Here is a 144,179-nt window from a genome sequence, read left to right as displayed (position 1 = left end):
CCAGCAGTAACCCCCACCTCATTGTGTCATGACACAACTTTTCATTCAGCCCCGGGCACAACTTTTCTTTTGAAGTGCCCGAGCAAGATGTTCTCATCTTGCTGTAAATCTTCCCTGTACTCACCAGCACTTGAAGTTTGTCCCCACTAAATCCCTGTGTGGCTCTCTCCCTCCATCTGGGGAACATGCAAATACCTTTAGAGTTGATAAGTCCTTTCTATGCCAACTTTCAGGTTTATTTATACAGCAAAATATGGGTTCATTATAATGTAAATGAGGAATCCCTGGGAAGCAGTCAAAGCAAGCAGGGACATTTGTTTGCACTGTTTCATGTCAGGGATGAAAAGATCAGCTGGCAGGAGCCTACAAATGCCACCGACAAGTGCCACCATGCTTTTGCCATGCTCGTGGAAAAAGGGCTGGAGGAAAATGGGGCTCCTGTCCATGCTGGCTCTGCTAGATAACCTTCCTTCCCATGGCTCCTGGCCATTACCTGATCTGCCAGTGGCACCAGAAGAGATTCCCATTAGGTGCAGCACTCCCCACAGCAGACACCAGTTGTACTGTCTGGCTATCTCAGCAGCTGCTAGGCTCTGTTCAGCCCTGCACCCAGCAGCCACCCAGCCCATTGCCCAACACCCAATGCTGCTCACAGCCCCACGCTCGGTCCTGTCTTCTTATCCTGCTCCTTTGGCTCTATGGCCACTAAAGCAGCAAAGCCCTCTGAGCAGGTCACTGGTGCCCAGGATGGCAAGGGGCTGAGGGTTGTTGGTGCCCTGCTTGTGCATGCAGCAGGGCAGCAGAGTGGGCAGCAAGAAGGAGAAGGACAGCAGGTGCAGCAGTGCAATACCTGGCACAGGAGATCATGGTGCATGCCAAGCAGTCACCACAAACAGCAGATCACTACCTGTCCCCAGGGGAAGAGATGGGGACCATGGCCACCACTACCAAGTGTGGGACTGCCCAGGTCCCCTCTGGGCACCCCAAGAGTGCGTGGGGCATGGGGACAACATCCCCTCCCCAAGGGCCACCTGCAGGGGTGGCAGCTGGTGTTGGCAAAGCAGGTTGCTTTACTGGTTGGCCAGTAAAGCAGGTTGCTGGTTCCAGCTGGGAAGGCAGGATGCTGTCCTGGGCAAGGAGGCAGGGCTGTGCCTGCAGCCCCAGGCACCCATGGAACACTGAGGAAAGAGGACCTTTGCCCACCCTCTTTGTGAGCAGAGAGATGGGACAGGATCCATGAGAGGCTGCTGGAGGTTCACCAGCTGCAGGCCTTGTGTGCTGTAGAGGGCTGGATATTTGCAGCTCAAGAGAAAAGCCTGTGGCACAGCTTAATCCAGCTGAAACAACTGTGTTTAGGTAGAGCCACTAGGTGCAAATAGCACCTAGTGACTCTGTCTAAGCACAGGTGCTTCAGCTGGATTATGAGGGAGTTTAGTTGGATGAATATTTCTAGATCAATTGCAGATTTGCTTGATAACACTGGCAGCCTAAGTGGGTTTGAACTATCGTTTGTATGGGGAACAGAGAGCTCAGTGCCTGGTGACAGTGCTCCTGGCCCAGCTCTCAGGGGGTGCCCTGTTCACATCCCCATACAAAATGGGCTGATTTTCCCCAGGATCCAACTGTCCTTGCTAGGATGCCCACATAAGAAAGGCTCCACCAAATATTTAGCTGAAAAGGGTCTTGGGACACGTGTTCCTCTTCCCTAAAGGAGTTCATTCCCTGAAAATCCCTGGCACGAGCTTGACCCACTCTAAGTGCCTCCCTATAGGAAGATGCCGACATTGCAGAAATAGTCAACCTATTTTTAAAGGTTAGGAATGCTCCTAGCAAATCCTCCCCTGAGTTTCCTTCCCCCCAGCTTTTTCTCACCTTCTGCCTCTCCCCTGAGATAGCAATCAGTGATACCGCAGGTTTAATTAATGTTTTTGACTTCCAGCACAGGGATGTGATTTCTCCTCTGTGCTTTTGCCAGGAGTGGTCTTATCCTGCCAAACAGGCAGGTAATCTGGACAGGCAAGACTGGCTTCATACCTGCAGCTCTAACAGGGTTGTGCCTTTGGGATTTGTGGTAGTGCTGGCAAAGCAGCAGAGCCCCAGTACTTGCACCAGGCATCTAGCTGTTGCTAGAAAAGCTGTGAGCTGAGGCAGAGTAATGCCAGGACCTACACAGGGAGGGGAGGAAGAGGAGGCACTCCCTGGCACAAGGGCAGCCAGACTGGGTTTCTGCCCAAGAGGATGCCCTGGTGCAGGGAGGACAGCAGCCAGGATGCTGGCATGATCACAGTCACAGAACCACTGCATTTAACTAAATAATATTTGCTTTAAAGCAAGAGCAGCATCAGCACTGGCCTTGCAAACCTCAAGCCCTGGCAGTGACTTCTCCCCACAGCAAGGAGGGACAAGCTGTTCCACAGGAGCCCAGCCCATCACTGCTGCAGCCCCTCACTGCCAGTCTCTGCCATGATGCAGCACTGGCGTCAGCATGGGGACACCCAGAGAGTGCTGAGAGCAGCTGGCACATTGCTGCTGTCCAGGGCTGGTCTGGGGCCCTTCTAGTTTTGTCTGAGTATCTCAGACAATATAAAATTAGATTTAGCCTTAGTGCTAAAAAAGAAGTGCTAATACCATTCAGCTGAGGGCTAAAGATGGGGCCACATCTATTAATAACCCTGTCATTTTCACTCTGGAGTGGCATTTCAAGCCAGCCTGTTCCAGCACAGCTGAAGACACTCTGTTATTCGAGAGCCACCTTTAGCTGTGTCTCTGTTTCATGCAGGGTGGCAAGAACACTCCCTGCAGGTGCTCACTTCTCATTACAGGGATGCTTTTTCTCCCAGGGTGTTTGTTCAGTGCTGAGCAGCAGAGATATGCCATTAGAGCTGAGGCAATCTCTGCTGATCAGTGTGGTCTGGAAGATGGTCAGGCAGCCCTGGGAGCAAGGCAGCAGTGAAGGCAGGAAGAACAGGGAGCTCAGGGCATGGGCTGCACTCAGCTGGCACAGGTTGGTCCAGCACTAACAGAGGCTTTCGGTCCCCAGGGATGTCAGTGTCAAGCTGGGAAGGCAATCTGTGCCAGCAACAGCAGGGAAAGGGAAGGAGGCCTGGACAATTCCCAGTGTCATGGGTCTCCTGTTCTCATGCAATGCATGTTGCAGATGGGGAAGGGAAAGTTCACTGCCACTGCTCCCCTCCCAGTGGTACCCACCCTGTCTCAGGTGGAGCAGGGAGACAGGGGATAAGAGGAGGTGATGATCCTGTTTTTCCCAGTCCTGCCTGCATTCTCATGTTATTGTACTTCTGAGAGCCCCAGAAAAAATCCAAACTGCTATGGTGCATGTGAGAGTTAAGTCTATTAATTAGCTATTAAACTAAAGTTTTGAGTTAAAAGCTTGCCAGAAAGGTTCCAACTGCATGCAAAGCAGGAGTTACCCAGTTCACATTTGGCTGAGCAGGAGTACAAAGCATACGCCTTGCAGTGAAACAAAAAAGCCACGAGTGGATGACATACCCTGAGAGCAGAGCTTTGCCTCTTTCCAGGCATAAATCATCCATGAGTGGGCTGTGATGTTCTCTGCTGTGCCTGTTATCTGCTGTGTGAAGCTCCCTGCAAACATTCCCAGCTCTGCAGGCAGCTTGAGTGCTGCCTCTGGGATGAGAAGGCAGCACCCTGACTTGCTTATTTTACTGTCAGCATCCCCAGGGTCCCTGGGCTAGCACAGCCTCATGAAGCAGGACATCCACCAGGCTGCCTCTGTGCTGAGCCAAGGACAATTTTGCTTGTTCTGCCTCAAAGCATGTCCCATGAACATGACAAACACCCTATGCCTCCACAATAGCTACCCCTCTTCCCCACAGACCCTCCACTGCTGCAACAAAACCCCCAGTGGATTGCCCTCAGGTGCTTCCTGCCCCCCAAACCTGCTGGGTGGGGGCTGTTGGTGGCAGTCTGCATGGTGAGTGAGTGCTGGGCACCTGCTGCAGCCCTGCCAGGTACAGAGACCCCCACAGTGCCTGCTCCTGCTGCTTCTGGGGCCCCAAAAAGAGCCATGCCAGCAGCCATGCCTGCAAGGGGAGGAAATGACCAGGCAGGCACCCATGGTTGCACAGCCCCTAGTTTCCTTAGGAAACCAGCACAACAGCAGCTCTACTTCTGCCTGAACAGGTGAAAGCAGGGATGGGGCTTGCTGGAGGAGACAAAGAGCAGTTACTTGGTCCCCCAAGGAGAGGACAGTCCTGCTGTGGCAGCAAAGCCAAGCTCTGCAGGCTGGCAGTGGCCAGGCTTGGTCCTTGTGGATGCACCCAAAGAATGGCTGTCCTGCACTGCAACCCCTGCCTGCAAGGAAAGGGCTGGCTGCTTTTCCCAAAAGCAGCCATAAATGTTGGGTTGTGCCAAGAGCTCTGCTGCTTGTTTACCCATCCCTGGTGCTGCTGGTGGCTGCACTGAAGCACTGAGCACAATGTGTGCTGTCCACCAGCCAGCTTCACACTTCTGATGAGCAAAGAGCAGGAGAGATGGCAGCTTTCTCCATGTCTTGTGTGTAGGGGTGCTGGGAACCATCAGCCTGACTGGGAGACTGCAGGTGGGGCTGCAGGGTGGCCAGGAGAATTTGTTAATTGCTGGCTGTCAGATGCTGTAGTTTGTGTGAAACTTGGGACAGACACCTGCTCGCTTTCAGGCACCCCATCAATGCACACCAACCTCGGCCTTGCTGCTGCTCCAGAGGCTGCTTGAGCAGGGAGCCCAGCCTGGCTCTGCCTGTTTCCTGTTGCCCACTGAAGTATTTCCCTGGCAGCAGGGATGCTGCACTGGCAGGGGCATGGCCAGAGCTGTTGATAGCAGACAATCAGGGATGCTGGGGATTGTGCAGTCTCCAGGCTGGGTCCCTGCATGCATCAGGCCAATGCAAACCTTCAAGGGCATCCCTGACCCTTGCTTCTGGTGCTCCCTGCTCTTCCTGGGGACCTTCATGTACCCCAAAGCTGATGGGCAGCTCCATCCTCCCCCTTGCTCTCCAGGCATCACAGAGTGGCTCTGGCTGGCCCCAGCCTCCCCATTCAGTCTGGCAGGGGGGCAGCAGAGCTGTGCTACCAAGCACAAATCCCATTAAACGCTCCACAGCGCTGAGCTGCAGCTCCAAGCTCTGAGCCTCCCAAAGGACATAAGGCTGCTTAGGACACCCTAAGCTCTTCATGCAGATGAGCACTTGAGGCCATCAAAGAGGTCTTAGAAGCTTAAGGCAGGTAAATGTTTAAACTGCTCTAAGCCCTCAGTGTCACAGCCGGGCCAGAGGGAAGTCCCCAGCTAAAAGCCATCTCTGCATAGTCACCCTCTGCCACAGCACAGCAGCACTCAAAGGCCACCAAGCCCTCCCTTCCTCAGCTGCATTGCTCTCCCAAGTCCATCCTTCTGTCCCTGCCATCCTCCCCCAGCTACATCCTCACAGCAAAGGCTCAGGCTGCCATGTCTCTCCCACCATATTTATTTCCTGTCTAGACAGTGGTAGTTTTGATATGCAGCCCTCCAAATCCCAGCTGTGCATTCTGCTACCTCTCATCAGGAGAGTAATGAAATGAATGCTTTTTCGTGGGCAGTTACATACTTAATTCAAGCTTCTACCCCTGAAAAGCCTGAATGAAATTGCATGGAGTATAGCTGGTGGCCCAGAAGTGTTTTCATAAATAAATCTGGAGGTTTCAGTGGGATCTTTAATACACACTAAATAGGAGTCTGTCACAAACTTGTCCTCTTGCAGAGACACAGCAGAATATCTTTTATCCACAACAGCAGATCAATGCACAGAGATTTTCCTCAAGTGGTTTCTTGGTGTCACTAATGACTTGTTCCTTCTGGTTGCAAAGAACTGTAGTTGCACTAACGGGATACCACAAATTACTTCACTTGCTTCCAAGATGCTGAAGCTGCCCTTAAGCTTAATACTGCAAGTTATTGCAGGTATCTGTGCCTCTCCTCTGAGGTACCATGAGAAAAGCCTTGCTGCTTGTCTCCTTCCCAGGTCTTGTGTTCCTACATGTTTATTCTCAGTGTGGGAACAAACTCAGCTTTTCAGTTTGAACTGTGCATTTGCCCCAGAGAGGACCCTGGATGTGGAATGCTCACCAGCTGAGCTTCCATCCTGCACCTGCAGCCATTTCCCTCCCCAGGCTGTGTTAACTCAGGAAGCGTCACCAATGTAGCATTTCCAAACATACTCCCACACAGCAGGAGCACTGTGCCCCTGCTCAGAGCTGCCTGCCTTGGAGCAGGACTTACTTTCAATCTACCTCTTCATGTTTAGGAATATTTATTGTGCTTTGTTAATCACCAGACTTGATGGTCCTAGAGGTCTTTGCCATCCTAAATTATTTTATTCCTACATCATCAACTTTCAGTTTGCTGTTTAACTGTGCTGGGATACACACTACCTGCAGCACACATGCATTGCAAAATCAAAGCAAATCAATGTTTTATTTTAACACAAGAAACATCACATCCAGCCAAGAGGTTTGACACCTGCACACATCCTCTTCAGCATCCTCCCCAGCCCAAGCCACTTTCTCACCTTCCCACCTTCATCCCATCTAGTGCACAGCACTGCTGCTCCTCCTGTGGCCAGTCTGGTCCTGGTCTAAAATGACCCCATAAAGGACATCTTGTGACCTTCCCAGCTTTTGCAAGGAGATGACACAAGGACCAGTTGTGACCAGTGCTACAATCAGCACCATTCCCTCTGCAGTTCAGTCATCCCCAGCCTTGCACTGTGAGAGGGAGGGAGGGAGGGAGGGAGGGAGGATGGATGGATGGATGGATGGATGGATGGATGGATGGATGGATGGATGGATGGATGGATGGATGGATGGATGGCCAGCATGTGATGGATCACCATTTTAGCCCTGTGACAGGCATGAGAATCTACTGTTGGGTCTTTCATAAGTTTTATCTCAATGCAGAGCCATAAAGAAAGTGGAAAATGCAGCCAAGCACTTTGATGTGGATCAACACAGAGAGTTCCCAGTGTTCAGGCAGTCACCTCAGACTCCACAGGTCACCAGAGGATGTTTTCTTCTCCCAGCTAAGGGCAGAGACCTCTGAGAAAACCCTGCTCCAGCCCCAGGAACCTGGCATGCATATTTGGAGGGAGGGGAGAATTTCCATATGAAAGAAGGAATTGACTTGAGAAGAAATAGGGAGAGTGCAGCATGACACTAACATGAAAAGAACATTCATGAATATGGGCTGGGTAGGAGAGCCCAGAAACACTCATTTCCACATTTGCAAATGCAGATTTATTTTGCATGCAGAACAAGTGCTAAAGGGGCTCCAGGTCCTCCCAGCAGAAACCTGCAGCAGCATGCTTGGGATGCTCCTGGGCTGCTGCACCAAGACCCTGTGGAATGGGGACACACCTGCAGGTCTCATCCTAAAAGGCACTGCATATCACAAACCCCACTGATGGGATAGGAATGAGGGATCTTCAACACACTGCTTGCAACACCACCTATTCCTCCTGTTCCCTTGTGTACAACTCTGCTCCCTAGCTCACAGTCACAGTCGGGGAGACCCCAGATCCCCAGCACAGCAAAGGTGCCCTTTCTGCTGAAGGATTCTCACATGTACTTCTCAGTTTCTTTAAAAAAATCCAAGCCTGGTCCAGCAAACTGAATCTTTTACCATGGTGCTAATTTTCATACAATTTCTAAACCTAAAAAAGCAATTTATTAAGATGCTATAACTATACCATTACATCATGAGACAGGAAAACAGTGAGAGAACTTATCAAAAAAAAAAAAAAAAGCTCAGGCTTACTCAGCTCTTAATGTAGCCCAAGTGATCATTCAGGCATCCTTGGAATGAGAATTTTGAATTAAGGGTGATGATAGCCTTAAATAATAACCTCCATACTGTCTACAAGGCTTTTATTCTATTAACTCCAGCATCTCAAGCAGGATGATAAATTCACTCACTAATGGTCAAATAGCACTTTTTCTTATAGCTTGTATTTTATTTCTTTTTGGCAGATACCATCTCTGCAATCCAGCCTGTGCCGGTGCTGACAGTACTTGCAAGAAGCTTTTCTATTCAACTGACTTTTAATGACTGAGCAGCTTTGCTGCTAGGGAAGTTTTGGTCCCTGGGATGAAAATAAATGGGACATGCCTTTATTTCTAACTACTCTGTGCTTTGCCAGTTCTTTTTTTGCACAGAAATATCACCCGAGTCCCCAGGACATGAAGGAGCACATTCACAACCCCAGCCCTCTGGTCTCTGCTGCCTGGTTCAGCTTCATTTCTCTTCTCTAGGTTCACACACCTTCATAATTTTTAGAAGTTCAAGATTCCCTGAACTATCATTTATATCCCACACCTGGTCTGTCACTAAGCTTGTGTCAGGATTGCTGCAAGAGTGACAAGGACCCTGCCACTGCTGTGGGAATGCAGTGATTCAAACAAAGCCTTGCCTAAATATCATGTCTTGTCTATGGACAAGGCAGGCAGCAGCAAATAAGGTTTTTGATTTATACTTGGGACACAGGTACAATAAACAATTCAGTAAATAACATGAAATGCCAGCTGGGTATGGCTGAGGCTCTCAGGGAATTTTCCTCTTCAGAAAAGAGGACTATTCAACAATCTGACATTTAAAGTATCCCAAATTTCTTAAACTGGACTCATAATTGGAAAATGCAATGGTGGCTGTCACCTCTGTAGTGACAAAGGGGAAAATCCGAGTTCTGATTCCCCTGGCCCCTTCCCCTGCCTGGTATTTTTCCATGGCCTGGTTACCCTTTGGACACATCCCAAGTTCCTTCCTGTGGTGGTCTCTGAAATTCATTTAAATCAGGAAATTACTCTGCCTGTTTTTCTCCACAGACTACATGTGTCCAGGCTGACAAATCACAGCAGGATGGATGTCAACCATGATTTAACCCTTCATATCCATGGCCAGGCCCTTCTGAAGGCTGCCTTTCCTCACTTTCACTGTAGAAAGTGTGCCACAGCTTTGGGAAAGGATAATTTTATTTACCCTTGACTGGATCCTCCTTGACTCCAGTTCCTCATCCTCGGGAGTGCTCACAGCCCCTGGGATTCAGGTGTTTGATGTGGGTGCCAGCTTGGCTGCACAGTGCTGGCACTTGGCTGCCATTGGAACTGCGGGTGCTGCAGGCACTGTCAGGACCCACAGCAGTGAGACCAGCACCCCTGGTGCCACAGGCTGGGCATGAGGGAAGGAGCCACAGGGCTGTGCAGAGGCTCAAAGAGATCAGAGGTTTGCAAGTGTTGGTACAGGATGGGACATGGCAGGGGCTGTTCTGCAGCCAAGCTTGGGGCAGCTGAGCAGGTCCCATCTCCCCCAGAGACACGTGAGCCACAAGTGCCTTCAGTGATTAACATCAGCTCCTGACAGCTCCATCAGCCTTTCTGGGGCATCAGCTCCATGGGCAGGACCAGGGACTTTCCAAGTCTGGAGCACTCCTGGCACAAATGGCTCTGCGATGACCTGGCAGAGGTGCCACCTGAGCTCTTGCAGTGAGCACTGACAGGTGAGGGGGCCAGGCCTGCTTAACAAGGTCCCTACTGCTTTTTTAAATGACTTTCCCAATCCCCATGTGGGAACAGATCACACCCACAGTGGGGCATGGCAGCTGTGGCAGATAGCCAGGCATAGATTTGAGGTTGACTGTAGCCTTTAAATTATTATTGGGAATGATTTGGGGACCCCAGCTCCTCGTGCAGTGGTGATTCATGTGGCAAGGTCATGTATGTGGGAAACCTCCTAACCTGGAAGCATTATTCCAAGCAGGGCTAATAGATGGTGCCCAGTCTGACCACCAGCAAACTGCCCAGGCTGGTGCATCCTGCCTGGCACGGCTTTCTGCAGAGGACCAGGGTCAGGAGGAGGGAACTTAGAGAGATGGGCTACACCAAGGATAAACCAGGCAAGGTTCCTGTATCCTCCAGCTCAAACAGCCAAGCAGAGCCTGCTGCTAGAAGACAAGAAGTTGGAAAAGATGATTAATAGAGGCTTGGGAACAAATTTGACTTGATTTCTTTTGAAATGGAGAGCAGTTCCTCAGACAGCAGCTGGCATGAGCCTGCACAGCTTCCAGTGGGAAGGGAGATAAACGCCTGCCTGGACACGGTCCAACCCAGTGTGAAAGGACACATTAAGGAAGCAAACAAACCTGTTGCTCTCAGTCCCAAGGTGCTGAGATGGGCTTGTAAAACAGCTTGGGCAGGGGCCACCCCAGAGCATGCTGCCCTCTGCCATCAGACCAGGAGGCAGTGCCAGGCAGTGTGGCAGGGTCACAGCCACTTATACACCCCTGTGTGAGCAGAGCAGGGGCCAGCAGGAGACAAACCCTTCCATCAAAGGCAGCTGGACCAGGAGATGTGGGGAGATGGGTTACAGCCCCTGGAAAAAGTTCCAGAAGTTGGCCAGAATGGATCTCAGACCTGCTGGTTGTTTCAAAGCCTACATTGCACTCACCCTATAAATCAAACAGGAAGGTGCAGCAAACTCATCACAGTAAGATTAAATTGATTTCTTACTGGTGTTCTGCCAATGCCATGGAGCATTGCTTCATCTCACTCATTTCCAGGGGTTTTAATTAAAAGCTTTTTCCCTGCACTGTTTGTGATGTGGGTAAACAAAGCACCAACTCCTGGCCAGAGTGACAGGGAAAGCAAGACTGAGCATCTGTGCTGCACAGCACCTTCTGCTAAATGGGAATAGACTGGGGTAAGTACTGCAAACCCGTGTGAGGGTGGGGCTCCAGTCCCCCTCACCCAGGAGGATTAAAAAAGACCTGCTGGTCTCCACTGAACTGCTCCAGCTTGCAGATGTGGCTGGTAGTCCAGCCACAAACCACATAAGTGAAGGGAATTTGATTCTTTTAATTAGAAACAAGCCCCAGCTCTTGAGTAGCCTGCAACACCTAAAGGGCTGTTTGTAAAGAAAATGTTTTATTTCCAGGGAGATGGCTCACTTTAGATGGCTGTAAAACCCATTAATGAGAGGATAAGGGTTCTAGAGCTGTTATAAAATCCACTGGCTCATTTCTTGCTGTATTGTTGCTTACGATTCAATTTTCACACAGGATCATTTGTTTAGCAGACGTTAATGCAGCAAAGGTGAGTTAAGTGCATCCAGCACTCACTCACTCCCAAGGCACAGTCACATGCTCCCAAAAACCTGTCTGCATGACTCCTCTGCCAGGATGGGGCCAGCACACAGCCTCTCCCCACCGCAAGCACTGGTGCACGTGGTCCAAGTGCTGCTTGCTGGTCCCTTAGCAGTTCCCTGGGTCACAGCAGGCAGCTGTCCCTCTCCAGCCCACCTCCAGCCAGGGGTGCTCAGATGCCTGCCTGAGGCAGTTCTGGAGAGTCCCAGCATCATCTTCTGGGCTTTGCTCCTCATCATCACAGTGCTCAGAGTACCCTGCAAAAGCCAGCCCATGAGGACAGGTCCCTTCTTGGCAGCTACTTTCTTGTACAGGGCAGCCTGGACTATTTTATCACAGCAAATGGGAGTGGGAAGAATGGGCAGCTACCCATCTTAATGCTAATCCCTCTTCCATAGGGATAATAAAAAAATACATCCATTCCCATAGGAACACCACTCAGCTTTGCAACATTGAACAGAGAGTCTCTTAAAGCAGACAGCTTCTCCTGAAGCTGGCTCTGTATGGTTTAATTAAACTTTACAGACAGCTTCACACACCCAGCTTGACAGGAAGGCAAAAAACCTCACTGCAAAAGCTCCAGCAAAGTCACACCAGGGCAGAGACATGGCCCCCAGTGGGGAGGAGATGTCTGGGGCAGAGGGACTGCTGGCAATGCCAGTCCTGGGCACTTTCTGTCACCAATGCCCCCACGATGCTGAGCTGTGAGTGCAGCCTGTGCTCGCTGCTGCCTGCACTGAATTGCACTGCACTGTCTCCATTTATTTGATTTGTATTGCCTGAAGGAAAATGCTTTTGCTGTCTTCATGCACTCTAAGCATTTGGCTTCAAAATAAAAGCTCAGGGGACCTGTCATCACATGCTTTCCTTTCCATAAAGAAAAGGCAAGTTCCAGTCTTTTTGAGCTGAATTGCAGAAAAGTGCTCAAGCCCACCACTGCTGCTCTGCCTTGCTCAGGGATGACCTTGCAAAGGTTATTTTTGAAAGCTGCTGCCTCCTCCTGCTGCAGTTTGACATTGGAACTGTCACATCCTGCCTTCCTGCTTTACCTGGGGGACTTCAACAGCCTTTGGAGGAGTCAGAAAAGTAGCAGCATGGCTCAGGTTCTTCCTCCTGAGCAAATGCTCTCAGGATTTGATCCTACATACCCACACGCATGGGTGTCCCTGCTCTTCCCCTGGCATCACATGGATGCCCATGTGCATGGCACAGCCCTGGGCTGTGGTGGGATGGGAACAGGTCACGTCTGCTGGGTCTTTCCCCTCTGCATCCGGTGAGCTTCAGCAGGATTTCCTCCTCTCCAGACATGCAGAGGCCGTGGGGGAGGCATGTGATGGTGTGTGTGCTTGTGTGCTGTGCTCAGTGCTGCTCCTCCTGCCTCATACACACTTGCATGGCCCAGACCTCAGCTCCCAGGGACAGTGGCATGGATGTTAATGGCCTGGGTGAGTCCAAAATGAAAGCCCAGATCAGAGTTGCTGGGAAAGAATTTCTCTGCTCTTGGGAATAAGGAGAGGAAATGAGTATCTCCCAATGCAGATACTCATTCCTTTCTCACCTCAGACACTTTTGTGCAGTACACCTTCTGTGGTCCATTACACAGACACACAGACCATGGGGGATGTCACTGCTGGCAGGGACACCAGACAGCTGCAGTGTGCTCCGGGCTCCACTTTCTTCCAGACACCTTCACACAGCTTCCTGGCACCTCTAGTGCTACCCAGGCACCCACCCACAGGAGCACAGCTTCCTTGCCAGCCCACCACCAGCTAGGCAGCTCATTTCTTACTCTAAGAGGAAGAAAAAGAAGTATTTTAATTATTTAATTTGCAATTGACTCCAGTCCCTCAGATCAAGACATTCAGTACAGAGTGGCCAAAAAATATGACCCACTGTTTTGCTCTAAAATATTTTGCTTGCTCCAACACTGGTACTGCAGCAGCACTCACTCCTCCTGTCTCTCACTTTATCTTTGCCTCTCCTCCCTCCCCCTCCTGTTTTTCCCATCTGTGTTTGGAGCAGAGGAAGCGGAGATGAAACACAGGCTGCTGACTCTTCCTGCGGCTCTGGATTGCCCAAACCAATCGACTTCGTTCAGTCTCTGCCTTTCCCTGCCCACTTCTGACAAGCCCTGCAAAGATCACAATGTATTTCTTCTCCCAGTGCAGTGAGGAAGATGAAGCACGAATGCTCAGTGTACTGGTACAGAAATTACAAACAAAGGCTCTGCAAATGCAGTGGTCAGAGGATTCCAAAAGCTCTGACCTGACCCAGCACAGAGCCCTGGGTAAACGATTTGCTGAGAGCTGCCAAGAGGCTGTGCAAGCATCAAGCAATGTGCTGCTGGCTGCACAAACTACCTGCTTATTCCCTTTGTTAGGGTTTACACACACACCATGCCTCTGAAGGAATAAAAAAATGGGTCTTGAAAGCTCCTACCGATTCTGCAGTGAACTGTGGCATTAAGGATCTGGAGGGAGGTGACCCCACCAGCTCACGGTTCATTCAGCAGCAGCTCGTGGGTGTTGCTCACCAGAGAGTGGAGCCGTCTCTCGCAGCTCCCTGCCCTACTTCTCTTTCAGAAATACATAATTGTGACATTGTGTTACATAATTTATCATGTTACATCGAGATTGGGGCCGTCCTTGTGCAGTTTATTCTTCTGGGTATTTGAGCTGCCAGGATGGAGAGACAAGAAGTGCAACCCCACAAACAGCCACTACTTTAGAAAAAGCTTTTAGAGTTTAGAACAGTCTGAGACACCCCTATCCTTGAGCACACAGTCAAAAGGAGTTGCACAAGCAGAGATGGTCTGACCTGTGAGATGGCATCTCCCTGGCACGCTGCTCTAACTTCATTCAGGGTGTTGGAGAGGACCCCAGTACATCAGCAGAGCTCTCCCCAGACAGCCTGCTCCTTTTCCAGCACTTCCTTCCATGCTGACCAAAGGCCCAAGAAAAAGGCAGCTGTGAGTGGGTGAAATCCTCCCCACCACTGCCAACCTCACTGGCAGCACCTGCAAGGTGGGCTGTAGAGCCAAGCCAGCCAGTGTTTGCTGGACAAGCACCCTCCCAGAGCAGGGTTACACACTCACAGCCACAGGCAGGCTAAACTGGCCAGAAATCATCTGTGCAGAGCAGCAGAGACTGTGGTGCAAGGGCTCATCTCCATGAAGGTGCTAATGCAAGCAGAGGCTCCAGGTGCCAGCACCCCCATGGTGGCTCCACACCTCCCACAGGACAAGCTTCTTGCGTGCTGTGTTTCCTCCTTCTCCTCTCACCAGGAGGATGAGGTTCAGCCTGTCCAGGGACAGGCACTGCCTGGAGCCCTGTCTTTGCACTCCCAGTGCAGCCTGAGCTGCAGCTCCCTGTGCTTGGCATGAGGGATTTCACTGATGTCCACCACTCCCCCCGGCAGCTGCCCATCTCATCCCACCAGTGGCAGGATGGACAGCTCCAGCCTCTCTCCTCCCCTGTGTGGTAGGCGGGTGTCACCTGCTCAGGTGATGAGTTTTGTGGGCACAATAGCAATTCCTGCACCAACCAGCCAGCTGTTTAACCTGGAAATGAGTCTATTAGCCCTAGAAATTATGACACTGACCCATCCCTGGGGCCTCCAGCCTTCACCCAAGCAAAGCACGTCCAGCTACAGGACCATCAGGAAGGGGATGCTGACCATGCCTGGGCCAGAGCAGAGGTGCTGTGGACAATCAATGCTCATGATACTTCTCCCAGTGCCACAGTGGTGGCCCTGTGTGGCCCTCCTCCCAACAGCCAAACAGCCAAGGCACACAGTTAAGCACCTCATTGTCAAGAGAGAGAGTTTGGAAAACAGAGTTGTTGTCCTTCTTTTCTGGAGAAGACCACAGCTTGTCCTGCCTGACAGGCTGGGTTGATGCCTTGCAATCCACTTTCCTCAAGGATTTTTAATGCCATCTGACATGAGTTAAAAACACTGCATACAAACAGATGCTCTGACCAAGTCTGAAGGGCAACAGAGAATTAGAGATGCCATTTGGCTATTACAAGCAGCTCCAAGGGGATCAGCTCTTGGTGTTGCATAATTTAATACTTTAACCAATTAACTAAATGACTAGAAAAGTCTTTCCTGGTAAGACAAGCAGATGACACAAGCTGGTGGTGCCATAAACAGCAAGGAGCACATGCTGCCAGTGCCAGTGATCTGAGTCACCCAGGGAACAGCCCCAAATACACCTTGAAACTGTGAGCACAAGGGCAAGCAGGGACCTGAGGGCACAAGTGCTGTGAAGGATGAAACTCTGTACAGGGAAGCAATGGCTGAGGACGTGACCTAAGGACCACAGCTGATGGAAGCAACCAGGCTGCCCTGCAGTGATGAGGCCACTGACAAATCACTGTTCTGTGCTAGACACAGCATCCAGAGAAAAATAAAATAAAGGTTAGAAAATATCTCTGGAGGCCTCTGGTCCAAACTTCTGCTCCCATCAAGACTGTTGCAAACACTGGATCAAGACGTTTGAGTTTTGGAGATCTCTAAGAACAGAGACATTGCCCAGCACCCTCTTCCCCAGTGACCTGGCCCAAGCCTGCACCTGTGCACTTTCTGGCACATAAAAATGGGGGAGAGCTGCCTGACCAATAAAACAAGGCTTCAGAGTGAAGAGGATGAAGGCTCAGATGTTCCAGGTGTAGTTGGTGTACACAGACATGTCAGAGGAAGAAATGCTTGTTCCATCACAGCTTGAAGAGACCAAATAGCACCTCATGGCTAAAATGTAACACCTTACAAAAGTCACTTGAAGAGCATTAGCAGTTTTTCTACAGTGAGATAGAGCAGACACTGACAAACTTACTGCAAGCTGGAGGAACCAACTGTTGCTACAGATCTCAAGCATAAGGAAAAGCCACCCCTCTAGCATAAGCAGAGGGGTATTTGTACCTGCCTGTATCAGCCTAAACACCTGCAACCACCTAAACAGCCTCACCAGAAGCATCTGGGTGCATGAAGTCAGTGGATGGCCAATAACAAAAGCCAGTTCAGGTGTGCTTGCCATGGGACTGGGCTGGGTGCCAGGAGAGTTGTCAACCTTATGCAGCTGTCCTTCCAAGGTGGCAGCTGATATGCACCTGTGAGGAGCCCCTGTACCAGCTGAATCAGCCTTCCATAAGCCTTTTTGTGCTGCTCATACCTACAGTCACCTGTCATTGCATCTTCCTAGGGTGTGGGTGCAGGGCCGGGGCTGGGGAGCAGCTCCCTGTGCTCTGGGATGTTGTCCTTCCCATGGCCATCTTCCTATTTCCTTCCCCCTTCTTGTGACTGAGTCAGCTCCTGTGCAGTCCCAGAATGATGACAGCAAACCAGGCACAGGAGTTCTCACACAGGGCCTGCATCCCTGTGGAAATGTCCCAGGGCTGGGATGGCTGGGGACCCTTTTTGGGGTGTGGGGCAGCAAGCTGGGAGACAAGTGATGCTGGACCCACAGCTCAGGGGCTCCCACACAATTTGGTCCCCACTCTGTGGATGTGCAGCCCTTGGGTTGCAGCAAGCTCTGCTTCTGCATGTGGCTCTGCTCAGGAAGTGGAAAGAGGCATTAGGGATGCAGAGCAACCCATGCATTTGTTGGGGAGAGGGGGGCCAGGCAGGGCAGGTGTGAGGGGCTGCAGCAGGGTCATGGCCCAGGGGTGCTTTCATTTAGCCCAGCTGGAGACCTCATCATTCCCAGACACCCAAAATAGCTGCCACCCAGCTCTTGGGTGATCCACAGGCAGAACTATGTCCCAGCCATGCAGTGACCTCCTTCAAAGAGTGTACAATTAAAAAGCGAGTTTGTAATTTGATAATTTGTAGAGAGGAAATTAATTGCTAGCTGTGTCTTGCCTGCCTGCTGTGATGACTGGGGCACCTGCTGGCTCAGGAGCCCTTGGGAAGGGTAATTATTGGGGGGGGGATCTTCAGGATTGCAGCACAGTCATGGGAGATGCTGCTCACCTGACAACCTCAGCCTTGGCCATGAACACGTGTGCATCCAGCAGTGTTACAGATATTCGGGGTACAGCATCCATTCCCTACAGCAGGGGCAGAACCCTTCCTAGATGCCAAATGTGGGAGTGTCCCCTGCTCTGCCACAGCCCCTGTGGGCAATCACCAACTTACTCCAGCCGTGCTTCTTTTAGGGAAAGAGGGAGCTGTGCACGCCTTCAAAAGCAGGTTTCTTTGTATTTTCTTATTACTGTTGGAACCAAAGATGTTTTCTGTGTAAGAGCCATCAGCAGAGCCAATGTGCTCCAGGGAGAGGTGCATGGAGGGACCCCATGCCTGCAGAGCACAGCAGTGAGGAGCCATTTGCCTCAGGGGCTGCTCCTTTGGAGCACTGCCTTGCAGGGTGCCCACATTTCCACTCCAGGAGAGCCCACTCCCTGTGCTTTGGGTGTTGGCTCCTGTGCTGTAAATCATGTGTGGGGGTAGCACAAAAGTCTTATCTGCCCCTCCTAGGATGAAAGGCAGCCACTGCACCCACCCTGCAGGAACCTGCCCAGCCACTCACCTCCACCTCTGCTCTGCCTTGGTGCAATGGCTGGAGAGCCCAAGGGGAGCAGCACCTGCTGATCCATGCTCACACAGAGCAGGACAGCACCACAGCCCACTGCAGCAGCCAGAGGGGTGGAAATCTGGAAATCATTGCCCAGAGCAGGGTGTGCAAATAGACACCCCAAAGCAGAGGCCAAGAACTGCCCCAGCTCATGTCAGCCTATCCCCCAAAACTGTGGCCAGAACAAGATACAGCTCTGCACATCTCAGGGTAAAGGCAATTGCAAAAACAATGATCAGAATAAAAGGCATAAGTGTGACAAGCTGCGTGAGCATCATAGGACTGTTGAAGGAAGCAGTGAGCACAAGGAAAAATCTCTGCCCAGACCAGAAAGGCAGAGGGTGACAAATCATGTAGGCAGCAACCCAGAAAAGGAGAGGTATTTGATAAATATTTCTGTTCAGCGTTTGGGAGGCAAAAGCCAAACAATACAGCATGCTATAAAATAAAATATAATCACAATAAAACACTTTCCATCCTCGGAGGGCTTCAGGAAGATGTTAAACAATAGCTGCCGGGGTTAGATGTTTAAATCGGCAGGTCTGACACATCGGTGAGCGTATAAAGGAGCTGGGAAAGGAGCACCTAATTAGCTCCTGCGGGTCCCTGGGACTTCCCCCGGGGTCCCAGCGCTGGCACACTGCCCGTGCCTCCATGGAGTAAACAGGATGTCCCAGGCCGCTCCAGCTGACATCAGTCCTGTGCCGAGGGCCGGAATGGCCCTGACCGGATTTGGTTGATAAAGGTTTGAAACGGGGAATTATCATTAGTGTCAATTAGCACCATTTTATGAAAAAGAGATCTTGGCATATCTCTGTTCTTGCGATTGTCCCTATCAGTCAGGCTGGTGACGGCGCTGATGTAAGTGGCTTGCGTAAGGCTTTTGGCAGCTCCAGCTGCCGGGAGCGAACGCGGAGTTTGTGCGCTGGAAAGCCGGGCTCTGCGGAGCGCCCCAGCCCTGCTGCAAGCACCGCCCCGCCCTCAGCCAGGTGTTTCCGGGGGCCTCCAGCGGGGATTAATTCTCAGCCCTCCAGTATGGAACACCTCCTCGGTGTCTCAGTGAAGGTGGGGGCTGCCCAGGCTCTGCTGAGGCCATCCTGGCACAGGTACCAGGAGCAGGGGGCACAGGAGCAGGGTGCACTGGCAGCACCAGGGCAAGGGGGCTGCGCCCTGGGTGGCTGGGGGACAATTCCCCCTGAAGAAAAGGTGCCTCTGGTAGGGAAGGGACTGATCAGAGCTGTCCAGGAGGGATCTGCAGCCTCCCTGGGACCAAGCCCAGTGTGGGGGCAGCATCTCAGGAGGCAGGGAAACTGGAAAAATGCCCAAAGAAGCTAAAGAACAATGAAGGGATCAGAAGACAGACTTTTAATGGAGAGAAATTCCTGGGACACCATCAATGTGGGCCAGAAAAAAAGGTTAAAGGGCTAACTTGATCCCAGCTTATTAAAGCTCTTTTTGATGTGATTAAATGTTTGGCAGTGCCTCTGTTTGGCAGACAAGGATGAGAGAATGCTGTGGTTAGAAATAAGGCACAGATTCAGTGTGTGAGCACCTTCTGAAACATCCTGACAAAGCCTGGGTGAGTTCCCCATCCCTGGCACTGCTGTGACCAAGGTGTGGGTAGGCTCAGTGTGACACAGCCCTGTAGCTTCGCTATGGACAAAATCTGTGCTGACAGTGCATCCCCCTGCCATGGGCCTTGTCCTTGTGCAGGCCCTGCTTGGTGGAATGCACTGGGGCTGCAGGCAGAGAAAGAATGGGAGATGGGCTTTCATAACTATTGACATAATAACAGTCTCAGGCAGGGATCTGGATTTACAGCTGACCTCTCCCTGCCTGGCTAAGCCCTGTCCTTCATCATTTACCTGGAGCAACAAATCATGCTCTCCATGGGCTTGTCACTTACTGGCTTTTGATGGACACCTCTCCTAGGCAATTCCAGTGAAGGTGACTGGTTGCTCCATTTTAGAAGGCAGTTTGCTGCTGACAAGAAGCAGTGAAGAAAGCTTGGCTGATTAATATACTGTCGTTTTTGACATGCATACTAGAAAGAGAGGAGTAGATAAAAAGGTGATGATAAGCAGTGTGATAACAGACCCACAAGGGAAATGAACATATACTTCAAACTGGAGGCAGCAGAGCACAGCCCAAGCAACAATTAAAGATGGACTCTGCAATCTGTCCTTGTATGGAGGCCACTGGCTTCCCTGTAATTTGGAGTGTAATTGGAGTAATTACTCAGAGCTCACCCTAAGGAGCATGGTGGAACATCATTTTGGGTTGTTTCTCTCACTGGTGATGTGACAGCTCCTTGTAAATCACTCTGAAGTACCTGGGTATGATGCTGAAGGAACTGGAATAGGCTGTGCTGGCCCCTGTGTCCAGCTTGTGAGAACAGAGCAAGAGTCCTTCAGCAGCAGAGGTAGTGATCAGAAATTAATTGCTGGGCAATTATTTAATTCATACTCCTCCTCAGTTCTCCCAATAGGCACTGCTTGGCAGGCTGGACTGCCTTCTCCACACTCAGAGCTGCATCTAATCCCTTCCAGTAGGCAGCTGCCTTTCCTGTTTTCCCCCATGCCAGCCTCAGCACACCCCTCCTAAACAGCCCTCTGCCAGTGGCTGCCTCTGCCCTGGTGGTTCAGGGCAGCTGCAAACCATCCCTCAGTGGTGCAGCAATGGTCACTCACTTCAGTGAAGGTGTCACAAGCATGCCATGCTTTGGTTATCATGGCAATCCCAGACACGGATCCATAGGCTGCTGCTGGCACTGATTGGTCCCTAGACAAGCTCCATGGCTGCAGTGAGTCTGCAGCATCCCCTGCATCCCTGTCCCACCAAGACTGGGCACTGGAGCTGACAAACGTCCCCAGCATCCCACCAGTGAGCCAGCTGGGGCTGAGGCACGTCCCAGCTGTGAGCCACAGGCAGACAGGCAAAGCAAAGAGGGGGAAGCCACACACCCACCCAGGGAATACAGGACATTTCTTTGCCACCTTGGGAATATTAGCTGAGCAATGGGTTTTGCAGAGGACACTGGGCAGTGTGTGGCTACAAGGTGCCAACATCATGAAGCCATTGGGACAGCAAAGCAGGGCCAGATGGAGCTGTCCTGTCTCTCCATGTCCATCTCCAGCAAAGCCAAGAGCAGCACTGACAGGCCTGAAGGTGTGGGCAATCCTGAGGGAGCAGGAGGGTGCTGTATTTTGAAAGTCAAAGGGCAGAAGGCTTTGTGCTTCATGAGCAACAGGGAACAGACTGACCCACAGCCTAGTTTCTGTGGCTCCTCTTTCCAATGGAGGAGCTCAGCAGCACTGGAAATCAGACTGTGGCATTAGGCAAGATTGGCCATGGCTGTTTATTGCTTCTCAGAAGCCATGTAGCAATCCTGCTCCCTGCTCCCCAGAGTGTAACCTGTGAGAAGCAGGTGTGCTGCAGACCATGGGGCCTCCTTCCCTAGGGCCACTGCTCTCAGGGAGCTCAGGACATCACACCCAGCAGGCAGGGAGCCCACTCTGCAAGGTGCCCACTTGGCTGGAGTTCCTGGTGCTTCCCAGCACCGGATCAAGAGCACAGTCATTTTTCCTGGCTGTGGCAGGGCTCTGCCAGGAGGTGTTGATTAGCTTGGCAGGTTGCTAATTGCCAGGAAGGGCCCAGCACAGAGGTCAGGGTGGCTGTTCTCTGGGAAGAGGGAGGTTGGGACACCTTGGTTAAGTGCGTGGATGCTTGGGGAGAAGGGGTTGTACCAGTGCCAGGGCTGGAAAAGCCCTGCTGCTGAAGCATGGCTCTCTTTTAAACTCCACTGGCTTTGAAAAAACACAGCCAAATGTCCATCTGTGTCTCACATTGAATCAGCATCTCACATGCTGGAGGAAAACAAAGTCCACAGTATCCTAAAAATCTCCTCCAAGGTGCACTAAGACAGCTGGGCAACAACTGCATGGTAAGCTTCTCCTTGCCCTGTGCTTAGTAACCACCAGCACCTCCCTCCTCAGTTTTAATGTCTTTCTTTTTAGTTATTTTTTCCCCAAATCACCTGCAGCTCTGTTCTGAGGCTCCTGCCTCAGCTTATCCCAGCAAAACATGGAGCAAACATCCATGCTCCTGGTCTGCAGCACAGCCCCCTGTGCCTGTGTACCAGGAAAAGCACCTTCTCACCCTCCTGTGGGACACTGCCCAGGATTTAGAGGCTGGAGAGGGTGGCATGAAGAACCTCACATATCCATGCACCCATGTACAAACTCACACTCACATGCACTTGCCCTCCCTCAGATACTGGTTCCCCTCAGTTAAATGTTCCATTACCCAGACAAAAGGGACACCTGACATTTCTGGCCAGGTATTGAATGAAGCCAGTCTGTGAGATGGTGACAGTGTTTAAAGGCTTTTGTTTATGATGTCTGCTAAAGATAAGCTTCCAAGAAAGATGAAAGATGCCCTTTGGAAGCAAGAGTAAGGCAGGTAGGAGTGCCAGCCTTAAATTACTGTGAAAGCTGACAGTACCTTTTAACATTCAATGTGCAAAAAGCCTGTGTCCCACCATATCTTGAAAGAGGCCTCTTGGATTATGAGCATGACCAATAATGACTGGAGGTAATTCCTGCCTCCTCCTGGCAAGTGCATAAGCTGACAGCAGAAATTGTCTTCCACACTATTGCTTTTCCCTTGGAGGCAGAGGTTCACAAGGTGTGAATATAAATCCATAGAGAAAGCCCAACTGCTGTTCTCCTAATGTGGAACAAGCAGTGGAGAAGAGGAGCCCTGGCTACAGCAGGGTCTGGGAGCAAGGAATGGCCAAAGTTGAGGGCTTTCACCTGGGCAGGCAGAATAAAGCATCACTTCTTGATCTATTTTACAATTTGATTTATACTCACAGACTCTCGATGCAAAGCCTTCTGTGCAGCACACATGGGAAGTGTTTCTTCAGGGATGAAATGTTTACTGGATTTATTACAATCAGCAGCAGGTTTTGTTTCCTCTCATGCTCTCAAGGCTTTAAATACAACACTGTTGGTAGGTATTTCACCTGGCATCAATCTGAAAGAAGAAAAATATCTGAGGCCTGCAAGATTAACTGTCCTTTCTGTGAGAAACATTTATCACTGTTCATTCTGCTCTCCTCTATCTTTATTTCTATCAAATGCCTGTGACCAAAGATCTTTGCCCTATCTGAAAGCATTTCTTCCCCATCAAACACTCATCATGCAACACTCTCCCACACATACAAATTTCATGTTGCTAGAAAATTACAGTTTCCAGATCAGCCAGAGGAGCACTTTTGCTGTCCCACTGTACTCTGTGGAACATGATGTGCTGTTGGCCCTGAAGGGAGGATGTGGGGGCCTTTAATAAGGGGTGATGCATCCCTCCATCCTCATCCACAGAGCCCTGAGAAGCCCAGCTCCAGGAGAAGGGATCTCCAGTCCTGAGGACCTCCCCAGCATGTTCTCATCCTGGGGCAGCATTCCCCAGGCCAGGAGGGCATCATGGACCTTCCCAGGTGATGTTCCTGGGAACCAAGAGCCTACCAACTCCCTTTGCTAACAGCTCAGAGAGGTCCCACAGGCTTGGCACTGGCACCAGAGGGCTGGGAATGAGTTAAGAGTCCTGAGATCAAATTTTCTCCTAAACCAGTAAAACACGCTCTGGTTGTTTTCAAGGGCTATGGGACAGCTGTGACCCACCCCCTGTCCCTCTATCCTGCAGTGGGACATTGCAGAGGGACAGGAAGCAACCCCACAGCCTTCCCCACTCTATTCCAGCCACACGCAAAAGAATGAAAAGGTGGGGGACCCCTCTGCTGTAATTTGCTTTGTTTGACCAAGGACAAAACTGGTGCAAGCAGAAGAACTGCAGGAGAGCCATCCCAAACAGCACCAGGGACCTTGCACTGTGTGAGGAGTTGGGCTGGGAGGCCCAAACCCTTGCACACAAGCCCAGCACAAACACTGCTGGCAGTTTTCCTGCTACACTGAACAGGCAAAGATCCATGTTTATCCATAACTATGGAAAAAACATTTATCTGTCTCCACCAAATCCCCCTCTGCCAGTCCTCCCCCCAAAATGTCACAGAGGTTTATCCAGGGGCTGGAAGGTAACAGGAAGCCTGGTTTTGTATCAGTGCTGAGTATGGCTGTGAGCTCCCTGAAGGTTGTAGGAGACACCAGAGATGAGGAGCAGACAGAAGCTATGTGCATTGGATACAACACCTTGGATCTTCTTTCATCCAGAAAATAAACTATTAAAGATTTGCTTGAAAGGGGCATTTTCCTTGCCATTGATACTTCCAGCTGTAGAAATAACAATGTATTTCCAATGCTTGCTTCTTACAGCAGTTTGCAAGGAGAAAAAAACATTGCCTGATTATTTCCAAGGCAGCAACGAAACTGAATTAATAATATTTGATAATATAAAAAGTAAAATACAAGTAAATAGTTTGAACTTCAGCAATATTTGCAGCTGATAATGATAATGTTGAACTGGTGAAATGCTATCCTAATGACACAGTCACAGGAAATGAGGAGGAATATTTGCTTCCAGCTAATTGCTGAGCCCATATACTGTGTAACACCACAAAGCACATTCTGAGTAAATCATCATTTGATCTTGAAGGTTATGCAACAAAACTTTTCAATTGCCTTTTCTCATCATCAAAAGAATTTTGGGATTACAGGGGAAAATTCACTTTTTCAGCTCTGGGAGCACAAGGCAGTTATCTGTGTGCTTTGCCACCTCCACTGACCTGGGCACGATTCCCAGCTCAGACGTTTCCTCGTGTGGAAGGGCAGGGAGGGTGGGACTGGGCAGAGAAGCTGCCAGCGCTGGAATCCCACAGGTGCTGCTGCCCAGCCCCTGCTGGGCACACTCCAGAGGCTGGGCAAGGGGAAGCAAAGCAGCCTTTGGCATCACCCCTAGCCCAGACACCCATTCACCCACCAGAGCTCCACACAGCTCCAAAGCCTGCGGGGCAGGTGCAGCTCCTGTGCCCCTGCCCCAGGGGGGCTCACGGGGCTGTGGGGCAGCAGCTCCTCCCTTCAGTGCCCACTGCAGCCACCCCACTGCTGCTGAGCCCTGTGTGTGCCACCTTGGCACTGGGTCACTCCTGTGCACCACGAGCTCCTCATCATTTGCCCATTTATCTTTTCCAGCACAATTCATCATTTCAGCATAAATCAGCTCTCTCACCTGGCTTTGCAGCTCTGTACCATACAAAGCAGGTGTCCAGGGCAAAGGCTCCCCTCTCCTGGGGCCAGCACCTGCATCTTCCCTTGCAAGCTGAGCCTCTTGGCTCTATACATGACTCAGCTTTCCCCACAATGCACTATATGCACTTTTTTACAAGGATGGTTAAAAATATCGCAGTTTGATCTTCCTTATGCAAAAGACTGTGACATCTAAGGGAAAAATTAAAAAAAAAAACAGGCAAACTTGGCTCTTAACTAAAACTGGACAGCAGCAGAGCACAGCACTCTGCCAGGGGCCTCCTTCACAGCATCATGCTGCTCCCAGGGAGCTTCTGCAAGTGAAATGAATGGGCTCAGCTGCTCTCCTGGCTTCTGGAATTTGGAGAAATTAGCATGCACCTTACTGTGTTATACAGTCTGAGCCCAGATGGTGTGTAGGAGGAACCCTGAGAGCTCGGTGCATGCCCATGTGATGGGCAGTGTGCTCTGGGCAGCCTGGTGGCAGTGCTGGGACCCCAGGGTGTCACTGACATCCCAGTGCCCTCCCACAGCTGACAGCTGCAGAGGGTGTCTGCAGTGTGGGCCCCGTGGGACAAATGCCTTCCCTGGGCCTGTGTGGGTCAGCCACAAGCATCCCCTCCTTCAGCCCAGCCCTGCTGCTGGCCACAGCACTGATTTAGCTCTGGTCAGGTCCACCCTGCTCTGGCAGCACCAGAAGGTTTCTATTCTACAAGCAACTATAAAGGGCTCGAGCACTAGGACAGTATCAATTGTGGTTTTCTGACAATGGTTCCACAAAAAGCAAAGTTATTTTGAGAAGGGTAAATGCAGCCCAGACCACTATATTTAATTCATGTCCGCCCACAGCCCTCCTGCTCTGCTGAGCACGGTGGCACTTCAGACTCCATGTCCTGCCCTAGATGTGACTTTGGGGACAGGGTGACTTCACTTCCTAGTGTTGCTGCTCCTCCAGGAGGAATTCTGGCCGCAGGAGGTCTCCCCCACCATGCCCTGCCACCCTCCCATGCCACTCTGGGCACCCATGTGCACCCTGCCTGGTGCAGCCACAGGCATGTCCCCAGCACCCTGCCTCACATCCTGCCCAGCCTGCACAGGATGCTCTGGGCTCCTGCTGAGCTGCCCATACCAGCAGAGCAGCGTGGGCATCACTCCCCTGGGAGGGACATGGAAGTGAAACTGGGAAAAAGACACACACCAGCTCTGGACACCTGGCTCCAGGCCAGCCTCCCATACTCTCTAGTCTGGCACTTTTGGGATTGGGGGCTGAAAGGATAGCCAGAAAATACTGAAATACTTCTAGGCCCCATATTGGACAGTGGTTTCTTTCTGAGTGGTTTCTCAGCCTTTGCTTCTTTTTCACTCCTAGAATCAGGACAATGTGGTCCCTTTGCAGGGAGGCTTGGCTGAGCACAGGCTGCAGAAACTCCTGGGTAGGAGGAGCTGCAGAACTGCAAACACCAGTAACTTCATACTGGAGACCAGAGAGTAATTTTTCAGGATTTGTACATGATGCTACCAGCCCAAATCCACCTGACACTTTTATTCATTAAGAACCGTGTATTGTGTTTTTATGACAAATGTATGACTACCTTGGCACTCACTACTCAGCCCAGCATTATTTAAAATCTTCCCTTATTATGATTATTTGATAGTGCAGCCTATTACACACAGCTCTTCAGGGAAGGAGAGGATGAAACACTGTGCATTTTATATTCTCTTTGTTATTTGCTGGTAAGACTTCACCAGAGCAATGACTGGTGAAAGAAATTTAGTGGCATCTGCTGAAAAATATTTGAGGTTTAAAAGTAAATGACTCATGATAGGATATTTCATTACATTTGCTTTAATAATGCTGACTTCTTCTATTTCCTGTTTTTGCAACATTGGCTGCTTTAAAAATGGGAAACACTGAGGTGTGTCAGCACAGGCAGGTTTGCTGGCCTCCAGTTTCTCTTCCACCACATGGAATTTTCTTCTAGATCTGTTCCTGCATCTTTTCCAGATGAAATCTTTTTGACCTGGAAAATTTATTATCTGGTGAATCTTATGCCAGTTTTCCTATCCTTTTGCATAACTTGGGAATCAAGCTGCTAACTTGGGATTGCCAGCCTTCTCAATTGACACTGGCACAGTGTTGGCATCCTCCTTGCCTTCTACACAGGTGTTACAGTGAATTCCCATCATGAAACTGGAATGCACTCCAGTCCTGCTGGACTCCAGGCACTGCTGTTTCCCTTATGCAGAGTGCAGTGGTTTACAATGCCATGCCATCTTTATGTCTATTCCAATTACTGGACAAAAATTGCTGCTGGACACCTTTGCTTTTCTGTAGCACCAAGAGTTGCCCAAACTGCTGAGCACAGATCCTGCAGAGTAGCAAGATTTCCTTTGTTCCCAGGAGAGGGTGTGAGCGTTGCTGATCCTACCCAGCTGCATCACCCTCGTCCATAACCTGAAGGCTGCTTTAATCCCCGGGTGATTCCCCAGGGCCGATGCACAGCAGCTGTCCCAGCTCCAGGGGGCTGATGGAGCACAGACCAGGGGTGGTTCAAGGCCAGAGCTGTGGCTCAGTAGGTGCAGCCTGCAGGATGCAGTCAGGCAGAGCACAGCCTGGCATTTGGCCATGCAGCCCCCCTGCCTGCTCTGCACCAGTGGCTCTCCTGCCCTGTGCCCACAGCTGCTGAAGGGGGTGCTCCTGGGGAGCCCTCTGAGGGCTTGGCATGAGCAGCAAGGAGGGAGATCCCATCGTGGTCTCCCTCTCAGGTGGGTGCTTGGCTTCAGCAAGGAGGGGAACTGGGGAATGTGCTGCCTCCCAGATCACCTTCCTGCTCTCCTCAGCTCTTCACTGTACCCTTGGGTCATTCCCTTCTACATCTCCACTACCCAGCATCTACCAGTGATGAATTTTGTTCCCATTTTATAACCTACTGCTCCCTATCAGCCACATTTTCTTCACACAGGCTCAACATTTCCCTCTCCTGAACAGCTCAGCATCAGTGGCAGATTCTGCCATGTCACCATTATGCCCTCTTTTCCAGAAAATGGTTTTTAATGCAGGACCATAGGACCCATCAGGTCAGCTGAGCATCCTTTACCTGGCCAGCTCTCCATGCCCCCATTCCACAGCTGAGGGCCCAGTCTCACATGCCATTCATTTTTTTCCCTACTGCTGCTGGTGTTTTTAAGAATTCTGTATAAAACTCCCCTCTCCCTTGAGCTCAGCTGATTATGCTGAAGGAGATGTCTTTGCTGTGTTCCCAAGGTAGCCAGAAAAGTCCTCTAGCACAGAAAAGAAATGAGTTTGAAAGGAAAAAGCATGAAAAGCATGTAGGGGAAAAAAATGCACCTTTTTTTTTCTGACACATTTCCTAGAGCCCCCTGTGCTACAGGGCATCCACAAGTGATTTATTCCCTAAACTGATCCTGTCCTTAGGTGTCTGTTTATCCTGACCAGCTCCAAGGAGGGGATGTGTTGTGACAAAGGCCACAAACATTTCAACAGCTGCACAATGCACTAAGAGCAAGAGGTCTGTAGGTGATAAATGGAGAGAGTTCATGCAGTGCCTTCTGAGAACAGGGCTCTGCTGGCAGCCTGTGGCTTGCACAGCTTCAGGATTGTCCCCAGCAGGGTCACAAATTGCTGCTAAACGATGGCTGACCAGGAACAGGAGGAGAAGCTGGCACTGGAGCTGTGCTGGTGAAGACTGACACCGGGACAAACGCCCTGCCAGGGCTGCATGGTGCCAAATCCACCAGGAATGAACCAGGAGAAAGAGCTCCAAGGTGCCCATCTGTTCTGAAGGGAGTTGGAACCCCAGGGCATGGTTTCCTACCTGCCACAATGGCAACATCTGCCCCACAAAAAAACACATCTGGCTCTCAGGAACACCCCACAAATGGCTGAGCGTTCCCTCTTTGGTGGGCAATGCCAAAGCCTCCTGCAGGTCCAGACCTGTGGCTCATTCTGGAAGCTCCAGGCTCTGCTTTGTTACAGCTTTTTCTTCAGGTAGGCAAATTGTCTAAATTAACACTGAGACTTTTGGTACAATGCAGCTAATGCCCATGAAATACCTCAGGAAGGTAATTTGCTCCAAGTGCTTCCCTTGTTAGCAGCTGATTAGTGAATAAATAATTTCCAGAGGAGAACTGGACAAAGCAAACCCTGCTGGCAGTGAAAAGGCTACAGGACTGGGCAGCAATTTCTTTGCAATTAGCAATTAAATCTGCAGAGGCTCGTGATGGTCAGAAATAGAGCTACTGAAAACCTGGCTGAAATATCTACAGGTGCTGGGGAATGTGTCCCTCCATGGCTCTGCAAAGCTTTTGAGGAAATGCTCACAAAACATTGCAGCAAGCTAATAACATCTGCATTAAAAGGAAAAGCAGGCAGTTGCTGACCCGTGTCCCAGGCTTACTGCTCTTTTCTTTTTTGCCTTTTTCTGTGTCCCTCAGGACAGATTTCACGCTGCCCATGGCTCTGTTGAGGGCAGAGGGGTGGTTCTGGCGCCTGCCTGCTCTGCTGCTGCCAGGCATTTCTCAGCAAAGGCAAAATAATAGGTTGGCTTTTTATTTTTTTGGTTTGTAAAGTCAGGAACTCCATCTTAGCGCTGCAGCCCGTTGTTAGGCTTTGTGTTATTCTTGGCACGCTGGTCGAAATGCGCTCAGTTTGAATAGCAGAGCTGAAAAGTAAATACTGTATCCTCTGGGATCTGTGGAGAGGGAGGGCGGGGATATTCCTTAATGGAGCACCCCAGCGCCTGTTTGGGTTAGGCTCACACTAATTGCTCCCTAGGTGAGTTTATACTAACAATTGATTATTTCAAATGGGAAAGAAGTACAAATGAGTAAGAGAATAAACACTGATGGTGTTACGAAACACAGGGAGAGGAGAGCAAAAATCTCATGCAGCTCCAGGACAGGGCTGGAAGCAAAGCTGGGCAGAAAATCATAAATACTGTTTTCTGTACGTGCAATTTCTCATGAATGCTGAATGACATAGAAACTGAATTTTCCCCTAAAGCTTAAGCTAAAGAGATATTTTCCAAAGCCCAATCTTCTACAAAGGAGACCCCTTTGCTCTCCCATCTCCTTCTCCATCCTGGAAAAACATGGGGCTCTTGACATGAGCAGCACTTTGCTGTGAGCCAGCAGGTGAGAAGACAAGGAGCAGGAATCTGTGATGGAGGAGCTCCAGGCTGAGTAACTTGAGGATGAAGCCCACCACATCCTTGCAGAGACCCTGGCTGGGCCCACTGCAGCCCTCCCATGGGTTCCAACACATTGTGCCCCGTCCCTTGCCACCAGCCTGTGCAGGTGGGACTGGTGTCCCGCTCCCCACAGCTGTGTCCCCCCACTGCTGTGTGTCACAGCAGCATGTCCCCACTTGCCACTCACCAAGGGCTGCCTTTAGCCTGCTGCATCTCCGAGGGGCTCCAGCCAGTCCATGAGCAGGCTCTGGAGTCTGCAGATGCCCTTTGCTAGGCAGGGAACCAGCGCTGGCCCAAGGACACGGTGCCAGCCCTGGAGGTGAGGAGCTGCCTGTCAGTCCAGTGCTGCTGCTGCTGCAGGGTCACCACAGCAAATCCCCAGTGCCCAAGGGCAAACTGGTGCTGTTCGATGGTTTTTGGGCATCTTTCACCATGATTGTACTGGCAGCTGCTAAGTGCTGGCTGTCCTGGCCTTGGGCCAGCATAATGGGGGATGCTCGGGTCTGAATTTGTGTGCCTGGAGCAACACCTGTCTGAGGATGGGCTGCAGCAGGAGGGTGCAAGAGGGTCAAAAAGGGTTGGGAAGGAAAGTCCCCATTCTTCCAGGAACTGAGGGAAATGCAGCCGACTGGGCACTTAGTGCAGGAACCGCCTGTGGGGGTGAGGGCTCCTGGGCAGGCGGTGCCCTCAGGGACGCACAGCAAGCTCTGCTCCTGCCCCACAGCACACCCGGGGGCAGCACCCTCCCAAAGGCCGCACGAGTCAGCCCCAGGCCGCCACGGCCTCTCTGAGCTGAGCTCATTAGTGCCTGCAATCAGCAGGGCATGAAGGGGAGATAATTACACAGCGAGCATGGCTGGGCTACGTGCGGGCTCTATAAATAGCACGGCGTGGCCCTCGCTGCCCGCCGCGCTCCCTCAGGGCCCGGGGCCGGCAGCGCGTGTGCGGAGCTGGGCCTCGGGGCTCTCTGTGCCGCCTGGGGAAAACCAATAAAGCTCAATTAAATGTTTCATTTAACTACGCTTTTCCTAGCTGAAAAAAACCGCAGTGAGTTTCCCAGTGGACTCTGATTTTGAACAAAAAATAAAAAAAGGGAATTGATTTCTGGGAAAATACCTGAGCAAAAGGTTTCAGCCTGGTGCAATAGTGGCCCCATGCAGGTGTTCCCCCACATAGACTGGGACTCCAGAGAGGGAGAAGTGCTCCTAACCCTACAGAGCCTCCCCTGGCTGCAGGTAGAGAGCACAATGCCTGGCCCAGCTGCAGGGATGGCTGTGGGGCAGGGAGGGCACCTGGCCCCACACAGCCCTGTCTCTCAAGGTGTCACCCTGCAGCATGCATCATGGTCCTTTTGGGCCAGCCATGACACCCACAGCCACCCCAGAGCTGCTCAGTCCCCAGTAAAAGCCATGTTTGCTCATCACCCCACCCCTCCCCAGTGCTGGTGACACAAGCAGCCTGGCCTGTATTTCCAGCATGGCCATTTCCAAACTTGATGGCAAGGTCCTGCCCTGGCATGTGAAACCCCATGTGTCACTGGTGCCACCAGTGTGCCCTGACCAGTAAACACCATAATAATCCTCTTCATCCTTCAGGGTGCAGCATCACAGTGCATCAGCTGCCCCAAACCCTGCCCCGCTACAGCCTCCAGCAAGGCTGGCTGCCTTGCCTTGCACAGTGAGGCTGGATCACCTTGTTTTTTGGTGAAAATGTGAGTCTAACACAGCAAGGAACTGCATCTTTCCCTCACCTTTAATCACCTCTTTACTGTTCCTTCCCTGGGAATGAGAAAATACTTGAAGACAAGGTTTTGTGCTATTTGGAAATGAATTGATTCAGCACATCAGAGAGGGCAGGGCTCAGGATGCAGACCATACCACAGCCTGTTGTCTCTGCACATCAGTAAGTTCATTCATGGGCATGGGGGAAGGAGCCCAGGACACTCCTGCCACATATTTGGTGTATTTGGTGTTCTGTTATCAGGCTAACAAACAATCAGCTCCCAACGCCTCTCTTGCACGTGCACATCACACAGATGCACACACAGGGTGTGAAACAAGCTGGGCTGGGCTGGAGGTGGTTAATGTTAATGAGCCATGGGCTGGAGATGGTTAGTGAGCCATGCACGTCCCTGACACAGACCTGTGCAGCCAGCCAGGCTCACTGAGGCAGCATTTATTCAAAGAACAGTGTGCTCAGCCTGAAGCTCACTCATTCATAGCACAGGCAGCTCCCAGCACCCTCCAAATCAACCCTGGCAATGGTGGTGATGATCTTTAAATATCCAGCTTGTTTATTTGCATTACTCACATGGGATAGATGTGGGATAAGCTATGTGGGGCACCACAATCAACTGCCCAGCAGATACACATCAACTACTTTTTAAACATGATAAGTGCAGGAAACCTCCTGTTGCACAGGACTTCAGTTGTGCCACAGAAAAACTGCCGAGCGTGTCTGATATCTGCAGCTTTATTCTTGTATAAAAGGTTAAAGGCAAAGCTAGAAAAATGAACCTATTGCTACACATTCACTAGAACAACATAGGGCAGTAAAGCTTTTATTGCTCAGAAGAACCAACAGAAGGCTTTAAAGCTTATCTAGCATTCAATTTTTTTTTTTTTGTAAATAATCCAATTTAAAGCAGCTTCTCAGTCTTTAAAGCCCTCTCACTTTTCTGGAATGCTTCAAAAGGAAGATGACCTGAGGACAGTGTCTGCTCTCCAGAGGTACCAGACAAACTCTCTGCATGAGGTGCAGAAATGGGCCACCAAGGAATGACAAATGAAACCAAACTGCCCACTGGGCACTCCTGCTGACCATCAGACAAGGCAAAGCTGCACAGCACCCAGGGAGCTGGGCCCTGCCTAGTGCAAAAGCAGCAGTCTCTGATGGGCCCATGGCTGTTCCCATGCCCCAGCAGCTGAGGCACAGGTGGGCACCAGATAGGCACCATGGACTTGGCCAAGCAGAGCCAGGGCTGAGCCCTGGGTACAGTGGCTGTGGAAGCCTGTTCCAACAACTGAACTGCCCTTCCTCTTGGAGGGTGAGGCTACAGGCAGTGGGATATTGAATGCTCTTGGGATCCCTAGATTCCCCTGGATTATGCTGGATCAGAGCTGGTCACCCTTCCTGAGGGACTGTTAGTGCAGCCACTATGGCCCTGCTGCAGTCAGAGCTGCCCCTGGGGGCAGTGGGTGCCTCAGTCTTCAGGGATGGGGGTGTTGCAGTTGCCATGGTAAATTCTGACCTCCCCCTCACACTGGAAGTACTGGTCAAACACATCGCTGTATCCATGGTCCCTCCACCACGTGCAAAGCTGCCGGTTCCACGTGCAGTCAAGCACATGGAAAAGCTCTGGATGCTCCATCCCCACCATAGTGAAGAAATCCTGGTCCCCAAGGTGGCCCTTGAAGTGGTACTTCTCCGTCAGCTTCTGCACCATGGTGGGCTCCAGCAGCTGGTTGTAGAGCTTGGATTGCCTCATGGCTTCCAGGTTCAGGAGCAGGACACCACTGTTGAAGCCTGGCAGCCCATCAGGAGGGGGCTCCCCCACTTTGGTTTGGGGGTTCTCACGGCGATACTGCCAGAAGGTGTGCCTGGAAAGAGAGGAAGAACAGGCACAGGGATGTCAGGGAGGGCAGCCTGAAGAGCAGCCAGCTCAAGTCTGGGCAGGTCTGGATCACAGCAAGGATCTACCACCCACCCAAGGGATCTCACCATGCTTGTCTTCTTCTGGAGACACCCAGCCTCTCAGAACAGCCAGTGCTTCACAGGCCTCCTTTCTTTCCATCCCCCTGCACAGGATATTGCTCAGACTTCAAACCACGCTGCTTTACCATCTCCCAAAGCCTCTTTTGTTTGTACCAGCATCATTCTAGTGAGTCAAGTGGACACAGGATCGCGTGACTGCTCACAGGGCTGTGCAGAGAGACAAAACCACATCCCCAGAGCCTTGGGTGAACCACCACAAGTGTCCTAATTTCAATTACCTAATCAAGCAACCCAGAAATTTCTTTGGCTCCTTCCTCAGTCCTGTGGCAGAGAATATACCTCACCATACATACACTGGCTACTTGCAGGAATTGAATTAATCCCATGCTATTCCCCAAGTAGCTGGATCTGCCCTCCAAAATTGCTCCCATTCAGTCTGAAAGTCTTCTTCCCTCAAACAGCATCCTCTGCTGCAAAGCTGAGCACCTGACAGCAGTCTGAGCCTGTTGTGTCAGAGCAGGGAAGGAGAGACCCATGACCTCCACCACTGTCTCACAGCCCAGGGCTGCCAGCACTGCCCTCTCCTTCCAGCCCCCACACTTAATGTGAAGTTACAGAAGGGGTTTTTTACACCTTGCTGTGAAGATAGTCTAGGAGAAACACTGTTAGAAAGAATAAGGCAAGCCTGCCACTGGTTCCTTTTCAAACCTGTCAGACACCACCCAAGTCTCCATGCAGCTCAAGGCAACAAGAACTTGGTAGATTTAATGCCCAAATGTTTAAAGTGGTCCCATGCTTGGAAGCTGAAGCTGGACTCCCTCAGATGTAAGAAGATGCAGGGACATTTGCCCCTGGGACAGCTCCAGAGGCAATGCTCTCCACTGCAAACATTTAAATTTACATTTTTCTTCTAAGAAGCCATGTTGAGCTCCCACAGGCTCTTGCTACAGCTTGTACAGGGATCAGACTATCAAATCCATCCTTCTGGCCTATGCTCTGGGTCCCAGCACAGTGAGACTGGCCAAGGTGACAGCCAGGATTACACAGCCACCAGCAGAATTATTCCAGCAGAAATGGGATCTATTTTTTTTCTGTTTTTTTTTTTTTGTTTGTTTGTTTGTTTTTTTTTTTTTTTTTTGTTTTGGTTTTTTTTTTTTCTTCCCAGCAGAAATGTGGATCTGTTAATGATGCCAACTGTGAATATCTTTTTTATTTCCTGATCTGGAGAACCACAAGCATCATGCAGCATCACTTCCTTAAAACTTTCCATTAAGGCATGGATATTTCCCATTTCATTAAGGGTCTTTACACCACTCCCTTCCACCTGATTCAGAACGGAAAGGGTTTTTCCCAGTGCCAGTTTTCCATGGAAGGAGGGCTCAGACTTGAAGCAGTCGTATCCAAGCTTCCTAGGGAAGGGGAGTGGAGGACAGGCTGCCTTGTCAGAGCTCATGGGCAGCAGTGCTCATTGGATCTAAAGGGTGGGGAAAGGATAAAGGGCTCTGCCTCTGCAAAGAGCAGTTGTGTCTTGAGGACAGGCAAAGACAACTCATGGATGGGTTGCTCCTTAGAAAATGGAGGCAAAACATTCTCCATGCAGCATTAGAGGGAAGCTCAACCTGCAAAGACAAGCCCCAGCCATGTACCAATCAGCCTTCTGAAGTGCTCAGATCCAGGGAGTGGCTCAAGCCCACCTCTGCATCCTCTGCTCTCTGCTTCTCCCTGGCAGTGCCAAGAAAGCCATCCCCCTGCCCAGAACGTTACGCTGGAAGCTGACAGGAGGGAGAGGGTAAGCAGTGCCACAGAGGGGAGCATATTTCCAGCTCCACAGCAGTGAAGCTGTGATTCCTTTCACATTCTTACCTCCAAATACATGCTGCCCAAGCTAAGGGACAAGATTACAGCCACTGCAAGCAGCCAGGATAAAAAAATTGCAAGCACCCAGGCCCTTGGCATTGCCAGGCCATGGTGGGGCTAAAGCAAATTTGTACAACATGACTCAGTTTTTCAGTAGTGCTGTTCCCCAGATGACTTGTGGATGGCTGATAACATGCCCTTTTCTACAGGAAGAGGAGACAGCCTGACAAGCAGCAATTGTTCAGCCCTTCCTCCCAGCACTGGCTGTGACAGGGCTGTCCTCCCCTGGCCGTGTGTGGGGTGTGGGGCTGGCAGGGAGGGCAGGGCCATCCTCAGGGAGTGATGCTGAGGTGAGATCCAGGATGTGATGAGCTGCAGGTGGCTCTGCAGTGCCCATGGTTTGGGATCCTGCTCACGGCTGAGCACAACAGCCTTGCCCCTGTTGAGCTCAGGCCAACCAAGGGAAAGGTGTCCTGGCAGGGCCACTGGCAGCAGCTGTTTAGACAGGATTTTTCTTGGCTTTTCTATTTCAAGCAGGTTTTGGTCTCTGTCCTGCCAGGACAGAGAAGAGCATGGCTGAAAGGCACCTCCACCCAGTTAGAAGTGGAAGGAGTGATGATTATGAGAGCATTGTTCTCTTCAGAGGAGATGGGGCTGGAAAAGCACAACAACCAGCCAAACAGCTGACATAGCCTGTACCCACTCCACTCTGTCCTGCCTCACATCGCCCCTTGGCACTCACCTCAAATTTTGGCAAAACATAAGGGGAAAACTCCAGGGGCTGGATGAGCTTGCTGCCAGGATGTGCCCTTGAGATAATCATCAAGGAACTGAACCCCAGCTAGATGCAATGGAAATGTCTCCCTGACCCAGGCCCCTGGAGTGGCCGGGATCTCCCTGGGAACAAGCAGCTCAGGCAGGGCAGTGTGCCCTCCTCTCCGTGCCCCCAGCAGCAAAAGCCTGGGCAGGAAGGCAGCACCACCAGGATGCATTGGAGCAGGAAGCTGTTAGCTAGGAGAAAGGGAGGAGAAAGGAAGAGGAGGCATTTGGGGCTTTTGTTTACTGCTCTAACCCATCTAGATGGGAGGGGACAGAGGTGACCTGTGGCCCCAGACCCCGTGCCATGGCGCAGGGGAGCCGTGCGGGGCCTGCCGCGAGCGCCTGCCTGCAGCCCCAACAGGCTTTGCTTTGAGGAGCTGTTTATAAACAGAGCCGGCGTGTGCTAGGAAACATCTGGAGAAGAGCATTTCCAAGCATTCAAACGCCAGGCCCAGGCAGCCCAGATAAAAAACGCTGCTTCCAGCAGGACTTCCCTTGCTGGCCCAGCACAGGGCGCTGCGGCCGCGCCTTCCCTGCCTCGCAGCCCGGCGGTCACGAGCCCCAGCTCACAAAGCTGCCATCACACCCTTCCAAACACCTTGCTGGGGACAGCTGCCAGGCCAGGAGGGACCACTCCAACACCAGCTGTACTCTGTAGGGCCTTCTCTACAGCAAGAGGCAAACAAGTGGGGAAAGACTGTTCAAATCTGTGAACTTCCACTCATTTACTTCAGCTCTGGGTTATGGGACAACTTCATGGGATAAGCTGAAAACCTCTGGTAAAGCAGCTGGGTGCCTGAGCTGGCAGGAAAGGCAAGATGCAGGCGTTACTGCCAGTTGGGAGACCAGCAGCAAGCTCAAAGCACTTGCCCCACAAGCAGCAGACTGGGCTTGTGTGCCTATACTCATCTGATGTTCAAGAGGCTACAACCCTGCCACACCAGCTGTGCAGCTGCCACTGGGCTGGCTGCTGAGGATGTGCACCTTCCCCGTGAATCCACATCTCCAGGAATGCCTCCCCCACAGGCATCTGGGGAATCAAGGAACCAAGTCAAAACAACATGAAGTGAAACGAGATGTCAGGCCAGACCCAGGGTGTCTGTGGTTAGAGGATGCTCCTGGAAGGTTGCAGGGTGCAGCCAGTGTGCACTGCATGAGCCTATGCAGCTGCATGGCCTCTCCCTCACCAAAGGGGAAACAAACCAACAGTCATGGAATAAAGCCATAAAAATAGGGAATCTGCAAGAGTCTGGACACAATAAGCTTCCCAGAAACAGTCAGCTCCTTGTGGAGCTCACTGATTGCTCCTACCTCTCACCAAGTGCTGCCAGAGTTTGGGCTGTCTGGGACAGCAGGATGGGCAGCAGCAGCAGGCCAGTACCTTGAGGATGCCTTTTGTGAGCAAGCCTCTCTCACAGGGGTCAGGGGACCTTGAGCCTGGCATGAGGCTCCTGGAGCACAAGAGAAGCACATGCTGCCAGCCTCTCTGAGCCACTCCAACAGCAGCCCTGCCAGCCCAAACGCCAACTAAAACAAGTGCACGCTCTCGTACCTCCAAATATGCTGTTCAGTTCCTGAGCCAGAACACGGATGGCTGCCGGCATTATCCCCAGCTGCAGGCACTTACCCAGCTGGCAAACACTACTGCTCCTGTGCAATGAGCAGTGAGGCACAAGTGCACCTTGCTCCCTGCTCCGTGTGCTGCCAGGACTCCCCCAGGGTGGCAGGAGGACACAGCACCTGGCTGTGGTCCCACCAAGCAATCCCTGGCTGAGCTGCCCACCTGGTGGTGCCTGGGACCTGCGGGCCCCCACAGGGCTGCTCAAAGAGGCAGATGGGAAGGGAGCCCCAGTGTGAAGTATGCAGTGTCCTGATGGGGACAGGGGATGTGCTTGAAATGGGAGAGAATACAGGGGAGACCCTGATAGCAGCTTCTGTCCTGCCTGGAGGGGAGGGTGTGGGCAGTGGCGAGGGGAGAGTGATGGGAATGATGGCATGGTCCATTCAGGGGGTGATGGTGGCTTTTCCCCTTCATCCTTAGCACAAAGTAAGAGCACAGCCAAGAAACTTCCCTGCACCCTTCTCCTCGTGGCTAATCCTCGCTGGGGCAGGCAGCTGTCAGATCCTTACCATCATTGTGTTCAACTGAGATTAACCTGCAGGCAAAGGCCAGCTCCCCTTCCTCCCTCTCCTCCCTCCTCCAGAAGACATTGCAGCAATGAAGCAATGCAGGTGGGCCCTTCCAAGTTTCTGCCACACAAAGCGAGGCAACCACCCAGGGCAGCATCCAACCCAGCTCCCTCCTCTTGCCCTGGCAGCCGGACCTCGGCCTGGTGAGCTCAGCGGCTTCACAACAAAGCAGCCCTTGTTGCTAATTGCTTATTTTCCATGTGCAATTGCTAAACCCCTTAAAGAGCCAGGGCAGCAGGTTCAGTACCAGCCCATGCCACAGCACCTGAGCTGAGGCTGAACAGCTTGTGCAATCCAGGAAATCCCAGCTCCACGCTTCTCAGGGGCACCATGTACCCAGTGATGTGCAGTGGCATCGCCAACACAGCAATATCCCTTGTCCTGCAGGGAAAAATGTCAAACTGGGGCAAAACAATGCCAATTTCCATCCTGGGACAAAGGGCAGGATGTGCTGGTGTGCACGCCAGGACCACCTTACCCTTCTCTGATGGGTTCAGGGTAAAGGTCCAGCTCAGGCAAGACCTCCAGCCACCCCATGGAAAATACTGATGAAGCAACAGACTGAGCTCTTCAATGAGGACATCAGTAATCCCTTAATAAAAGTCTCACGCAATGCACAAATTATGTCTGTACAGTGCTGGTCTCTACCACAGCCCAGCCAACGTGCCAAACTTTTAAAAGGCCTGTATTTAGAGCAGCAAATTGATTCTCACTGATGACATTTCTGCGTGGACTTAGTCCAAAAGTGGGAACTCTTAAATAGATGACAAATGACAACTTGTGAACACAGCTTGTGAACAAAACCTTTCTTTGGGACAGATTTTCAAGGGTGGCCCTCCTTACCATCAAACATTTGTACACCCCATGCCAGTGCTAAAATCATCCTCCAAATACAGGTGGGACCACAAATCCCTGTCTGGGTCACAGCAGTTTCCTTCCATCTATAGAGCAAACAGCACCGGTGGCAGCGCAGAGCAATGACCTGTGTGTGTGAGACCATCCTCTATCAGCACCCGTACAGGAAGCCAGGCAACCCATCCACAGGGACACTGTAGAACACTGTGGCCCTAATTACTGCTAAACCAGCAGATTTCTATTAACAACTGTGAATAAATTCTGCTCTGGCAGCGTTCTCGTGCATGCCTTGGAAGCACAGGCTGCCTGCTCTGGGACACCCTTGCCTCTCAATGGAACTCTCAGGAACAGGGGAGATGCTCTCCCTTCACAGAAGCTCACCTGCTGCTTAATATTATTACTATTTGTGCTGATCAATGCACAGTTGTGGTTGTCAGATCTCATGCAATTTATTCATTGTTTTTAAATGACATTTCAAGTTTGCATTGTAGTGGGAATAAATTGGACAGGTCCCATATATTAATGATATTCACAGCTGTAAACAACACAACCCTTTACCTTCTTGGATAATTTTTTAAATCAGAGGTAAAGCTGAATTCCTCGAATTAATTCTGCTTCCAGTTCCTTGCAGGTTCTGTTTGTTCTATAATTTTGGCTGCTTCTTGTCAGCCACTGCCAAACCAATTCCTAGAACCGTTTTCCCCATGCATCGAACAGCAGCACTTGCTACAAATCAAGTCAAAGTCTTGAAATGGTTTAAAATCCAAAGTGCACAGGTTTGGGGCTTGCAGGACTGTGGGCAGGCAGCATTGATATCACAATGGCACAAATGGCAGGCACAAACTCTCCTGCCTTTACTCCTGAGGGGCCTGGGGAACAGAACCTTTTGTGGAAGCCAGCTCCCTGCTTCCTCAGGGCAAAAGCCCTTGGAAAAGAGTGAAGTCTCCAAGTCAGGACCACCTGCCTGCATGAAAAGTCCACAAAACCAGGAAAACTCCGACAGGAGAACCTGCTTGCTGGAGATGGTTATCTCCAGTTCTGGAAAGCTCCATCGCAGGCAGCAGCCCACCTGCAGTGTTACATCTTACAACCACCACTGCTGCCTCAGCCAGGGAAAATCCAGCTGCTCCTTGCTTGCAGCTGTCAGCCGTACTTTGGGGTTTTTTTTAGATCCCAAGAGAAGGTACAGAATGTACTGTCTCAGCCCAGACTCTCTGACAGCCTGGCCTGGTTATGGATTTAGCATTAGCCTGCTCCCAGTCCAGGATAACTCCTTTCCTCTTCCAAACATCTGACAAAGTGACTTAGCGCCGGTGCTGCTGAGCTCCCACAAACACCCAGCACTGCAAGCGCCGCGGCCCCGGCCGGAGCTGCACAGCCCTGCTTCCACCCGCTAATGGGCTTCTCTGGCTTATTTCAGCAGCTCTCAAACAAACAAAACACATGTCACTGAACACACAGCACACTCACAGCAGCTCCCACATGATCACAAGCAGAAACAAAGCCTTTCCTTTCTACAAAATAATGTCCTGTTTGAGTTGTTCCCAGGTTTTAGGCAGAGGCAAAGGCGAATGGCCTTGCAGCCACACAGGGACCCAAGTGTCGGCCCTTTGTAGTCTGTAGCTGCCCCTTTGATGTAGATATCCTTTCCTACTGGACAAAATTATCATTTCCAACACTGTGGATTCCCAAGATGCCTCAAGCTTTAATTAGCTTCTTGACACAGGGGACAGTAGTAAAGATCTCACCAAATAGCAGAAGTGGAAGCAGCAGCCACCCTTCCAGCCCCAGCTGTGTGCATTCCTGGACCTGTGAAGCTCTGGGACTTCTCCTGAGGCCCACCTTCACAGCAGGTATCTTCCTTCTACCTGGAAGGGGTAAAAGCACCCATCTGAGGACCTGTGGGTTAAGTCCTCCCTGTTGCCAGCAGACCATTCCTTCCCAAGGAGACCTCCAAAGGGAGCATGATGGGGGCAGTTCTGAGGGCCCCAGGTGGTGCTGGCACACTGTGGCACCCAGAGCCCACTTCCATTGGCAGTGCCAGCAGCAGCAGTGCTTAGGCAGAGAAGAGGCTGGGATGGGAATGGGAGCAGGGAGCACGGCGTGGCACAGGGGTCAGGCTGAGGCTGCTGAGGGCAGCTGTGCAATCAGTACCACTGCTCTGCTTCCTCTCACGTGCCACCAGTGTGACCGGACCGGTCTAGAACCAGGAAACACAGGAAGAATGGGGTTTAAGCTCTGCCTTCAGTAATCTGAGAGCTTTCAGGACATTTTGGGGAGTGCCACAGTATTTCCTCACCCTGTTCCTCTCAATCACAGGGCCGTTTTGAAATGAGGAATCCTATCCCTTTGGCACCTGGCAGCACTGAGTTCATGTGTCTGGGAACAGGTGCTAAGCCAAGCCAGGCAGGCAGGGAGGAACAGGTAGGTCTGGGCTGCACTGGTATGAGGAAGCCATTGTCATGCTCCAATGGAGACCCTGCTATGCCCCAGGTGCAGCCCCAGTGCTCACACCTGGTCAGCAGGCTAAGGGGCAGCAGGCCATGCTTCCATCACCAGCCATGGCACAGCTGCGCTGCTCTGCAGGGTCAGGCATGTACCCACACACCCCCAAGGACAGTGCCCTGCTGCCCATCTGGTCGCTCCCATGCAGGCTGCATCTGCAAAGCTTCTCTGCAGGTTTCTTAGCAGGGCTCAAGAGCACCAGAGAGCCTGGACATCTCAATTTGACCAAGATCTGGCACGGAAGGCTCAGTGCAACATAAATATTTATACAGACCATTATCACTCACTCTATGTAGCCTGGTGAGCAGGATTGGCCAGCACAAATGAGCAGCTGAAATGCTGCAGGGGACAACAGGACTTTTAATTAAGGTTATGACTCTGAAGAAGCACCTCCTTGCATGGAAAGCCTTTTGGATGATGCAAACTTTAGATGCAGAGTCTAATCTTTACATCAAAATCACTCCTACTGAAGCCAGAGCTCCTGATCTTGGCCACGGTGTGAACCCTCTGCAGGCAGACACATGAGCAGGCATAAGCCAGCCTGGGAAGAGGCTATTCTGCAGGCCAATATTCAAACAACAGCCTGGCAGGACAAATCCAGTGCTGCCATAGAAAGCTCAAAGGCATCTAGGAGGCTACTGCACAGTACCAGTGTCCTCAACAACCTCACCACAGTAGCACCTTCTTGTGGGATGAAGTTCTGCCTGCAACCCTGTCCACAGAGGTGTTGACTGTAGCCCATGTCCCAGAATGGATACAACAGCCACAGGAAGGACAACATGCCTGACCCATGGACAGGATGCCTCTTTTCCCTGCTGCGGCTGGAGAGACAGAAACCTGACGTGATGCCAGTGGCCTCGGACCTCAGATCACTTCCTGCATGTGACGTGGGCTCCTGCCACCTCCCCCTCTGCATCCAGGACTCCCTGCCAGACACTGCAGAGCGATCCATGTCCAGCTTCAGCAGGAGCTACTGCTCTCCACAGGCCACTCCAGTTCAGCCTGAGTGGCCCCAAAGGACAGACCAACACCAGACTGTGCAACAGTTAAATCCCAGCACTGGCCTAGCAGGAGGGCCGGGAGATCCTGTTGCTCAGAGAAATGTGTTTGTCCAAGACAAACAGTGGCCGGGCATTGTTTCAGCATGAGTCAAGCGAGTGGAAACACTCCCGTGCCATCCTGTTTTGCTGTCTGGAGGTTTCCCCTACCTTCAGGATATGCAGAGAGGCTCCGGGATGTTTCCGATTCGCTGTTCTCTTACTCCTCCGTTTCCCGGAATGTCTGTCTGTGCCCAGCACTGCTCATTGCACCAGTGCAGCAGCCTGAGCCCTCTGCAGCCCCAATCTGTGCCCACAAAGTGCAGCCCACAGCCAGGCAGCCAACGGGCAGCTGATGGAAACAGATGGTGGATTAATCTCCATCCATCTTTCCCATTGCTACACAGCAGGAAAGATGGAAGCCAGGCGCTTTCTGGCCACTGGCTTACCCTGCCACAGGGAACCGAGTCCACAGCTCCATGAGCAAGCTCAGGACAGCTCTGCTAATTCACCCTCACTGCTAGGTCCTCTGATGCTTTGGGGCAATGCTATTGCTGCAGAGAGCTGTGTGAAATGGTGAGGAAAACGTGAGTGGCAACACAGAGACCCCACAATCACCCTGTAATCCTCCTCCCTCCCCACAACCCTTTCCCCAGCTGAGGCTTCAAGCCTGCACACATGGCAAACAACGCGGCTTGAGCTGACACCTGTTGTTTCACACCTACAACATGTTTTTATCTTTCTAAAAGTATAAAAATAGTAAAGAATTTTTTTTTTTACAAAGACATCCATGCTTTGTCAGCTCATGTTTGTGTCTGGAAACCCTTTTAGCAGTGAGGTGCGAGCCCCACAGGGTGCAGGGCTTGGCAGGAGGGCAGGCTGGAGTTTGCACAGCTCGCCCCACAACGGGTGATCTGGCGACAAGAAGGATCAAGAACTTGTTTTCACATGAAGATCAAAACAACACAAGAAGAAAAGCACAACATAGCCCAAAGTGACCCAGGATGTCAAAACTGCAACAACAGAAAGTTCAGCCCAAAAATGCAGCCTGTGAGGGCTATTATTGCTTGGCATGTTTGTCCCCACCGCGGGTGGCAGGAGGGGGAGAACACAGCTATGGCTTGGGTCAGGTATTCAGTGCTCAGCCCATGATCCCCTGCCTTGTCCCCTGCCATGCTGAAAGGCTCTCCAGTGGAGCCCCTCAAACCTTAATTCAGTCCCTTCCAGGCACACCCAGTCCCACAAACCACATCCAGGCAGCAGATCATCATCCCCACTCCCTAGTTATGCATTGAAATAATGCAAAACCCTGCAGAGACAAAAACAAAGTGATTCCACCCTGTACTAACTGCAGACAAACGAGTGCTTCATTTACCCTGTTCCAGCACCACTAACAACAGGGATCTGCCCTGCTGGGCCCACCGAGGCCACAGCCTCACAGCCTGCAGCCACTCTTGGCTGGGGCTCTTCCCTCCATCCCCTTTTAAGCTCTAACAATTGCATATGATTAACTGGGGCTGGATTTACCATTCTGGGCACCCAAATCCTGTAAGGACACCCAAAGCAGATACAGGAGCCCTCTACTCTCCAAGCATGGTGTCACCCTATGGAGACAAGACCTCAGCATCCGTGTTCCTCTAGTGCCAGCTCTTCCTGCCAAGAGTACAAATCAGGAGAGAGGCAACACTTATGCCACAGAGAGAGAGATGTCTTTTTTCCAGCTCTGAAATAGTGGTGACTTCTGTAGTTCGAGCAATCACATTCTGTCATATGGTTTAGGCTTCCAGGAAGCAATTGGTGGTGACTAACAACCATCAATCTCCTGTTGATGAACTTCTGTCTCTACCCTCTTCCCATCTGGATGCACAAGCAGCAAGAAAGGCTGGTCCAGATCTTTGCAGCTCAGCCTGTGCCCAAGAGTGCTGCTGGTCATGTCCTAAGAGCCTCAGTAGGGAAGTAGGCTTCCAGCAGGGAAGGAAAAGACATACAGACCTCTTAGGCTTTTTTATCTTTCCCCAAGAACTTTTCCATCAGGATTAGCAAATCTAGCCAAGCCATCTGAGATGCTCAAACTCAGCTCTGCTGAGATCCATTAAGGCATCCTGGGATAATTATCTGATCTACCCTGGATTAAAAGAAAACCTGAGGTCCGTCCTTAGAACAATGACTAAACAAAACCAATTTCTCTAAGCACCTGGAAATATCCCTGTGTCCCTGAATCCCACCAGTGGTGGGATTTGCATTATTTCCCATGAGTGGGAAGGACTGGACCACCCCTTTGTGAGTGGTTTCCAGCACAGTTGGCAGTGGCTGTGGACCAAGGGTCTGAAGAGCAAGGGACCATGAGGCCACCTTCATGCTTGCAAGCCCAGATCAGCAAGAGCTGCCCATTCAGCCTTCAGTGGAGGAAGCAGAAAATGCACTCCAGGGACCCAGAACCTCACTGTTGCCCAAACTCAATCCCTACTCTCTGCAATACTCTCAGCCAAAACTTCAGAGTGCCAACACACAAACAATTACAGCACCTCAGCAGGCATGGCTGGGCAAACATGACGTACATGATGTACTCTAGATGTACTAGAGTCCAGGCATGGATTTTGGCACTGATGATCAAGAATTTGCCTCTGAAAGTCTTGTGATGGTGTGTGAGAACAAGCAAACAAACCACAGCAACACTGTATGGTTTGCTCATATCAATTTACAAGTTTCAGATTAAGGCCCCCTGCCGGGATGGTGGATTGGTCTCCACCATTTCCATCCATCTCCACAAACCACTGCTCTCTGGGTTTTTTTCCAAAGAGCAACCTGAGTTGAAGAGATGCCACCAGCCACCTGCTGCCCTCTCCCTGCTCCCCCCCGGGAGGGGGCTGTACCTGTACACTGGTTGCATTTCTCTGGCAATCCCAATGACTGCTCCCTCTGGGAATTTGTCAAACTCATCAAACAGCTCTCGGATGTTGGTCTTGTACTTCAGGTCCAAGTCTACCTGGATGATCCGTGTTATTTCTGAAAGCACAAAGAGGAAAAGTCAGCAATATAAGACAAAAGTGTAACCTGTGATTACCACCAGCTACTGGAGGAGCTGAACCCAATGAGGATTTGGTGTAGTCTACTCCATGGGCAACTCACATTTAACACAATCCAGCTGCAACCTCTGCACAAAGCAAACAAACTTCAACCATCATGAAGCATTTACCACTGTGTGTTTACTTCAGAAATCATTTCTGGTGACCCCCTGCCTCTATCCACTCCCTCCTTCCTTCCAGAAGACTGGTTTTCCAAATAACTGACAAAAGCAAGAAGTAGCTTCAACCTCGCCTCTCTCCGTTTCTGGAAGTGCTTCTGTAGTGCCAGCCCTGCAAACTTCCATGTTTACTTTGAGCTACCAACTCCATGAATGTTTCCCACCTCCATCCCAGACATCATCCATCCTGGCCCAACATATCAAAGCAATTCCCATCATGGACAGCATCAGTTCACCACGTGACACTTCCAGTATCACCTGCACAAACCCATTAGCTCCCAGCAGCTTGCCATGGGCTTCCCTGAGGAAGAGGCCACAGAGATGACAGCCCTCTGCCTGCACAGAACTGCTGGTGATCTGCAGCAGCCTGGAACACTATTACTGCTGGTGGTACCCTCTCGAGGCAAGGGGGGTTCTAAAGACATGGAAACATCTTCCACTTGCAATGAGACATCAAGAGCAAGGAAAGGCTAGAGGACATCATTCTCAACGCTGAGCCTGAGGTACTTAACAGGGTCAGGCCCCTGCTTGAATTTGTCCCAGGCTCCTCTGCAGCACGAGAAAGACCGAAAGATGGAGATGCTACTTGGGAGAGTGTGCAGGAGATGTGCCTTGACAAGACTGCTTATCCCAGGTGGATGCTGCATGGATTGCAGCAGGCCAAGTGCAATGCAGCAAGTGCAGACAGTACAAGAGATCAAGCCATTAGATGGGATCATCCAGCAACAAGCAAGGCCATGGTCATCTTCTGGCCAGGCCAGCTCAGCCCTTCTCAGGGACTGCGAGTGGAGCCATCGCCAGGGCATTATGTAATGCCCTCTCTACTTATATGTGTTCTAAAAGCCAAGAGCAAATTGGCCAGGTTGCTTAGCACTCAGCAGTAATTGGATTGTAGGGCTGTGTCGATGTCTTTTGGTCCCACTTATCATGCACAGGTCCCCTTACAGCTCCCTGCAGGCTAGACCTGCCTATCACCACCACTTCCAGAGCAATTAGCAAACCAAGCCTTCATCCTCCTCCTGCCCAGTACCTGCAGGAGGACAAGCCCTGCCTGCCCTCACCTTCTGCAGTGCCTATGGGCAGGGCTTCCCATCAGCCTGGTGTTGCTGGGGCAGTGCGCCCATGGTTCCTGATCTCCTCGCCCTGTCGTGCTTGGGACAGGCTGCTGGCTACTCCTGCCTGCTGAGAGCAGGAGGCAATGGCTCTGTTTTCAGCCCCCAAAGCCACCAGAGACCCAGAGGCACTGAGAGCAGCCAGGCACCAGCAGTTATCCCCCAGCACAGGAGTGCAGCTTTGCATTTTCAAAAGTGTTCATTGCTTTGTGTTTGTGTTTCAAGCAGATGCTGGGCTGTACAGCAGCTCTGAATTTTTTGCAGATCTTGCACTAATCTAGGACTCTTGGCAATTGGTCATACCTACCACATTGTCCTCATTTAAGAGCAAAAAGGCCCTGTGAGGTTAAGCAAGAAACATACTGCTTACACTGAGAAGCACCCAAGCAGAAATATAAATCAAGGAGAAACAGTATCTAAACTACAACTTGGGCCATACCTCAATTTATTTTAACATCCATCATGCTCTATCTGCTAAAGGGAAAGGCCATGCTCCCTTCAGCTGTCAGTATGGCAATCCCCAGGCCTACCTAGTGTTTACCATCACCATAATCCTCTGTTTGCAGAGATTTAAACCCCAGGCACAGTAAATCACCACAGGCTAAAGCAGGTCTTGACCTGAAAGCAATTTCCCCCAGCCTTCCGAACTGCCTCAAAAATGGCCAGTGCAACTCAAGCATATGAATCAGCAGAGTAGTGGATTTCTGCAGTCAGGAACAAGACAAGTGTCCCACATGCACCCAACCTCCCCAGTGGCTCAAATTACAGAGGAGCAAACCCCCAAATCCAAAACATTACCACACTTGAGAATACCCAGACTGGTCACAAAACTCCAGGACAAGAAGACCTTGGACTTACAGCACAATCTCAGCTCCAGAGAAATGTGGGGAGCCTGAGCCCTACAAGAGACTGGGAAGAGGGGATGGGATTCCCAGGGGCTTCCCAACACTACTCCCCTGGTGCACAGCAGCCTCATCAGGTTTCAATTAAATCAACTGTGAGCCACGTCATCCAATTGTTCTCTAAAATTACAGCTGAACACAACTGCAGTTAATCACAGTGGAGAATGAAAGCTGAGCTTGGAGGAAGCTCCAATCGCAACCCTGCCTGCCCCAGCACCTCAGTGGATGAAAGGCTCTGGAGGGTCCCCGTAGCCCAGCCAGCTGTCCCCAGAAGCCTCAGCTGAGCAGGGAGCTGAGCTGAGCACAGCTGCAGTGCCAGGCAGGGATGCCAGTGCCACAAGAGCCCAGCATGGAGACACACAGTTTATTTACACACACACCCTGGCTTCTCCATCCTGCCCTTCCTTAGAGGCTCCCCATGTTTGGCTCACCCCAGCACACTGGTCCATGCTGTGCCCTGTGCTTCCCACAGAAAATACTCCCCAAGAAATTAGACCCAGAAAGCACCAAGTACTTTTTTTTCCTTTTTTAAATTTTAAAATTTTTTTGTTAAAGCAAGCATGAACTGCAACACTGAGATGTAAGCGAGCATGGGTGACATGAAGCATCACTTTGCCAGATGCAGCTTGCATGCAGAGATTAATGGCTGAGATGATTTCTCTGCCTGGGACTGGCAAGGGGCCAGGCACTAACATTTCTGATGTGTCATGCTCTTTTACCCTTCGACCAAGCCTTTGTCCTGGCTGCCATGTGGGGGTGGAGGGATCGCGTGCTCTCTTAGGCACAAGCTGCTCACAGGGATCCAGCTGGAAATGTGGGAAAAGGCTGAGTGCTCTGCTCAGCAGGGAGTTTTCTCACTCTGCCATACTGTGTAGAACCTTCCTCTCTGTTCAGCTCCAGCTCTTCCAGCCACGGCATGGAGAGGGGAGCTGTGCAATTCAGAGATGGTCTCCATTAGCAGTGACAGCTTTATAGGACAGGTTGGCCCCATTTAAAGCTCATAATCTTTTACTGCTGCCTTGTATCAGCAGCTACAGCAGGGCTGTGCTCCAGGCTTGGCTCAAAACCTCTCCAGCCCTGCCCAGAGGCGAATGGCCAGGTTCAGAGATGCCTCATCCCACAACCTCATCCACTGAGGGGGCAGAGGCAGGCAGAGGTCATGTCCCTGTGCCCTGCTGCCCCACATTCTCTGCCAGGACCCAGTGGGGCTACAACAGCACACAGATAGGCACCCCTTTGGTGTACTGAGGGGCACAGCATCTTGTCTGGATGCTCAGAAAGGCACCCAGGAGCCCCTGTGGTAGCAGGCAGCTTCTGCAGCAAGTCTAACAGCCCTTCCCAGGAAGAATGGACCCCAAAAACTGCCTCAGGGCACAGCAGGGATAGAGCAGGTATGCAGTGGCCCAGGCCACCCCACCACTGGAATGACAGGAGCAAACTTGGTCTAGATGAGCAATCTGATTGATCAAGTGACACACCTGTCCATGGCAGGGGGGCTGGACACAGATGAACTTCAGGGTCCCTTCCAACCCAAACCATTGTAAGACTCTATGAAACTGCTCTTCCCAGAAATGTCAGGCAGGATCATGAATGGCAGCAGGGGGCACAGGGAGGAGGTGAGCTGCTTTGGTGGACCTAGCCAGAGCTCTGGGGATGTCATGCAGCTTCATGCCAACAAAGAGAGACTCCTCCAACACAGAATCATGAAATTATTTAGACTAGAAAAGACCTTTAAGATCATTGAGTCCAGCTGTTAACCTGGCACATATCAGGTGGGAGCACCTTGACCTCCCCTGCATCACAGCAGTGACTTTTGGGACCAGAGGTGCTTCAAGAGGGCATTGCTGGGATTGCTGCCCCAGCTGTGTGACCCCAGCACACCACTTTGCCTTTTCCCACGGAGCCAGCACCTCCCAGTCCTGCAACACAGGGAGGGAGGACCCCACTCCATCCTTCAGGGGACAGTGCAGGATGGTGGCCGGGTGATGGCCTGGACAGGGCTGGGACAGGGAGCTGATAAAGGCAGAGCAGCTCAATGAACCTTCTGCAGGGCCAGCAGCAGCCAGCATGGGTGACACAGTGCAGCCAAGTGACAGGAGTGTCCCCTGCTGGCTGCAGCTCTGGGTGTTGCAGGGCTGCAGTGGGCTGTGGGGAAGGGCCAGGGGGTGGCTGTTCATTTTGCCACTTGACTTGGACCACCAGAAGGAAGAGAGGCAAGCAACCAAAGCTCTCTGAGTTGGAGTCAGAAGGGCTGGGGATCTCTGGTCTGCTGGTCTACAAATGCTGGGCATAGCTGGACAGCTGCCCCTCCACTTCTCTGAATCACTTTGAGCAATGTTTTTTTAGTCAGGCTTTTTAGCTGTCCCCAGCATGATAGGAGAAGATCCCAAGGGAAGGGGCTGTGAAGGACCAGTAGTGACTTTTAGATGGCTGCCTTGGGCCATAAACGTCCTGGAGCAGGGCAGCAGCCACCAGCTCCAGCGGGCAGCGTGCCTGCAGGAGCAACACGTGGATCCACAAAGCTGCCTGTGCTGGCTGTGAAACCAGAATCCTCCGCCCTCACTGCCTCTGAGAGATGTGTGGCCAAGAAAAACTCCACTCCCACAGCCAGCACCATGGCCAAGCATGGATGCAGAGTGGGTGACAGGCTCCAGAGGTCCCTGTGCAACCCAGAAGGTACTGCCCAGCAGCAGCAGCAGCCAGCTGTCCCCAAAAGCCTCAGCTGCAGCAGGGCACGAGAACAGCTGCAGTGCCAGGCAGGGATGCCAGCACCTCAACAAGCCCAGTGTGGAGGCACACATTTTATTTACACAAACATGCTGGGTTCTCCGTCCTGCCCTTCATTAGAGGCTCCCTGGGTTTGGCTCACCCCCTGCACTGGCAGCTGCCCCTGGCTGCTCTCCCTGCTGCTGTCAGCAGGGTTGTGAGCAGCTTCCTCTCTGGCTGTGTGCTCCCCTGGCCAGGCCTTGTTTTCTCCACACACAGCCTCCCCTCTGTGCCCAGCATTAATCACTGCTGCCTGCCCAGCTGACCTCGGCAGCACCAGAGAGCCTCGCCCAGAGGAAGCAGCCAAGGCAGGGGCAAACGTGCACGTGTGCAAGCATGACACACTCCTCAGAGCTTGCTGCCACTGACCTGGCAGCTGGGGGGCTGCAGTCCCCCTTCCCAGGATATGGTGCTGCTCCAGAGCCCACCCTCCCAAGAGAAGATGATGCTACAAAGCCCTGCACCAGCACAGCTTGCCAAGGTGCAGAGCAGCTTACCTTCCAGCTGTGTGCTTCAACACAGGTCCTGCTGTCTGCCATGCAGCCAAGGGTCCCCTCCGCTCCCTGGGACAGCCCAGCAGCCTCCTCCCCATCAAACAGCCTCCCTCCCTGCACACAGAGCTCCAGGGAAGTGCAGGGGTGATGTGCCCCAGCAGCCTGGCTGCTAACCAGCTTTCTGCAGCACTGAGTAGGCACCAGCAGAGCAGAGCAGTGGCTGCAGCACAGCAGCTAATCAGCCTATCAGCTAATTAAAAAATTAGGCTGCCTGCCAGAAATAGATGACAAATCATTGCTACCACCCACGCAGGGCAGGCACCTGGATGAGCTCAGGGGTCTGGAGCAGCAGCAATGTTCCCAGGTATGACAGCAGCATCACTTTGATCACCTTGCTCCACACCCCACAGCCATATCCTGAGGGAAGGGGAGGACTCTGCAGGAGATGGATGTGTTCTGTTCCAGGAAATTAATTTTTCCTGTGCATCCAAGTGTCCCCTTGTAATCCATCACGGTCTGAGGGACTAATATTTAGCAGTACTCAACACCTTGGCTCTTAACTGGACTCAAAGGCAGCAACATTGCTAAGCATGCAATAGTTTTCAGGATGGAGGTGGAAATGCTGTTTGCCTTGTATTTAATATATGCTACTGCTGGGGGAGGGGTGTGAAAACACTTTTTGGAGCTGGAGGAAGAGCAGCAGGAAATCTTTTAATCAGACAAAATAAGGTATGATTCCAGGTTGCTATAAATTACATAAGAGTGGATGGAAAGCTGTAAAGTAATGAGCAGGTGAGATGGAAAGGTAAACAAAAAAGAGATACAGGAAAATAAATTTTCTGGGCTCAGATCCCAGTGAACTGCACACACTGGGGGAAAGGGCTGCAGGCAGATTTTGTCCTTGTTTCTTCCTGCTAAACTCTAATGAGCTATGGCAGAGCAGGGAGAGGCTGTGGGGGAAAGCAGCCTTGGCATCAACACTGGGTGACCCCCAGCAGCTTCCAATCCTTTGGGAATGGGGCAGCTGGTCTGGCTGGGGAGAGAGGAGGGCAGCACCCACCACAGCACTGGGTGATGAGACCCTGCTGCTCCGTGGGAGTGGGGGGAGCAGCCAGCCCTGGCCTGACAGATCTAGGACATCCAAAAATAATCGATGGTGACACTGCAGCAAGGGGCAGGCAGTGGAAATGATGAGAAGTGACACTGCCCCCGGGGGCTGTGGGCCACGTCGGCCCCAGAGGCAGCAGTGCCACAGGGAAGGGGTCTGTGCTGTGATGCAGCACTCTGGAGACTTCCAGGCACTTGCTGAGCAGCAGCCACATCCCCCTCATCACAGCAGCCCTTCCTGGTGCCTCCTCCACACCAGGGCTGGGGCCAAGGAGCTCTCCTGCCAGGACAGGCATGTCCCACAGGCATAATCCCACAGATGGGACTAGCAGCTCATCTCAGCAAATGTGGACCCCTCTACAAGGCCACAGCCTCCAGTGTTTACCTGGGGTGGGCTTACTCAGAGGTCTGCTGTTGCCTGCTCCTGAAAAGCATCATGAAAACAACTCTCCCAGCACAACAGGCTCACCCCAGCGAGGAACAATGGCTGGCACAGCTATCCCTATTGCTTGCAAAATGATCACTCCAACATCTTCCCTTCCCATCACAGGACCTGGCATAAGTGCTTGCAGCGCAGAGACAGGCTGGGAAGGGAATCTGGCTGTTTTTCAAGTGCTTGTGGCACAAAGCAGGGAGGGAGGTTATCAGAAACTATTAACGCTCCCTCCATCGCTGTAAAGATGGAAACATTCTTGCCAGAAAGCAAACCCTTCAGCTACTGCAGCATCCCTTGGGAGCTGTGGTTTGGGAGCACATGGCTGTGGGGCCAACTCCCATGACTCTGCCACAGACCTCAATTTTCTGTGCCTTTTCCCAACATCTCCCCGTTGGTAGCACACAATCAAGCCTGAAGCATGTGAAACATGGGCACTCTCCTCCCAGCCCTCTCCCTCCCAACAGCTGCATCTCTGCACTCCCTGATGTGGTGGGGCTCAGCAATGATGGCAGTGCTCAGCCAGCAGGAAAGGATCAGGAGTGACGCACTTTCAAAATGCTCACTTACTACAATTATTACAGTGATTTGCTGAGTTCTGTGGGCAGCTGCCCTGTGCACCAGGAATTGCTCTGCAGCTGACAGGAGGAAGAAGGGGGAGTGATGCCTCCCCACCTCCCTCCACCTCAGAGACCTCTGATGCCCTGTTTGACACAGGATGTGTGCAGTGCAGCTCTGTTGAGGGGACACACCACATGTGGGCACATGGCACCCCACAGGCAAACAGAGTCCGACCTGGGCAGTCCTGTGCTGTGGATTGAAACAGTGCAGAGGCAACGCTGAATCCTCATGCACAAATCCCTACAAAAGCAATCAACAATGTGTTCAGGGACACTAGCAGAAGACAGTTACTGGTTGAGGCATTATTCCAGTACACAGAGTGCTTTCCTGGTACCTCTGTGCTTAACCCTTCCCCCAGCTCCCAGGCTCTCCACCTCCACAGCCAGAGGCAGGAGTGCTCCAGGTGCCCGGTCTCGGCACAGGCAAAGTGCCCTGAGAAAGCACAGCACGGCTCAGTGCCTGCTCCAACACGTCTCCTGGCTGGCCTTTGCCTTGCCTCCAGCTCTGCTTGGTGGGAAAGGCATAAGCTGATGTTCACAGAGGCCTCTGTCTCCGGGCTGGTAATCCCAGAGCAGACAAAGGCTGATATCAGTTTCGTGGGAGACCAAGCTGGAGCCAGCAGCTGGATCCTGCTGCAAGCAGCACCAAACCCCAAGCGACTGGGGCTTGGTCATTGTCAGGCTGCTTGGACAAACATCATTATAATCTGGTTGTGCTTAACAATCAGTACAGCTGTTGATAATAAGCTGGAGAAATTGCCCTGTTAGTCTGAAGCCAGGGAGACCACTGGACTTCCCATGGATCCTGATGTGTCACAGGTGCTGTCTGGACACTCGCTATGCAGCCAAAGGCACAGCTCCCTGCTGGCAGTCCCTTCCCCAGACACAGTGCTGCTTATTCACCCCCAGCAGCCACCCCTGCTTCCCCCAGCACCCACATCTGTGTCCTCCTGACATGCTCCTGCACAGCTGGCAGCTCCAGGACACACTGGGCTTGCTGTCCAACACACAACAGATGGCTGTGATTCCCTACTCCATGAGGCAACCCAGCACCTGCAGCATCCTGTAGAAAGGAGCTCTACAGATCACCACACTCTGTTTTGAACATCCTTTTCACCAATTTTGATGTCTCCCATTGTCTGTACAAACGTCTGCCTTGCATGGCTTGTGGTCTCATGGACCACACCATAACCCCCTGGCCTGGAGGGTTCCAGTCAGCCAGGCTTGTCCGACGCAGAAGCAAAGGCCCTCTCTAAACCTCTTTCATTTTTTACCAACAGACCATGTTGATATGCCATAAATTTTGGCAATACATAACAATTAATTCCACTTTGTTCTCCTTTCTCATAGCTCCACATCTTTATTTAGTCCCACGGAGACTTACCCACTTCTCCCACTGGTGCCTAGTTCCCCTACAAGCCCCCTGTGAACAGCCTTACCACCAGCAGAACAAGCTCCTGAGTTTTCAGGCAGCAAGTACTCAGGCATCTTCAGCACCTGGAAGATGCAGAATGCTGCATGATGGCTAACCAGGAGCCCTCTGCAGCCTGTGCTCATGTTCCCACCCTTTATCACAGCTTCTGCCTTCAGGCTGGGCTGGACAGTAAGAGAGAAACCCTGAGAACTCCCCCACATGCTGCCAGGGGGAGGAGATCACTACACCCAGAGATGCTGCTACTCCCCAAGGAGACAGCCGGTTTCAGCAGCCAGGAAACTCTGCTACCTCCAATTTGTCAAATACCATCTTCAGTCAAGTCCTGCTAAACACCCTCACTCCATGTGAAGCACAGTACCATCAGCCAGGTTTCTGAGCCTCCCCTGAACTAATGGGACTCCACTCCTCTGTCTAAATTGGCAGAGATAAGCCACAAAGCTGCTTCTGTGTCATGTCTCATTTTCCCTGCGCTTCTTACTCTCCCACAGGGCCATCCTGCTGCAGCACCATCAGCAACACCAATGGAATTGAACACCAAATGGGAGTTTTCAAAGCTCTACCCAAGCTGCTGGATGCTGCTGGCTCTCCCTTGGCCAACCAGCTCCTTAGGAAGAACGCTTGGTAAATAAATTTTTCTTGGAAACAACCTTGGGCCAAGAATGGGCACAAAGAATTCCCTGGGGAGCTCCCAGCCTTCCCAGGCTGCCCTTTTGTCACATTAACTCCTTCTCCCCTCACTTGTGGCACCAAGAGCCTGTCCCCAGACCTTGCCTGCCAGACAGACTTGCCCAGACATTACTACTTCATGTACCCACAGAAGGGTGATAAAAAGCTTGCTGGGCTGCCTGATTTACACAACTAAAATGACAAGTGATAGAGGGATCAAAGCCAGTCAGGAAGGAAGAGGTCCCCTCTGGATGGGCCCACTGAAAAGGAAAGTGAAAAGATCTGGGTCCTTGTTCTCCCTCCTCCTCTTTGCACTGCTCTGTGAGTCTCAAGACCATTTCATGCTGGCATTGTCCTCATCTTGGCAGCTCCTTCTAAGCCTGAACCTGCTTGTCCTCTCTGTGTAACTTTCCCCTCACTTCCCCCTTCCATCAGAACCATTCTGATGGATCAAGCACTGCTCCAGCTCCCTAGGCCGGGCCACACCACATTTAATCGGGATTTATGAGCCTCGAGCACAGACAAGAGTTATGCAGTCTGCACTTCTGCGTGCTGCATACCAACTCCCCAGCTGGTTTAAATCAGATTAACTCCACTGATGTAAGACATTTAAGGCAAGAGTGTTCCATGATTTACACCAGCTAAGAAGCTGTTATATTATAACTTGGCAGCTGCAGGTTTTAGATGTGAAGTTTTTTGGGCAAAGATCCCAAGCAACAGTAAACGACAGAGCAGCTGAGTGGCAAACCCCATTTAACCTCAGTGCAATGTGCATGCAGCCAGCGCATGTCCCACAAAAGTCCCTAAAAAAAAATAAAATAACCTGGTCTTCCTTTTTTAGTGCCACCAGTCTGCAAAGTCAATGTCCCATCATAATCCATAGAATCCAAATAAATCACTAAATTATGATACTGTGGAAATGCCTCTCTTCAAAAAATGATATATTTGGTAAACTAAAGCCAGGCAATTTTAGTAAAAAGGTCGCTTGCTACTGAAAAAATCCCTATACACTGATTAATGCAAATGCAAATGAACACACCAGAGAGTTTAGTATTCAGATCAGGGCCTTCATTTCTGCTAGAAGATGCTCAAGCTTCCAATCAAATCTGGATTCCACAAAAAAGTGGGGCTAATGCTGTGGAGCCAGACGTGCTTGGAGAGGTGCACAAAAAGACACAGCACACACGGCAGAACACAACATTCAAGGCAGAAGAAATGGCAAAGAAATACACCAGGAAAAATGGTAATACTGCCTGAAAAATGATAATACTGCCGGAAAAAGAGGGTTTGGTCCTTTCTCTTCCAACTTAGCAAAGTGGCTTGTTCAGCCCAGTAGATACTGCTTGTCAGAGTCCTGAGGGCAGCAAGAGCCCAGTGCCATTCCCACATCACCTGCAAGCCTGCGAGTGGCAGCAGAGCTGCAGCCTTTCCTGTGCCTCTCCTTCAGTGCTGGCTGCACAGGGAGGAGGCTGGTGAGCTCCACCAGCCCCATAAATCACCAGGCACCCAGCACAGCAAACCTGACCTCCCTTGCAAGGGAAATATAAATCAGCTTTACTAGCAGCTTCTGAAACAAAAACTAAACTCACGAAACTGTAAAAATGCCTCTTTAAACATCCTGTGCCCCGAACAGACCATTGAAAGCCCTGTCAGGCTGAGGGACAGCAAACAAGCTTTCCAAGAGATGAGGGCTGATGAACTGAGAAAAGGCATTTCAGACTGAGCAGCTTCTTGCTAGCAGGCAGCATGACAGGGATATCTTTAGCACACAGCAAAGACAGAGTAGGGAATCAGGAGTGAATTAGCCAGCATTAATACCATCATTTGTATGCAGTGTACTTCAAAGCACTCACAGTGCAGACAGCACCAGACACACACAAAATTACCCAAGTCTGGGGGAGAGCCATGTAGAGCACATTTACTGGAGCCCACAGAGTAATGATCAGTGAGCTGGGATGGGACCCTCAGGGCCACCACTGCCCCACTGTTTAATGAGCTAGTGTGGGAAGGCCATGCCACGAGGACAGAGGCAAGTCCACAAAGGACAGAGGAAGTCTCATGAAGCACAGTAGAGGAAGGAGCTCTTAAGTAGAGCCAAACTAGGACAGGACTCAGCAGGGCCACAGGTGAGGTGTACTGGCTCACATCTCAGCAACAGTGCACCTGAGATCCATGGTAGAAAGTCTGGAGGGAGTATTAGAGCTGGGCAGAGGCTCCAGATGCCAAGGAAGCTGCTGGTGCCAGCAGTGCTAGCCCTGGGAACATGCACACATGTGGGAACAGGCCAGCATTGCATGACATCCACAAGCAGCTTTGAGAGGCTGGTCACCTCCTCCTGGGGCAGGTGTAGGGCCAGGCAGGGTCCTGGGGCTCCTTGCCACCACTGCCACCTGCAGCCTGCCATGCCCTGGGAGGACATGTGACCAGCCCAGGAAGGGATGCTGCCATCACTGGTGCATCAGGCCAGCCAGGCAGCTGGCAGGGAGAGCCCAGGGACAAGCAGGGCTGCAGGAGCTCCAGTGAAGGGGTTTGGAGCCCAAAGACACAAAACCCTATTTGTGCAACCAAAGACTAGAGAGCATGCTGGTTCCATGAGAGGCAACTGCACACAGCCAGGGGAGGGAAATGGCATCAGCTGAGCTGAGCCCCTTCTGCCAGTTGCCTTGTTTTCCTGCAAAGCTCTTCTTGTTTCTGCACTTGATAACAGCACAGGCACAATACGGAAACTTAAGTGATCAGTGGCTGCTAATCAGCAAAGCTTTCCAAAAGCTCCCTAAAGCCAAGAGGAAAGACTCAACAACTACTCCCTGCTGATACTCAAGAGTGCACAGCTACACCACAGACACTTATTTCTGCTGGCACCACAAGGGGAAGGGGCTGTAAACACACACAGAACAGGCCTGCTTGCTCCTGTCTCACCTCTTATCGTCTCAGGGCGTAAAAGCAGGGCGAGCTGCCATGTGATAAGGAGACCTGGATGAGGTCTTGGACTGCTAAGTCCATCACTCTGCAGAAAGGAGCAGAATCCTAGGAGTCCATCCCAAAAGTTTATTAGCTTTGTATTTCAAATACCACCGGTTAACATCTCTGTGCAGAAGAGAAAGAGAGCCTGTGTTGCTGGAGGCAGCAGAGCAGGGACCTACCTTTGGGCATGATGCGATGCATTGCAACTGACAGGAAGAAGATGGAGTCGCTGTAGTAGGTCCCCGATCCAGCACTGAAGTGTTTCTGCATGGCCTCAACGATGGGAAACAGCTTTTCTGTCAGCTCATTCACATCATGGACGATTACCTGGCAGAGACACCAGAAACACCACTCAGCCACTGCTCCTGGGGACAGGCCCAGCTCCAGCAGCCTCTGCCCAGCCCCCCCCAGCACGGGGAGGGGGGAAGGTTGGTAAAGCACAAACAGTGCTACTGGCACTGCAGTGCACAAAGGGGCCTGCCTGCCCTGGCCCCTGCACATCCTCTTGATGCAAGAACTGGCCAAGTGCAGGGAAAGGAGGACTCTCACAGCCATTTTGTAACTGTAAGGTGGGCAGAGACTTGAATCCCCTCACACAACCAAGTATGTTCCATGTTTTGGGCTGGTTTCTCTGGTCTGTTCCCTTCCCACTGCATGATGCAAGCACATATCTGGTCTCCCATATGGAGCCCATCAGAAGAGGCAACAGCTCGCTCCAGGCTCTGGTGTGCTGCTGTTTAGAGCCAAGCCAGAGCACATCACTTACCCTGAGGACCAAGGCTTGCTCCCTCCTACAGAAGCAGGCTGTGACAGGGCCAGGGACACAGCCCAGATTTGCTGCTCCTCAGCCCGGCATGGAGGCAAGCTCTGCAGCACGTCCCGGCGGGGCTGCAGGGGGAAAGGGAGGACAGGCCGCAGCACGCTGACGAAAATCCAAACATCAGGAGCACCAGCACAGCAGAGCAACTTCTGTAGATGGATCTCAGTCTGTCTGTGCTGGAGTTTTGCTGGTGCTCAGCCAGCCCTGCTCTGCATCCCTCAGCCCTGCGGGAGCCCATGCACCAGCACGGGGCCTGGCACGCCTGCGCCAGCCGTGGCTGTGTCCCAGAAACAGGAGCAACCCCAAATGCACCTTGCCAGCTACTGACATTTTACAAGCTTATAATTTATTTTGGTCAAAGTCCAATGGACAGAAGCTTTCATGCAGCTCATTATACCCACAGAAGGATACAGGCCACTGAATCACACAAGATAATGAGAGGGATTTTCAGGATAATTAAGAGAGATGAGGGACATGACCCTGGTGCAGATAAAGGGGAGTGCAGGAACTTGAGTGTGGAGACCTGGGGTCGTGCTGCTTTCTTCAGGTCAGGGAAAGCACGAAAAGCCCTGATGAAACTAAAGTCCAGCAAGGACATGACATTGCAGCAGTACTTGAATTTTGTGCAGGGGAACCTATCACCCTTGTTTGAGGGATACCAAGACACTTCCATAAGCTGGCCCCACCTTCAGCAGGGAACACAAACCACAATCTTTGTGGCTTGCTTTCAAACTAAACTATTTCAACGGGTCTACAGTTTCACTTATTTTCCCTACTAAAACTTCATGTGCTTAAAAACAAGGGCCCCTGCACTATATACTTAAAACATGCAAGATAAAGCACTTGCTTCAAATTTTTTTTTTTTAAATTAAAAGAAAACCTAAACCAAGCCAAATGCTTCAGAGGAGGTGGCTCTGGAGCCTGTGCTGGTGCAATGACCATCCTCTCCATGGGGTGCACAAGGGTCTGCACTGATGCTCAGCTGGTGCAGAGACTGAGGCAGTGAGCAGTCTGGAGCTTCTCCTTCCACAGCTTTTTGCAGAACACATTGCTCAGACCAATGCACTCTCACGGCAGAGGGGAGCTTGCTGGATACAGGGCTGTGCTTGTGGCACCCACGGTACTGAACACACTGAGGTGATGGGGCTGTGCTGGCACTGGCCAGGATGGCTGAGCCAAGGGAGGGCAGTGCTGGAGGACAGGCACAGCTGAGGCCCTGTGCTGGGGAGGGCACCCTACACACCCTGGCCCTGTGTGCAGGAGCCCCCGCGCAGGCTCCGTGGCCAGCAAGTCCCTCGGCGGGGCGGCCCTGTGCTGCTGTCCCGGCTGCTGGGCTGGGAGCCAGGGCCTGCAGAGAACAGCAGGAAAAACACAGAACAACACGTTCCAGGAAAGTGCATTGGGAGAGCTCATCAGCAGCCACACCTGGCTTTGGGTAGCACAGCATAGTCCCCAAGACACTGCAGGGGAGGAAACTCTGTTACCATTCGGCAACACCTCACCCCGGCCCTGCACGGTTGTGCCATCGCAGTGACAGCGGCCACGCCAAGCAGGACAGCAGCCAAAGGTGACCAAACAAGCAAACCACCACTACTCTCCAGGTGCAAAGGCACTGCCAGCCTCTTCATGAAACTGAGCACCGCCAGCATGGGGATGTGTGATGCTCTGCTCCCAGCCCAGCTTGGCAGGGGCAGCTTTGGGGTCTGGCTGGGCTGGAGAAGCATGGAAGACAAATACACCACCCTTCTGCATCCAGAAAAGGCAGCCTGAGGTGTGTACAGCACATAAAAAAGGGGGGAAAATGCCAAACCACTTCCAGTCACCTCTGAAGTGAGCACACTGCCAAGCACCAGTGGACAAAATTTATAGGAGAAATACTCCTGAAACTCGAGACACAGCATCATCTGCCTTTCCACTCCTGCCAAAGAAAACAGGAAAAACATGTCTTTTGCCCAATCTTTTGTACTTCTGCAAAGCAAACTCCTGAGCAGCTGAATTTTGCTCATGCAGCCACAGGCCAGGCAGTCTCTCTGGGACTGTGAAGGCTTCTTCCCTCCTCATTGCTGATTTTAGCACAGCTTGTTAATCTGCTGCTAATTTTGTACTTCGTTATTTATTTGTGTAACAGGTCTTAGTAAATCCCTGTAGCTAAATCCAACCACGTTTGCTGAGGACATTAAGAAAAGTTCTAGGGGTTTCCTGTGCAAGCACAGTTTTATAAACACAGGTCATGCTGATGAGAGATCCTTTCTAGTGATTCACTAAGAAAAAACAACTGCATTTCTTTTTCCTTTAACTTTCCCTCCTTCCCACGTTGATCATCCTCACAGGTCCCTGTAAGCATGGTGTGAAGGCAGCCCAGTTACATCCACCCCAGCAGCGTCCTTCATGGGGCTCATCTGAACAGGAAACCGGGATGAGCAGAGAGCCGAACACGCAGTTCGTGTGGTTATGGCAGGGAAGTGGAATCAGTAAGAGACAGGAATCGCACAAGGAGTCGCAGCACACAGCCTGGAGTGGCAGGAAACGGGGCGAGCTGCTGCTCTGTGTAAGCACGGTGCGGGCCGAGGCTGGCCCAGGCTCGCTGCCGGCACCTCCCGCGGGCCGGGGGTCGAGAGAGGCCACAAAGATCCCCCTGCCAGCCGTGTGCGGGACTCGCTGCCTGCCCCTGCTGTCACCAGGCCCCGCTAAGAGCCCACCGAGCCCCGCTCGGCAGCACGGCCGCGGGCCGGCTCCGCCCGCCGCCTCCCGGCCGCACACGCGGAGCACGAGCTCCCTCTGCCGCCGCCGCCCGGCTGCGCTCCCGCTGCACATCTGGGCCACATCTGGGCCACATCTGCACGGCCACGGGAGCGGTGACGCCACGCAGCGACTGCCCCCGCCCGGACAGCCCTGCCCTGCTCTGCCGGGAGGGTCCAGCGCCTAAGCTGTTCCCACACACCCACTGCCTGCACCCCACAGCCCCTCTGCTCTCTCTCTGCACACTGACCCCGAGCTCCTGCCAGCTGCTTCCATCTCCAGGAGACTTTGAAAGTGCTGAATCTGCCTAGGGAGAGAGATTCAGCCTCCCCCAAAGGTTACGATCCATGTCTGACTCTGGGATTCACGCTAACAGAGAAACCAACTGATCCCAGCTTTGCTAGGATGGGAGGGCAAGGACAGCTCCAAAAGCTGGGCCTGAATCACTTCCTCATGAAGAAAAGGTAAAAGTTCAGGGTGTTTTATCAGTCTGGCCTTAGTGGCTCCAGCTGCCCCCTGAGCACTTTATCAAGCCTTATATTTGGGCCTGTGCTAGGAAAGGAGCATAAGAACCAGGAGAGTGTTCTGCATACACCAGGAGGAACAGGAAACAAGAGGTCCAAGGACAGAGATGGGTTACTGCTGGAGCCAGCTGAGCATCAGGATCAATCATCTTCAACATTTTAGCAGGAGCACCAGAAGTCCAAGATAGGCATGTTTCCAACTGGTAAAGAAGAGGAATGGGATAGGCTACAACAAGAATAAAGAGGTGCTGTCACCTGCTGGCGTTCCAGAAACTGGCACAGGATTAGGACAAGGCTGCATGCTTGTGAAGCAGAACAGCCTCTACTCTGTACCTAAAAGCAGAGAAATGGACTGGTCCAAAACACACTGGCAACCATAGGCTAGCCAGTGAAACCGGGGTACATCAGGCTCTGCCAGGAAAGAGAGAAGCAGCTGTGCCACTGAGATCTCAGTGAGACCTCACCTGAGGCCTCCAGATCATGCTGCCTGCCTACAGCCAGGAGAGCAGTTCTGGTGCCAGACATACCAAGCCATGATCCAGGTTTCACTGTGACTCCACAGGCACCTACAGACAGGGGCCAACCCACAACAGACAAATCACTTCCCACCTCCAACTCTAACTCCAGTTGCTCTGGAGAAATGAGGCTGGCAAGAGTGCCTGCTGAGAAGTTTGTTTCCCAGAGGGGCAGATGGCAGGAAGGCAGCCACCCACACAAAGGGGTGACTGCAAGGGATGTGCACACCAGAGTGTCCCAGGGGTCCTCTCACTCCAGGAGACATAATACCACAAATGTGGGTTGGGCACCACATCAGCACTGCACCATCATGGGGCAGTCAGTCCATCCTGCTGTGGAGTGCAAGAATCCTCCTGAGGGAGCTGTGCATGCCTTCCAGACAGCTGCATAGTGTGGGTCTCCTATCATGGGTACACGACCTGACTGAAGGCCAGCACTAGGACAGGACTTGTTTAAAGAAAACAAGTGGTAGAATTATTGACCAGGGAAGTGTCTGTATGAAAAATGTTAAGGTTGCACTTCTAGTTTCATCTTGGCAGAATCCAGCTAATAAGAAATACAGGACTTATGAGCAATAAAAGTTACAGCAGGACTAGAGGACACTTCCAAGCAATGCTCTGCAGCAGCACCTCAGGACAGGAGAGTCAGGTTACCTGGAATCTCTGAACTTAACACCCCTCCAGTTTTCAGACACCCATTTAATGCAAAGGAAAGCCTGACCTTGCATAAACTACACTGGCTGTGGATTCGGGAGGCAGAACCATTTCCCCGGAAGAAGGAACATTGCACGTGGATGCACTCCAGCCCCTGCAAGCTCTCCATTCCTGCTCTCAAGAGCCACTAGGAGCAGGCCAACCTTCTCTCCTGATCGGGAACCCATCGAGATGCAAGCACACGTGGTCCTTGTGCCGAGATGCTGAAAAGCAGGACCAACAGGGCCTGCAGGAGAGCAGCACTGCTTAGAGCAACTGCTCCTCTCCAGCAGAGGTGGCGTGCCGGAGGTGCTCCCAGGCCACGAGCTGAGAATCACCGGGCTCTACCGGGACACATCCCCGCAGGCAGCAGCGGTGGGGACTCAGAACAAGCCCCTCACGACTTCCGAGACCGGGGAGCAGTGGGAGCTCCTCCAGCAGAGTGGGAGCGAACCGCTCTGCTGGGAGCCGCACATGGGCCGCTGTCTGAGGGAGCTCCTTCCCGCTGTTCCCAGAGCGCCGCGGGAAGGCCCCGCAGGACCCCCGGCAGCCCCCGCTCGCTCCCCGGGCCCGGCCCGCCCCTCGGCCCCCGCGCACCTGGTGGCGGAAGGCGGCGCCGCGCAGCAGGTCCCGCAGCAGCCCGAGGCCGATGTCGCGGCTGGCGCCCTCGGTGACGAGGTGGAGGTGCAGCACCTCGGCGGCGCCCAGGCGGCCGTGCCTCAGCAGCGAGCGCAGCGCCGCCTGCGCCTTGTCGCGGAGCGCGGGGTTGCGCTCCGCCTTGGTGAACATGAACAGGAGGTGCAGCCCGCGGGGCCCCGGGCCGGCCGGGGCGGGCGGCGTGGCGCGCAGGCGGCGGGTGGCGCTGGAGAAGGTCTCGCCGCCGCCGCCCAGGTAGTAGAAGGCGCAGACGGCCACGGCCGCGGCCGCCGCCAGGGCCGCGGGCTGCGGGCAGCGCAGGCAGCCCCGGCGCGCCGAGCCCCGCAGCGCCGCCATGGCGGGGCGGCACCGCCCCCGGCCCGCCCCGGCAGCAGGGCGGGGACAGCGCGCCGGGCGCGGACAATGACACAACACACACGCTACAGTCAAGTTTTAGATACAAACTCTACGGCCGTACATAACGCGAAAGAAGGGCGGAGTATACAGTCTGTACAATTACAGCTTAAGGGGGAAAAGGGGTTTTTTACATTTTACTGCTGGAATGCTTAAAAAACACCGAGTACAGAGGAACGCGCAGAGGGGAAAAAAAAAGTTCATTACTTCGGAGAAAGTAACGTCTCTGCTTGAGGAAACGAGGATTTCATGGCGATTTCTGTCAAAACATGGAAAACTTAGGCTCCTAACAGAAAAGCGAGTGGAATTTTTCCTCCTCTGTCATCTCCTTCCATGGGAAGAGAAACAAGAAAATACCGTATGCAGAAAGATAAAGCAAGCATATGAAAGGGTATATACCAAAGTGGTACACTCATCCTTTTCCCCAGTGGTGCCTCTCCAGAGTTGTCCCTGTTTTAAAACTGTGCCTTTGTGTAAGCACAGGAGCAAGGCGTGTTGGCTGTCAGAATGCAAAAGCCATAAACTCCAACTTGGGAAAAAGTGTCCATAATGAATGGGGCAGAGATTGTAGCCTGAAAAATTGATTCTCAAAATACTTTATGTATTGAAGAATCAGAATGATCAGCTAAGTCCTTTTGACACTGTAAAAATATCACGTCCTTTGTACTTACATATTATTATTTGCAGTTTCATCAAAGGGTTGTTTCAAGTCACTGTGTTATTTGAGATTCTCAAGATGAAGCAGCAGAGGTAACATCCACAATTTAAAATAGATGGCTGCAGAGAAGCACCAAAGTCCTGGAAACATGACATCAACCCTCTGCTTGTTCTAGTTCTCACCTTTTTAGTTTAGTGCTACAAAGTTTATGCTCTATCCAGGAGACCTAGTAATTTGGACAACATATGTGTACTAATGTCATAATGCAAAACAGGAGAAACTTCCTCTTGTACAGGGATTTGCTGACAGCAGTTGGAAGGTCTGGTTGCATTTTCTAAAACTATTTTAGCTCAGTATACAAATAGGTAAAATATAAAACCCCACAGAGTGAAAAATGAATTATTAATACAGGATCCTTTAGCACTGTAACATTAGAAGCCACAAATGGTACAATCCAAAATCTCCAAAATCAGTGGAAAGACTGCCACTGATACCAGTGATTTCGTGGATCAGGTCCTAATGGGCAGAGAGGCTGAAGTCCACAATGTACTAATGAGCACCTGGAACACGCATCCATCCGATTGCAATGTGGGCTGTTTGTGAAAGCAAAGAAATACCTCTGCAATCCAAATTCACCTTCACCCAAAGCCTGTGAACAAATTCCAACTGTCTAACACAGGTAGTGGCATAATTCAATATGATCATTCAGAAATTTAAGTTTATATGCACCTGAAAAAGGCTTTAACTGAGTGCAGTTCATAATGGACATCCTATCATACCAAAAGGACAGGGGAACAAGGCTGGGGATCACAGGTGACACACCTACTCCCTAATCCATTGAAACTCCAGAGCTCCTGACAAGTCACACCACCTGTCAGTCAGGTGGGGTTCATCCTTTAGCACAGACAGACTGACACTGCTTCCCAGACAGATGAGAGTCAGGAACACAACACATGGATGTGTAGAGCTACAGGAAACAACTTCTAAGTCAAGAGAAATCATCCTGCAGAATTTGTCACAGAGATCTTGTGGCCAGGGAGGAAATCACCAGTGTAGATTTGAAATAAATCTCTCAGACCTGTTCTCCAGCAGCCTGGACTGAGACAGCAATTATGCCACTAAGCTTTAGGCAGCTTTACATTCCAGCCAATCCCACTACACACTGCCTGCCCGCCAGGCTGGGAAAGACAAACATCTAGAAAAACCTATGTCTAAGGTGTATATTATGCAGTCATATCTTACATTGTCCCATCTGTACGCCAGGAATCTTACTTTCTCTAAGATCTACTAAAACACCCATTTGCTGGTAAATACTGTTGATTAGGAAGTATATTATCATTTCATAGTCAGCTATTTAAAAACCAACTTACTAAAAATTACTGCTTACAGGTGATATCCTTAAGTTTCTTATTATTCAGACTAAATGTGCAGTTTAAATGGGCAAAATCTGCTTTTCCTACCATAACTGGACCACATACAAAGCAAGAACTGTCTTGTAAGATTATTCTGCCTAGAAATAAATTCCACTGGACAATTCTACAACACTACTAATTTTGTAGCAATAATAATATGCAGATTATTACACATTGGATGCAGAATTATATATGTTTGAAATACTTTCTTACATGCCAGAAAGTTTAACTTTACCATAGTTTACAGATTTCAATTTGTTTTATCCCAGTTTTGCTTATCTTTCCATGGAGAAAAGCCAATTCATTTCCTAAATACACTTAAACAGCAGGTTAACAATGCCACAGTTATTAGGATTACTGAAAACTCACATTGATACTATGTCACCTAAAAACTCTGTTTAAGCTCTCTCCATAGGGTAGACAAATAGAGGATAAAGAATTGCATCTGCTGGTTTGAGGTTTAGGAGGATTATTATCTAGGTATAAATATCCTGATATATAAGCATATATCTTGAGACAGCATTTGTATATGCACAAGGGCAGAGTGGGGCTCACTACTGCATTAAGCAAATGGTCTTGCTGCCCTCACAACCCAGTTGCAGACTGTGCTCATTCATTACTTGACAGAAATATCCACTGAAATTCTAGTTTTTCCTGTGCTCATCTTAGTTGAGACAACACATAAACATACACATCATTGCAAATCATACAAGGGCTACTGCTTCCTGATAGAAGGGATTGATTGTCCTAAACTTCGAGCGGCTGCAAGACATGAGACTTTTATACTGAGCTTAGGGCTTGTAGTGAGAACAGCAAAAAGGAGAAACAGCCTTTGTACAACTATTCTACACAAACTTTGTTGGCTCAATATTGACGTTCATGTCTCAAATTTCAAGTTTTCATGTCAAAATACTACAAACAAACCCCACATCATGTCCAAAAGGATTAAGTTTATTTTTCATGAAAGGTTCCACATGCTCATTTAGAAGGATACTTGCTGCACTGAAAGTTTAATTTAGGAGGAAAAGAAAACAAAGGAAAATGGACTGCTCTTAGGAATTTGGTCCCCAGGATATATCCCTTTGTGACTGACCTGCAGTCACCAGCATAAAGGCCAGCCTGGTGCTAGAGCTTCCACTGGGAAAGAGCTTGCAGAAGAGCAGGAGCTGTCACATCTGTGAAGAACAGCCTACCTCTAACCAGAGTCACCGCAGGAACAAGAGAATCTGTTGAGCTGCAGTCCCACAAATGGAAGGACAACTCAGTAAATCATTGCCCAAATTCCCTTCCAAACAGTCCCAGAAAATGCAACCCAGACCTTCTGTCAGAGGCACATTGTTTATGGCGACAGGGGGACAGATGCCAGTGATGGCCCTGGGCAGCAGAGCTGCTGTGAGCACCCTGCAGCTCTGTCACCCCCGAGCTGCCAACGCTGGCCATGAACAGGGGCTGCTTTACACTCAGCCAGCAGGGACTCAGGGGCTTGGAACATCTTCAGCTGCTGAGGTATATGTACTGGAGAACATAAACCAACTCATACACTTCCCCAGCTACCACAATCTAAAGCTACATTGGAGTGGTCATTTTATCCAAACTATCTAACAAAATGCATACAATTCATTCTGTTAAAGTAAAAAAAGACTTGCACTATAAGCTTCAGGTTCTTTTCCTTCTTGACACTTAAGACTTCTGGGAATCTGACTGCTGGAAGCGGTTTAACTTCTCTGGATTATTTGATGCCATTTGAGAAAAGTCACGAAAAATGTCCTGATAAATTTCATCTCCTAGGTGGAAAAGAAAAGAGAAACAGTTTTAAACATTTGTAATAGTCAACATCACCACCATTGCACAAATGCCCTACTGTGCTATCAATTACTGTGTAACAATTAATGTATGAATACTGCTTCTAGATGGAGTGATGCTGATGTGAACTCTGGGGGACTGAAAACTTGCATGCATGTTCTGTAGAAGCAAATTAAACAAAGCCAAACTATACCTGAAATAGTACCTCATAGGCAGCCACACAGAGGAAAGTTCAGAGTTAGAAAGGAAAAGTTAAAGCACTTTAAAGCAACTTAAAAAGAAAAAATATTTATTAGCTGTTAAAGAATAAAATCCTTGTTTTTGCAAGGAACTGCTAACCAAGATTCTTTACAGAAAAAAAGAATTATGGCATAAATAAAGATTTACTTGGAACAGAGATCAGAATTCTTACAGCCAAACAGAATTCTCCATGAAAGAAACAATCAGCAAACAATAATATATATATATTAAAAAAAGCAATCTTAAGTAGATAAATTATTGTTCATAAATTACTTTTGTCTATTACTTCAGCAAAAATAAAATTTCTACATTCAGTTAATCTACATCTTTCATTATATTTTTCAGTTTGATCTATAAGAACAATTGACACTTCCCCTAAAATTCTTTTTTTTTTTTAAATCTTCACCCTTTGTGCTTAAACGCCAGCCTCCTACTACAATATATTCCAAAATGTGTTCCTCCCCCTCCCTGTCTACACAGGAAAACACATTCAGGAGTGATTACTTCTTGAGTCATTGCCAAGTCATTCTTTGGCCTTTTTAAAATGGACAATTTTCATTCATTTTCACATTCTTTCATCTATTGGAGCATTTTGGGCCTTGAGCTCAAGTTCTGGTTTAAAACACTAACCATACCCCTTCATCTTCAAAAGGAATTTAATACATCAAACATTGGGTTGGGTCAGGAGCTATGTAGCCATCCAAATTTTAGAGTCTTCCCAACACAGGACACCAGATCCCAGCACTACTGTTTCTTGCTGACAGCTTGATTAATAGCATGACAAAGAAATCAACCCAAAATCTCTCTCATCGTGTACGTCAAATATGAACATATTTTTTTTCTTAACATGATTGTGGAAGAAAAGAATGTTTTTGTGCTTAAAAGTTTGCACTACTGGGAAAAGTTACATTGTTTTTTTTTTTTTCCAATTTTTTAATGCACATTTGCAATGTTAAAGCTATCATTCTTTTGGAGATGAGACTCCATTCTTTTAAAAACACTTTCACAAATAATAACTGACCTTCCAGAAATATTTAACAGGCCAGTAACACAATTTTTCCCAGACTTTAAAAGATGAATACATTCAATACTGCTCTACTAGAAAAAATCAGTTCTAGAGAAATTCCCTTTTGGTTTTCAGATTTAATTTCAAGTATGGTGTCCCTGCCCATGGCAGGGGGGCTGGAACTAGATGATCTTTAAGGTCCCTTCCAACCCAAACCATTCAGTGATTCTGTGTTCTAGAGATGAAGCAGGCACAGGACAAGTTTTATTGTAACAGCTTGTGAGAACTTCTTGCTCTGGGAGACCAGCACAGAATGGAGTTGTAACATTCACCAAAAGAATAGCTATGAAGGGCAAAAGCAGAATTAGGCTTCTGTGATAAAAGCAATTATGCTTTTAATACAGAAGTGGGTTCCACTGGTGAAGGAGAACTGCAGTTCAAGTTGCCACACTTGGTTCTTTCAGATTAACTTGAAAGAAGAAAAAGCTGTTTTTGAAAGATACATTGTGGCTCTGGCTTTGTCTCTATTACATAACAAAAATATTAGATACAAAAATAGACTAAAATAAAGTGCCCCTTTAGTTGTATGTTGCATTAATATGCTTAATACTGTAAACTTTATCATTATTTTAAAATTCTACTTTAAAATTGAATTCTGGAAGTTCCCTTTCCAAGCAATGTTTTCCCTAAAGTGCAGATTATATGTACAAAAATACTGTAACACTGCTTTACCATTTCACACCAGAGTAACTCAAAAGGCACACATCATACATTCAAGAAAAGGTAGGAAGAAAGAGTAGCAATGCTAATATCAAAGAGTTAGCAAGACGTACTGTAGCACCAGGAGATGAGCACTCAAGTATTATACAGAAACAGCACTACTGTGCATATGGCTTCTACCACCAGAAATAACTTCTTAAAGCTGGTTGCAGCTAGTTCCCATTCCAGGAATGCTTTGGAAGACCAACTGTACCTTGCAAAGCAATATATTCATTCTCTCATTAGCTCAAACCAGCCATATACATTTAAATTATAAATTTTGATGCCATTAGCTACATGAGCAATTGTTTATCAACTGCATTGCTAGAGCTGAGAAGTAGGCAGTTGGCTTCACTCTGGTGACAGCAAACTCATACAATGATATTTACCCTCACACAGCTACCAGCAAATATACAATTGTCTTGAAAATCCCTATTTTCTTCTAGAATCATAATTTTGGAACACTGTAGTCCTAAAGTAAGGGCAGTGCAGATAATTGAACATGTAGAAGGAGTGAAAAAGACCTGCATCCCTTAAACCTACAGAAAGCTGTGACACCTTATGACAGCAGACAGGTTCTGTGCTTACACGGACACAACCCTTCTGTAGCAGATAACAACATTCAAAACACTCAAATATTGAATCCAACTTTTAAAAGAAACTGCACCAAATACCAGAGTGAAGGGGGCAGAGCTGTGCTATCCAAAGACACAGTAAGTTCTCTGGCTGGGACTCTGCTCCAGCTTGTGGCATTAATTTCAGAAGTTATTCTAATGAAAGCCTCCCCTTGATTTTGGGGAAGCTCTGCCTGTTGTGGCAAATCTACTCTTCACTGTCAATCTCACCTTAGCAGCTGTGAAGTGTCTGGATCAGATTGCATCAGCTGCAGTCTCTAGATTCTACTGCTCCAATTTGGGAACACCCCCCTGCCCAATTCCTCAGTGGAAAACACATAAGGGCTTTATAGGAGTCAACTGAGAGTACTCAGCACTCAACCTGGAAAATAAGGTTCACCTTTCACTTCTGCCAGGAACAGCAGGGTGTTTTTAGCTGTCTAACTTCATAATCAAGTGTGCCTTCATTATTGGTACTTGCATGATATTAAATTACCTTCCTATGGAAGCAAATATCACATCAGAACACGCTGTAAATTAGGTCTGAGTGCCTGAGAATAAAGTTGTACATATGCATTAAATATAATTTGTTACTTTCCTGCTGGAGTTGGCTCAAGTATCTGCCAGCTTCTATTTGTTTTTTAACCAAACAGAAAGAAACTCTGCATACAAAAATACATACTTAAGAATGACTGCTTTGTTTCTTTTTAGTATCTTAACAAATAAAAATATTTAAAAATAAAATTTAAGGAAATAATATTTTCCTATTTTTGTCTGGAGGCAGTTTGAAATATTTGATGTACATTTTTTACATTGGTGTGCAAGGGTTTTCGTTTTTTTCTTAAAAAAAGAAAAAGTGGACCATTCCACAGGAAGGAGAATGGTGTCCTGGAATAAGATGAACTCTTCAACAGTCTCTAAGCAAGCTGAGTCAGAAAGCTGCTACTAAATAATGTCAGGTAAATCCTAACATGACACAAATGTCAATGGAACAGCAATAGGAGAAAACTGTGGACAACTACCAGCAAAATAGGGTGGTCATGGCTGTAGTATATACACTGCTATAATGATGCTCTTTAAACAGTCTCCTTTTAGGTTCCCTAAGCACTCTGACAAAGTCACACCACTGAATTTCAATGAAGCTTTACAATGTGTTCGTTTATAAAAAACACTATTGTATGAAGCAATCTTAAATTTCCCTCAGACACTAAGAATCTAATTGTAAACTGATAAATTCCTGTATACACTTCTTATACTGCATTTCAGTGTGGTTATTAGAGGAGTATTGACCTGGCTGCCCATAGAGTCCTTCTGATTCACGCATTTCTTCATTCATCCTTGCTAAACGCAACCTGCCATGCAGAAAACAAAAGGAAAAATGTCATCTTTAAAGCACAAAAAACTATAATGCAAGACCTCTCCTGAATCTCACATCAAAGAGGTCATCTATAGATAGAGTATTTTGATTTTTCTTTTGTTCCCCCCCGTTTTTATGTACAGGAATTTTGACATTTATTTTATTTTTAACTTGAAACAGAATAGCAAAATTTAAGTTATCTAGTCAGAAAACAGAATGTACAACTTACAGCGTTACAATATCTGCATTTGCAGCTTCCACTGCTATACTCAATGGATCTTTCCCATCTTCATCAGTGGCATGCTGGTTTGCTCCTCGTTTTAGGAATAAACACACTTGTCTGGTTAGAAAAAAAAAACATTGAAGAATACTTTTGACAATATTGGAAAAAAGCTAATAAAGTGAGGCTAGATACAATGGATTTAGCTTAAATCATCAAAAGTCTCATATATATCAAAATAGTGCAGTTCATCTAGAACATGTTAACAGACTAGTAAGCAAACCATTTATTTAATCCACATTAGAAAACACGTTTGTTTTGCTAGTGGATGAGACTTCTAAATCAAAATACTATTTCCTCTCTCACAACCAGAGCTTAAGAAAAACTCTTATCATCTGAAACAGTACTAAAATATCAGAATATCTGGGGCAATGAAGAAGCTTCCCATGAATAACTAGAGTACAGGATGGCCATGTACAAATTGTGGGGCAGTGAGTTACCCAGTGTGTCCTAGAACTGTGGCATGGTGCAGGGGCCCCCTTCCCTTCATGTCTCGGATGTTCACGTTGGCCCCATTCTGCAGCAAAAATTCACAAGTAACCAATGAACCCTACAGAATGAAAACAAAGAAACAACTCAGCACCAGATCTCTACAATCAAACCTCTCCTGCCTTCCCACCACTGAGCCACCCAGCAAAGGAAACTAAAGGGAGTTGCTTCCAACTTGAAACGCTACTAGACACAGAATTCCAAACAAAGCATTAACAGGAAAAAATATTTCAGAAACAACTCTGAAAGAACACTGTAAGCATAACTTCAACATCATATTATCATTCCTTAGGGAAGCAAGCAGCTCAAAAGGAACAGTGACACAGAAATACCATTATTTCCCTTGCTCTCCTCCCCCATCAGCAGTGCTGTATATCACATACCCCTCGCACTGCCTGAATGAGTGGTGTTGCTTTGTTTTCTTCCATGTTGACCCAGTTTACTTCAGCTCCATGAGCCAATGCTTCTGCCATGTGAGGAAGATTTTTCTCAAAGGCAGCTTGATACAACTGCAATCCTGGACTAGGCTGCTTGGAGTCACAAAACACTGGAGACTCTTGCTTGTCTCCTTCTGAAAAGAAAAAGAATTGCTTACCTAATTCCTGTTTTAACAAGGTACCTCTTGGAATTCTGATCAAAACATCATTTCTCTGGCAATAGGTAGCTCAGCTTTTGCAGAATGTTATGTATTGTTGCCCCATTCTGCCAGGGGAATTCACAGATGCCTTTAGCTCCAGTATTCAGGCACAGTCTCTTCACAGAACTATTACTGCACAGAAAACATTCTCTCCACATTACTGGCACATGTGTATATACTTCAATCTATATATTCCATGTAATTTCTAAGAAATTGTTTAAGGTCTGGAGTGTGTTTCACTGTAAACTGCAAGATATGAATAAAACTCATTTTCTGCAAAGATGTAGTCATACAAATATATCTGAAACACCTGAGTATGAGGCTGATACTGTTCTGACCTAATTTTTGTTAACAGATACCATTGTCATTTACCAACTACTTGCTGTGGCTATAATCTTTTGGACTAAAGCACAGTCTTTCTCTTCATCTCAGTAATGGTTATATGGAGTAAAATCTGGGAGATAAAGATGTTGCTACATAGAAACTTTTGTGAGTTACAGCATCATAAATATTTCTACAATATAATCAAAAAGGATCCAAGCCACATGATGCCTGCAATAACATCTGTGAACTACGGGATTTAAAACACCTTAAAAGAGTGCTTTCATGTAGAAGAATAGGTCTGCTTTATAAAGAAATGTTTTGGAAATTTTGAGTTTTCCAAAACTTTCCAAAAGTTTTGGAAAGCCATACTCAATATATCTGTCAGAACAGCATGCTAAAATTAGCAAATAATTTCATTCACCAACTTACAGAACTTCTGAGTTGAAGGAATGATGTTTAAAGACTTGGTCAATTCCACAAAAATAAGAAACAGAAAAATTAAGCAAGAATGCACAAATAACACATAAAACCCTACTATCTGTGACTCAAGAGGAATTCTATCTCTGGATTTATTTATTTATAAAAGAATCATGCATTTGGGATCAGCCTCATCTGAATGGAAATAAACATAGTTCTTTGAACTCAAGGAGGATTAAATATCATTTTTGGTAGCAGGACCAAAAGAAAGATCGCTCAGGCAAATTTTACCCTTACCAAAAGCATTTCAACCAGGATAGCAGACATGAATTCTCTCACCAACACTGATCATTTTTAGAAAAAGAAACTGCTGCCAAGTGATTAAATTTTCATCTTACAGTGCAAAACCTAACACACCTGGTTCATACAAACTGTTGGCTGATATAGTAGAGGCAAGGTGTTCTCTGCTGTCATCAGTGCTTGGCTGGATCCCACTGTCACTGCTTCGGACTGTTTTGGGGAGAAACTGCAATTACTATGCAGAGCTGAAGCTACCTGCTCCTCACAGATACCATGATAATAAAGCAAGCTCTTATACTTGGTCCTGAACATAATTTTAAAAAAATGGCTTGTTCTTGTTCAATATTCTTAATGCATCCACAGAAAAATACGAAGTCACATTTTGTAACCATAACATTTACAATAATAATAAAAAATGTCAAAGATAACTAGAAATGAAAAAAAATCAGGATAAGTAAAAAAGCTTAAATTATTTCATGAAAATACTAAGCAATGCAGCAGCCTGGAGACAACAGATTGAAGCAGGGAGATGGCCACAACACACAATGGATCACTAGTGCAAACAGTGAACACGCCACAGCTGTAGTACTTACTACTACGGAGTTTTGAAGAGGTATCAAAGTAGGAGAAGAGTGAATCAAGCTCATCAGGACAGAACAGAGACTCCCGCCTCGCCTCGTCGCTACTTACAGCAACCGCTGGGACATGCAGGTTAGCAAAGCACAAAGCAGGCAGTAAGGAAGGGACAGGGCAGGAGAGAACGTTATTGGAAAAACCAAGAGGATGAAAACACCGAGGAGAGAAGGTGGTTAATAGGACTCTGAGTTATAAGCATCCCCATTCCAAATCTTTCCCCGTGTAAAAGAGCACATGTCTGAAGAAGTCTTTTCTTCCCTACACCCTACACTAGGCTACAACCATTTAAAAAACAGATTCCATAGTCTCTGCATGAGGCAGAAGTCAATTAATATAAAAATATGTCACCTTAAAAAGAATATGGGTAATACAGCTAAGGAGAGAAGTGTGTAAATACCTTTGTGGGATGCTGCACCTTGTTCCCCTGCCAAAAGGGATTTTTCAGGGCCACTGTGCCTTTTCTCTTCCTGACTTGGAGGCAGAACTTTTGTTCCAGGCTCTGGCAGAGGTACTGATGTAGCTTGCTTCTCTACAAACTTTCTTTCCACATATTTTGCTCTGATGTATGCCTCCTTCTCCTGCCTGTCATATACAAAAGTCCTGGAGTTAGTAAGCTAATATTTTAGTATTTTCATGTATTAAAAGAATATCTACTTTGTACTAAAGTCAGTAACCAAAACTGTAGCTTGGCATTGCACATAAGACACACGTATAGCACATTGTCAGAAAGATGCAAAGCACACTGTCACTTTCTGGATTCATGATTAAATTTTGCATAAGGCTCAAAAGAAAGTAATTTTGTTAAGTTCACAAACATGTATTTACTTTCAGACAGAGACTTTGGAAAGTGGTATGTGGACGAAATAAGCATTAGTTACTCTATGTTACCTCTATTAAAGCTTTATACAACTTTTCATTGTTAATAACCTACTAATAAACATTTATTTAGTTTCTTACATAAATATAAATTGCAGCATCTGTTACAGGAACATTAAGATTACACAAGAAAACAATAACAAACCCTAGGTAGGCACAGCTATCAGTTCCATATCATATACTGAAGTAACCTGAGGTTATCAGCTTAAAACACAACAGCAGTTGTGTCAAACTGATAAAAGGGGCTGTATTTATTGCTTTAGAACTGCTGAAAAGCAGTTACTCCTAGAAGGAATATCTAGCAAATCTCCTACTTTGTTTATATTATCATCACTGTCTCCAAGTGGCCAACACTTCACAAAATGCAGTTTTCTATACTATAAAACTACTGGGCAGCAAGCAGCACAGAACTGGAAAGGTAGTAAAAAAGCAAGTTTTAAGAGCCTATACAGCAGCACAAAGCATTGGGAATCTACCTTCAAACACAGATTAGCACCAGAGAAATAGAAGACAGCAGTACAATGATTTGAAGGCTGCTGTAAAGCAGCAGAGCTCATGTACAATGTAGGTAGGAAGATGAGAACATTCTGAGGAATAGGGAACAAAAGTCAAATGGAAGAACAAAGTCACTGTAAACAAAAGGAAGAGCCACAGGCTCCTTCCAGGAGCACTCACACACCAAGTACAGCTGGCTGAGCTGGTACCCAGCAGAGAGGAAATAAAATCCACATGTCCACAGTGATGCTCTAGAGCTGTCATCAAAAGGAGGGAGTGAGATCACAAAAAGAACAAATGAACAGCAGAAGCACAAGGGACCAACAGAAGGAATGCCCAATAAACAGAGAGAGTGAGAAAAGGGAGAGATACAGGGAAATGAGTACACTAAAGGAGTATAACACAGTTAAGTGGCAGCAGCTTTTACAGGGGGAAGCTAAGGGAAGCAACAATAAAAGGAAGCAACAGGCACTGCTGGTAAAATACTACCTTTGACTTCCAGATTGTGGCTTCTTTACTCCCACTTTTTCCAACTTCGCTTCATATATTCTATTTATAACATCATTTCCCAATTCACACATAAGCTATAAAGCAAAATGAAAAAAACTCAAATATAGTTGCAAAAAGCTTTATCTACCTATTCAGTTGTTTTTAACCTCACTCAGCCTATATTTACAACTTAGTAAATATAAAGTACACTACCAGAAATAAGCATGGGTTTATATGATAATAAAGAAACAATCAGTGAATAGAGAGACCATATTCTGAGTAAGGTAAGAAAAAAATCTAGTCACTCTTTAAGTGCCTGAAAAAACAACCACCAGAATGACACCTGCAGGCCTCATTTCCAAAGGTGTTTTTCCACCAACTTTGACAGGAGCTGTTCTTAGCCCATCAGCAAGAGACAATTCAATCAACTGTACTCCACCTTACCCAATGGGCATAATCTGATATAATACTATAGAAAAGGAACAAACACAAAAGCCTACTTACAGGAGAATTTAACCCTATTGATTGCAATGAACAGATTTCTTGTTTCTAATAACAGGTAGAATATTTAGTTCTGATATTTACATGAATAATACAAGAGGTACAGTTTTTTTTTTTTTGAGTGGGCATGGGGCTTGGTTGGTTGTTTTATCAGCATGAACACATTGATAAAAAATTATTTAACCACAAAGCACATTGTCTTTTGTTTGTTCAGAATAGAGAAGCAATTCCTAAGTGCCAGAACATCACAGCTAGAAACAAATGTTTGCATGAGTTATCCAGTTGCACACATGCATCCATGCATGAATTCCGATTTCAGGATTTCAGTGTCGCATGACTTTTATAACCATGGCTCCAGCTAGAAATTTGGCACACAAGAGCAGTTGCATGAGTACTCTCCTATAGGCCAGAAGCATCTCACTGTTAATAGCTGACATTCAAATTTTTGAATATGATCATTCTTTAGGCTGATGTATCACTTCCAAAAGACATTATTGGTTTGTAAACAGATTTGCCTTTCTATATGTTGAAAGTATCAGATGAAACTTGCTACTCAAAGTGCACTTGGGAACCTGAAGGTGTTGTAAGCTGTTTTGAATTGCAAGTTTGTAGAACAAATTACTATGGAGTATAAGAAAGTATGAATTAAAATAAACCAACACACAAGTATAAACATTTTCTGCTCAAAACTGCAAGACACACTGGGTACAAATGTGTTTCCTGCATTGAACTTTCTAATGCAGAGGCTTTAGAACAACAATCTAAGTACCAAATAGAAACTTGTTTCAAAAATACTGTACCTTTAGGAGTTCAGGTTCCCATGAATCCAACGTTAAAGATCTTACTTTTGAAAAGTGGACTCCCAAGCTCCTAAACAACATGGGAAAAAACATTAACCTGTAACTACATGTTATATCTTACTCAGACAGATTTACCATTAATTTATGCAAATAAAGCAGTTACCTTAATTCTATTTACAAACAAGGGTCTCTAATTTTCTTTCAATATACCTTTGAAGAGGCAAACACCACCCTTGCTAATTAAGCCAATGCACAAATGAAATGCAGCTGAGGAGCTCCCCAACCTGTGTATCCCAGAGCACTCGATGCACAGTGTGATTCCCAGGTTGATACTGGCCCAGCGAGGATCTGCCAAACCACAGTCACAGCAGGCAGCATTGCCAGCAATGCACTGCACTCTCTGCAGAGCACTCTCTCCTTTCAACAGCTTCTCTTTGGTCTCACTCCCAGATTCTAGGCTCCCAGTAGAAGGGGATGATTTCTTTTCCTGTTTCTAAAAGAGAAAAGACACAAACAAACCAATTAAGAGACATGCTAAACTAAAGAAATTAAAGTCCCACAGATATTGACTGAACACTAAAATCCAAGAAAAGTCTCTGCTATCAAGGCCAAGGAAAGCCACAGAATAAAAAAAAGTTTAGCTTTTTAGAAGATATATAAAACTGAATATAAGAATATCCTATGATTTTTAATCACATTACAGAGAAATCTCAAAAAAACATACAGACCACAGTAACATTAACATGGTGAGTGAAAGACAGATCAGATATAATTCACAGCCTTCAAAATTTCATTGCATTTCCACTGAAGACAAACCGGATTGTTTCTTTCCTTCTCTCTCATTAAAAGAGGCTTTATGAATTTAAAATTTTCAGGATCTAAAGGGAGGTAGTTGTTTGGTGGATTGCTAAACTCACCTCAGATTCATCCCCTTTTTCTCTGTATGCTGTGGCAATACTGGTCTGAACAGCCTTAATCCACGCCTGCCGCAGCTTTTCCGAGTCAGCCTGAAGCATGCAGCTCCTGTGGCAAATCACAAAGTGCTCAGAGACAGTGGCCAAGCAGCTGACATCCAACAGCACATTGCTCAGGGCTCTGTTTTGATGGAGCAAGTTTCTTGCTATCACAAGTTTAGTAGGCATCATCTAATAAACACATTTATTTTAAGGTAACAAGCAGCTGAGCCTTTGTGAGCTGCAAACTCCTTATTTCAAAATTATTTGCAGGTAATGCTAATATAGACATAGAAATGACTCTTCCAAAACAACTGACAATGGCTTAGTTTCCTATTCCTTTTCTTATTCAAAATTTTTCTTTTTTATATCCTCAGATGCATTTTACACCTGTGACACAAGTCACAGGTATCAGTCCTTTAAAACACACTTTCATTCGCTGACATCAAGAGAGTAACTTTAAAGCCCTATGACAAAGAATGAACTACTTTGCTTATCAGCAGTAAAAGAAACAGGTCATGAAGTATAAAACTGTTCCAACACTTGTGGGTTGAAAAAGCACAGGCAAGCAAGAGCAAAATGCTTGTTATAGTGAACCACAACTGGGGATGCAAAGATCAGGATAGACAGCAATCTCCTCAAAAGAGAAATCTAAGAAGGAGTGGAAAGTGTAGATAACCTCCAAACCTAAAAGCATGTTGACCTCGTATCCAAAACTTAAATATGGTCACATCTCACAATCACTAATGAGGAATCCGTGTCCTGCTCTTGCTGTGGCAGGATGCCAAAATTCCCTAAGTACAACCAATGCACTGCTAGAGCTGAAAAATAATTTTATTTTTTGTTTAGTAGTTTCATTTTAGTAGTTTCATTTAGTGCATTCTGAAGTATAATTTAACATGACTGAGACAACAGCTTATTTAAGTGCTTCTCTCTAATTGCGCCAATCAGAAATGTGGAGAAACTGAGACCTATTTTCTACATTACTAAGCAGCTGATAGTATCAGCTATTACTAAGCTCCAGCAGAGCCCTGCACCACAAACCATTTATGCAAAAAGCACAAGAATGCATGTTTATTTTAATGCCAAAAGTAAACTAAATACCAGGGACACTTCTCACAGCATCACTTACTCTCAGCCAAAATTTCAGAGAGCAGAATTTTTCAGATACTTTTCCTGTTTTGATCTATCCCAAGAGAAACATTAATCTTACATTTTAAAACAACTACATGTAATTATTTTTATTTTTAAATAAACATATACTCCACTGCTTCTCCTTACTTTGTTGGAGAAACCACCTCAAAACAGAAACGTCTCTCTATGTCTTCACAGTGTTTAACTGTGCAGAGCCGCAAGTCCTCAACAACCACTGTGGGATTATCCTAAGGGACAAAAGTTAACAAGAGAGTCACAGAGAAAAAAACAATATAGTTGATAATAAGATAATAACTCAATCCTGAATTATTAATAATTGAATTCTATTTGCCTGGTTACACTAATTTTTTCCTTCAAAAATAAAATTTCCTTCAAAAATAAAAACTCAGTGGATTTGGAGATCTACAATCCAATCTACTGAATAATCAGCACCTTAAATTTAAACAACAGTATTCAAACTAGAAAGATACTCTAAGAAATGTCATTAACTCATTATTAAATCAGAAAACTTATACTTAAATCAGCAGTACTTTAAGTGACACATAAAAAACCCCAGAAGCTAAATGCAGTAGTTTTGAAAATTTGATTTAATTCGTAAGAATTCCATTATGAGCTATCAACATTTTAAAGGTGCAGTTAAAAAAAAAGAGCAAGGAGAATTCACAAACACAGAATGCCCAACCAAACATGCTCAAACTCAACTGTGTGTTTTCTTTCCAACCACAGAAATGAAGCTGCTTGATTTGACAGCATCAGATAGCAAGGAACAGCCTCTGATCCCAGTCTGTTTGCAGTGAAGAGGAATTAATTGCCATAAGCTCTTTCCTCTTTTTTTCCCCACTATTTCCATACAGGCTCTATTTTTTCCCAACCTGAAGAACAGCTACAGCTCCTTGGTGCAAAAGCAGATTCTAGAACAGCAAACAAAGGAGCAGGGGCCCAAAACCTGACTGAAAACGTTCTATGGCTTGGGGCAGAGCTGGACTTGCTGATTTAACCTAGAACAGCTGCACTTTCCACCAGCAGCAAGGCAGATACTGACTGCTGAACCACTGTACATATTTAATACTAAATACATGTATTTAGCAGCCCTGACTACTTTGTAACAAGCTTTCATGCTTTTTTCCCCTATTGCTGAATTGGGTGTGTGAATCAGTAAGCAACTGGAGGAGCAAGTCCTGAAAGAGTTAAACACAACTGCTCAGAGAACAGCATGGAATATTTGACTGCCAGCAAGTGAGCACAAGCCTTTTGGGACCAACAACTTTTAAAGCTCTAACTAGGTTACAAAACCCACAGCAAATAAAGTATGTGTGCAATCAGTGCACAGGAATCTCAGAATCTGTCAGTGTAGCTATAAGTCTCATTTTACAAAGGGAGAAACTAATTTAGAAGAAAACAGTAGGTTGTTGAAGATCACACAGGATCTTCACATCAGCAGTTTCCCCAATCAATCAGAAAAATCATCACCCAAACCCCAAACTATCCCAAGCCAGTTTTCAACTCCTACCTTAAATTTCTTCTGGTACACAAGTTGGTTATTTTGTATTGAGAACCAGCGCCTATTCAAATGAAGAGACATCCAGAGAATACATAACTGATTTTACAGTGCTTATGCGACTGAGATGTGCTAACATACAGTCTACAAAGAGACTGCATGAAAGAATTCAGGAAAGTAATACTGCAGTCAATTTTGGCAAATATTTCATGACATTAATGAAAAAAGGGAAAGCAGAGACAAAACAGAAAAGAAAGCAAGGTTCAAATAATTTGAGTCATAAACAAACACATTCATGTTATGACAACATTAGTTAAGCTATCACACAAAACACTTTCATTTTAAAGAACATTTCCTTCTGCATTTTAGCAGCAAGTTATGATTTTAAGTAGTTGTTTGATAACACAAATTCAGATAGCTTGAATAACAGAAATACTTAAACCCATGTAAACTAATCCTGAAATATTTCTGGGAGTAGAACTACTTACTAAAGCACAAAAAATGCTTTGGTGTTGCTATCCCATGGTAATGCTATCCTACATTGGGCATGTCTGAAATAAAAACACTACATATAACTAAAAAAAAAAAAAAAAATCCAATGAAAACCTTTTAAGTAGGATCCTAAATTAAGCCTCAGCTTTGAAGAAAAATTAAATAAATCAAATAAATGCTTTAACGAAGGCATCCTGTAAAATCCAAAAGATAATATAATGCTTAAAAACTCCTCTGAATTGTATCCTTCCTTGTCAAACTCACTGTTCACATAGCATACATCTCAGAGAATGGAAAAATCACTCACACTTTGGGGGAAAAACCCCTCAGATCTCAAAAAATGTTTTATCAGATCACTGAATGAAAAAAAACAAACCCAGTAGACATAACCATGCCTTTCTAGCTCTTCTGGGATGCACAAAATAAAAGCAAACCAATAATCACAGTTTCATTTTCACTGACAAAAATGAAAGGAATGTACAAGACAATTCAGTGAAATTTACACCTTGTTTTGTTCAGGCTTATAATGCAAACCTGTGTTTACCACAGCATCATTCCTCAATCATCTCCAACACCCCACCTTTACCACACAACACTTTTTCCTGAACTACCAGTTCGTTTGAGTGGTAACAGTACACAAAATATTGTGTTGAAACAGATCTTGTTATTCTCCACAGGCTGTTGAGCTTCAAGCTACAGTTTACTACAATTAGTAACAAGAGGGCCCCATGTATTTATTCAACCACCACAAGCCATTCCTGGAAAGAAGTGCACAAAGATGGTTAAGAAAAATTAATATATACAAAATATGTTAGATCCCAAACAGAAAAGCTAGTATTTGTTAGAAAGGTTAGTGTTTCATAGACAGATGAGATTCTACCTTTTAAGAATCTTTTCAAATGTTGTGCAGATATATTTAATTTAAAAAGCAACAACAGGATCTCTTGTCATTCTTGATTTTTTAAATTTATTAACAGCAGTAGTTTTAGTCACTGCAATTGAAAAGGGATCATCTTTACTAACTATTTACAGATGCAGTAAGTGTGCCCCAAATATAAGGCAGATTATTGCTAATATTCATATAGGAAACTTAACAAAAAAGCAGACTTGAAAAGGAAATAAACTCATGTCATTTTTCATGTGCTTTTTGTGAACATAACACAAAAGAGAACAACATGAAAAGCAGTGCCTAAGTGATAAAGGGAGTGGTAAAGGGGAAAAAAAAGCAGCCTTGCCCCAAGACAACGAGCAATGGAGCAAATCCCTAGTAAGAGCCTTAGGAGTGCAATTAACTTCATTAATGCGGTGCTTCATTTGTTCTACAGCTAAATATTTCATGAGTTACTTTAGTAAACAAGCTCTAATCTCATCAGTTGGATATAAATGATCACACAAATTGTAACACAAATTTGTGCCATCTTTAAAACCTAGTCTAGAAGTTTTGAAAGTATTTCAGTTCCTTTTTTTTTTTTCCTAGTAGAGAAATTAAATCTGTTAAAAAATTCACTCCAGCCACAAAGGGTGCAGGTTTTGGTGCTTTTCTAAAATAAACTTTTACTGAATGAGATCAACAATTTACAATTTTGAATAATTTGTAAGTAGATGTCAGAGTTAAGACATTTAAATTTTTTCCTAACAAGATCAAAGTGTCAGACTGCCCTCCAAGGTGTCAGCACCACAGCAGTTTTATTCAGGCCAAGAACTTGGAGTTATTCCTCATTAACCAAATACCATCAACAAACTCTTCGCTTTACTGTAGCAAACTTCACTTTATTGTAGTCTGCTGGGGGTCTGCACCAGCATCAGCCAGGAACTTCTGAGGTACAATCTCTGTACTGAAGGTGCTGCTAAAGAGTAACCCACATCTATCAGGTTCTAAAAAAAAATTGAAAATCTTCAGGCATCATGTGTGCAATAAGTATTATTACCAAAGTTTCCTTAAATGTGTCATTCTGTCAAAAGCAAGAGAGAACCATGGTGAAGGAGAGAACATTCTTTGGAATATTAAAGTACTCACTTCATAGTGGTTAAATACAGTTGTTCCTGTTTAAAAACAGAATGTTTTCCATCATGTACACCTACACCATTCAAAACTGTATTTATTAAATAGGAAACAATGAAAAATCTAAAGAAAAAAGTTCTAATTTCTGAGAACTGAGAACAAATTTTGAGTTTTACATAAAACAATGAATTGTGCTTTATGATTCTCAGAAACAGTTTTCTCCTCTAGTTGCTAGCAGCACACAATTAAAACAGAGTAATTAATAATGCACAACATTTAAAAGTACATGTCTATTCCCAATGCAGTTGATAAGAAAAAAAAATCTCATCAACTTCAATTGGAAAAAGGCAAGACATTGATCTTGTATGCTCAGAAGTTTGAGTGCAGAAAACTTGGCTTTAATTCCTTTTTTAGCTAAAAACCAGCTCAATATTTCTGAATCTTTTAAAGGAATTGAGCAGCAGGTATAGTGGCATCCCAGGCAGAATCCTTCTGTTATTTTCTTAGACTGAGTCACTTATACATCCATTGCAAGTAATCAAAATTAAATGCAGGGTTAATGAAGAGCTTTGTGCGTGCCAAGGAAACATTGGGCAGGTATAAAAGAAGCTGGTTGGTACCTGATGTGATCTGGCTTTTTCCTGTCATGTGAAAAAATGGGGTAGGATTAAAACATAAAGGAAAGGAGGAAAAGGGATGAAAAATGCAAAATGAGCAAAATAAGAAAAGAATTAGCATGATCTGAAAATACAGCAGAATTAAAAAGGAAAATATCTATTGCACCCAATCTAAAACCTATTTGGAACATACTAGTGGTCTGACAAATGCTTTTCTCCCCACACACATTTATTCTTTATGATATGGACTTATTTTTCATTTGAATTGCTGGGAACCAAAAGAGCTGTCCAGCTACTGCTCCATAATAAATGCACCTGACTCTTGCCCTGATGCCTTAAGAAAACTGTGTACAATAAGGTGTATCATTTACCAACAGACAGACATACATTCATTCTAAACACAGGTGTCCATACCTGTTATTCTAAGACTTTGCAGTACAAGGATATAATTTTGATTGCAGTAAACTGTATTATCTGCAATACTTGTGTGCATTATGTCCTTTTAGTCACAACAAAAAGAGATTACAAAAGCTCCATCTCTTTCAAAACAGTGACACTGAATTGCAAACAGCTCGGGGTTTACTTTGCAGCCTGCTCAAACATTTATTTGTTTCTGAAGCCAGTGTCACACAGAACTGTCCCAAGAACAGGAAACTTGATGTAAAAGCCCAAATAATTAAAGTCTTGAGACGATGAAACACAAGCTGCCAGGTGCTGCAGGAAGAAATTTCATTATGCTAGCAAGACATTAGTTTGGACTGGAAACAAATTTTCATTCACCACAACAGATTTGCCCCCCTTCAAAAGGCTGTATTATACAGTCTTCTTTTTTTTTCTCCCCTAGCAATCAGACTTTTCCCAGGATAATATCACTGTGGGGTCCATGGATTCACTGACCAAGACATGCACAGAGAAGATCACATTTCTATAATTTGTCAGCTAGAATCATTCTGCTGTGTCAAACCCACACAAAACCTATCATACCCTCATCTCTTATGCTTTTAATGTTGCCAAGTATCTGCTAACAGGGGCTATCAGGAAGGGGTTTGGTGCCTTTAATTCACTCTTGATGGAGCTCTTAAAAAGGTCTAGAACCAACATAAGCGCAACTGAGAGCAAGGAGGGTAAAAGAGAAGCCTCCATTTTAATACATATTACTACTGACAGTGCATTTAGCAGTCAGCAAGGAAGAGCAGTGCTGTCACCTTTGGCTCAGAACAGCAGAAAATTCCAGTATATCTAGGCAAATTCTTCTAATTTTGTTTCAGCTGGTTGATTTTCCATCCACCTTCCCCAAAGATGAGGATATAATAAAGGAGCAAACTGCTTAATCTGTAAGAACACTAGAAGTATCTTGTCTGTCTTGACATTAGCTCAGAATTCCCTAAAATAAAACACATAATCCTCTAAAATGTTTCCTCCTTCAATATTTTGTAAAATTTGACACACAAAACAGTTTAATGCAATGACAAAATCCTTTCTTGTACTTTATAGGGTTTTTCCAGTCACTAGTTAATCTCTAGTTTATGGTAAACTTCAATCAGTACAATTCCCCACAGCTGAAACTGTAACACTACACAACTAAAACTTTCCATCATAGGAAACAGGCAGTGACCACTTCTGTGCCTACAGTATAGCAAGCAATTACAAATATATTCAGAAATAATGAAAATACTTGTTTATTTTTATTAAAACATAGCAAAAATGGGGGGCTAGATTCAGAAATTAAAAACTGTCTTTATTAAGGTCTTAAATGTATATTTTGTATGATAAAAGTAGTTTAATAGCAATTAGTAATGGTTTGTGAACATGTGGAATACAAAATTTAAATGATTGATTCAATTTCAGAACTATTTACAGACAGCATATCCAATCCTATTTTTTTGCCTAAAAGCATCCAACTAGTCTATCTCAGTGAGATAAATTATGAAGAATCTAATACTAAAAAGGGTAAAGGTTTTGCTTTATCGAATGCTCCTGTGATAAACAGAAGAATAAACTATAAGCAAATATCAATTATGTAATAAAAGTAGGCAGCTCTGACTCATTAATGAGCTGTTTATCTTTGCCCTCTTAAATTATTGCTTGGATATGCTTTTTATTATATTGTTCAAATCTTGTAACTTAATCTGAAGGAATGTCTTTGTGTATCTTGATTTAATTACATCTTCTCCTTATTTACTTTGTGTCCATTTAAATTATCAACATACAGAAATTAGTTTTAATTGAACCCAACTCTCTAACCACCTGAAAGTAAGAGGCATGTACACTACTCCTAGGAGTGACAGCATGTGGAAGCAGACACTCCTGTGCTGCTCCCTCCTGTCACCTGCCTTGAAGAGCAAGGCCTTCCTGCTATTCAAAAGGGGAACCCAGAGTCAGAGTTTCACCATCAGCAATGGCAAAAAGGACCTTTCAGCTCCTTGGGAATCCAATAAAGGACAATCCCTGCCCTATTACTGAGATTTTTCTCAGTATGCTAACACAGACATTTTACCTCACACCAGGAAGGTGCTTTTGACCCACATCTCCTGGTGTTCTCCCTTCACATCCTCTGATGCTTCACAGATTTGTCTTGGAGAACTCTGAATTCTGCTTGCATGAAACTAACCCAGAAAGTACATCACAATTACAGATGAATAATCAGGCCAAAGGACCAGACCAGAATCAGTCCAAAGCAAAATCCTTTGTACTAGTTACCCATGACTTGCTAATATAGATACAGTTTTATTGACACCAGTGGCCCTTGCATCAGTCTATGGATTTAACTGAAGTGATCCCAATTTCTTACAAGCTTGTGGTGTGCTGAGATGCTCAAGAAAGTACAGAATAATTCATATTGGAAGGGAACACCCACTCAAATGCACATTCTGTCCTTTGAAACCCAGCAGATAGTTTAACAGAGGCACCACTGAAAAAATAACAGAACATGGGCAATAGAGAGCTCTTTATCACAACAAATTACATCTAAAACTCAAGAACTGTATCCAGCTGTGCTGTAAATGCTCCAGCATATATAGTGCCTTGAAAAAAGCACACACCCTTGGAAATGCAAAAGAAATCCTGTTCAGGAAGAAAAATATTTAAATAGTAGTAAAATATACATTGTTAAAGATATATGACTAACAATATATTTTGAATTCCCAAAAGGGCCATCAAAACTACTAAGCAAAAGTCATTGCACAGGACAGGAATTTTAAAGGATAACAACTACATTGCTTAACTTTCAGGAAAAATAATTTGAAAGTTATTTGAGTCCTTGACTGTGTTTCCCTGCTTCCAGTGGTTATACAACTTCTATTTTACTCTGTCTTCTAACACTTTCCTAGCATATGCTTTCACAAGGGAAAGGTTTGCAAACAACTAGTACAGAAAACAAGGAAAAATGGCTGTGAAGTGTTATCTCTAAGTTAACTAACAGAGTCACCCCAGGGTTCTGTCAAAACTATGGACTCAAGTTACAGAGATTATGAATCAGATGAGAATTCAGGTTAAAAAGCAGTATTTTTATTAGCAGCAAATAGAGGTTCTGAATAATTACCTGTTCCAAGTCTTGAAGGCATTGCTGGCTCGCTTGAATAAATAACCTTCCATAACAATGCCATTGGCTGCATCTACATTGTATTCTAGTTTAGTATCATCACTGGAATAATCCTAGTACAAAGGAACAAGAAAAACACACTGCAGTTCAAACAAAACTTCAAATATGAGCAGTACTGTTGTCAAAGAGTAAATACCTAGGAATAAGGTTTTGCTCGCAACACTTATTAGTCAAACCATGACTCTCAGCCCCGATGGCTTTTTTAAAAAAAGCAATTTTAAGCAATGAGAATGCTGAAGATTTTTACTTTACCTGCAACAAAGGGAATTTCTTATTCAGGTATTGGTGAACTCTACAGCCAAATAGAGGGCAAACATTGCTGACAGAGCATCTGATGCTTCAACTGTCTGCTCAAATGGTCTCTCATATATTCCCAAGAAAGGGGATAGAAAAGCAGAGGAAAAGAAGCCATGAAAGTTAGGAGTCAAAACTGAGAAACAGTTGCAGCCTGCTGCAGATATGTATAAAGTCAGTCGTGCTTTAGCATTTTCTTCAGCTCTGTCATGTTGACAGCTGAGCTGCATAGGAACTTTGAAGACAAGTAATGAAATAAAGATGATGCTATCAGTTAATTCTAGAGCAAAGCAATCATGGTGCTGGCACTGATGACAAGACCTTAGCAGTAATTTTTTCTTTATGATCTTGGATAAGATTACAAAATTACAAGTAGGACAAAGGAATATGCATTTCCATCAACCTAATAACAACTAAACCCAGCTAATAACAATTAATAGCAGCTTTCTGAGCTTTAGAAAAGCTGACTGCTTATCTTATTATCTCATCTTTAGCAAAGGTAAGTTAGACTAAGTAATAACACATGTGATGATCATTTGCTTTCACATCTCATTGAGAACAGCATGGGCTCTTCCCAGGGAGGTAGAGTTCAGATATTCAAAGAGAGGGAGGCTAACATCTACTAAGGGTGCAGGAAAAAGCACACATGGAATGACATAATTTTTACAACTTTGTCCAGCAATGAAAAAAATATACATGCTGTAATTTTATTTCACTGTTATTAAAATGTATATCTTTAAAGTAGACTAGCAACATATGGCTTCTTCCCCTTAATATGGGTGTAAGAGACACATTACTGAAAATTAAATTTCAGAAGAAAAAAACCAAACAAATTAAATACTAAAAAGACAGAACATTTTGTATTATGATTTTCCTGAACCTACAGTAGTTACTTTTCATAAATTGCAAACACCAGCTTTGTGTAGTAAGTATATCTGAAAGTCTCTGCTTTGTACTTTGCTTCTTAACAATTTGTCTATACATAAAGGAAAAGAGGCAAGAAATATATATAAAAAAGTAGCTTCAACACCAACATGGTCATTATCCCCAGGTAACAGCCCAGGATGCAAACAACTTTCGTGCTACACATGATGTTTACTCTTGTACATGCAGATGGTTTGGTCCAATCCAAGGTTAATTACACATGATAGTGAAATGGTTACAAATATTAAAATGGGCCCTTTAAGCTTCCCACTCAGAACAGCACAAATTCCTTAAAATTATTCACTGTTTTCATCTATTGCTAATCTGGATAGATTACCTAATGTTGAAATGTTAAATCTAGATTTTTACTATTGAATTGACAGATGATCAATGCAAGAGTTCTGAAAGGAAATGGAACTATCACATCACTACCATACACTGATCTGAATAAACATACTAGTTACAAAAGAACTCTTAACCAAAACAAAATCAATTTTTTAAATTTATTATTCAGCAATTAATAACTTTGATTTTTCTGCCTGTTTTCTAGATCTGAACATGCTGAACATAAAAGACTTCATGTAAGCTCTCAAAATAAAAAGAGAAAACCACTATGCACAAACTTAGACATGCTGATGTCACATTCCCTACATTCCCCAAAAACTGATAAATTACTCTAACTTACCAGCTCCCAAACATAATGAAATCTGCTAAAGAGTTGCATCTTCCTGCCTCAGTGATGCCTGCAGCTCCTTGTCTAGTTGAAGACAACATACATTTCCCCAGTCTTTTCTGTCCAACCTACTATGTAATCACATTTTCCTTTGGGTCTGGAGAACTGCTGCAGAAAATGCAGCTGTCTTTTCCAATGACTCCAGATCTATGCTTTGAAGGTGTATATGGATCATTTACCATGCCACACTCTAACTTAGAATTATCTAAAATACTGAGCCTTCTCATGAAATGCATTTAGTGTCATTTTTAATTACTTCCCTGATTGAATTCCACTTTTACAGAGCAGAAAAAGACATTAAGAGTATAGAGGCAAATGTCAAATATCTCCTTAACTGAACATGGCAGACTACCAGCTGGAAGGGGGAGGGAATAAGGCTTCCAAGTGCTTTATCCATAAAACTTCATTGATAAAGTTGTGATTAGGAAAAACAATCAGAAAAAAAAAAATGCCCCATTTCAATTCCATGGATAAAAGTAGAAAAAAACCCCGAAATCAGCTGTGTTCTGATCTTAGTCTCTACTATTCTACAATTTAAAAAATAGGAGCAAAGCAGTCACATTATAGTTTATTTTTATCTTGGTGCATGGAAAAGTTTAATGAATCATGAAAAATAATCTGGGGTGGAGAAAAATCCACCCATATCTTTCCAGTGTCCTGCATAAGAGAATCACATGTTAATAAACTCAGTCACTGTATGTGATTCAGAATTGTGTATTCTGCCAGCAGGCACACAACTGATAAAGCCTTCATTTTAAACATAATTAAACTAATTAGGTGTCAGGACTAAAGTAGATTTCACCTAACCAGAACTAAGAAAATTTAGCCAGTATTATGTAATTTTCACCAAAGTGCTACATCACATATTTCATTCAGTTTTGAAAGAATAAACATCTATGGCTTCTATTCTGACACTGATTTTTCACGGTTGACTGCTACTGGAAGAGAAACATGTAGAAGTGGGTTATATAAGTGAAGCACACAGCATGCTTTCATGCCTTTTTTTCCACCCTTTTTCTTTAAATGTCCATGGGGTACAGCAAACCAGCTGGCAATGGAAAAACAACTTTCATCTCCAGAAATAATACTAATCTGGTGTGTCACACAACACTTAATATTCTTGACAGTGTTTCAGTGAATGCATTTTTGTATGAACTTATCAATTCATCACACATCCTTGATTCATTTCAGAGCATGTTTTCTGTTTCTCTGTGCATGATTTTCTTGTTCCCCCAAAACAAAACCTCCCATTACTTTTCAGTAGCAGAGCTTTTGATTTACTTTCAAAATTGCTATCAGGCCATGAAAGCTAATCAAACCATTTTACCAGTAAATCTTAGGAACTATATTTTAACATTTAATGTGTAACCCAAATTATTTTTTACTTTAGAGACTCAGCATTTTAAAAGTTTTTTTAAAAGGCAGAAATTGGGAGAGCGTAAGTACTAAAGAAAACACTAACCTGAAAAATTAGGCCAGCATACACTAAACAGGAGGTACTAATTGTGCAAACCTCCCATTTAGAAAGCTGCTCCCATTCCCATTCCATTGGCAAGAGATATTTGTCACACTTAAGCTGAAAAGTCCCTCAAGGAAGGGTTTGAAACACAGACACCACAAGTAACACGGTTTACAGCCCAAGACAGAGTGAGAGAATGTGAGAGTGCCACTGAGCAAACAAGTCACTTGAAATACAAGCACATCTCTGGTTTTGGAGACAGGAGTTAGTCTGCACAACTTCTCAACAGCAGCTCTGGTTTCTGCCTGCTTTGTGATTGTAGTAGCAGCTGGTTTCCTACCACCTTGTTTACTCAATATGTTAATTTTCAAATCATTCTCACTCCAGCTGTTTCCTGAGCACTTTTTTGGAAGCAGATTTTTACTTTAATGGAAAAGGAATTTGAATACAACAAAAACTTTTTGAAGTTCAATGCAAATACTTTTCCTGTATCATCTTCATTTTAGAACAAAATATTAGGTCTGACACAATACCAAAAAACCATGAAGCTGTTTGCAGGTGCAACTGATTTTTAAAATATTTTCTTAATTAAACGTGTTGCTACAGCACAGGGCTGCAAACTGCTCAGGAAACAAGAGTCATGTCTAATGTATTGACACTGTGACACCACTCTTAATATTAATCTTTACTTATAAAAATATCTTACAAAAATTTCCCAGAATGATCATGAAATTTCTAGATTAATTCACAGCATGTGTTGCTCCAGTTTAATACAGAAAAAATATTTTCTTGCACTGAAAAAAATAAAGTTAAGAAAATGTTTCCTGCACATTTGCTGAGTAAATAGACCACAAAACTTTTAAGCAATTAAAAAAAGTAAATCAGATTATCAGCTCTGCTAAAAAAGAAATCACACTATATTGGTGACCAAGCCCTTCCATGACACTTTTAATAGCCTCTCCATCAACAGCCTAATTAAGGACAATGATTATACAGAAAAGTGAGATGGATTATTTAATTAGTGCAATTATTCTGCATGCATATGCACATATATGCAAACACAGGTAGTAGGTGGGTAGGTGTGTGCACGTATGCACTTACCTATACATTTCAGAAAAGGAACTGCTCTTTATCCACACAATGAAGGAAAGGCATCATTCTGAAGCATTAGATTAGAACTTCAGTATATTAAATACATATATACCTCATGGAATATTCAACACAATAAGCTTCAGAAGTTTCAGTTGTTAAAAAACATGGAAGGATTTGGCACTGGAAGATTTGGGAACATAGTGGAAAACAACATGACAAGACATGAGAAGAGAACGGGGAATAAAGTTGCCATCTGGGACAGGGTGACCAGATGACAAGTAGTGATAAAAAGATCCAGAGTCTAAGGCAGTTCTGAAATCCTGATGAGCTGGAAGCTAACTTGGTGTGAAGGTTGGGAAAAGCAGGTAGGATGAGACAAAAACAGACAACGTGATTTGAATAAGGAAATAAGAAAATGATTGGACAAGCTGTAAGAGGAATCTCCAATAAAGCACAGTCTAGGCATTATCAGCACAAAATGAGACAGTGACTTCTCTGATAAGGACAGGAGACAACACTTACAACTCAAAACACAGAACTTAAGAGGACAACATACAGTACATTCTGATTGCCCTGATTATATTTTAGAGACAGCATGAAATTGTCAATTAAAGTAAGCAACAATAAAAGGAACATTATTGTGCTTGTCACTCCCTACTAGAAATCAAGAATATTTATATTACACACAGATATGGCTTATCAAGTTTCATGAAGCTTAAAAGTGTCAGTAATAATTGAAACTAGTAGAAATAGTTTACCTGTAAAGCAGCCTTAAGCAGCATTTGAAGAAAAAACAAAGACTGTAAATACCATTGGCAACAGCAGTGACCATAATTCATGGTAACTAGTTATTATTTCTATGGCCAATTAAAAGATAATTGCTCATAACTTACGTCCTTCAGCAAGCACCACTGTTCTTTTAACAGAAAACCTCTCAATTACTGTCCATTCCTGAAACTGAGCCTTTAAGCCCAAAAAACTTAAACTCTGACCTTCAACATTAATTCTCAAGCTCCATCTTTCCCATTCCCCCCTTTCTTCCCCTTCCTTGCCTGCATTTATCTCCTGACTCTAAGCACAGCATGTCAGCTCTGCCCTCATCATCACATCTGCTCAATTTCACAGCAATCCTAATGCTTCCCACCAACTCCTAAAGGGATGACAGGATGCACCAATAAAAATGTTTGCAGCAACCCAAGATGTTCTCTTTTCCCATGAGTATTAATATTGGCTCCTACTAAGGCTACCCAATTTACAATCTCAGAATGTTTTCATTCCTGAATTTATTTAGTTATCAGATTTCATTTCTATTGGGTGGAGTTTTTAAAATTTATGCCACTTGAACAGATCCAGAACATATTTGAATGAGAGTAAGAAGTGTAGCATTAATACCTTTAAACTGGTATCTAATCCCTTTCAAAAGTGCCTGTAGCTCACTACCAGAGAGTTCAGTGGAAATATTTTTAATTTCTAGCATTATATCTGCAAAACCAATACTGATCTAGAGCTTCTGAAACATCCAAACAGAAGTCATTCCCCCAACATGAATTACCTAAATTTTTCTCAAGAAGTAAAAAGAATTATTGCACAAATCTTTCCCAAAACACCAATTAAAAGTTCTCAATACCATATCTGTGCACAGCTGAACCAACTCTTTACAAAAGTTTACTTTTGTTCTTCATATGCAACAGCAGCTTCCACACAAGCTCCAAGTACTGCACTTGGATTTGGAACAGTCCAAAGTGAAACTTATTGCTGTAGGGCTGTGCAGCACATACACCTCTTCTACAAACACACAGCATGGAAACACAAAAACCTGTACAACTTATTCAATTCAAGAGGTAATAGGAATTAGGAGTTCTACTGAAATGTTAGAATCTCAGCATTCAAATAAATTCTACTGTTCTATTTATGTTTCAGTAAAAACTAAGCATAATATTTTGTTCAGTAACACAAAATTAGTATCTGCAATCCAACCTTACACTTAATGACATGTCAGTCTGTCTCTCTGCACTAAAAATACCATCCCTTGCAGTTCTGATGCAGAGATGCTGGGGAGAGATGCTACAGATAAGAAAAAAAAGTGTGTGCAGCCTGCCTTTTACATTCTGTTTAGTACCTTTTGTTGAATAGTGGAGTGCTTTTGCTCCATATCTCTCTTCTCCTTCGCAGCATCTATAGCCAACTGATCCAGCTGTAAAGAGAAACAGAAAATTGGATCTTTCAATTATCATAAGAAATTTGGCTCAGTAGATTTCACAATGCTGACAAAAAAAAAGAAAGAACTAACACATTATGTCTAGACATTGCAAGACTTTTCTTTTATTTGCATAGCATAATTACTTCTTTGTCACAAATTGTTTACCTTGAATAACCACTGAAGCCTCGTTTAAAGCACTGCTCTGCCACCCTGAATTAACCTCTACCAAGGTGTACATTTCTTGTAAGCATTAGAAGAACTGTCTCAAAGAACAGCATGGTGCCAAGCATATGCGACTCTGTACCGCATTGGTGCTCAGTCTCCCAGGAGGATGACTCATGCTTTAGCTGCTCTTGCTGGCCTATGCAGCAGCACTGGCAGGAGCAGCAAAAACTAGAAGGAGCAAATGCTATGGATTTTTCCCTCCACAAAGTGAGAGAACTGTCTCAGTTAGGATTTTGTGTCGATAGTTTTGATCAGCTGACCATCAATACTCGAGCAAGATTGCTTGAGATCTTAGGTAGAGACAATCAAATTAATTTTGGAAATAAAAATATGGTTTTGAACATAACCTAGATTGTCACAGAGAATATTTAAGTTAGTATCCTTACAAAGTCTCTGATGATAAAAAGGACACTAGCCAAAAAAAATTTCCTTTTACAATCACAAAAAAAAAAAAAGAGGAAATTTAAGATACCCTGTAAGAGAAAGCTTGATAGGGGTTTTCTTCTGTGGTTAGTTGCTTGTTTTGGTTGTTTTTGTTTTACAGTTTTGATTCCCTTGGTTTTGTTGTTTGTTTGTTTTATCCAGGCCTTCATGTTTAAGTTAGGAATGCAGCAGGGAAGCAGATGTTGCCTGAAAGCCCAGCCTAGAGCCTGTACCACAAGGCTGCCATTGCCGGGCCGGAGCGCGCCGTGCCAGCGGTGCAGACGCAGCACCGTGTGCAGGGCTCAGCCCGCGGCTCTCCCTGCTGTGGGACAGGGCTGCCTCTGCTGCAGCCCATAGCCAGAACAGCAGGAGCACCAGCTCCCAGCTGGGGCACTCACTGCACAGGGCACAGTGACTGACAGATCCTCTGATCCACCCACAGAGAGCATCCCCGCCACCGCTCTCAGAACCGCAGTGGCAGGCCCTGCCAACTCTGGCTGGTTCCCCAGTCTTTTACTTGCCCTGCTTGACATGATATAAATAACAGAAAAGGGACACTAACAGGCCCTTACACCCTTGTGCTAGACATTCTCCAACAATTATGGAGCCATCAGAAGGCTGAAACATCTGGATCCAATTCTGTACTCTGTTACTTTTTTTAACTCTTCTCTCCCTGTCTTGCCCTCTGGCTCAAAAGGCCGTATCAGCACTTGCACACCTTTACAGGTATTTGTGAACAGGAACACATTGAAGGCTGAAGTGTCCAAATGCCACATCTATGCAGCTTTAGCACTTAAAAATAACACAAGCCTCTAAAACAGACTGGGCTCAAAGATTGTTTTGCATCAACAACCTGTGGGAAACCCTTTCTCTGGTGATAAAGATGAGAACTGGGTCAAGTGCTGTTCAAAATTTTATAGGGATCAAGTTTCTTGGATTCTGCAAATGGACCCCAAGAAATTCTTCCTTCTACCCCATTAGATGAAACAGAAGGCAGTCACTCAGGGTAGGGCAAACCTCTAATTTACCTTGAATACAAGCATTTGAGGGTACATTTACCACAGCCAAAACAAAACTCTTAACAGCAGCTCATTCCACCAGTTACTTTTTTTTACTATGAAGACAGCATTGCACCATTCCTGTTTCCAAGCTCAAACCAGAGTTTCTTCCTTTTCACTCAGGTGAGCAGCACATCAATTGTCTTAGAAGAGACCAACAGCATATAACTATCAAAAGCTGTAGCAAATCACAACTAAACTATCAAAATCCCAGTCATTATAGCATTACTGAGTAATTTTCAGAAAATTAGGTTTTTCAAACGACTGTATTTACTGGTAAATGTATTTTTATAAACATAATGCTCTAACTGGCATTCTGAGGTGAATTAAGTCAGACTAAAATACTTAGCTTTTTGAGTAGTCATCTCAATGAAAATTCAAATGTTTTCTTTTTAAGCTAACACCACATTTCATATGAAAAGAACCAAAAACCATAGTTTCCATGCAAAAGCTCATATTATGCTTGCACACTATTAAAGATTCCCATACAATGATCTGATTCCCAAGGCATCCTACCCTGACCTGAAGTATCCAGAAAGCAAAATTGCTTAATCCTATTCCATCACAATAAAACAGTTATTTTGAAAATACAGACAAAAATAATTCAAAGCTATAACTGCACTATTTAAGATGAATTTTATAACTTCAGATGCTGCTAACACTTGTAATTAAGATCATACACAAAATTCACCTAGGAATGAAAACTCACTCACCAACAGAAGGAATCTAACAGCATTTTCACAAAAATCCAGCAAATCCCCGTTATGTCACAACATACTTTGTTAAAGGCAGAAGCTTCAACCAGTACAAGCTGCAAAGCCATCAACTGGTAAAACTTTCAACAGTTATTTACAAATCTGCTTCTGTCATGAAAAATATCCATTATTTAAATGCCAAGGTCTGCTACAAAAGAACAATTGCGCAAGTTGTACAACTTTAGGGTCTTCAGTCCATCTTGCTCCAACTGCAATATATTTAAAACATTCTTAGCTATGGATTTTCTAAATTTAACTCCTTCAGTTGCTATGATACCAGCACCAAAATGAATGCTACACAGTGCTCCCTACCAGATCAAGCAAAAGCATGACCAGACATTCAAAAATAACCTTGTGTTTTCTTGCTCCAATCACGTCAATGAAAGGGAAACTTTGAAGCCTGGCTGATGGCATAACCCACTATTAACTCCATAGTTTGTGTCTCCTTTCCCTATCCCCTCTTCCACAGCAGTACAGGACACGTTTTACACAGCCAGACACTACAGTTCAACACTTACAGCCCAACTAGAAGGGTGTTGAAGAATAAAGGGCACAACTATGGAAGAGTAACATCCACCTGAAGTGTTCAGGTGCCCCTATTACACCAAGACCTGACATGTCTCCACACATAATTAAGACCCAACTGGGGCCTAGTCTAGCAGAAAAATAACTATTCAGCCATTGGATTGTTGGAGTTATTTTCTACAGCTCCCCATCTGCTCCACTGCTCGGCTCAGAACAATTTAATCTCTTATTCATTCAATGCCACTCAATGAATGACATTCAATGATGCTTCTACTCAAGATGAACGTAAAAGTTTGCTGTAAAAGTTTGCTTTTTATTTGCTTTTTTATCTGGACAGACACTTAAAAATTTGATTAGCTCCTTTGTAGATCTGTTTGGGAAGTGGCAACAGAGGGGTTTATATCAGAGCACTTGTTGCAAGTCCTCAGGCAAATAGAAAGTGCTCATATAACTTGCACTGAAAAGCAAGTCAAGACACTGCTGAGTCTTCTTCCTGCACCACAGACAGATCTTCATTTCAATAGTGTATGTTCCAATCTATTTGCATAACCATTTTCAATGTCTCCTGTGTGCAGTTGGCAGTGGTCCATCTAAGCCTTTCATGAGTCCCCTGCTGAAAACCCAGAAGTGTCAATTGTCCTTAAACAACAAAACTGGGTAAGAAGGATTCCATGCAGGAACTAAATTTTGCACTACTTATTAAAATCATACTTCCATTTTACGGTCTAAGCTGCTAACATCAAAGTTATATTTACACACATAAAAATTTAATTATACAGACTGCATAATTTATACAGTAAATAAAGTATATGAGTAGAAGAAAAACCAGTCTAATCTATTTTTGATTATTAGATATATTTATAAACATGGGTGATATACAAAAATGTTGAAATCCAAATAATCCAGTATCCTGAATATCACAATGTACCTCACAGAGCAGTACATGGCTATGCTTAGGATACAAATCCTAAAGGCAGCATTAATTTTAGTAAACAGACAACTTTCAGTTGTAACTATTTTCATTCCTTTCATTACAGCATATTTTTTATTTTTTGCCTGTATCATACTACAACTCCCTTTTTGTTGAATAAATCTGTGAAGTACCTGATATGCTGGCATATATAAAGATTTCTTCCATTTCACCATATAGTTACGCATTTTTAAAATAATTTGTTACCTGTGCACCAAGCTCTTTCATGTAGGGCTCAAGTTCACTAAACAGATCATAGCCTTGATGGAAAAAAGCCAGATGTGCATACATAAAGGATAACATCTAGAGGGAACAAAGTAAATATTTATTCTCCTAAAAATGGTATCACATATCACATAAATATGTCATTTAATTCACATAACCTACAATTTCATGTTTAATTTCCTCTCATGTCCTGATAGTTTTACATCAATAAGTCATAGAGCTTCCAATGTTGTAAAATAAACGTGCAAAGTAAAGCAAGAACAGAACCAAGCCAAAAATTTCAGAAATCAGTTGATAGCATTAGCTCCATGAGCAAAACAAAAGAAATCTACTTAATGGCAGAAAACTAGTTCTAATTCATGTCACCTGAAATTTTTGTTATCTCTCTTTAACTGGGACATGTAAGGTACAGAGGGGCTATAGAATATTTTACTAATGATTCAAACTCATAATAGCTGAAAAGACTGTCTGGCCTTAAAATAGAAAACAAGTTGGGAGCACAATAGCAGGCAGTTATAAACCAACCCAAGTAAAGTTTCTGCTTTTTAAGAGATAAGAAAATTATGGGAGAGCAACTTCAGACATTTGAAAGAACAGCACTGTTTAATTTGTCACTGTCCATCTCAATAAACTTTTAACAGAGATGTGAAGTAGAAAAGGGAATTCAATGTGAAGCAAACTGGCATGCAGGTATAGCTTTATATTAATTTAGCAGATACCATACTATTCATATTAAAATTTGCCCTGTTCTTAGAAAGAACAGAATTCATCTTAGAATAGATTATAAGTAGCATTTACTGTTTACAAAGTAATAAATCGGACCTAAAGAGCAGAATTCTCAGCAAACAAAGTGATTTTAACCATGGAACAATTACCAACAGATCAAGAGTAGTGAAAACCTACAAGTGTTCAAATCTGAACCGGAAGGATTGTCAAAAACAGTTAAACATGCATGCCCAGCTACAGTACAGGCCAAACTGACAGTCACCAAACTGCCAAATGTATTGATAACATTCTGATCAATAAAAGGACTAAATCTTTAACATACTGCTTTGTGGTCATATTTTTAATTTCAGATGGATTAAAATATTTGATATACAGAGGATAAAGTGTATCTTACCGATTTTAGGATTTCTGCTCTCCTTTTAGATTGAAGAACATTGATCTAGGAGAAAAGAATAAACAAGTAATTCCTTTCATTCCAAACTTATTTTATTTTCAATTTTCCCCATACAATCACATCCAATCTTAAAACACTGGAAGAAGACAGCTCAATATCAGACTTCCCAAAATACTTTTAAAAGAAGATGCACTCTAGTTCTGTCATGACATCAGTGATGCAATCAGAGAACACTTGCAAAGCTTGAGCTTCATGGTGATAGTTACAATTTTCTTATATCAGTAGGGAAAATACAGGACACCACTTGCTTGCTAGAAGTAATATAATACAACTTTCAAGGAAAATTGGTTTTCATTTTCAAGAGATTGAATTCAAGATGTTTCAAGCAGATGAGCCAAGCCAGCCCACCAACTCCTTGCAGAAGTTGCAGTGCTGCCAGGGCAGAGTGAAGGATGTGAGCAGGGTTACTTTTCCTCTCAGACTCACAGTATTTAAGTATTCCAAAAATAGTCCCAGGCAAGCAAGAACGTAATAGGTTCAATAAGTAACTTCCTGGGTATACCTGGGCTTTTAAGCTAGGTGAAGTCACTGATTTAAGGTGTTGCCCTAGAACTTAGGGCATTCCACATTATATAGAAAAAAATGACCAATTTTTCACATTCACCTACTTCCCCTATCTTCTTTATCCAATCTTAAAAGGTTGCCATCCAAACTACAGATTTTACTTTAAAAGACCCACTTAGCAGAAACAGGCTTGATTTTGTAATTTAACACATCTATGTCAGTTTAGAATTTCAGCAAAATAAACAAACTTGCTGCAGCTATAATCAAAACCAGATTCTACTTCTATACTTAAGTGGTCATTATTTTGGAAAACTTTCTGCAGCAAAAATAATTGAGATTTGTTTGTATAGAATAAACCCTCAGCCTGTGAGGCAAAGAAAAATAAAAGGAAAGCAAAGGTTTTGAATTACAGTTTAGAGCAAATCTAGCTACAAGGAGACCATAGTTGTGAAGCCATTTTCCCAGAAGAATCACTGAAGCAGACACAATTCCTAAAACTGAATTGATTTCTGTCCACGTTGAGAGATGCTGAAACTGTTCCCAGTTACTCTAAATGCATCTGTATCCCAGGAACTGCTCATACTTTGAACATACAAATTCCAGGAGGAAAACAACCTGCAGTTGAAAGCACACACAAGGAACTGGCCTCCTATAATAGTGGCTGCCAGCTGCCCCCACCATTTAGTGCTAGTACAAATAATCCTGTGGGGAATAATTCACACCACTTGTTACACATCAAAATGACCTTAGTGTTTAAAAAGCTGGAGTTCAGAATTGACCACTGACCACCATGTCTGTGAACATGCCCATGCTGATAGGCTCCACTTCATTTTACAACTCATAATGCAATTTATAGAGAAGTTAATTAAGCTTTAAATAACTGACTGGACTGTCACAAATCAAGATGATAATGTCTAATATAAAACCAGCTTAATTGTAAATAGCTGTTCTGTTTTTGATCATAGGAGAAGCTCAGACCTATTTGGGAGCCCCCAACCCCTCACACCATCTGAGTTGCAATAATCCTGTTTTGCTGTAGTTGTGGATAAGTATGAAGCAGGTGAATTTTAAGTATTAAAAGAAGATTTACTACTGTATTTAAGAATAGAAAGCAGCATGACAAAGAACACCTCTCAACATCGTATGGGAGATTTTCACTAAAAAGATAAAGAATAGTTAAGTTCTTGACTCCCCTTACAGCACAATCCCAAACTCTGAGGCATCTAGACAAGCTGAATACAACCCAAAGCATACAGATAAAATTGCAGAAATACCCAACGTCCTGTATCAGAATTATTCAGGTAATTTGCATTTCCTAGGCTAGATTACAGTTTTTACTTTATCTATATAAGAAACTGCAGCATATCTAACTCATGAAACATTTAGCTAAGTATCAGGCATATACTGGGGTTTTTTCATAATTAATGTTCAACTTGAAAATTAAACTGTGTCACTGCAGCAAGGGCACTGAATACCAGAGCATTAAAGCAATAGGAATGCATCAATTAATTTTCCTCAGATTTTATTAAAAAAGAAATTACTTGCAGATAAAGTTCTTCCTTTTTCCCTGAAACTCCACAGCTTCCAAGAAGCTTACAAAAAGAACTTCTAACATTGTAAAGGACATGTCTCTAACCATATGTAACAAATGGTTTTGAAAAGCTTTCATTGCTGTCCTTACCTGAAGAACATAATCCAGAGCTATGTGTCGAAAACACTTCCGAGTTGCAGTCAAAATATTGGTTGCTTCCTCTACCTCGTGTTGCTTATTCCTTTGAACTTGGGCATTTTTCACCAGAGCATTCTCCTTCTCTTCACTCACTTTTTCAAACTGTTTCTTTGCATCTTTAAATTTCCTAATATCTCTATGGAAAAAGGAAATATGGATGACAAATTAATTCCAAAGCATGAAAAAGAGTTTAAAGCTACACCAGACAGACCAAGCTTGGGACTGCTATAGCTGGTGTCTATTTCAAATTTTATATTCTTCAATACATGTGGGTCAAATGGAAATCCACAAATTATGACAGAAGCTTCTTGTCTTTCTTTTCCAAGGGAAGGACAAAATTGAAATGTAACTGAACACATCTAATGCCTACTGGGGAAAAGCTTTGTCCCCCAAGCTTAGACAATTACAATATGTAATTAGATCAGTAATTCATCCTATTGCAACATTTCTGCAGCTGGATCTAAAGCCTCAGTGACTCGGGGTGATTTTTGACAAAGCCTTAATATACACTTCTCAATTTATGGGTGGCAATTTACAAGAAGGATGTTTCACTTACCCACTCAAATCAGATTTTTAAAATTCCATTTTATGTATAATTTTCCCATTACAAGTGCAAATTAACTTACTCTTTAACGAAAGTCTGAAGCTGTGTTTTAATTGATCTTTGGATTTGGTCAAACAGAATCTGAAAGAAAACATTATTATGTAGGTCAGTAACTTGGAGGTATTCATACCTTCTGATTTCAGAAATACCAATGGTAATTATGCAGAATTACACAAGAATGTCATTATTAAATCACTGTGTCTCTAATATCAAAATATAAATCCCTTCACAGTAGTTGTGAAATAAATAAAAGATGAGGAAGAAAATAACGAAAATAACTCAAACCAAGCATCTTTTGCAACTCTTTTCTTAAAGACTGTGGTTATAAGGAGACATAAGAGCTTCTCTCATCCTGACATGCCTGGTTTCATAGAAGTTTATTTATGTTAATTGTACAGTAATGCTCCTGAAGAAACAACTTTGAATGTTAAGGAGCCATTTTTTTTTCTTAGACTTTCACAATTTATCAACAATTAAAAGACAAATGAAACCACAGAAAGAACATGCTCTTAACTTCTGGCAAAAACCCCAAAACCACGGATTGAAATTAATGCTGAAAATGCAGCATATATGAGTATTCAGCACCATCTCCTTTACATGAATGTTTGTAAAAAACCACCCACTGTTGGACTACTAAAAGGAATGGCTGATTCTTTTTAAGAATAAGTAATTTAAGCAATGGTTCCAAAATATCTTGAGATTTGGGAAGGCTGGAGGCACAAAATATAATAAATTCATTTGAATTGTAAAGTCTAAGGTATTTGTTAAGTTTTTAAGGCCAAGGCACACCTGGATGTGAGATAATTTGAATGTGCTCTTATGACCCAAAAAATTCTAACTGGAAAATGAAAACACACATTCCTTCAGCTTCACATCTGCCCTCTGAGTTTTAGGATGGAATGGAACAGGTCAATGACTACTGGATAAATCCTTTTGTCACTTATTGTGCAGACAAAAAATGTTGCCTGAATTTTCAACCCTTTTACACCTCCAATTCTACATAACAGAAATACACAAGGCAGCATAACAAAAATAAAGTTGGCCCAGTTTAACAGAATCTCTCATAAAAGGTAAACATCTTGAAATATTAAAGAATTTTCTTGAAAAAGCAAGCCAAAACCTCAAAGTTTAAGGTAAAAAAATGTTTTCCTTAAATGTTCTCAGACTCTTTATTAAGATTTGGAAATGGGAAGCTATGTAATGCCAAATACTGACAGCAAAATCTTTACCAGCTCATCTCTCTTTTCTAGAAACACTGAAAGGAAGCATGACTGAGTTGAAGCCACTCATTAGCAGTGGTACTGTACCTTGCATCCAGTCTCCATGCTAGGAGCTCTTCAAGACCAAAGCAACTTGCTCCAACCTCACATCTGACCCTGATTTAGGCAGGCAGTCAAACCATCCACATCTCCTGAGGACCCTTTCAACCAGAATTGTATCTACCAGTAGCACATGGAAGAACCTGTTTGTATTCCCACTTTGGGAAACCAGAAAAGCAGACAACTAGAATAAAGAACTTCTTGACAAACTGGAAGTCAGGCTGGGACTACTCCCACTGCTGACATTTAAGCTTGCCAGTTCCTGGGGAGTGCACCAATCAAGATCAATACCAAAAGATAAAACCAGATGGGAACTCAAATGTTTAGAGGACTCCCAGAAATATGAGCCTTGCATTCTGCTTACAGTAATGAAGAGAAAAAATGTGCTGGGCAGAAAAACACATAGACATAATTTCCCCTAAAAAAACCAGAGAAGTGCCCAGACCATGATCTGATTAGATTTACAACCTTGTCAACATACTACCTTTCATACACTGCAAGTCTAAGAAAGCTGCTATTTGCCATAAGCTGTCCCAGCTACTCCCCCACTGCTGAATCAGGGAAGATGCTGCATTAGGCTGGTCCCTGCCCTTATTTGTAGCAAAGCCTGACACGAAAAAACTGACAGTCATCCAGAACTCAGTGGGAGCATCTCCTACCCCTTCCATCCTTCCTTTCCTCTTTTTCCTCTAGCTTCACCCTCCTACTGGCTCTGTCACCTTGGTCAGCAACACACCTGTCACTCTGAGCCAGGAAGCCCTGCTGAACTCAGCAGATTCACAAAAAGCAATGCAGAACCACAACACATCTGGCAGAGCAATTGTGCCTCACTCCTGATGTTTGTGCCTTTGGTAAAAGCCACTTTGTTCTCACTGTGCCTGAGCACAGCAAGGGCACGGAGGGGAAAAAAAAAGCAGGGCAAAGCTAGATGGGTCCTACTTAGATCTGAAAAGAAATCTTCTTCAATATGGTTTGTTCTTTGCTTTCTGACTTCAAAGTGCCCAAAGGGAAGAGTTGTGCTATGCCAAATTTTACCAAAGCAGTGCAAGTACCATCACGTAGAATAACAACAGCAATAACACAGGACCTATGTCAGAAGTGTCCAAAAGAGCAAACCACAGATAAAAGACATGGTTAAGAGGGATTCCAGCAGCAAGATGTGTGATGAAGAGGGACAGCCTGGGTTTATCTGCTCCATCTACTCTGCAGAAATCATTGACATGAAAGTAATAATTGCTCCAGAACTGCTGCTTTGAACCTTGGCCCTCCCTTCTCTCTCCAACCCAAGAACCACTGTTCACTTACTCCCTTCTTTACAGTTTTCATTAGATTGTACACTCTGTATAATGGAAAGAAAATCAAACACAATGCTATTAACCTGCTTTGCTTTTCCTCCCTTCCATTCTAAAAGCATGCATTTAAAACAAAAAAAAGCCTAATCAGACACTTTTAGAAAGCTAAGTCGAAGCTAGCAGACTTCCATTTCATTCTATCTTGTCAATTTTTAAACTCCCAGTGGTATGAAAAACCCACATTTTAAGTGTCCTGCATATTTTCAGCACTTTGGAGACACTTCAGTTTGTTTGCAGCAAATTGCTGGGAAATTAACAAAGAGCAGTTGGGCCAATGAAAGAGGGAACAAACCCAAGAACAAACTTCTGAATACAAGACCAAACTCTTTAAAGGAAAAAAATAACAAAATTATAAAATTAGTTTTCAACCCAGGGAAAACTGAAGTTTCTGATTAACTCTGACATGCTAAAAATTACAATTAGTCATAAATCCTAGCATTTTCTCCTTTCTCCACACTTACCTAAATCTGCTATCCTTCCAAAAAGAAAACTATATGCAGATCATAGGTGCTTCATTTTGTGTATTTATAAAGGATAGGGGAGAAAGTAGCAACTATGGAAAAGACAATCATTATTTTAGACCACTAAAGCTCATAGTCTGTAACTGTTACCATCAGTTTGATTCAAAAAGATTAAACTATCCAGTATTTCCTGTCTTAGAGCACCAAAGCTTACAAATTCCAAATGAAAAATAAACCAAGATGGAAATCTGCAGAAAAGGGGATATTTATAAATACCTTGTAAACAAAACATTATTAAAATAATTATAAGTATAAAATGAGAGTTATTTAACACCACTTAAACCATTACTTTGTAAACACTATCAACAAGAGAGGCTTTACCATTAATCTCTCATCAAAAATAACTGAAGATGAGCTATCAGTGCCATGTTGCAGCTAGAACTACTCACATTATGATAATTGATCATTTCCTGTAAGGTGTCAGAGAACTTCATCAAATTGGCCTGTAAAGAGAAAATAAAAGTGGTTTAAATTAAGCCCTATTAAAAACACAGCACAAAAGCAACAGTTCAGAGGTTTACAGCTTTTCAGGTTTTATAACTTGGAAATTCATTTTCCTTATAGCACTATTATGAGACTAAAACCACTAGGCTAGAAGGAGAGCATGGCCGTAATGGCAAATAAATCTATTAAAGATACAAGCATGAAAATTGTTACTTCTATCTACCTGTATATAAAGCACCAAACTGAAGAAAAGCAGGAAAAATTCAAATTGACTAAAGATATCGAAAGCACGCATACTCTAAAACATTAATTTACAGCATTTAATATGACACTAACTAATATTTTCCACATAATTTTTAATACTCTGACTCAAAAAACCAGGTTAACGTGTTGCAATCACCTGTGCACACACTAATCTAACACCTTTTCTGAAATTTGGCAGACCTATGTCACTGCTGAAACTAAACAGCACAGACACCTGCAGTGCACCACAGCTGGGAAACCCCCACTCTAAAAGAGATAGCAAAGAAAAAGAGCAAAAAGGCAAATAATTCCATAAACTTCAACTACTTCTTTTGCCAACTGCTATGTTGTGCCTTTTTTAAGTTATGTTTCTCTCCCTCCACTTTCACCTCAAAAAACTTACCTCAACCAATGTATCTTTACAGGAATATTGTGCAAGGTCTCGAATTCCATTCATGAATTGCTTGTTTGCTGTACAAAATGCTTTCCCAGTGTCAATCATTGCAATACAAAGCTTCACCAGCTAAAATGAGTATATAAATAGAGAGAAAGCAGAAGGCTTATTTTGATTTGGTTTTTACACTATCATATAAACATGAAAACACTGAGCTTAGTAAGGCTACAAAATAAAAATTTCAAAAGTTACATTCTCACCCTCAGATTCTATGAAAAGCTTTCTACTGTGTAGTAACAGCTATAAAAATACTACTCTAGGTCATTAGATATGCTATTGGGAAAGCTACCACTCTATAAACTTTTAAAATTAGTTTTTACTTGCTTTATTGCTAACTGACATGTTGTGCGTATTTCAAGAGAGTCTTACACAGGCAAAAAGTACAGCAGCTAAAACATAACCCAAGCAAATGATGAGGTTATTGTGGTTTCTGAGGAAAAACACCACAAAACAAACAAAAACGAAACCCACAGCAGTTGTTTCATCCTGAGACACTCAGAATACAGGAACAGGAAAGCAAAAGGCTCTGTGCACAAAGCACAGCTGAAGAGCCATGGTTACATCTCAGGAGGTGAAATCAATCATGTTTCCACTCACAGACTAATCCCTATGGCTTTCCACCCCTACCACTCACTGCTTCAGTCAGCACCTCAGGCCTCATGGAACTGCAGTCTGATAAGAAGGTCCTCAGTATCCTGTGATGGATGTTTTCCCCCTTCTTGAACCATTTATGCACTGGGCCATTAATGTAAGGACCACTGGTTACTGCAATTGCCAGGATGCTCTCCTGAGATGGGGTGCATTATGACTGAGCTCCCCCATCCTGAGCCAAGCTGAGAATAAAACCAGAAGATTGAACTTTCATCTCTGAAAGATCTTTCAAGGATGGTAAATAAATCATCATGAAAAGCAACACAGAAGCACTTGGTCCTGTGTTGGAGCAAAGAAACCATCCAAGCATCCTTCCTGCCTTAGTTACCCAGTAATTTTTATGTTGACTCAGATCCTTAGGGAAAACATAAAGCTAAGAATGATCTTCCTCATTCTGATGCATGTCCAAGTTGCTTGAACAACAGACAGGAAAAAAAACCCACTATCAACATTAACCTTTTTCCTTTACCTTTGCTTATAAATTCACAAGCCTGAACTGGGCTTGCTTTCTTCCAGAGAGCACAACACTGCATACAATATAGCCCAAAGTCAAAGTTGTGAGACAATAAAACCAAGTTTAGTATGAACAACTGATCAGAAAAAGTTACCAACCAAGCCTAGACAAATTATTACCCTCAGGCCATAGTTGATTCAGCTCACACAAGAAGCTTGGCTTTCAACTTTAGTATTGTACTACAAGGCCCTGAATAATGCCATTTAAGAAATATGAGAATTCTTTTCCCCAAAAACTTTAAGACTAGTGGAAAAGCCAAACTTGCAAATTGGATTTTTCATATCCTTTAAATGCTCACAATGGGTGATCTACCAAAACAGATTCCACACCCCTACAGTAAAAATATGCGTTATACCCAAAAGTTTCACCAAGATTCACACCAAATCAAAATTAAGGATCCTAATTTATTTTGCAAGAGCAAGTTGCTAGATTATTAGCTACTAAAAACTAGAAATACTATTACAAGTAGTAAAGAACAAGTCTTCAGGCTTGACACCATCTTTTATTTGTTTCCAGCTTTCTGCAGCCAACTCAACAGCTGCAGGAAAAAAAGGTTGTATTCAAAAAGCAGTTAAGGAGGTAAACAAATGACATCTGCCTGCCATGTGAAAACACAGATAAAAATAATTTAAAACATTTAGCACAAACACAAAGGAAAGGCAACTTTATACAGATGAAAACCAAAAATAAGCCACTCTCAAAACACTAGCAAAGAAATAACAAAAGTTTCCAAAGGCGAGGAAACCAATAAACAGATATTAAGGAGCTGAAAAGATGCTACGTGTACTTTCTTATATACATGCACAAAGCATGACAAAATGCAGGATGAATTTTACAGTAGTCAAGTCCTCCACACAACAGTGAAGGATATACATACATACAATATACATATATACATACATATATACATTTATACACACCTGGCTGCTGTGCCTGAGATTACCAGTGACAAACAGCATGGATTTTAAACCTCCAAAGCAGAGGGTACCCAGATGTCCCCAGTGCATGCCATTGTGATCAGCAGGCTCTGGGTGCAGCAATGACCAAGCCCTGGCTTTTATCTCACTGGGAGCTGAAGGAGTTTGCAGCAGCTCCCCGGGCTGAGTCACAGGGGCTCAGCGAGGGCCACTCAGGAGGGAATTGCACAAGCGAGGCCCCCGCCCAGGGAAGGAGCGAGTTCAGCTGCCCGGTGCTGCTCTGCTCCAGCCTGGCCTCCAGCTGGGAGCTCCACCTGGATCCCTCCCCTCTGCAGAGCAGGGTGCTCGGTCAGCCACTGACACTTGCCAGCGGTGAGCTTTAAAACAAAACCGAAACACACTTTCTGATGTTTCTGAGACAAACCTTGTTCAATTAAAAGCTTACCTTGTCAAGTTTCAGTTCCAGCTCTGTCACATCTCCTTCTACCTCTTCTAAAGCTGCCCTGCGTGTATAAAAGAGGTTTTCCTTTAAAATTTTACACAAAAATACTCTGAATCTGGGGAGAAGGGGCAGACATGCATTCATTTAAGTCATTGCCATCACAGTTTTACTTAAATTTCAGCTATAAAACAGCATAGATTTTAAAGAACCACAAGAATTGCAGGAAATTTGACAGTACAAAGAAGAAAAACTACATCACTGCTAAAATGTGGTCTATTGATAAAGATTTGAGATCAAATTTTATCAATCCTGATATCTATCACACCAAAATAGGTTTCTTCTCTTCTTGTATAGACAATAGTCTATATGTTTGAAGCTAACAACAAAGGAAAGAAAGTTGGAGGGAATTTTCTTAACTCTTTTAGTGAACTCCTGGCTCAAACCTGCAAATAAGGCAGCTATTTCATGAAAAACCTTGCACTGAAATTAGGAACAAATACAGCACTTGCCATGTGCCAATTACCCTGCAGGGAGTTCAGATGGCACACTTGATTAGATCATTTACCTCTGGTCTACACTGGTCAAATCTTCCAGGCCAGTCAAATTTAACTTGCCAATAAAAGCTGCTTTCATTGAGCATTGCTAAAGCACAGATTTTTTTTTTTTTTCCTTCTTCTAAGCTCATGTTTCTTTGGACACCTCCTTCCTTATTGCTACCTGAAAAAAACATGAGACTGAGGATGGATGACTCTTTGTTCAGAGTCCATGAACATTGCTGCTTCATTCAGGCTGTTGCCTTGAGAGCCAAATGGACTCATTTCTGTCAAGGAGAGCCCCTGGTGCCATCACAGGGTGCCCATTCTTTCAGTCATTCCAGCATAACTGCTCATGGAGCCACACTGTTTACCAGTAGTAGCCTGCCTTGGGGAAAAAAAAGTAATAGGAATTTTTCTGAACTGCTTTTTGGAAAATTGGATCAGACATTTCACATTTCAGTCCTACAGAAAAACCCAGCTCTTCCTGGAAAAAGTTATATAGGCAGGGAAGAATGATTTGGAGCAGGGATTTCTTAAGCCAACTTTATACCACTGAGGAGAGACTACACACAACCACAGCTTTACTGTCTCTTGCTAATTCCATTCTAGTTCACATGAGTACAAGCCAAGAACACAAAAAAAAAAAAAAAAAAAAAAAAAAAAAAAGACTGAATCAGGCCCCAAGTTCAGGAAAAGCAGTTTTTTTACAAGAACAGTTCTGAAAAATGCTGCCAATTGCTTGCAGATCTCAAAAACTGAGCATGACATTCCCAGCTTTTGCAGATTTCACTACACATAGTTGCATTCCAATTCTTGTACCTCAAGGCATTCCCACAGTTATGTCCTAGGTTTTATATCCAAGCAATCCCTGTACCTACATTTTGGCTTCTCCCTCTTCACTAGCTTCAGACCATGAATGATTTCAGGCAACATCAATTTCTCTTTTACTTTCTTTATTTTCTTTCATAACTGATTCATTTCCACTTAAGTCTCTAGTTAATCTTGTTTCGGAAAGCATTAAAGAGAATTTAAAAAACGCAAAACCCAAAGGAAGGAAAAGCATCTCAATATTTAGACTTCAATTTTGTATTCGTTTGTTTATAATCAGTGCAACAAATTTTTATTTGTTTCTTTGGCATTAACATAAAAGCACGATTAAGAAGTTGTTTACAGAACTGCAGCAAGATCTGATAAGAGCATTATTTTTTGTGTCTTAAACTGAGTTCTAGCTCCACAGGACTTAATGAGCTAAAAGTCTAAGATTCAAAATGAACAGAGATAAAGGCAGTTAGAGCAGGCAGAATGAAGACAACACATCTGTTCAGTAATTAAACCTCTATTCCAAGAGGCAAAATTTAGACAGAATAAGCTCAAATGGAAGAAGTACCAGCAGAACATTAAAAACTGAAACAATGAAGGGCAGATCAAGCAAAAAGAAGTATAAAGCAAAGCAGACAGAAGTCTGAAATGCCACAGGCCCCTGAGGCACCAGGCTGGTTCTCTGGGCTATTTCCCACCACTGCCATATGATAGAGGGATGGCATATCTGGGCCCTACAGCTGGATATGGATTGAACAGCTGTATGGTTCCAGCCAAACCTCACTTTAATTCTACGTTTCTTTGCATAGAAATGACTACTTTACTGTTTCCACCACATAAAATCTAGTAGAAGTTGTTATTATCATGCAAACATATTTACAGGTATTAGTCCAAAACTGGATTACAATCACAAAAACAATGGAGAGGATGCCCTCACACTATCAGAATATAGATATATACATCCAATTATGTACCACCTAGTTACAAAAATTGTCTTCATGTTTCATCCTGGACTAGCAATACATGAAAAACAGCTGATCTGAGCCATGCTATCTTCATGCTGCCCTTGTTTTTCTTAATTTAATACTTTTTGAAGCCGCAGAATGCAAAGGTGCATTTCTCTCTAAAACATCTGTGTCAGGCATAAAGTTCACAGTAAACTGTCATAATTCTGGGTAAATGTCATGTCCACAGCCAAGCCCCACTGTCCAGCTATAAACACAGGAAGTGGTGGTGAAACAGCTGAGGATCAAGTGCCAGACCTGACATGTAACAAAACTGTTGCTCCTTAGTGAAGTGGGAGCTGGGAGCAAGATTTCAGTCACAGTGATCTCAGCCAAAGGCTCCAGCAATAGCAATAAGGATCAAATCAGGTCCAGCGTATGAGTCAAACATCTGTGGCTTCCCAAGACGTTCAAATACTGCATGGCAATGCACAAAACCAGAACAGCTGCTTAAGGGTGGAGGACAACTTTTATAAATGAGCAGTCTCCCATACTCTTCATGCTCTGTAATGAGGACTCTCAGGAATGTGTTTCTTTCCTCTGCTGTGACTTCTCTCCTCCACCACCCCCCTAAACACAGTTCAGTTTGCTAGATACAGCTTCCTGCACAGCTGCAGTGCACGAGGAATACAGGAGATAATGGAAGAAAACTCAAGACCTAACTTTGCAGCCTTTTAAAATGAGGAGAATGTCACCAGTTACCCAGCCCAGTGTATGTGAAGGACAGCTGAACTCTGACATCCATCACTGCACTCCTTTTAGGTGATCAGTGAAAGACTTTCTTCCAGGTTAAGGTACTACAAAAATCCCAGGAATCAAAGAGAACTATGATGGATAAACTCTCCTCTAAAAAAAAAGGGTCACTACACATTGCTGACCAGAACACCACATACACCATGGCTATGGACAGGGGTCTGCAGGGCTTGTTTGCTCTCACAGAAGAGTGGTGATCACCAGTGCTTTTAAATTTAGCTCCTCTTCAAACAAAGTCTATTTGCCATTGAAGCCACACCCTGACTTTAGTCTTTTGCTCATTCATTCATCATATTCTATCTTGCATTTTCAGATTGTGTTCCTGAAAATGAGGAGGCAGGAATCAGAGGTCACTCTAAATCAGATGCTGAGAAACAACAAACTGGAGAGGTCAAAGGTGCTGTGGGCAACTGACTAATAATTATTAATTCTGGAAGTAATACATCACTACAAAAAATATTCAGAATGATAAAAGCCCAACAATAAAATATTTTCCAATAGCATGTGTTTATTTATTTTCTTTTAACTGAGAAAAGTTTTGATTCATTTATTGAATATACTTTCAGAAGAACAGGAACATGTCACAAAATCAATTGCTATTCATTCTGGGGCTTTTGAATACATTAATATCTTTGGACTCATGAGATGGAAATAATGGATTTTTACCACTGCAGTTTCAATGGAACTACTGCTAAAGTCTTGTTCTCAAATCTTAGAAAGACACAGCTCTCTTACTTGCACATATTCTGTGCAGAACAGCTCCTTAATGCACAACTTACATTTCACTAGAGATGACATCCTTTCAGCCACCATCCACTACACCTTCAAGACAGATTGAAAAAGAAAAGGTACTACTGAGTGTGAAAACCTGGAAATGAGATGCATAATTGCAAGATAAGAATATGAACCTGATGATTTACATGAATGTCTCCTCCTCTATATCAGGTGTCAGGTAGCAAAAAGGACAGTAGACATTAATCAGAGGACCTACTGTGACCTGTAGTGTGATGCAAAGGCAAATTAAAATGCAGGTGTACCACAGAAGACATTACACTTGCTCAGCTGCTTGGTCTGGTTTGTCTCTTCCTCTGCCACCCATTCCTCTCACAGCAGTTGCACCTTGGGATCACCCTTCAGATGCAAAGCAAGTGCTCCCAGGTGAGTTCAGAAACAGCCACAGGCAGCTGAGGGCAGCCTCAGGCCAGGGGAGCACACCCAGCACTGTGACTAATGGCACTGGACACTGCCACTCTTCACTGCTCACCAAGGGCCATTGGCTGTCACAGGCTGCAAAGGTCCCTGTCCACCAGCACAGCTGCACAGGGCTGGTACTTTTCAGAGCAAGTCTTCACATTTGTCTGGGTTAAACTTCAGGAGCTTTCTACCTGTGCTTTCCCCTACCTTGCTGAGGTCCTGCTGGGTGGCAGACCTACCCTCCAGCTTCTCAGGGTTCCCTCCAATCACTGTCTGCTTCATTTAATTTCCTTCATATATTACAAGGGTGTCCAGAGGCACATTAACCAGCTTGCCAAGAAGGAATACAGTTGGTACATGTGTTATGGCATCAGACAACCAGAGACTTAAAAAGAAACATGACATTACTGAGGAACAAAGAAGGCATACATGGAACAATAAGGCCTAATAACTTTGGATAACAGCATGGACAGATATAAGTAGAGTTTTACCAATTATGAGATGTGTCATAACCATAAATATGATCTGAAGAAAGAACACTGTTGCAGCCTGTCATAGAGCCCATTGAAGTCCTGGTTTGGCACTGCAGAGTTTTTTCCCCACTGGCACAGAGCCCCTCCATACTGAGGAACAGATGATGAACTCTCCTGACACACTAAGATAAAATTCCTCATTCATGCTAGTAATCCCTTCATTATTAATTCTTCAGTCATTGCCACACAACATTTTATCAATAGCTTGAAAAAACTTCTATGTGCCCTACATAAATAGTAGGGCTTTTAATCAGAAAGTTGAACCCCCACCCTGAAATACTAGAAATTTTCTATGAGCCTGGGGAGATTGAAATATGGAAATACACTTCCTGAACAGAAGATTATGATGTTGATGAATAAGCCAAGTTTTCAGGTACACAGCAAACACTGTCTGCATTTCAAATTTCCCCAGAGACACGGGAATCAAGTCCTCAATATTAAAAGGACCATTCCTCTACTCCTCTCAAGTAAGACTTAGAAAATAATCAAATTAAGTAAAGCAAGGGTATTTATTGAATTAATAAAATTGTTAAAGCAAAGGTCTGCTTGTAGGTATCACTGCACCTACAAGGTTTAGTTCGTCCTCAATAATTCATATGGTCTAATATAACAAGTAGGACAAATCCTTTAAAGATGTACACTTCATTTAATTTGTTCTTTACTGCTAGACTACACACAGCTCAAAGATAATGAACATTATAAACAAATCAGTCTTCAAAAAGGAACAAGTTCTATTGCCCTTAACATCCACGTCTGGAAGCCAAACACATTACCACTAAACTTGCACTAGCATTTAACAGTCTACATGACCCAGTCTATCACACAGACTGTAAGGACTTTTATGCTACCTGCTGGACCTGCCTAAATTTTTAAACTTTTCCTCTCAATACTCTTTTGGAGTAAATTGTCAGAAATGCCTAACAGTGCTATTTTCCCAATGATTTCCCCTAATATTTTTCTCCTAAGCTTTTTCTATCCCAGGAGAGCCTGACAGTAAGCCTAAGCAGGAAACCAGCAACCTTTTTCCTCCACAAAGAGTCTGAGAAGCAGGATTTTCTTCATCTTTCAACTTTAGTGTTTTGTTCATCAGAAGACAGCTGTTAACAAGATGGGGGCACAATGGTGACCATGAAAGGTTCATGGAAAAGAAGTTGATTACACTGCAAGTTGGGAAGAGTGCAACATATCACAATACATGTCCTGTACAACTCTTGACTAGTGATTTCAACATCCAAGACTGGGCCAAAAGCTTTTTAGGAGGATCTACTATCAGATAAAGAAGTAGGACTACAGTATCAAGATCTTGCAACAAAAAAAGGGCCGCAGAAAGGAGCTCAAGGAACTGATGGTGGACAGAAGCCTTGCTGCTGAAAAGTTGCCAACATCACAGAGCTGCTTTAATCTTTTAAATCTCAGCAACTACCCAGGATCTTGAACACAGAAGCGGCAGATGGAATGAAGGATTTCAACATTTGAAACTCAAGTATGTAGTAAGGTCAGGAAGTGGAAGCATAAATATAACCATCAAGCAACCAACTGCAAAAGATACAAGATAGGACATCTAACAAACACACCCTGTTAGCCTCAAGATCTGAAGTTACCAGTCAGATGCTAAGGAGTCCTGGCAACTTTGCTTATAAAAGCTGTAAGTAATAGTCTGAAGAGCAGTGAAGATCCTAATTTGGAAAGATTTGGAAAGACACCCCTTATGTACCTCACCTGCAGCCAATGCAGAATGAGTAAGTATCAGTCCATAGCCCCAGCACAGCATTGTCAGGATCAATATGCTCAGAACTGATACAGCAGCAGCCAACCACCAACACAGGAAACCCCGAGTAAACTACAGGCAACTAAAGGTCTGAGTGCTGTGCAATTAAACAAAAAGACACCATATGATCTTAACATGAATCTTGGGTTTGCTTCCATTTCAGAAAAATTAGGTAACATCTGTCCCTTTCTTTTTGTAACTCCCTTAGCTGCTAATTTAAACCTTACACCATGGTTAGAGGAGCACTGCTGTGTACAAAGCAGCATAAGCTGGCAAAGTCTTTGTAACCAGAGCTCACCACGATTCAGAAGAGCTGAGGACCATTAGCTGTCTACAATTCCACTTTTATCAGGTTGATCTTCTTTACTGAAACCTGAGGGAAGTTTCAGATTTGCTATGAAGACTAAGTCTTCAGCAAGTATTTACCCTTTTTGTCCATTTCAGAAGTTGAATATTTCAGTACAAATGCTCTCTTTGGCAGTCAGAGAGAAGGCTGCAGCTTTGTTGTAATACACAAATTCTGAACCTGAATTTTTTATTTAGATATTAGGTGAATATACATATATGGATCTCCCACTCAGTAACCTAAAGTGCATTTTGCATGTAAATTAAGAGTTTTATTTTGTAGTTTTATTGTTCCTCCATACTGCAAAAAGCAGTTTGTTTGCCCTTTATGTCTCCACACTGAAGCATTCAGTCAAATTAATCCAATCTCAAACCAAAAGAGTGGATAAGCATTAAAGCAGGACAATAGAGAAATATGGTATATTCATGTTTTCCTCAAATTTACTGCTCTCAAATTTGGAAAGGTCAGTTGCCTTTCCTCCTTGTCCCTTTCAAATGATGATAAACTATTAAAAACAAAAGGCATTTGGAACTTTATAATACAAAAACTACAAAATGCATGCAGTACACCCACAGCCCTGGAACTTCTCTGGGTACATTTAGTATCCTTTCTCCCACTACTTTTAGTCATCAAGAGATTTTAAAGACCCTGGGATTTCATTCATCTATCAAAGCTAACTGCAGGTAAGCTGTTTTTCAACCAAACAGAAGCTTACCTATCCTTTAATTATTACATGTTAAAGGTTTTTTTCATTTCAAATCAACTCCAAATATTTTCAAACAAAATTTTTCAAGATTGATGTTTACAATTCAGTGGATATTTTGTAACAGTAGGCACGTTCAATGCTTCCCCTTGTCATTTTTCATCATTCTCTTGGGATAAATCAAGTAGGAAAGAATAAATAGGCAGATACATTCTTCAAAATCAGACACTAGACAACAGAAATGAAGTTAAATGAGTACTTTTAAAAATCATTCTCCACAAACTGGAGATTCTTCTGAAGAATAATCCTGTAGATTCTTTTGAGGAATAATCCCACAGAGTAGGTGTGTAGATGTGTGTAGTCTTTTTAAACAGAGTCCAACTTAGCAACACACAAATTCAGCCAGAAGCTGCATCCTCAATGAAACATCGGATTCCTCAGTGGTCTTGAACAGTTTATCCTTTATCCCTAACAGCAGCCCTGTCTGGCAGAGCCATGCAATTGTTCTATTATTGCTGTGTGCCTTATCTGATCAAACACTGGTATCTATGCACAGATACACAAATTAGTCAGCTAAAGCACCTTTGGGAATGACAGAGCAGAAACATGTGATGTCCAGGGCACAGGTCACCTTATCCTGACACATATGGCTAAAACAAATCAAGAGCTGCTTGGGATCAAATCCTAATGAAGATCAATAGTTGTAAGGAGCCTAAGCCTAAGATCTGGCTTAAGAGGAGGGATAGTACACAGCAGATGAGATGCATTCTCCTTTTCCTGTTTAAGGAAGGGGCCTAGGTCATTATTTACTAAACACTTTCTATAGATAGGAACTCCAACTTAGATGGTACATGAAGCCTAGGAAGATATAAGCTACATTTCCAGTTGGCCTGTGAGTCTTTACAGTGCCTTTTGCTAGTGCCAGTTAAGAACACAAGGCCCAACACTGCTTCACCTACACGACATTTCTTCTTCATCCATGAGTTCTTATTTGGGTTATCTTAACCCAAAAGTATAATAACAACAGCATGTTTTATAAAACCAGTAGCATTTTTGTAACACCACATGTTCTTTACATTGAAATTTATCACAAGAATCCAGTCAAATGCTGAGTCTGATTACCTACACAAAGTACTCAAAACAAAACCCCCCAAACCCCACACAAACTACATCTTTTTATGCCAAAAATGACCAACATTCAGTGCCTCATTTGTGAGCTCTGAGCAGTGGTTTGGGCAGCAAGGGAGTCACTGGAGACCTGGAATCTAGGAAGGCATCAGAGGATGGGACAGGACTTCCAGCACAGACTGACACCAGCCACCACCTCTGTGCCAAGGACAGGGATCCCTGTCTGACCACAGGACAGGGACACAAGAGGCTCAGTGCCTCCCTGGGTAGAGTCCACAGGAGCAGAAACCCAAACCCCACCTCCCAGGTCATATTCCACATCTCTTTTTTGACAGACACAGACAGAAGGGATAACATTCCTGGTCAGAACACTGAATACAACACACTTTTCCTTTGTTCCAAAGGATTGAATTCAAATTTCCATCTACAATGTCATTCTGACATCAGAACACTAAAATCTGTTAAGTGATCTCTGGCATTACATAAGTTATACATATTTTTAATAATAACTACAAGATCACTAAAAACTGAAGACTAGAATATTTCAAATGCACAGAAATGTGTTTTTGATATGCATGTGTTCTTACTTAACATCTGGCACACAGAAAGATAGATATCTGCAATTGTCTTGCATAGAATATGGTTTTTTAAATTTTAGCAGACTGAAGACATTTTACTACATGTCACTACTTAAATTCTTTTGCATTATATCCAACTTGGAAACTTCAAAATCACACCATGCAAATTCCCACTAGCTCTGCTTTATGTTTATCAAGACAAAACCATAGGCAGAGGTCTTCCTTTAACAACTGTTGCTGAAGATAGATCACAAACTCATGAAATGAAAAGGTAGTTTGTGAACATGCACCTACTGTTAGATTCTTGTCCAAAAGCACAATACAACTATTTCAATGTCCATTAATATTGAAATGTAAACTACAAAAATTATCCAAGGGTATTGTCCCTGAATACTGCAGTCTTAAAATATCAAATGGATAACTTAAAACATCAAAAAGGAATCCTGATTTCCAGAAAGACTCATGCCACTAGCATGCCACTTAAACAATAAGTTTACCAGCCATCTTCTTCTCTGTTCAAAATCTCCTCTCATTCATAAAGGGAACTTGAAGGAACTATTTTGCAACAAATTATTTTCTTAGTCTATCACTGTGTCTTGTCAATTTGAAAATGTATACATGAGATCACTCCATAAATTAGATTTCTCCTCACACAGTAAGTGCATCACAACAACAACTGATTTACTCTAGATCTGAGGCCTGGCTGCTTCTAATATTCATAAACATTAACCATACAATCCTTATTCTTCCACATACACAAGGAATCCTCTTGAAAAGATTATCAGGAAGGCAAAACAATGTTTGAGTCTACTGGACTGCTTAAACTGTCCAGTTTATGATCATAATGATAATATCTACTATTTCTCATGTTCATAATCTAATCTTTTAGTCATGTGAAAGAGTGACAACAAAATCAGGATTTACACTGCCTCACACAGAAGTATGGAAAACTCCTGCATGTACTAAAAGAATATTACAGTTATTTATCCACACACTAATGTGCATGTCCTCCCCATGGTCCTCCATTGCAGACAGCAACTTCAGCCCTAACTTTTGTTACAAATCTGCCACTAACAAAAGGCAAAGCACCTAAATCACTACCTAAACTCACAGGAATATCTAAATCTAAAACCAGCAGTATCTGCTCTCAGAGATCACACATGCATTTACACAGTTTAAAACTTCTACATATGTTCTTAAAATGAATTCTGCATGTACAAGTGAGAGGCAAAAAAAAAAAACCAACCAAACCATGAATTACTCAGAATTTATTCTTCTATTTCCTGCCTATGTAAACATGACACTTCTGCATTTGCATCACCTTGAGATACTAAACTGATTCAGGCAGTAAGGCCTGCATCAAGATTAAGGCAAAGGGTTCTTGCCTGCAAACAGTAATTTCTGTAGCCAATGGAAATTAGACGTTTTTCTTTCCTATTTTTACCAAAATCAGGTTATAAGAACAGAGTTTGCTTTGGGAAATTTTTAGAATTATTTACTGTAGCAAAAAGTTAGCAATAATTGAAGCCATATTGTTCACTGCACAAAGTAAGAATAGGGAAAATGCTGACTAAATAATGTGGTTCTGAGTGCAAGGTTGTCAAGAAGCTAAGCCTGAAAAGAGATCACAGGACGCTGCAAACATTGCTGAAATCAGCACATTTGCTATTCAGAGGCCAACAGTTTCACAGATATGTACTGTGAAAAAACAGAGCCACCAAAAAGTCCATCTAGCCCAAGACACAGGTTTCTATCTGCTAGTTGCCACCTTCCCAATGAATATTCTATTTACTGATCTTCTTTTCCAGAGATTTTAACATTACTATTCCTCCCCTCCCAAAAAATACAAAACTGCCATCTCCATAACTTTGGTTCTTAATGTAATTACATAAGATGTGCTTAGCCAACATAAAGGAGACACTCCAGGCTAAAGAACAAACCTCTTCAAATCTATATTTAAAACCTGAAAGGCCATAAGGACTTGTATAATTACAGTTCCATCGCACACACACATAAATAAGCTGTCCTCTAATTCTGCAAGTACTCATTAAAGATCAGTTGTACAGGCTTAATTAACATCAGCTCTCCAGCAACCATCCTGCTGCTGTGCTAGAGCAATGTTATGATAATGTGCAGATTTTGTCACTACTTTCACTATAAGCTCCCTTCTCACTGTGGGTTTTTTAAAAATTACCAGATAAAAATGTAAAAAGACCAAAACTGAGGAAGTTAACATTTTAAGTTCCTATTAGCAATTTGAGATGTAGTTAAGATTTTTAGTTTGCTCTTGTTAATATAAATCATAATCAAGCAATAAAGAAAAAGAATCACCATTAATAACTCTATCCTTTGTTATTCATAATTGTGCCAGCCAACTTTTTATTATTTTAAAAATGCAGATGCACTAACCAAATGAAGACATCCTGGTTTCAGGACATTTCTCTAATCTCCATTAGGAAGGATTGTTAACAACTTACTACTAAGTTTTTTCAGATATTTTCAGATATTGCAGTGTGAGAGATTTTTTGGAGATGTATTTGTGAGTGATCTTCAATGAACCTTCTTTATTCCTGAACAATTTCCCTCAAAAAAAATGCTCTGACATTGCACACTGTGCTCAAATGCATCTCCCTTTCTTTAGGCCAATCATTTCCTTAATGTACATTTGAAAGGCATAGTTACAAATTTAAAAATAAATCCATTGACTAGAGCCTGAGTAGGACAGGACAGTCACTGCAATCCCCACAGAAGTGCAGAACTAGAAACCCAGAATCAGTTTAACTAAGTTTAACTCCACCAGAGTCCCAGCAGCATGGACAGGGATGTTGTACACGTGTAACTTATCGACACCCCTCCTAGACTGTCCTCCACGTCACTTCAGCTACAAAAAGTGAACTTCTGCAGTCTCATACAGGAAATTATAAACGTTAACAACCACGTAAGTATGAGATATGCTAAATGCAAACTCAAAAGGAAATGCTTGGCAGCTTTTTCTTTTGACTTATTGTATCTTTTTTCCTATTCTTCTGCAATAGTTTCCATCCTCCCTTGCCAAGCACGTTACAAACTTGCTTTTCAGTCCCAAATACCAAGGGCAGAAAGCCCAGACCAAACATTTCTTTGGAAATTGTTCTAAAACAGCTAGGTAAGTCTGAGCAAACCAGATTTTGTACACAGAGTTCTTGGTCTCAGTCCTTTTCACACTTGCCATGTGGCTGAGTTCACCCCCAGGAGCAGCCCCGGTGATTGCAGAGGAGCCACATCCCCGCTGAGCTATAAACCCAGGCTGAACACCAGGGGTTTGTTGCTCCTCACAGCAGGTTAGGAAGCAGCTGCCCTCCAACACCCTTCCCCACTGGAACTGAAGGGATTACTCTCCTGATGTTCCTATCTTTACATTTTCTCCAGAAGGTAATGAGCAGACCAAAGCATATGGGTTAGGCACTTTTGATAATTTCTCTGACTGCTGAACACAACCTCCAAATAGGTTAAATAAGTTACTTTCTTATATTACTCATAGTTTAAGTGACAAAATGTATGTTTACTACTATTTGGGAAACAGATGCTTAATGACAAACCATTGGTTACACAGTGCAAAAGAAGTGAGAAAAAATACATCATAAATCTAGAAAGCCAGAAAGTGGGACAAGTGACCTCTTCAACCTGCATGCCCTGGATAAGCATGAGGTGCAGCTCAGCTGGCCCCACACAGACAGAGCAGGGCCAAAGGCACAGCAGAAGAAAGCCAGCACATAGCAGGGAACTGCAGTGCCAAGCCTGCCTCACACACAGGCCTGCCCCCAGAGCAGGGCTGTAGCTCAGGCAAAATGGAAGACTCCTCAGATGAGTCCCTTTGAAGGGAATACACTATAACCACAGTTATACCCAGAAACTACCCAAAAATACTTTTACTAAGAATGGTAATTGACAACAGTTTCATTTATATTTTGATCTACCTCATTCACCCATCATCTGTTCTGCAGCTGGGGTCTCAGGAAATGAATAGAAATTTAAATGCAAAAAATTTTAAACTTTGGCAACAGTGACAGATAAGGACAAAGAAATGATCTCAAAACCACAGCTTTAATAAAAAGCCTGGATCAGCCTGAATGTTTTTGAAGAGAGTTCTACAATTGCATAGATTACGAGCAATTGAATTTTGCTTTTTCTATTACTTGCTGTTTATCAAAATTGTTAACTGCTACTTAGAGCAGCTGTATTTCCACATCACTTAAAATTGCTTTTCCTTTCTAGTAATTTAGTTCCAATGATTCATGTGGTTGCTACAGTGATACCTCATTGAGAAAAAACATTTTATAGGTAGAAGAAGAAAAAATGAAAATGAAACAGCAACGTAGAAGCCTGTTCCATTAAACTCTGAAACTTAAACTCTCATTGTTTAAAGGAGAAAGAATTATTTCACAATGCTATTTGCATATTTAAAAACTACTGCAGGAATGCATGATTATGTACACAGAACTTGCCAGCACAGCTCAGTTCTTATTGTTCAAGGGCTGCTCCAAAACCCCTCCTCAGCCAACTTCTTCATTTGATGGGAAGTCATTGACATGAACTGCAAACGCATTTCCTCAGCAGATCTTTGGTGTGTCCATGTTTTGGGAGAGGGGATCATGACAGAAAAGCATGTGATTTCAGCAAGACTATTTTCAAAGCAAGTTTAGAAAAAAACCATGACTGCACATTTGCATAAGTGTGCCTGAACTCATAGCCTTTCCCACTACCTCAAAAATCAGTTTCTAAACATCAAATCTCCAACTACAAACTGATTTGGCATATTCTAAGTTTACAAATCTAGTGATACAATAAGCCATTATTGCTTCAGGTTTTGTAATTCAGAGATTTCTTTATCATCTACTGTAGAGTGAAAAAAAAACCTGGTATTCCTTGCTATGAAATAACTCATACTTCTGATGTGAACCTTTATAGTCATTATTATCACATAACATATCAGCACCTCAACAGCTACAAACCACCATCCCTCCACAAGCACTTTAAGCAAGGAAACAGACCTTAGGTGTTGTGATTTGGGGCCCAATTAAATCTCAAAGCCAAGAAATATCAATATGAACTTCACAAGAAATAGATAAGCAAGGAAAGCCATGTGGCTGAAGCTGCCTGTAGTAGCATGTTTTGAAAGATTTAAATAGTTCCCCATGAAAACAGGGGTTCAGTGACTCAGGAACTCTGATTCACCTGTGTCCTCCCAGTTATCACCACAACCATAAGAAAGTAACCTGTGACATTTTTATTCATTACATACCTCCCAACAGTTTTATTTAACAGCTCTGACAGGTATACTGACAGGAAGGACAGAGGCTACACCCTCCTGCTCAGCAAGGTCAGGAGAAAGCTGCAGCTCAGCTTTGCTACAAGAACACAGAGCAAGAAGCTGCTTTATGCCCACACCACCCCCTGCAAGAACACAGGACTCTGTCACAACCTTGCTCTACATTAGTGTCTCTATCCTCCCTCAATAAAACCACTGCAGTAACCTTCAATCAGAAGGTTTCTACTCTTTGGGTTGGGTAATTTATATGAACATTAAGAATAACCAAAATTATAACAGCAAATATTGATGACTAATAATGAAAGATATGGAACTTTTTCAGAAATACTACAGGAATTCTGCCTAGCAATTTTAATAATTTACTATCTGTTAAAGGTTGGAAGGATGTTTTGATGGCATCAAGTGATTACACCATAAGGTTTTCTGCAATTTATTCAAAGGTAGTAGTATCAGACTGGGAGAAAGACCATGAGGTACTAGAACACCCTAACAAGGGGTTTTCTCCAGTTTCTTTTCCTCGAAGGAAAGGAATCAAGAGGGGCAAAAGGAGAATGCTACAAAGTAAATTCAAATGAACTAGTAGCCTTACCTTGAAGAAGCAGCAGCACACTTCTGCTCACAAATTTAAGTCACAACTTCTTGTTTGCTTGAGTGTATTTAGTACTTCAGCAGGTATGAGTAATTAAATAATAATAGTACTGGTATATTTCTGTTGTTAAATTATGCCAATCTACAACTGCATTGCCACCAAATGGGATGGACCAACACTAAATACAGTTCTCTCAGATGTATATACACTAGCAAGCATGTCCAGCTCAGGACACAGTTCTGTGAAACAGCTAAGCCAATGTAAAAGTTGCCTGCTGCCCTAAGGGAGGTCTCACTCTCCACTGCCTTCCTCTAGCCTTGCTTCTGGCAGTGAAGTTTCCTCTCTCTACTCCCCATAAGCCTTAGTAGGTTTCACACCCACTGAGACGCTGACACAACTCACTAACCTGGCAGAGAACCATCCAGTCTCCTCTGCCAGGGCACCCAGCTCACTGAAGGATCCAACAACACACGTCACAGCCACCAAAAAACCCGTGGGAGAAGCAGCCAGCGACAAACTGGCAGCAGAGGCAGCAGCAAAGCAGGGAAGAACAGGAACTCCAACTTCTGCCAAGGGTAAGCCATTCAACCAACCTTCCTTCTCCAACTTCCTCTACATCCCAGATACCACAGGATTGCTAAAGCTGATACAAAGAGGAGGCGTGAACATACGGCCAGAGAGCAGAGGAAGAGCAGCACTATTTCCCTCAACATCCAGAGCTCACCACAGAGCCACAGGCGCTTGAGATATGAGCTTGGCATGGGACAGGACAGGCACAGCAGTGACACATCACGTCATGGAGCTGTTTGTGTGTCCACCATCTAGCAGGGTAATACCAGGCACAGAAACTGGGTGAATGTAAGCACACACCAGCCACACATCCCAAAGAGAGGCACGATTATGTTGATTAGATACAACGGTGTAAAATACATATATAGAATGGGTAAAAACATAAAGAAAGACTGAGGGATATGTTGCCTGACATAAGCAGAAATAACCCTACAGCAATGATAGACAACTGGTCACTCGGCTGGGGAAAAACAAAGGAGTGCGTGCCTTGCTCTGACAACAGGAAGTAAGACGATACTGAGCTTGTTTGCTGCTGGCACCCCAGCAGTGGCCACACCGAACGCAGGCAGGAGACGCTGGGAACTGAAGTGTGAGCACAACTCTGAAGAACCGAGGACAGACCACCAAAGAGTTCACCCTCCTGAGCCCGAGTCTCAGCTGACATTGCTGGGCTGACCAGCATTCCCTGCACCGCCACCATTCACCCCCATCTCCTCCAAGGCGTGACCCCAGCAGTGCTCAGTGCTCACTGCTCACGGCGGTGCCTCCGCAGGAGCCCAGCCCTGCACGCTGCCCACCCAGCCCCGCACACGCTGCCCCTCTTCCTTGCACTTCCCACACCGCCCTCCCCTTCCTCCTCAGAGCCCCCACACCACGGCAGCACCCACACAGCCCCTGTCTGCCCCTCCACCCAAGGCCGGCTGCCCGCAGCTCGTCACACCTGTCACCCCCAGCGCCCGCACAGCCCGGCCCGCCCCGCACACACCCGGCCCCGCTTCCTGTCCCCCGGCACGACCCCGGCCCGGCCCTTCTCGGCGGCACCTGAAGCGCGGCGAGTCCTTCAGGCACTCCTCGAAGTCCACGGTCACCTTCATGGTGGCGGGGCGCGCCGCTGCCTCCGCTGCTGCGGCTGCTGGCGGTGGTGGCGCGGCGAACCCGGGGCGAGGCGAGACCGGGCCAGGGCCGGCGGGCGGGGCGGGACGGGGCGGGGCGGGGGCGGTACTCGGGGCGGGGGCGGCGGCCGGAGCGCCCTGTGCCCGCCCCGCCCGGGCGCGACTGACGGCCCGGGCAGCCAGCAGCGACCGCCCGCGAGAGCGGGGGGCGCGCTGACCAATCACAACGCGAGAGGGGAGGGCTCAGTAGGCAGAACGCCCAATGAGCGCGGCCGCTCAGACGGCGCAGCCAACCGCCGGCACCGCAGCGATTGCTCCCGCCCCAGCGAGCTCAGAGTGACAGCCGGGACCACCAATGGGCAGGCGGCCGCTCCAATCGGCAGCTCCGTCTCCGCGGCTGCCCGGATCGCCAAGGCCACAGCCCGGCCCGGCGTTCGTCGCCGTGACGCTGCGTGGGGCGGGTCGGGCCGGGTGGCGCCGGGCCCCGCTCAGCCCGGTACCTACTTGGTGTTTTTAAATCTCAGCTCTTCATTAAACGGGGGATGGCTCCCTCGCGGCTGAGACACGCGCAGGAAGGCCCGGGCGGGCCCCGGAGCAGTTGTACCGGGTGGAGAGCGGCCGCTTCCTTCAGGCGGCTCCGCCCTCTGCCCCGGCCCCAGCGAGCCAGCGCCGTGCAGGGGGCGGCGGGACGGGCACGGGTCCTGCTGAGGGTGCCACCAGCAGGGAGAGAGAGCCAGCCCCGGTGCTCTCCGGTGGGATTCACTTCTAGATAGAGGAAATAGCTCGCCGGGGAGACTCAAAGGAGTCTTTGAAGGAGAAACGCAAACCGCAGGTTTTCCTGTCAAGGACTATCAAGTGTGCATGCTTGGGTTTCTTACCAAACCTTTGTCCGAGAATACTTTTTGAACTAGAGCAGATCATATTTTGAAGTAGAGTGAACAGGACCGTGTTGCATTCTCCAGTTTGCAGTGAAGGACAGCAAAACATTGTAGATTTCTATTCATTTAAGAGAATACAGAAAAAGATCTTTAACTAGTTAGGTGTTAATGTTCCCAGATGTAAAACTGACAGACAGGAGCACCACGCAGCCCCACTCCTCCTCAAAAGAAGCGACAGAGAAGTAGAAGTTGCTATCCAAGTTAAACTTGTCATAGAGGAAGCAGTCACAGGTCACAGGCTCCATCCCGCGGTCACAGGGACGATGCTGAGAAGCTGACAGAAGTAGAGGATGTTCACTCTTGCCTCCTCCTGGAGCTTGAGGAGCTCCATACCTGCTTCCTGCGAGACCACCTACCCCCTGCAGCTTTCACACCCCAGCATCTGCACTAAGTTTCACCCCTTGTTTTATCTCTTTTGTTTTTTCATATTCTTCCCATTCTCTCTCCCCACTTCCTTTCAGTGCTGCGATGATAAACATGGAAGGAGGGAAACAGAAGTTCTTTCCAAGAAGCTGAATGCCTGCTGTACCCTTACTGTCCCGCCCTCAGTTAAGGTGTCCTTTCACAGAAGCAGAGGGACACTTGTTGGTTCAGTCAGTTGTGATTTAGAATGTCAGGGGTTTTTTTTCCTAAGACTGTGAAATGTCAGAACAAACTACAAGTTACACAGATTTAACAACTATATTTTTGTGAGCTGTCCCTCACCAAAACTAGCCAAACTACCTCTATTTTGATTAGGCATTCAAGTCACACCCACTCAGGAAAAGCAGCATGTTAATATTTGTATCACTGAGTCTGCATTTATGTTGTTAAATTTACTTTTCAACTGAAGTATGTAACTGAAAAGAGCCCAGGTCTGTTTTGAGGAAGAGTTTTACCTCCTAAGAAGTAGCTGCTCTTAGTCATTTTCCATTACTCCATGCTAGTGAGTGATGACTTAGTGTTGACCATGAAGAGATACATCAGTTGTGCTTAAATATTAAAACACACAAAGAAAAACACCTTGAAAAATGCAACCTTTTCTGTGGTACTATCTCAAGTTCATTACTTACGTTATCAGATCTACCCTCAGGTCTAGGCAAGCCAGAAAATCTGTGTGAACAAACCAATTTACATCAAAGTTACAATGAATGAGTCATGAGGAAATTGCAATATTGGTTTAAGAATTTATCTATGAACACACCTGCAAATTTTAGCTGCCAGTTTCTTCTGAAGAGCTCCAAGAAGCCAAACATTAGATTAGTATTAGTGTCATAAGGCAGTAATGAAAACAATGGTTTTATTTATGTTGTGACACTTAACACTGGTTTCAAACAAAATAATTACATTAGTGAGGTGGCATCATAATACCACAAAAAAGTATGTTACAGAAACAAAGAGTTCTGGTAAGATGTACAAGTTTCACATGAGACAGTGAGCTGTGGAAAAAGTATCTGCAGTTTCCATGAATTGTACAAGTCGGTGGGAAAGAAACTATGGACAGAAAACATAAAATCTATGCACATGAGTTAAGGCTCTTATTTGTAAGTGATCTTCCTAATGGAAGCATATTGAAAATGCTTTCTCTAAACAGGATACAGCTTGAGGACTTAAACCTGTGCAAGAAGATTCACAATTATGGTGCTGTGGAGCTCACTGTCCACATAAGTAGGCGCTGTGTTTGTTTCCTCTTTACACCACTCTGAATTGTACACATGAGCATTTACCATGTGCACCTAAAGATTAAGATGTGCAAGCAAGCTAAGTCCTCATCAAATGCAAAAAGAGAAAACACATTTCTTCTCTTGTCCCCATTCAGCAGGGAACTCTAGCTGGTATTTCTCAAGCAGAGGGAAATCAGACATCCCTTTGTAAAAAAAAAACTATATGGAGTTTCTGGAGCTACTGCAAAGTAAAACTTGCCTGATTTAGCTTTTAAAATGCATCAAGGTAAGCACAGAAAACCAAGTAAACCAGCCTTTCAGTTAGAAGCAGTGTCAAGGGCATTGGGTTGCACTTCTGTTGAGGAAGACAAAGAAGCACCGTGAACAGAATTTTTGCATGCACTGAGGAAAATGCAGAGAACAAAGCCTTTAAAAAACCCCAAACTAAATCAAGTTTCAAAATAGCATCAGACTTGGAATTTAGGTGCTTAGTGGCACAGAAAAAGGGAGATCACCCAAGCAGCTCAAAATCACCTGAGTGATAAAGGGACCTACTATACATTACGTGGTTCATTTAAAACCATGTTCATGCATTTGTGTACCTCCCTCAAAGCTTCATACTAATTTTATTGAGGATTTTGGAAGCCATTACAGGAAAGGTCTTTATTGGAAGTAAGCAAAGTTTGTTTATTAAACAAAATGCTTTCTAGACCTTGTAAGGTACAAAGAAGCCCTGGTGAGCACCAAATGGCATTGGACACAAGAAAGTGGGGGCTTAAGGAGGGCAGGACACTGGCTTGGGTAAGAGCTACCTTAATCGCAGGTGTGAAGTACCCGTGGGTACTTAGCACAAAGTACAAGTGATCTGTCCCACGCTCACAGAGCACACTGCTGTACCTGCACACACTGCTAACCGTGTCCATGCTCAGTCTGACAGCCACACGGCTTTGCTGAGCACGGCCACGCTCTCAGCAGGAGTTCAGTGCCCAGCTGGGGCGGGCCAGGCCAGCAGCTGCTCAGCCTGAAATAGAGCTCAGTGCACGCAGGCCAACACTCTTAACACTGCAAGCTGGTTTATAAAAGGTACAAACCTAAAGTTTTGAAATCCTATTCTTAGGAGCCAATTTGAAAGCTACAGTAAGTGACTTGACGAGTCAGAAGTATCTAAATGCTTACCCTTTGCCCCTGTTTACTCTCTGCAAGTGACCACATTTGATACAAGAAGAAATAGCACTCTGCATGTTGAAAAACTAGCATTACCACACTGGCCAGAATCACCAGTTCAACTCTTTCTTGTGAAAAGACCCTATTAATCTCAATTCAAGAAGTTAAAAGATTAACTAACCCAAAACTGACTACCCTGTTACCTACTAAGGAGAGGAGATTGTTGGGAAAGGCACACTACAAAACACAGTTAGCACAACTCACAGGTATCTTTGGCAGCTGAATTCTAATGAATCATTTCTGTAAAAATCTTTCAAAGGAGAGCATCCTATTGCCTTATTCACTCTCAATTTCTCTGGGACTCCAGGAAAGCTCACACTTGAGAATGCATGTAACTGTAAAATAACTTTCATTCCTTTATTCAAACTTCACATATACAGTGGAGAAAAAGACATTTTAAAATAGATCCATATAATTATATGGATTTTTGCAACATATCAAATTCAGATCAAAATTAAGATATACACTGTATTTCATAACCAAGCTAAAGCTTAAGTGTGTACTTTGTTTGTGTAATAAAACCCAGGAACTACTCTGAATACTGGAACATTCACCAGTCAAATTCCACCCAGTGGGAAGTTTTTACAGCAATTTGGAGGCGCAGAATCCCTCTTTACAGCTATACAACCACACTGTAAACAAGTATTGGAATTAGGCAGTTTTCCTTCTAGCTTCCAAAAAGCCTTCATTTTACAAAATCAGTTGCTGTAAGTTGCAATGGACACAGGAAGATTTAGACCAGTGGTTTTCAGTATGGAAGTTGCCAACCCCAAAAGAGTAGATCAACAGCAGTTATCTTTAATAAAGAACAGCCAGAGCCTAAGCTCAGCACATCTTCAGTCCTGATGTGTATCCTCGTGGCTGGGTGTTTTTCCTCAGGTGCTAACAGCACAAAAACTGTTCATGCAACCGGAAAGAACCAAACGTTTGAAACAAGAGCCAGAAGAGTAACAGTGGATGTGATTTTAAGAGAAAAGCTGGAGGGAACTTGCACGTTCTCACAATAAGCCAGAGAGAGCTCCACAAAACAACCAGTCCTGATGGAAGAGGTTATGACAGTTAAATGCAAAGTTCAAGTTAGCTGTTTCCAGTGTAAAAACACTCCCTCCACTAGATGTTAGTACTGCTTTAGTCAGAAACTAACAACCGATTGCAAACACCGCTCTTAAGAAATAACACAGCTCTTGTTCTAAAGACTGGGAAAGTGCAGGCAAAAACGTACTGAAATCTAGATTAACAGCTCAACACTTCACAAAAAAAAAAAAAGTTGTAGGACTTGAATAATCCCTTTTTAAACTGCTTAACACATCTGATAAATAGCTTACATGTCAATCTGATATACGCTGTACCGTTTGGCTCTTGAATCCCAAAACTTTCCATATGAGACACCACGCCTAGAACACTCTCAAATAAATAGTGTAAAACCAAAAGATAGTGAGTGTTTCAAAGCAAGAGCAACAGTACATCACGCAAGATAATCAGCGCTATACAGACAGGGAATGCCATTCTGGTTGAACAAATTATGAAGCAGTATTCTCCATGAAATACTAGGCACAAGAATAAATCAATTAGACAGTGTTTTCTGCCTAATGGACAAGTCTAAAATTAACATTCTTGGCAATACAACATTGTAACTGATATGCTTCTTAACATTTAAGAGCCTTAATTGCAAAAATCATGAAGCGATGTTTATATTTGTGTCTTTGACAAGCAGTTACAGTTCTGGACAGATTTCTTCTATGCTGTGTGCTCCACTTTCCAGCTGGTCACGAGTAACATGTGCTGCATAAGAAAGATTATAAAAAATAGATAATTCTTCACATCCATTGAATATTTTCACGACATACACAAATATCCTCCTGAAACCATCTTTACTTCTCCAAAGATAACCCATCTTAGCAATGTATAAGCTTTTGGTTGGAGAGTGCAGAAACATCTAAAACAGTTATTTGACCCTCATGCTCTAAAGAGAGGGCCAACACCACTGTTGAGCACACTAAGCACTGAGTGCTCAGCCCCCTGGAACTGGGAGGATTTAACTCAGGTGTTTAGAACTAACACATGAGATTCCTGAAACACCATCAAACATAGTACTTCCCAGGTCAGATTTCAGCTCTAGATGGGGTACTTGAAATAAAAAACCCCCAAGTTTATACATGAAGGAGTACAGTCGTGTGTTTTCAGGAAGTTAACTCATGCTTTTCAGCAAAAGCACTGCAATAAATCAGAGGAAACTCCTCCTCAGTGCTGATCAAAGAGTACCTCATCAAAATGATAATATTCTTTTTAAAAAGCCAGTTAGGTTTGGGCATGAGTTAGATTTGGTAACATGCAGTTTAACAAGCATGTTAAACAGAACAGTTAACCAGCAGAGCTGATTGCTGTGTGCTCCCAGCCTTCTCACTCAATTCATCTTTAGGGTGATACTTGTCCTGGTTAAGAAAACACAACATATTCTGTATCTACCAAAGGCCAAAGGGCACACCCAGTCAGTGACAGCTCAGCTGCTGGGTGCCATCTGAGCAGGGTTAGCAGAGCAATGCAGCTAAATGAACCAGAGAAAGAGAACAATAGTCTTACTGCTTGTCAATTGAACTGCTACAGACAACACCCTTCTGCTACTTTTATGTAGCAGAAGACAGGTATGAACTGAAGTCATCATGCTTAAATTTACCTACATCAGGAATATTTCCTTCAGTGATTTCCAAAAGAATTTCTAAAGGGAAAATTTTTATGGAGAGAAACAAAGGTCACTTCTGCTGGCAAAGTCTATTTATGTTATCCATGGAGTCATAAATAGCAAGTAGCCAGAGAAGGTGAAATGCTGAAGCAAGCAAATGTAGAATCATAGACTGGTTTTGGTAAGAAGGAACCTTATAGGTCATCCAGCTCCAATCCCCCTGCTATATGCAGTCTATTACAACTTATACTTTGTTTTCCACAAAAGAGCTTGGCTGCTGGAATCCATACACATGGCAACTTGAGGCAAGAAAGGAATGATCCATCCATTTAAAACACCTGGTAGCCACAATGGAGACAGGAGCAAAAATATATAAAGAGTTCTCACCATCACTGACTGGACTGGCCATCTTCATTTCAATCAGCAAGAAATCTCAGTCTGTAACCAAGAAGTGCAACTTGTATTAATGGATCTGGTGGTATCTGACAGGAGCCTCCTTACACCTGTCCTAAGTCTTTAGCCCATTCTTTGAAAGCAGAGTGTAGAGATTAGAAGTGTACTGTTAGTTTGACTCAAATACAAACCAGACAGAATTAGAGGGTAGAAAGAAACATCAGGTAAGAGAAGCACAGAATCTGTAAGGACGGATAGAAAAAATTCCAAGTGAGAAGAGATTCTCAAATTGGCTGAAAAACATCCCAGGAGCCAGTGAAACCCCAGAGTCACAACAGAGCACTAAGAAATGCCTCTTATGTCACATCTTTACTTGCAACAGTCGTCACTACTACAGAAGTCATGTTACTCCATTGGAATAAAAGGACCCTGCATGGCAGCTGTCACTCACATAGACTGACTAGCACAACAGCTCAGTGGCAGCCACATCATCTCATGATCTTCACGTCTTCCCAAGAACTCAAGTCAAATGGAAGAATTTATAAAAATACAGCTACAATATACATGCAGAAAACCCAGGATATTTTCGTTGAAGTTAAAAGCAAGCATCAGTGCTTTTAGTCAGTTTAACAGAATGATGCCAAAATGAGCCATTGCAAAAATCAACTCCTGTATCACCCAGTACAAGAGTAAGGAAACCCTCCCTTTTCTGCTCTAGACAAAAGCACTTTAAAATAAAATTTCAAGTCAAAGAGCTCTTTGAAAGTTATCCAGGTGAATAATCTTTCCATATACTGTTCTCAGGAACATGAATAGTAATAGGATTTTGATTTCCTTCTGCAAAGGAAATAGCCTAATTTTTAGATACTCAAGTGCTTAATGTAACCAAAAGCACAGCATGACCAAAAGTACAGTGACCAAGAACCTGAAGTAGCAAGTGTTAAATCCATCTATTTGAGAAACCTTCTGTAGATCCCATTAACATTTATTAATAAGGAGATTCTTCTGTACCCTCAGAATACAGATGAGAGCAAATAAATAATGCAATCTCAAAAAAGTTATTTCAGTAAAACTTTGACATTAACACAACTGTGTGCTGAACATTTCACATCTCAGTGTAGGAATTTCTTAAAATGTGGGCAGTGACAGAAGACTGGTTTATTAACATTTTTGTTCATATCCCATCATCCTTTGCCCAAACCTGTCTCATAATCCATCTGAGGGCATTCAATTCACCACCTGCTACAAAAGTGAGATCAGTACTTAACCTCAGAAGAACTGATCAAGGACAGGGATTAAAGGCTGTGATAGCTGATATAGAGATTAGGAGATAACAAAACATGAAGGTTTAAGCAGAATGATAGAAAAGTGAAGAACTGGGAACTACATCAGCTTAATGGGAAGCATTTCTATATGCTATGGTGTGGAGGTGAACCAGTTAGTTAAGAGGTTGCTACACTGGCAGACAGTCACATTTATGGAATCTATTAGCCATGAGCAGTCTAAAATTGATAATTACCAGTTGTGGCTCTGAAGCTGGTTATGAGGAAGGTGGAATGGACTTCAACAATAGAGATGGAAAAATGCTGCAAAGGTCTGCCTTCTTTCCAGTGGCGAATGCAGCTGGGGAGCGGAGTTGCCTCTGTTTTACAGCAGAGTGCAGAGAGATGGCAGCTTCAGGCCATGCAGAAGGCTCATACGGTTGGCTGCTGCAGCCCTCCTTTCCCCTGGAGAGTGAAGTTCTAGTAAATAGCCATTATAAGGCCTATGTTCAGTTACTGGATAGTCACTCCAGTAATGGGTCTCAGACACATTGCTAATGACCCTTTCAGAGCAATTGTGAAGGAATTAGTCCTCTTGTAGTAAATAACAGGATGAAAAAGTGTAATCCACAGAACTTAAACACGCAACTTTGCAAATCTCCTTTTTATTGCGTGGGATTTAAATGAATTTTAGACGAATTCCTAGTTCACATGGTTGTGAAAAGCAGATGTGAACCAAGTTAAACCCATGCAGCATCTTCCCAAGTCTGCAGACCATGCTAATATCTCATAGCTTTGCCTACCACAGATGAACAAGGCTTACAGACTTCACTGCCACCAGTCTCATGAGCAACAGATGTGTGGTTTGTTTATGCCAAAAATTTATTCAAAGTGCTGTTACATAAAGAGGTGGGGAGTGACCTGTAATTATTCACCAGAATATCACCACAAAAGTCTAAGACTTTTCACCCTGAGAGAAGTTTAAAGATGAAAGAGAAGGTGTCAGCCTCTACAGCTTTATGAGTTTCTTATGAAGAGACAGCCCTGAAACAGGTTCCAGCAACAGTTCCCACTTCTTCAAACATGCCAGACCTTCTTCCAGTAGCTGCACTAAAAGCAAAGTTGAGAGTCTTATCCCATATTAGAGCAATGAGTATTTCTGCTCAAGGACAAGTCTGTATTGAAAACCTAACAGCAGTTTTACATTACAGTGTTTTTCCTCAGGAAGATAAATACAGTCCTCTGAACAGGGAGGAAACATTGATGGTAATCTTCCATTGCTGGCTACAGGATGGATTTGGAGCAGAATAGGAAATGACCCACAACAAAAAGTCAGGCTCTACCATGTGGCCATTAAAGTTTCAGTATAAGACAGCTCCTCATTTAAAAAGGATGCTGGCAACTTCACTACCCAAAGTCAGCTACGTTGGGAAAATGGTAAGAAGCGAAAATGTTTGATTTCTCTTATGCCACAACAAACACAAGCCTACATGTTGTTTATCAACACTGAGTTTTTGTTCCATGCTACAAATCTACCTATCAAGATAGAGAGCAACCTTACTCATGGAGTGTTACATACATACTGTACTCCTTCCAGTCATCTCACACCTGAGTATATTCATTTCCCAACAGCTCAAGGTGTTTTTTAACTAACCAGTGGCTCACCGTGTTCGGTAGCTTCTGTATTCATTGTTTCTACATCTGCAGCATCACGCATCTCTTCATCCTCATCATCTTCCTCTTCTTCACCATGTAGTTCTTTTGCAATGAGCTGCCTTGCCAGTTTGATGTTTCTTCCTTCATTGTAGTGCATTTTTCTCTTCATTTCAAACTGTTTCTTCTTCTCTGTGGGCAAACAAATGGAAATCGTTGTTCCTTCCCTTAAAAAATTTAACATATCTTCTTCAAAGAGGAACTCACTGAATAAAAATTATTGTCTTCAAGCAGTGGAGTGTTCTTTTAAAATGAGTCTGACTTACAAAAAGGATAGTAATTGGAATCTCAGAAGCACTTTTCTAAGAACCTGTTTGCAACTAAGACCAAGTCTGAACTACGAGAAGCATCTGGTAGAAATACACAAAACTCTGAAGTTTCACAAGCCTTGTTTCTAAGTAAACTCAAGGACAAATTGAGACGTACTGCTGGGATAGAAGATGAACTTTTGCAGATGTGTGGCTTGACTCCTGGCTAGCCACCAAAGGTCAGGATGACAGATATATTTACCACATGTAGAAGAAAATATTTTCCACTTTCCCCATGGCCTGAAGCCAGCTCTGCTCCATATATTAAACATCAGCATATCCAGCAGTAATGCATTATAATTCAAGTAAATTTTGCTTACACCAGCCCCAACACTTTGTTATTTTCCTTCCTTTAGTATAGCAAGGTTTCACACTCAAAGTTAAGGCCAGGAAATTTGAGAAGCACCAGCTAGATAATACAAGCCTGAAACCTTAGAAGTATTGTTGTTTCACTGTTCCCTGAAAACGTTGTAGTGCAAGTTAACATGAAACAATATCTCTGTTAAAGATGCTATTTGCTTTGGAATAACTGTAGACTTCCTACTGCATCCATCTACCAGCTGCTTTGAGAACAACAGAAAGATCATCTGTACATTTGCAAGCAATTAGCAGCATTTTATTTGTAGTTGCACTCACTGAATTACATCTACCTGAAATATGTTCAATTTAAGAACTATTCCTTCAGCCCCAAACGAGAACTTCTTATTTGAGGTGTCTTAGCAGGAACTCCCATACCTTAAGCTTGTCTACAAGGAGGCAGCCAACAACAGCAAATTCCTGTTTATATGTAGATCCCAAACAAAGCATTCCAACCAGAGACAAGCAGCATATTTGTTCAAACATGATTTATCTCTATTTTCAAATCACAACATTTTTCTGATAGTACTTCTTCTTTGCAAATATTTCTCACAGAAAACCTGAAACTATCTGTAGGAAAAGAGTCTAAACAAAAGAAAGAAAACAACTTATGCCTACCCCGTTCTTCAGGTGTTAATTCTTCATCCTCATCCTCCTCCTCACTGCTTTCTTCTTGCCTTGCTATAATCTTGGGTCCTCTACCTTCAGCTGCAGCTGCCAGTCTACATAAATCATGCAATACAAAATGCTGAAACAGCAAGTTTTTCACTATTTAAAATACATGACATTTCAGAATACTCATACAAACAGTTTTGTTCATTATTTTTGCCATATTTGTATGTAGTAACAATGTGCAAGAGATTTGAATTATCAGTAGCACTATCAAACACTGATAACCACTTAATTTGACAATAGCAGAAATGCTTCTAGAGAAACCAGCAACAGCTTTCCATAAAGAAAATCTACCCCAGATGTGTTTTCTTCACATCTACTCAGTTTTTATTATTACAATACTTACTTTTTACTCAACACATCTGCTCTTAAGGGCTCGCATTCTGAATCACTCACTGGATCCTCATCATCTTCTCCTGTCATGCTTGGAGGGCAAACAAAAAGCAGCCTCTTTTAGTAATTTGCTCCACTTTGTAGTTTGCTCAAGAAAACAGTCAAGTTAAAACACTCAATTAAAAGACTCCTTTAATGCTTTAAAAGCTTTCCAAATCAACTTTAAATATTGATATGACATTATATTCTAGTACTGAAAAAAAAATAAAATCAATAGAAGTCAGACTTATTTATTCCATTCAAAGGCTAAAGCCTGCTAGAACAAACCTTCTAAACTTTGTCCTTCATACTTTGTCCTTTCAGACTGTCCTCCTTATTTAGAAGCTTTGTAGATCTGAGTATGTTGCATACACCCAGCAGGCCTGCACAGTAATACTAAAACATCCACAAAGTAAATTTTGCTCTAAACCCACAGTTCCACCTGGCAGCACACAGACCCACACTTTAACAAGCATACCTGTGGTAAGGAGTGCTTGGCTCATCGATTTTCATCAAGCCATAATCTTTGCCTGCAGGGTGGTACGTAGCAATGATGTTCATTTCATCCCACTTCTGGGACTTTTTACTGAAATAAGAAAAGAAAACTGAATTTTCTTCTATTCTAAAACAATTAGTTCTGCTTTACCACAGAGGGAATTTTTAAAACATCATCTGCTCTCTACTACATACTAAGCACAAAAAATACTGTTATGACACACAGACATGTTCAAAGTAGGACTATTAAATAGTGCTCTGTACATACTTAGGTCATAGCAAATTATCAGTGCAATTTAATTTCCCTAACAAGTCACAATTTCCCTAAACAAACTCAATTATCTATAAACATATTCTTATTCATATAATTCAGAGACTCCTGGTCTTGTTCAATTACTATCTTGTGAACTGCTTGATTTTACAGTAACTTGCAAAAAGAGAACTCTTCTCCCTATTACACCCCACAAGACTTCAACAGAACCCAATCTTTCAGTTCACCTCTGCTGAAGAAACTGGAATGATTATTAGCAAAACTGTTACATAAACAATAGAAACCAACAAATCCCCTCCTGCAGTGAAATAAGTAGCACAGAACAAGCTGATTATTAATAGTGCTTTTGTCATCCTAAATTGGGATAATAAGCCAAGTGATTCACTGCTATAATTAAGCCGAGGGAGTTTCACATTTTATACAGACAGGCACCAGTGATGCTACATTATCTAGAATTTTCTTAGTCAACCAGAAAATGTACCATTTTATGTATATTTGAAGAAACTAAATCCCACCCACACTGACTGCTCACTGACAAAATACATAAGCCACAAGAAAAGCAATTGCCTTGTGGCCAGAGAAAGAGCCATCCCTCCACTGATCTAAAAGCCACAAAAACTGTTTAATCAACACAAACCACCATGTTCCACATTTTCTCTAAAAAGGTTATTGCAAATTTCATATAAGGTGGTCTTTCCCTTAGATTAAGCCAATAAATTTAATTTCAGAATAATACAAAAATCTGACTAATTAGTATATTCTTGTTGTAAATTATTAGTTAAGGAAGCAAACACTACAGGACTTTGTGAGTTTTGTGGGTGTTTTTGTTTGGTTTAGGGTGGTTGTTGTTTGGGTTTTTGGGGGGGTGGGAGGGGGCAGTTGGCTGGAAGACTTCCACTTAACTGCTCTTGTTCAAACACAGACCAATCCAATAACAGATCTGAAAGATATATTCAATCTCAATAACACAAGTGCTCTTAGGCAGAGTAAGATCTGTAAAACAAACTTGATAAAGCAAAATTCCAAGCACAAACTACATTATACATTTACAAGATCACTGCATAATACAATGTGGGGGAAAAAAACTAAAGAGAAAAAAAACAGATGTGGGGGTTGATGCTGAATCTTAAATGCCACGGGCTTACACTCCAGAAATTAATACAAACTGAATGATCTTAATCCCCCCAGCACACAACAGGCAGTGCCAAGGTCTCATGTTTGAGGCTTCAGGACCATTGAATCATTTTGTGCAAACACAAGGGCTGCAGCATAAGCGGACAACACGTGAGTCAGATCGCGGCTCTGGCAGGGCGGGCAGTCATGAGCTCCGTGATGACAAAGCAGGAGCTCCGCTCCAGGAACGCCACTCATTCAAAACTGTCTGCTTAGGAGTCGAAAAATCCCCAGCTCACCCAGGTTAACACAGCCTAAAGTTCTTCCATGACCAACACAAGATGCTCCCTGTGTTGCACAGTGAGGAATTTTACCAGCCAGAGCACTTAGACAATGGTACACAGGGTACACAGCCGCTGTGAAGAGCCAGAGCTCAGCTGACAAGGAAATACAACAGATGGAGACATTCCCTTCCCATGCCTTGGGTTCACTTGCCCAGAGCACATCAAGGTTTATAGCCCAGGCTCCCAACTCCACCTAATAATAATACTGGCAATCTTGGAACAATTCCTTTGGCATGCACTGTGCTGGAAATCAGACAGCCCACACTGAGCAACTCAGTGAGTCATGAATAAAAGACTGAGCAACTTTTTAGTGGCTTAGTTTTTCACACTTATTTTTTCAAACTCAGATTCCAACACTAAAAGCCTTGGCTGTGGAACACCTCCCAAAGCACAACCTGAAGTTCACCTAGGGGGAAAAATGCCATTAGTGGCAAAGAGACAAACATGTAATTTCACCCCTGCTTGTAAAAAGCCCTCACAGGAGAATGACTAAGTGCTCTGAAAACCCACACCTCCCCTGTTTGTTTCCAACTTTGCATGCTTAGGCATGTCTGCACAGCACAACACTAATGACATGGCTTAGGACCATCACAGAAAAATGCATCCTGACACCCCTTCAAATACAGAAATAAGAAATCTAATCTTCCTTAGGAAAATGAGATTTGAAAAAAATCTCATAAGTGGTCATTTGTATGTTCTCACAGCTTTAAAAATATACAATAACTTCATCTGACATCACAGCAGGACAGGCAAGAAGTTTCAGCAGCAGTAACAGCCAAGGAACGCCTCTCACACCTCCCTTGCTCCTGCCTTAGCAGACTCACCTCTTCCAACACAGCTGCTTGTGCACACACACACTTCCACAATTCCTTTGTAAAATATCACACCTGCTCACTCACGGGCTCTTACAGTGGTCTGAAGGAATAAAATACTGTACCCCAGTGTGTATCCAAGAACACATCTGCCATTAAACCACCATCTCTTAGGATGTAGTTCCAGTGGTGTCCCACTTTCTCAAGCTTCATTCTTGCATCACATTTTCATTAAGGAAATTTTCCAAACAATGTTACCATCACTAACGGCAGCACAAGGTCAGTAATGATGCAAGTACATGAGAGCTCTGAACATTGTGCTTTAAAAGATGACAGCTGACACAATGAGCTCTTTCATCTACAGATATTTTTAAAGATCTTCAGACCTGAATGTCAATATTAGAAATAAGCAGAAGAATTAAGAAAACAGATACCTGAATTTATTAACTAATCTTCAATCTCAAAGGAAAATCACAACTGTACTACTTATCATTCTTCTAAAACCAAAATTGTTTAGCTGAAATCAGAAAAAACACTGATATATTGAGACATTGCCATCCAAAGACAATACCTGCACAGAAACCAGCTTTATATACCCTGCACTGATCTTTCCAGGAAATTTTCTAATGCAGCCTGCCAGGTTTAGCCAATATCTTTCAACTTGCAAGGCAATTTCAGAATTAATCTGACTTTATTGGCTCACATTGGTAAACAGGAAATAGAAGCTGGACTCTAGCCCCCTGCTTCCCAAGAAATTACTGTGTGCAATAACCAATATACCATACACTCATCAGTTCATATTCCAACTTCTACTCATTTTTCAACATGGTACAAAAGAAACTGCAGAAAATTAAACACAGGCTACCAACACCCAGTTGTAATTTATGTCTGGTGTGGTGCTACACACATCAAGCTACATATCAGAAGTGAAGAAAAGGAAAAGAAAAAAACACATTTGTGTAACATATTGCTACTTACACTCACCTGTTTCAGAAACATCATCTCGTTCATTCAGTTGAAATTTTTCTCTGGAAAGCAGGAGCAGCTAACAAAAGCGACACTGCAACCCAAAAGCTCTTCTTTCTTACCTTGCTGACTTTAGATTACATTCATGACTTAACTAGGCAAAGATGAAAGGAGTACTACCATAATAATAAAAAAACTGAACAGCACGACCATTTTATTTTATCATTACTTCGCTCCTTGCAATACTCAAAAAGGTGCCGAAAAAAGAAAACTGTCCAAAG

The 144,179-nt window shown here is 44.6% G+C and overlaps 3 protein-coding genes across 16 annotated transcripts in view; all 3 read right to left on the bottom strand.

Moving 5' to 3' along the window:
• Positions 1 to 32,435: 32,435 nt before the first annotated feature.
• XXYLT1 (xyloside xylosyltransferase 1) lies at positions 32,436 to 65,209 on the bottom strand. Of its 2 annotated transcripts, none has more exons than XM_054638899.2 (4): positions 64,774 to 65,209; positions 59,065 to 59,212; positions 46,016 to 46,148; positions 32,436 to 33,764 (listed from the first exon to the last, which is right to left on the bottom strand). In XM_054638899.2, the coding sequence occupies exons 1-4, from the start codon at positions 65,167 to 65,169 to the stop codon at positions 33,368 to 33,370; spliced, it is 1,074 nt and encodes a 357-aa protein (XP_054494874.2). In that variant the 5' UTR covers positions 65,170 to 65,209; the 3' UTR covers positions 32,436 to 33,367. The 2 variants fall into 2 exon arrangements, with proteins under 2 accessions (XP_054494874.2, XP_054494876.2); XM_054638901.2 differs by lacking the exon at positions 64,774 to 65,209 and adding an exon at positions 59,652 to 61,192.
• Positions 65,210 to 65,253: 44 nt separating this feature from the next.
• Positions 65,254 to 128,443, bottom strand: ACAP2 (ArfGAP with coiled-coil, ankyrin repeat and PH domains 2). 10 transcript variants are annotated; one of them, XM_077183983.1, is made up of 26 exons: positions 128,265 to 128,443; positions 111,398 to 111,455; positions 108,820 to 108,939; positions 108,119 to 108,172; positions 104,560 to 104,618; positions 103,886 to 104,069; positions 101,641 to 101,685; positions 100,503 to 100,598; positions 96,259 to 96,333; positions 94,898 to 94,909; positions 89,578 to 89,690; positions 86,040 to 86,060; positions 82,938 to 82,989; positions 81,554 to 81,654; positions 80,237 to 80,342; positions 79,604 to 79,812; positions 79,320 to 79,389; positions 78,019 to 78,113; positions 76,556 to 76,740; positions 76,116 to 76,220; positions 75,640 to 75,732; positions 74,228 to 74,412; positions 73,796 to 73,905; positions 73,305 to 73,415; positions 73,009 to 73,070; positions 65,254 to 69,080 (listed from the first exon to the last, which is right to left on the bottom strand). In XM_077183983.1, exons 1-26 carry the CDS (start codon positions 128,315 to 128,317, stop codon positions 68,977 to 68,979), a joined length of 2,478 nt encoding a protein of 825 aa, XP_077040098.1. In that variant the 5' UTR covers positions 128,318 to 128,443; the 3' UTR covers positions 65,254 to 68,976. The 10 variants fall into 10 exon arrangements, with proteins under 10 accessions (XP_077040098.1, XP_077040097.1, XP_077040102.1 ...); XM_077183982.1 differs by having other exon boundaries at positions 74,228 to 74,415; positions 128,265 to 128,442; XM_077183987.1 differs by lacking the exon at positions 76,116 to 76,220.
• Positions 128,444 to 132,472: 4,029 nt separating this feature from the next.
• The window catches only part of PPP1R2 (protein phosphatase 1 regulatory inhibitor subunit 2), a 12,785-nt gene continuing 1,078 nt past the window's right edge, over positions 132,473 to 144,179 (bottom strand). The window contains exons 2-7 of one of the 4 annotated variants that reach the window (XM_054639460.2): positions 140,376 to 140,483; positions 139,872 to 139,949; positions 139,472 to 139,575; positions 138,130 to 138,320; positions 135,208 to 135,258; positions 132,473 to 133,922 (exon numbers count right to left, since the gene is read on the bottom strand). In XM_054639460.2, coding sequence (XP_054495435.1) covers positions 135,241 to 135,258; positions 138,130 to 138,320; positions 139,472 to 139,575; positions 139,872 to 139,949; positions 140,376 to 140,483 — 499 coding nt within the window. In that variant the 3' untranslated portion in view covers positions 132,473 to 133,922; positions 135,208 to 135,240. Of the gene's footprint in view, positions 133,923 to 135,207; positions 135,259 to 135,563; positions 136,941 to 138,129; positions 138,321 to 139,471; positions 139,576 to 139,871; positions 139,950 to 140,375; positions 140,484 to 144,179 lie in introns of those variants that run through there. The other 3 variants (XM_054639461.2, XM_054639459.2, XM_077183980.1) reach the window with 3 other exon arrangements.

Source organism: Agelaius phoeniceus, chromosome 10 (genome assembly GCF_051311805.1).
Source record: "Agelaius phoeniceus isolate bAgePho1 chromosome 10, bAgePho1.hap1, whole genome shotgun sequence".
Classification (NCBI taxonomy): Eukaryota; Metazoa; Chordata; class Aves; order Passeriformes; family Icteridae; genus Agelaius; species Agelaius phoeniceus.
This window is presented reverse-complemented; position numbering and strand designations above follow the sequence as displayed.

Excerpts from the sequence above, each read along its gene's own strand:
- ACAP2 (XM_077183982.1), bottom strand. The coding sequence starts at position 128,317 with ATGAAGGTGACCGTGGACTTCGAGGAGTGCCTGAAGGACTCGCCGCGC. Across the intron at positions 86,061-89,577 it reads GCCTTCAAGACTTGGAACAG|GAAAAAGCCAGATCACATCA; the intron begins GTAATTATTCAG and ends TTCACATGACAG. Across the intron at positions 80,343-81,553 it reads GAGGTGGTTTCTCCAACAAA|GAGCTGCATGCTTCAGGCTG; the intron begins GTAAGGAGAAGC and ends GATTTGCCACAG.
- XXYLT1 (XM_054638899.2), bottom strand. The coding sequence starts at position 65,169 with ATGGCGGCGCTGCGGGGCTCGGCGCGCCGGGGCTGCCTGCGCTGCCCG. Across the intron at positions 46,149-59,064 it reads GCATCGCATCATGCCCAAAG|AAATAACACGGATCATCCAG; the intron begins GTAGGTCCCTGC and ends TTGTGCTTTCAG. Across the intron at positions 33,765-46,015 it reads GAAATGCAACCAGTGTACAG|GCACACCTTCTGGCAGTATC; the intron begins GTACAGCCCCCT and ends CTCTCTTTCCAG.